Below are 144,179 nucleotides of genomic sequence, written 5' to 3'. Positions count from 1 at the left end.
AGTTGTCTTCTGAAACCGGGCATGGATCTGGTTGATTGACCTTGCTGGTCCTCAACGGATGAGTCCATGGCTCTTTTATATGGATATGTTGGTTGATCTTGCTGATCTTCAAACAACGGAGATTCCATCTTGATTTTTATAAGTGATTATATTGCCGGGTACTATGAGCTAGGAACTATTGAAAAGACCCCTGAGTGGACAGGTGGTGAGCGTTCTGGTTGCCAATGATGCCATAGATACTCCGATGAAGGAATGATTGGAAATTAAGATTCAACCGGATATTTTGGAGGATTGTGATCAGTGATACAATGGTTTCATTAAAGGATTGTTTTAAAGATAGCTGATGCTGAGAAAAAAGGCAATTTCATATTGGGTGTGTAAGTGGTGTGACTAGTTTTATGTAACATCTGGCTAGGAGGCCTGGGAACTCTTTTCCCTTGTACCCGAGACAAAACCTAACCAAATTCCTAATTGGGTCCCATCACTACAGTGGTTGGGCGGTTGGCTAACCCATGGGACTGGATGGGGTTAGGCTGGACTGATAGATCCGTAAATCGAGACTCAATTTCTGTTTAGTTCGATAGATGAAGTAAATCCCAGACAAAAATTGTTATATGGAAAAGAATCAACGGCTCTGCCTCTCAATGAGGAAAAAAGCGTTGGTCTCTATGATCCAAGTACAGTCTTTTTCCCTGATCTGACTATGGGACTTACGGGTTCGGTCAGATGAGCTCAGTTAGTTAAGGCTTTTGACTACGTTAGGGAAAAGTTATCCTGATGGAATCGCCTATGCTTTCCGGGCAAAGGAAGTTTTTCCGGGTTCGGTTTTGGAAAAACCGATGGATTAGTCTCTTGTCCGGATATCCGTTTGGTGGACGAGGCCCCGAGTGTGGGACCCTGTCCCGCGCAAGAAGTGCTACTTCCGCTGCTGCACCCCTGAAATTGTTGCGCGGTGGGGACAAGGATCTCACAGTATGTTTCTTAATTTTGAACTTTGCCTTCGAGATATGTCAATACATTTACTTAGTTAACATGGCAAACAGAAACTTAGGAAACACAAGCCTACAAAGAAGACGTGCTGTAGAAATTAGGACTTGGAGGAAAAAAAAACAATTGCTAATACCAAAGTGTTATAACGTGGAGATGTTATATGAGTAATGGCGTTCTGAGTGTGATATTGTTGCCGGCGACATTGCACTATGTCCTAGATGCGGCATGTGTTCATTTTTGACAAGGCGACATCGTACTGAAACTAAAAGCTGCACGACTAATGTAAAGCTAGCAAGTCTACTGTTACTGGATGCTGCAGATAAATACGGTGTTAAAGCACACTGGTGTGCTTGCTACAACTACAAAAAGAACATGACTAGGCAAGCAAGTACAGTGCCCTTACTTCCAGTTTACATTCGTCGGTTGCTACATACTCAACTTCTTAGCATCATAGATCTGTCAATGAGCATCACTTCCACATAGAACGGCATTGCAAGAGGCATTCTAGAGAGAGGATCTATACTAGACAACCCCCTAATCTGTTACTCAACTGATTTCGACGGGGGCTCGCATATCAAAAGACCTAGCCTCCGAACCAGCATACTTGCATACAATATAGTGAACAATCCAATTATAAAGAAGTACAAGACACTCGCATAACATCCTCACACAAGGCTACCCAAGTTTTTGGAAATAATTAGAGCTCATTTATATTTATTAAACATCAGTTTCCCTACCTTCTCGCTGCAACGTAGGATTTCAGGTGCTTTAAGATGCTGAACTGGCAAGGATGACTTAGGGCTGACACGTCATCCATCTTCAACAACAAATGCAATGTCCTGCGATATCCACCGGCCCTCCGTCAAAGCAGCAGCCATGGCTGCCATCGCTTCGTGCTCTCCCGCTGTCCTCCTTTCCTGCAGTCCACTGCCTCAGAACCCTAACCTTTCGAACCCTAATTCTTCAACTCCTCCTCACTACGTATGCCTTAGCCCTTACTCTGCAAACCCATGCTGTCAGTACCCTAATCCTTTAAACCCTTGCTCGACCTCCTACTCGGCCTCGTCTTCCTGCTTCTCGTCAAGGCGACGGCGTTCCTGCAAGCGCATCCACTGCTCGCCTCGATCCATGGCCCCAGACGAAGAGAAGATGACCAGGCGGTCGCCCCTCGATTTCCCCATCGTAAGTCCCCGTGCTTTGTTTCTCTGATCTGGTAGGATCCAGGTCAAGGGACTCTCCATACTGTCTGAGTTTGGGCATGTGTGCCTGTCAAGAGTGATGAGGTTCTAGGAGAGTTAGATCTACAGTTATCCGGCCGTTGTTGACGCCTTGATGTCCTTCTTGTATGAGTCTATGAGCATGTGTATTGTCGTTTTAGACGTCAACTTGTCCATCTCGTCACGTCTGTGGACAATGCTACCTGATCTTTACAATATGGGCATCTGTAGGGCCATTGTTGGCTAGTTTATGCCCATCATGCCTGTGGACCACGCCACAGGATTGTTACTGCACGTGGTCCACATGCATGATGGACATAAAGATGACATGTGAGACGGCAATCATGTGGGAAGGTCCATATGCATGATAAACATAACAAGGCCTTCGATGTCTGTAATGCCACGTGACTGCTACTGCACATGGACATAAACTAGCCAACATGGTTCTGCGGATCTTATATCCTAAACTCGCCATAGGAGGGATCTCAAAATTGACAAACAGACCGGACCTACCAACTTGGTTTTAACTCAATTAATTCATGGTTAAGGGCCAAGTTTCGAGCATGCATTGTCTGGTGCATTGGATTAGTTTGTTCTCAAAGAGTCAAGGGCGATACCGTAGAAGGCGCAGCCTCTAGAAGAAAACACAGCCACTTGTAGCTTGCCCCTTGACGCCTGCCTAGCTGGAAGCTTTGCAACAGGGACAGCCCACAGAAGAAGCGCTGATGTGGAAGACACTTTGGTCAAGAAAAATGCAGCCACCTGTTGAAAAATGCAGCAGCAGATGAGGGAGGGAAGGGGTCGTTGAGAGGTGGAGAGCCAGGACCCAGATGTCTGATACCATGTGAAAGTATGCACAGGGGGAAGTAGAGAGATTCAGAGAGAGGGAGAGAGTAGGCAATGATCAAGCTCTATAGCATGAGATTACAAGGGGTTGTACAGCCAGCAGATGGGCTTCAGTCTTCAGTACATTTGCGTTGTGCTTCAGACTTCAGTAAATATGCGTTGTGATTAGATTGGATGATTACAACAAGTGGGAGAGAGGCCCTTTAAATAGGAAGGCCAAGAGCTGGCCGACTGCTATGAAGCTGGCCAACAGCAGCCCACAACCTCGTAAATATGGAAAATAAATGTGTGCCAATAAAAGAGTCTGATCCCACAATAATGAGATGCACAAAATTCTAACAATACATAATTTACAGATACATGGATGGACGGATGGCTGAGTAGGGAAGATGGACACATGAATGATACACGGGTATAAATCATAAATGTATGACCAAGTTTCCATATGTTTGGACCTTGGTGGAGAGAGAGAGAGAGAGAGAGAGAGAGAGTGAGTTATGTTAATGGTCTTATATAAAGCGTCTTATATAGAGCCACATTAACTACGGAGCAGAGCTCAGAGCTTTGGAGAGCAATTGGTGGTCCTCTTCTTCGTGTGTGGAGTGCCAATGTGGCATCTTGAGCCTGGCTCTTCTTGGATGGATCTATGTCCTTGGTGGGTGTTTTCCAGCAAGTTTTGGTAGACTGTTTGCTACCGTCCAGCCCCTTTCTCTCCCAGTTTTGAGAGGGGGCTGCTTGTTCCTCGTACCTCGTTCTGTTGGAGAAGTGTTGGAGATTGATTGTGGAGTGTTTAGTTCATCAGTGGCACAAAGGCTTGCTTGCAGAGGTTGTGCCATTGCCGTGGATATGGGTTCCCTCTTAGAGGAGGCATCTATCCTTGTTTCTCAAGAGTAGGTAAGGTTTCTTTCCCTCCTACTGGAAAGGATCAGGCACTTGCTACTTTGCAACAGGCAGGACGGTGTCACTGGTACTCTTCTGGAAAGTAGGTTCATTTGGCGAAGGATTGCATTCAAAAGGTACCGCCCAGGCCAGGACCAAGTTTTCAACGACCGGCAATGATCATATACAAGATGATGACTTTGATACTTCTAGTGTCCCCAAGGCTGCAAAAGCTAGGGAGGACTTGGATGGTCAACTTCTATAGTTGTACTGATAGTTTTCCCCCATGTGCTTCCAGCCAAAGGAGGCTTGTGGGCGGGAGAGGGGTTGTTAGTAGCTCCATTTTTGGTGCATGGGAACCGTGAGTCGGAGTTCCAAGCATTAAAATACCTGGTGAGACAAGTTCATTCTGGAGCTATGGACTAGATGTGTACCAAGTCTATTGCTTGGTGTAGCAGAGATTATGAACTAGTTGAGTTCCAAGCTCATTGTTCGAGGTTTTTTGGACGTGATGTGTTCATAGTCCACTATTGGGGGATAATGGGTGTGGTGTGTCCGGTAGCTCATCATTCTATACTTGGAGTTCATTGCACACTAGTGTGGGAATTTGGAGCCAAGCAGATTTCTTTGTTGTTCATGGTGGCATTGTGTTTCGAAGAAACAGGTTGGTAGGTGCTCTTTCCGAGGTGTATCTGGTATTGCGCAATACTAGAGTGTCGATGGTTGCATCTTCATCAGCTTATCTTCTTTAGACTTGTTTGCACACACTGAGCTGTAGAGGGGGTGTTAGAAATTGTGCATCTCAATGTTGTGGGGTCATGACTATTTATTTGTTATTTATGCCCTTTTTTCTCTTCATAGAAGGTCGTGAGAGGCTGTTGGCGAGCTCTACAGCAGTCGGCCAGCTTCCTTTGCATCACTATAAAGGGGGCTTCCCATTTTCACAACCTATTCACAAGAACATGTTCTATACCATGTGCCGGCTGGTATTGCCATTGTAAAAGCCTCTTGCTACATATCATGATGTTCATTGTCTGATGTCTCTCTCTCTCTCTCTCTCTCTCTCTCTCCTTGCTCTCCCTCTCTCCTATGTTTTGCTTCCCCATTGTGTAACTTTTATCACATCTGCTCTTCTGTTTCACCTAAATATAGCCATGCATCATATGGTCGTGAATTTGCAATATGAACCAGTGTGTGGAGCTGGAGTATCACGTGTTTCTGGTGTGCCGATTCAAATCACATCATGGGTAACCTAGGGGTGATTCTTTGTTGTTCTAGAGTCTAGATGATTCCTGCTATTCTCAGTAACCTTGGGTAACCTAGGGGTGATTCTTTGTTGTTCTAGAGTCTAGATGATTCCTGCTATTCTCAGTAACCTTGAAGAAGGAAGTCACGAGTCTCAGTAACCTTGAAGAAGGAAGTCTCTGGCAACTCATCTCAAAGAGAGGCGCCAAGGCATCTTTGGTGTGGATACTGAAAGAACTGAGATAAAGTCCCCTCTCTAAACAACCATGTCTCCCCCCCTCCCCCTCCCCCTCCCCCTCCCCCTCTTCAAATTTCACAAAGCTGGTGCTGCTGGTGGTCCGTGAATGATGTCCCCTGTATAGCCTCTCTCTTCCTAGGCGGTGAGTAGACTCTAATTTTACCAATGGTAAACCTCTGAGACGTGTCCCTCAAGAACCAACCAAATTTGTGATTATTAGCATACAGTTAATTCTTGTCTTTATTTCAACCAATAGCCAGGAGAGGAAATGAAATGAAAAGGGGAGTAAGGGGGGGTGATTTTGGTCTGTCTTGATAAATTAATATACCCTATAACAATATAGGTGGACTTGAACCCTACAGATGGAAGGTTTAATATTGCTTTGTTTCTGTTGTAGGAATGGGAACGACCTCGTCCAGGAAGACGACCGGACATTTTTCCCCAATTCAGTCCGATGAAGACCCCCCTCCCTCAGCCTCCACCGACTGATCCTCCAGAGGAAGATGAAGAAGAGGAAGAGAGAAAGGAAGAAGAGAAGCCAGAGGAAGACCCTGAGAAACCTCGAGAAACATGATTCTTTTTGAGAATTTCTTGCAAGTTAGTATGCCTACTGAGTGATGAACCGGGAACCTGCCTACCAAGTATGATGAACCAGGAACCTGGCCTTGCTTCAAAGCATTCCATGTGAAACATGTACTGAAGCTTCCATACAAGCCTGAAATACTAGCTGTAGATTACTATGTTTAATGGTGGTTTCTATCTTGCTAATTAGGTCATAACAGGTTGATTTGCTAATATTTGAGTGACCTCTTATGATCAGTTAAGCACACCAATCTGTGTCTTGATGTTTGTTTTGTCAGTTCTCTGTTGGGAGTGCTAGAATTGGGCATATGTTTTCTTTGGTGCTTTTTCATATGGTTTTACTGCATTTGTGCATATTTGAATAAACTGAGCAGTATGATTCAATAAACTGAGTTAAGTAATTTGCTGAATGGAAGCGTGGAGAGTGTAAGATTATATTTGCAGGTGTGTATGTAGCTATGATATAGGGTAGAGCAAAACCTGCCAGAGCAGCAGCTGTCTTCTGATTTTGCTTCCACTTCAGGAGGATACAGGAGTGTTCGTGTATCGCATTATGCTTGCCTGGACACACGGCTGAGGGTGGCAGTGTGGGGCATAGTAGGGTGATGCATTCCATTGATTCGTTTGTTCGTACTTGTACAAGGTCAGAGATTATGACAGCTGCATGTCACCTTCTGGGCAGTATAGACTGTAGCAAAAAAGAATGATAGAAGCTAATTGGTTGAATGATTGGCTGATCATGTAGTTACCATATTTCTGCAGTATGGTTGGCTTTTAATTGAGTTACACAATTTGCTGAAGGGAAGAGTGGAGAGTAATCCAACACCTTGATTACTCCTCCTTAGTTACCCTTCAAAGAGTGAAGTACTCACACATCCAGACAAGCCCACTGGGTCTCACACCTTATGTGGGCTTGTGTCAAAGTAGTGAGTACAGGACTGGACTTTGGATCTCAAGCAATTCTCATTTGACTGTCAATTCCTTGCTTGAAGAAGTTCCATCGTTACTTGTGGGCATTAAAAGGATGATTTGAAGTTGCTCTTCAATCGGAGATGGTGTCATAGATAGTGCTTGGACCTCATTCCATCTTTGTGAAAAGTAGTTTTGTTAATGATCCTATACCTCAACAAGAGGGTATAAATGAGGTGGAGGCTTTTAGGAGGGAGTCACCTTTGGGACGTCCATATCAAAATGTTGATGACGGGCCTAGCTTGGAATTGGTGCTTGGATGTGACCTTGAGAGAAGAATATGTATTTGATTATTAAGGAGGTATTCTATTGCTGGCCTACTTCCCTTCTAGCCGATTGATGTTAAAAGCAATGTTAGTAGTGTATGTGAAACCGACTCTTGCTGGGGCATTCAATCTGCTTTAGATGCTTGAGAGTGTTGATTTTATTGGAAATGGTGGTGCTCATTGATCATGCCTGGACAGTCTTCCAAGGATTTTCTGAATGCAGCTTTGAGAAGTATGAATTAAATTGATTAGTTGGGCATTGGTTACTTCTCTAGAAGAGGTTTACTAAGGTTATGCACACCAAACTAGGTGGTTCAAGGACACAGTTGTTCCACAATAATGAGGGCCTCTTGGTCATTGAAGGGCACCCCAAAGTCCATTATTGAAAGGTACACTGATAAGATGGCTATGTTCAAGCAGCCAATTAAAAGATTAACAGCCAGAAAGAAAGCGGCATACTTCCACCCGATATCTTACGGCCTCCTTTGCAACTCATCTCCATCCTGTATGCCCATCTTCAGAACAAAATTTTCCCTTATAAGAGAATACTTTTTATTTGAGAAAAGAAAAGAGCTATATAAATACATAATAGTCGTGTCACATGAAAGACACTCGTGAAGTATATATAACATGGCCCCTCACAGTTTCTGTATAAATACTTTTTATTGGGAAAAAGAAAAGAGCTACATACATATACGCATATGCATACATATATACATACATATATGTATACATATACATATGTACGTGTAGGCCATTCTATTGAAAAAACGTCAATTTGCTATGGATTTGCGCTTCAGAAGGGTAGGGCAAATTTGTTCCTTTCATGTTAAATATTATGCTATATGCACATGCACATGCACATGCTTGCCTCTAATGCAATACTCACTCAGACCATGCTTGCTTTTCCAACTCCTCTCCATGGTCAAACCTTTCCATATTCGAACAGCTTCTCTTTATAGCTTAGGCCATTACAATCAATCAAGCTTGGAATCCCTTTTGGCATCACCTTCAAGCACGGAACCTTGCTTGACCAAGTATATCATGGGCAAGGGGTTATCTGAAAAGACCCCTGTTAAAAAAAGCATGTTGTGCTTGAAAAAGCATGGTAGAGTCTTGAATGAAGTGTGCTTATCGCAATGGTCATTGGCTTCAAGGACGCATGTAAATTTTTGGCACCTTCGTTTCAGAGCTAAGCTACAATAACAAGTAAAGTCAAAGTAAAACTAACTACACATGAAGAATTCAAGACCACAAAAGTCTTTTTAACATTCTAAAACATATCAAAGGAAACATATAAGCATTACACACACATTGTTATCATCCGAATAGGGAGAATATGAGCGTGCCTCATCAAAAAGGGTTCCTTCCTTCCTAAGTCCCTTATGGGGGATGCAATGCAAGCATTGCAATGCTCTCTTTTAATGTGCTTAGTTTGCAACAAGGTTTTGCTTACCTAAATAGACACAAAAGAATATAAAGAGGATAAGAAAAAGATTATTGCATGCAATTTATCAAAAACAAATTTACATATATATCCACAAATTCATAACTTTATGGACTACTACTTTATTTGTACAAAAAGTAGAACTTAATTAAATTGTGGACTACTATACTGTTTTAAAGAAACACATACTAAATGGAACTAAATACCTACTTGTGGAGCTTTTTCTTTTGTCATATTTTCTACTTTCTTAGTTAGAGGAAACCCACCAATGGTAAATATCTCGTTTCCATATGTATTTGTTTCTTAAAATTTTGAAGGTTTGATCACTCATCGAATCTTGCCTTGGTCTTCTGTCTTGTGATATAATTCAATCAGTTGTACACAATCTTTGAACCACCCACATACACAAGATAGTTCCCAAAGTGTACAATATATTTCTCTTTGAATATGTTTCCAATACCTTTTTGCCATAATTTTTTTTGCCATCTCAAAGACACTTCCTAGGTACACAAAACACCTTATCATTGGCTAGAGTGAAGGCACTAGAACTAAAATCTTTTGGGCTTTTCAATGGTGAACTACTCTTTGGTGGTGAAAGTCTTCTCTCGAGTCCATGAACCCCTTGTGCTGGAGAATCATCCCACATTTCTTTTTTCTAGTTGCATTTTGAACCATTACCTCCATAAAAGATACAAAGTCTTTATTAGCATTTATCGTTTGACTAAATATAAGAGTTTCGTTAAATAATTGCTTAGTTTTCACAAAACACACAAGTATAAGACAAAATTCCATTTGTCTTTTCATTGAGACCAGTCTAATAATTAAGTCCAAATGTGACTCTTCTAAAGTCTCCTTTCTAAATAAAAAATCTGGCTCTTCAAAGTAATTTAGGCCTCTTTGCTTAGCTATGTTTGAGCATATCAATGATGAAATTTATGTCCATGAGGCTCTCTTTTTTGGATTTTTTTTTGAGTTTTCATTTATAATTAGCCTGGTTACTTTTGAAAATCCAACAAAAATTGATTGGAATGCTTCCCTCCAGGTTATCGAAGTACTCACACACTTAGCCACTAATTAGTGAAAATTAAACAAATGCTAACTACTTTTAGCCATTTATTATGGCATAACCTAAGTGCTATAAATGAATATATGCAATCAAATCATGCAAAAACTCAAGACCTAAAATATATATTTTTATAAGTCTAAGATGCTTCCATCCTAAGACACTTCCAAAGTGAGATAAAATCAAGCAAAATCAAAGCTTTTGATGCAAAGTACACACATTCAAAATGGTTCTAACTTCCCTACATGGCGTTGGGTAAGCTCAAGTCATGCTCCAAGAGATCTACTCTTCCATGGGAAGCTAGTTATATCGCTTTCATTGCCATTGTGTCACACTGTTGCGTTCTTGTCCTTCCTCTCACCTCACACACTCCTCAATTAAAAAGACAATTAGCAAGAGAGTAAGAAAGAGTAAGACTCCATTTCACAATGGGAGAGCCCCTTGTATTATGAGAGAAATTAGCTTATATACAAGGCCATAAATATTCACAAACACACTTAAAAGAGTGACCGATCGAGCACCCATGGCCCTTAAGTAGTCTATTTCTTATACAATGCTTAGTCTCATAGTACATCAATGAAGTACATGGTTTGGGAATCGTGTGGAATGGTCTCATATGAATAATGGGCCCAAGGCCAATTGACCATGTCCATGGACAACACTTATGATAGTGTGAAACGGGGGTCATGTATATAGGCCACATACACCATATTTTTTTATACCTTTTGATAATCAAGAATACAAAAGTCTTTTACTCTCTCTTCTCTCTCTAAACCTAGGCTAATTCAAGGCTAATTAGGCTAAATCTAGGATAATCTAGTTGCCACTTTCTTTCATTGGTATCAGAGCCATGTCTTTGATCCATTTTCATCCTAGTTTCAAGAGAATTTGAGGAATTCTTGGATTTCTTGATTAAGAAATGGCTATGGTGATTGTGGGATAATGGAAATCTCTTTGATTTTTGGTTTGTTCTAAGTTTTGGAGGCTATGGGTCATTGTGGACCAAAATCTGGGGTAGCTGCTCCAAATTTGAATGAGGGGACCAAAATTGAGAAAAAAATATTAATCTGGATTAGTGAGTTAATCCAAAACATTTAATCTTTTCCTTCTTCTTTGCTTGATCTTGAGGGGATTAGGTCTTTAATCTATGTGGGAGCTATATCATTGACTTAGGGTTTTGATGGATATCATCTTCATCTTAAACAAGAGCTTCTCTATGTTGGGTTTGACGACCGTTTGAAGTTGGGAGTTGCGGGTTGCGTTCGCGTTGCATTTCGCTCATTTCGCGCTAATTTTACTTCATTGCGGGCCTCAAGTGCAAGAAGAGCCTTCCTTAATCTTGGAAAAGCTTAACCAAGTGACATTGGAGGCCGGCTGTTCGTGTCCTCAAGATTGCGTTTTTTTGCATCGAATCAAGTAACAATGCTTCACAAGGGCTTCAAGTGAGTGGTTTCTCTTCAAACATTGCAATGGTGAGCCAGTTACTCTACCATAGGCTGAAAATTTATGCATCCTTCAATTAAGAAAAGGAAAAGAGAGCATCATATTTCAATACAAGCTTTGATTCTCACCATTTAGACTCCATTGAATGCATTTGTAAGCAAAGTGGTCAAGAGATATGAACAATAAGGTCTCCATGCCATTTCTTGATTGTATGGGGATTATCATGATGATTATATGCGATCTTTCATGTTCAATTGGAACATTAGGGAAACCCTAAGTAACATTTGGGAAATTTGAAGCCATTTTTAGCACTGCTTGGCAACTAAGGATTCCCATGGTTCAGTTGGTGGCATTGGACTCCTTTCATGCATTGTTACATGCCATTGGAGAGTTATAGATGCCATTCATAGCCATTTTCCTGCTCTATGAGATGTCACATGACATGCATGATTGGGTTCATATGAGTATGGAATGATTATGTATGTCATTGATCATGTGATACAAATGATATGAGGTATGCTATATGCTCTTATATGAAGAGGCACATGTTTGAGCATTGTGAATTGCAAGTGGTACTCAGAAGACATCTTTGTGAAGCTCACCCTTGAAATCCTCATTTCACCATTAAGCTCTTGTAATGATGGAAATTTGCATGCATCTATAAGTGCCAAATTATAAGTCACGTCATATACACTTTCAAGTTCATGCTATACAACTCACACACACTTGTATTCACATTTCAATTCCTAGTAATCAAGTGATGTGTGAGGGTACCTCAGCATTTGGAGTAGAGCCCCGGGGGGGGGGGGGGGGGGGGGGGAGTATGTCTTGAATCCCCCTTGCAGTGAGAGTGCCTTGGAAAAGTGGTAAGGTAGAGGATTAGGTACCGGTGGTGAAGACATGGCCCCAACTTGTGCCTAGTTTCAACCTAGGTACGAGGGTGGGAAGAGCTTGGCCGGGAGATCAGAAGCTTCAACGCTCTACATTGACTCTCAAGTGCTTATAAAGGATGCATTTTGTTGGTCAAAGAATTGGCAAACATGTGATTTAGTGTTGGAATTGATTTCAATCGAGTTTGTATTAAGATTTGGTTGCAAAAACAAAGGAGATGTCAAAATTTGGTCAAAATCCATGCATAAGTGCAACCTGAAACCCTAATTTAGTCCACAATCGACGGAGCTGATTTGAGGGTTTACACATAGCTTGAAATCTTGTACTAAAGGCTACAATTTAAGCTATCAAGCACTCAATTTCGACAACGATTGCTTGTCAAATTGGAAGATTATGCAGAAAGGTTAAAGTGGAGCCCAGTCAAAAACAACATTTCATATTGGCAAAAAGAGCATAGGGTTAGGTTCCCCATACCCTAAGCTTCCTATCTAGCCTTAAAACTCACCAATCGGACACCTAAGCTATCCGCTACACCCATTTTTCCACTAGATATCCTATTTCTGTAGAAATTAGGGTTTTTGGACTAAACTAATTTTGACATCATAGCTGGATAGTATGCTATTCCCTCATGGCAAGCTGAATACTTCAAGAATCAGACTCTGTTTGCTTAGTTAAATTACTCACCAGTTGACTTTTCAAAGAAGTTCATGCACATTCTTCTTTTTATTAGTACGATTAAAACACATATAATACAATCATTTCTTTTCTATGGCTTGATGTCATGGAAAAATATTAAATGCATCTTGTAGAATATTAATTAGTACGATTAAAACACATATAATACAATCATTTCTTTTCTATGGCTTGATGTCATGGAAAAATATTAAATGCATCTTGTAGAATATTAATTAGTAGTGTACTTAAGCTTGAGTATTCATATCTTATCTTGTGCCCTAATGTAGGCTCACATAGATAACCTTGCTCTACAGGATAATTGTGATACTAAATCCTATCAACATAAGGTAAAGAATGAGAACTTCCTGCATCTCGATATTTTGAGCTCAACAAATGTGGCTCTTATTCTCTTATCCATTCTTTTGATTTTTCATGTTTGAGATAGGATAATTGTGATGAAAATCCTACTCTAAATGAGGTAATAATCATTATCATTGAAGATAACTTCTTAAATTCTACCTTTGTATTTTAAATGGTTGTGCTTCTTGAAAACTTTTAACACTCATTGCCTTTGAATATATGAGTATCATAATATAAAGTCTTCTCTTTTTGGAGTGGATTATATATTGTGTTTCCAATTTTAGGAATGAGGACCTTTGGTATCTTACAAAATCTTTTACTTATGTAGGATAAGCAAAAATTATCTTCTTCCAACCTTGAGGTACTTAAAATTAACTACTTAAATCATCTTAATGTATAGCACAAATTATCTTCTTCTAGACTTGAGGTACTTAAAATTAACTACTGAAACCATCTTAATGTATAGTACGCATACTTGAGGTACGTCAACAAGCTCTTGAGACCAAGCAGTTCTACCCTACCCAAACGAATGGCCCCGGGTTCGAACCCTAACATGCATGGCAATGTCAAGGACTTTGTGCACAAGTTTATGAAGTTTTCACTTCATGTGGAAGGCTTGAGTGAGGAGTGCAAATTGAGGAAGTTTATCAAAGGGCTGCAAAACAACATCAAGGTTGATGTGGATGCTCAAAGGCCCGACATCATTAAGGAGGCCTCTTGTAGAGATCTATGAGGTAAAATATACACATGCTAATGGATCAAGGCATGTATTTAGGACTGACATTGGCACTTCAACTTTGGGCAAATCTTCAAATGGAGTTGCTTATCACATGGGTTCTCCTAGATTCCCAATCATCTATGGAAGAGGTGGAAGAGGAAATTTCAGATTTGATAATTCTTTTTCTCGAGTTGATGCAAAAGCATATAACAAGAGCAAGGTTCATATTAATGACTCGAAGGAAAAGGGTTTATGCTTCAAGTGTGGTGACAAATGGAACAAGGATCATTGGAAGGTTTGTAAGGCTAAGAAGATGACCCTAAGCATGATTCTTTTCTGAACCTTGCCATGAAGACATTAAGGAGGATGTGGATGAGTATGAGGAGTACTTTGAAGATGCCAACACTGAAGTTGAGGATGTAGAGAAGGATGGTGAATTTCCCTTTGATCCGTGTGGATTAAAAGAGGGAGATGTTGACTATGATGATGATGGGTTACCAATACATATGTGTGCTTATCATGACAAAGACAAAATGGCTACCCTATGCAATATCTCAAGTGATACCTATGCTGGTTGCAAAGGAGCCAATACATTAAGGTTGAAGGCATGCATTAATGGAAGGGTTGCACATGTTTTGATTGATAGTGGAAGCACACACATATTTATCAACACCAAATCCATGTGCAATCTTAAATTATAGCCCGTAGCTTTGTCTTTGTGGCATGAGGTTCAAGTGGCTAATGTAGCAAAGATTGGTTACACAATGGTATGCAAAAATGTGAGGTTGATTCTCACAAATGATTATACTTGCAAGGTTGATTTATTTGTATTGGATATGGGTCCCATTGATATCGTTTTGGGATGCGATTGGTTGGTAACTCTTGGGTTGTTTCACATGAATTTACAAGGAGGGTATATGAGTTTTATGCATGGAAACCATGAGGTTACATTGACCGGCGGAACTCATGTGCCAGGTATCAAGATGATCAATGCAACACAACTTAAGAGAGGGAGCTAAAGAAAATGGGATGCATATATGTTTTACAGCTTTGCAAAGAAGAAAGCAATGAACAAAAGGGTGAAGTTATGCATAAAGGTATGAAGGAATTGTTGAAGAAGTATGAGGATGTGTTCCAAATGCCAAAGTGCTTGCGGCCAAAAGGGAGGCGGATCATGGGATAGAGCTTGAACCGCATACCAAGCCTGTCAACAAACCACCTTATAGATTGTCAAAAGTGGAGAAGGATGAGGTGGCAAAGCACGTACAAGAACTTATGGACATGGGATGGATTACTCGTAGCCAATCACCTTTTGCATCACCCGTACTACTTGGTCAAGAAGAAGGATGGCACTTTTCGCACATGCGTGAATTATAGGGACTTGAATAAATCTACAATCAAGAATAGATTCCCCATTCCATGAATTGATGATTTGCTTGGTGAGTTGAAAGGTGCATGTTTCTTCTCCAAGATTGATTTGAGATTGGGTTATCACTAGTTGAGAATAATCAAGGAAGGTGATGAGTACAAAATGGCATTTTAGACCGAGAGAGGTCTATACCACTATTTGGTTATGCCATTTGGATTGTGCAATGCGCCGGCAACATTTCAAGCTTTAATGAATAAGGTACTTGGACCTTTCCTCTACAAATGGGTGTTTGTATTCTTTGCTGATATCTTGATATATGGGAGAAGGAGCACTAGATGCATGTAAGGGCTATTTTGGATGCTTTAAGAGCTAACAACTTATATACAAAGGAGAGAAAATGTACATTTATGGCATAAAAGGTTGAGTATCTTGGACACATAGTGAGCAAAGAAGACATTACGATAGACCCTAAGAAGGTTGAGTGTGTTAAGAATTGGCCCACGCCTACCAATACCACTCAATTAAGGGGATTCTTGGGCTTGTCATCATTTTATAGGAGGTTCATTAAGAGGTATGCTCATATTGGAGATAATATGCAAGGTGTTTAGGATGAGTAGTTGCCGCTTGCCGAGTTTTCTCATAATAGCACGCATCATGAGAGCATTGGCATGTCACCTTTTGAGACACTTTATGGATGCAAAGTTAATATGCCAATGATGGTTCAAAAGCAAGAAGGGGTGAATCATAATGCAAAAGAGGAGATGGACAAGTTGGATGCAATCTTGCAAAAACAATGCAAAGCTAATATGAAGCAAGCTCAAGAAAGGATGAGGCATTATGCTAATGATCATTGGAGGCCATTGGAGTTCATGGAAGGTGATTGGGTATTCCTGAGGATTCCCAAGACAAGATATGGTTCTCTCAAGGGCACGAAAAATACCAAGCTAGCTCGTCTCGCTACTAGGGGCCATACAAGGTGGTGAGGCGTGTTGGTGAAGTTGCTTATAAATTGGCACTTCCATCAACCTCAAAGATTTATGATGTGTTCCATGTATCACATCTCAAAGCTTACATTAGAGTAGAGGTATTTGTGTAAGATGAATTACCTCTAGTGGATGAGGAGGGAATGATCCAATATGTGCCGGAAGCGATTTCGGGTACAAGAGAGAATCCTTTGCAACCATACATTAGTGGAGTACTTGATCAAATGGTGAGGGCTACCTAAGGAAGAAGCTTCTTGGAGACCTGCCTCTACATTAGAAGGATTTGAAGGGTTGTTAGATGCATTTTGGAAGTCCAATGAGGGTCATGAAAATAGTGAATTAACTTGCTGGAAATTAGCGTAAATTTTTGGTAGTCTTTTACTCTCTCTTATCTCTCTAAACCTAGGCTAATATTCATAATCTAGGCTAATCCAAGGCTAATTAGGCTAAATCTAGGATAATCTCCACTTGCTCCTGGAGCGGGAATTCATTTTAGCTTGCTACCACTTTCTCTTGGAGTGGGAATTGCCATAATTATTTTGTCGGACCATTACTATGGGTGTCTATTCAAGTTGTATACACTATAAGAGGATGAAGTCCATACCCACAAAAGGTAGCCGCATGAAATAGTGAGAGAGTGCTATAAGTAGGGAAAGTGCTACAAATAGTTATAGTGAGAGAGTGCTACAAGTAGTGATAGTGGTGGCATTGACCATGATGTGGCTATTTCGCGGCTTATACACATGGCTATTAGCATTTTTCCACATGTATAGCCACATAGATAGCCATGTTGACTAGGAAAAAAATTGGATTCTCTTGCCCAAGCAGACCCCGCAATGTCCAAGTTGTATACACTATAAAAGAATGAAGGCCATAGACGCGAAAGGTAGCCACGTAAAATAGTGAGAGAGTGCTATAGGTAGTGACAGTGGTGGCATCAACCATGATGTGGCTATTTCATTACTATACGCATGGCTATATAAATGGCTATCAACACTGTGCTTGCATGTATAGCCACACAGATAGCCATGTTAACTGGGAAAAAACTTGGATTCTCTCGCCCGACGGTTTGCGACGTGTTGCAGTACCTCTTGTACTAGAGAATGAAGGCCCCATAACCATGAAAGGCAGCCATGTGAATAGTGAGAGAAAGTAGTGAGTGGTGCAAGTAGTGATAGTGGTGGCATCGACAATGACACAGCTATTTTATGATTATACGTGTGGCTATACACGAGATATCAACACGGTTGTGCCACATGTATAACCACACAAATAGCCACGCATATATTGACTAGGAAAAAGTAGATTCTTCTACCAGGGCCATGATGTTCTGGAGTACCTTGACCTACCTACCTTACTCTTCCTTTATCTCATTCATCTTCTTCCTTCCTTGCTCTTCCACAAGCATAGTTCTCTTACTCACAAGATATGTGTCTCCTCCCTTCTATGTTTTTCAATCAAAATGTTTGTATTTTCTATGTTCTTCTCCATTGCTCCTCTCCAATCCCCCTCTCTCTATTGATTTAATATTCTTTTTTTATTTGTTTGGTTTTGTGCTGATGTAAAGCCTCTTTAGGATATGCTCTCTTTTTTTATTTGTTTGGTTTTGTGCTGATGTAAAGCCTCTTTAGGATATGCTCTCTTTAGCTATCCTCAAGGTAAGCTCCAACCCTAAACCTAATATTGAATCAAATTTCCAGTTCCTTCCCACCCATTGACTTCCATTTTTCTCTCTTGTCCTAATGAAACATGGACGCAATTTATTTGCCCAAACTATATGTCCCACGCATGAAGACCTAACCACTCATGGGAAGGTTGTATGTGTCGTCAAGTATTGTTGCTAGTAATGTTGACCACATGATGTTTTCATTCCATGCATAATTGTTTCTTCATTTTGAGGAGGAAACTCAAACAAAATGTTTGCATCAAAAGTTGGAGGTAGTACACTTATATGAGAGAATGTAGTGACACTATTGAAAGCCTCTGTAATATTACTTCTAAAAAGGAGACTCCTCAAGTTCCCCAAAACACTATTCCATGACTGTTGATCCTTTAGCTGAATGTGTCTTTGGAGACTCTACATAATTGCCTAATATTTTAATATCTGAGTCAATGTCCACATATTCTTACTTGACTTAATTAACAATTTTTCTTTTCCATATGCCATTATGTACTTCCATGTTGCAAGCTTAGCATCAAATCCCTAGATACCCTCAATGTTTGTTCTATGAATAATTTCAGAAACCATGTCACCCTAAGTATTGTTAAAAACATCCTCTAATGATACAATCCCCTCCTCACACTTAAACTTGTCACATATGCTCTTCTCAAATAGAAAGGACAACTCTTCTCCCACCAAAACAATGAGCTCCTTCCCTGCATGTCACTTGCACATTGCATGATGAACTCTTAGAAGAAGAAGCCATTACTTCTCAGAGAAAGAAGCTCTTGTAATCAGAATGACTATAGCAACAAATAGTCAAGTACATTATCTAATGTAAAAACCATCGAAATCGATTTTGGTTGATAGGACCTACAACTCTGCTTGTGTTCACTCCTCCCCTACACTAACATCCTAAAAGGGTTGTTTTCACACAGCTTGTGTATACGTACACTTGGAGAGGATGTGAGTGATTGTTGGGCATGTTTACATGCCGGTGAGTGGAAAATATTTTTTTTGGGGAGCTTGTTTACACGTTTTGGCAAATGTTAATACTCATTGGAGAATTGTTGGCCTTGTTTGCACACTCGAGTGCATTGTGGGCTTGTTCTCACACATTGGTGCATTATTTGGGCTTGTTCACACGTCGTGGCTCTCTCATGCCTTATACGCCTTATGTTTGGTGAGGTGTATTCACACGTTTCACGATGGGCTATTCTTCCTACTATTTTTACCCCTCATTCGATCGACACTCTACACTCCATCATCGTCATCGCAGCTTTGTGGCTTTATACTCATTATCGCGAGAGCTACCATTTCGTGTCACGGATCATATTTCTTTTGCCACACTCACACATACTTTTGGCACTTTGAGGTTTAGGCCTTTAGAACCTCATTCATCGACTTCATTCTATGATGAGGCAGCCTATTCATGCCACATGTGGTTTTTCGAGCTTGAGGGATTGATGCCTAGTCACTCAAGGCATTTGTTTTATGAGGTGAATGTATGTGCCAGATGGTCCAGATGGGGGATTTCATTGTTTCATTGCTTGACTACCCGTCTTACATGAGTGTCCTACACTCTTGAGTCGTTATGATTATGTCTCCAAGGACGTAGACTACATCGATACCAATTCAGATGATGATGATGATGTATCACACCCACATACCTATGATGATGTATCTCATACACATACACATGCTGATGTACCACACACACACACACACACACACACACGACAATATTGATACTGTGACACGAAGTTGGGGTTTGGACTTCGGTCACTTCTCAGAATCAAAACACACTTGTATGAAACCTCACAGCCTCCTCACCTCCCTTTCTCTCCCTAGATTAAGATAAAGATATACACATCAAAGGTGAGATCATAATTCATGGAAGGAAAGATGAAAGGCTCCGGAGAAGCAAGAATTTCTGCCAGTCTTGCAGCTCCAAACAAGAGGGCAATTCTTTGTTGGAAGAAAATCTTCCGACTCAGGATTATGTGAACGGAAACATACGGGGAATATTGGTAAGGTTCATCCGTTCGAATTGGGCGATTTGGACGGAACATATTAAAAAAAATGAATATGGCAATCACTTACAAGAGGATAAGACACATGGGGTTTGCCTTTTGATAAGGGATTAGGAGGAATTAATCATGATTAAGAAGAAAGAATGGCAAAAAAACAGAGATACACAGAGAATTGCAGTTTTAAATCCATAAAGGCTGTGTAGGAGAGGATTATATAGATGCGTAGAGCTTGAAGAGAGCTTCGCGCCTATATAAAAACTTTCAAAAACGGGCAACCGAGCGAAAAGTTATGAGTATTTTACTGCAAGACTATAAAACTGTCAAAATTCTATAAAAACAGAGAAACACAGAGAATTGCAGTTTTGAATCCATATAGGCTGTGTAAGATATGATTAGATAGATGCGTAGAGCTTGAAGAGAGCTTTGCGCCCATATAAAAACTTTCAAAAACGGACAACCGAGCGAAAAGTTATGAGCATTTTACTACAAGACTATAAAACTGCCAAATTTCGCCTAAAAATTAGCTACTTTGGGAGAAATTCTAATCATCAATGAAGTAAGGGATTAAGAAATTAGTTATATGAGTGGAAAGAGCATAGAAAGAGCTTCCTAGCCATATAATAAATTTAAGAAACCAACACCTGAGTGATGAGTAATTACCGGTTGAAATTTGGGTATTGGATCACAAAAACTGCACTTCTCTCTCTTTGCATGAAACCTCAATTTTCACATAGCCTCTTGCCTTTCATCTCCTTCATGATTCAAGCTAGAGGGTAAGGGTTAACATTGCTTAGCGAACAATCGTAAAGATTTACCTATGGTCCCCAAAGTCTTTCCACATGCTCATTACCGCTAAAACCATTGGTACCTCCAAGGGAGGGCGGCAATAAGGCAAGGGCTACCTTGAGAAGTCACAGGCCCACCAAGATAATAACTCCTTATCCCCCTTATCATGAATCATCAAAGAGGTCCAAAATTGGGTTAAGCATGAGGAGCTAATGCTAAATGAGACATTCACATGTAAAGAGAGTGTTTGAATAAGGGTTTGAAAGATAAGAGAATGGCAATGACACAAAATGCTCAATTGAGGAGGCTCATTTCTTGATTTGAAAGGGAGAGGAGGGCTCCTTTTATAGGTGGAGAATCACCCTCTCTTCCATTGTTACAAATTACAACGTAAAAAATTTCAACCCTTCAGTGACATAAGGGTAGATGTCACCATCAATTGTCCTCTTAGGCTAAGTCTTCTATTGATTATTAAATTGAAGACTTTTTGACTTTGAGAGTGTGATGAGATAATAGCCAAGTCTAAGTGGCATGTAGGTGGAGATCCCACTTACACATGGCGAAATTCTCCTCTTCCATGTAGGCATTCTAGAAGAATCTTTTCCAATTATGCACCTACACACACTCCTCCACATGCCTTCCACACTCCCCAACTTGTAGCCTTATGGTGAATACCATATTAATAATACAATTAAAATCCATGTGAGCATGAAGGCCCACTTTTATTTTCCACATCACTAGCCTCTCTACCATACCAAAGTATTTATCAAGCATACTTATGGCATTTACAATGTGTGCACCCTAAATCAAGTGAAACCATTATATTTGAAGATAGAATGCTGTTATCGGGGTAGCTGCCAAGCGGCCGCATCACCATGCCGTTATTCCATTGTGGGCGCCGCAATCTTCTTGGACAAGCTTCCACCTTATTACCATTGAGAAACCATCAAAATATGCACAAAATTGACAATGAAAGATATCAATTTTTCACGTCACATCTTTCCCCCCAGCAGATCCTCCATGCTTGTCTGGGGAGTCTGCTGGCTATGGTGCGCAAGGGTAGAATATCTTTAGCCGGTACTCATTGGCACGTCCAGGAACCTCCTGGCCACTTGCATCCTCTAGAAGATAGGTGTTATTTTTGAACTTTTGCTTTATCCTGAAGGGGCCTTCCCAGCGTTGAAGAAGCTTCTTATTTAGCCGTTTCTCCACACGGCCATCATACCTCATGACTAAGCTTCCTTGCTTGAGTTCTGGCTTCTTCTTCTTCCTCATGAGAGTGTCATGCCTTGCCTTGCGCCGTTGTTGTGCAGCCTCCAAATTTTGAAGTGCCTGAAGTCGCCTCTCATCCAAGATCTCCAGTTGTGCTAGGCGTTGGACATGTGTTTCTTCTTCATTATTCAAGCGTGCAAAAGATGTGCGAAGGCTTGTGATTTCCAATTCTATTGGCAAAATAGCCTCCATTCCATAAACTAACTGAAAAGGTGTGAAACCAAGAGAGAGTTTGTGAGTTGTCCTATAGGCCCATAGGACTTCTGGCAAATGCACATCCCACTTTCTCTTCATAGTATCCACTAGCTTAGACAAAGATCCACAAAGCAGTCCATTAGTTTTTTCTACTAAACCATTACATTGGGGATAATAGGGAGTTGACATAGCATGCTTTATTTTTAATTTCTGCACCAAAGCTTCGATCAAGTCATTCCTGAAAGACCTCCCCCCATCTGTAAGGATTTCCAATGGACACCCAAATCGGGCACATATGTATTCCTTGAGAAAGGATGCCACAGCTACTGCCTTATTATTGACCATGGCCTTTGCTTCTGCCCACCTTGTTGCATAATCTGTGGCCACCAATATGTAATACTTCCCATGTGAGGAACGAGGAAGTGGACCCACAAAATCTAATCCCCACCTTTCAAATGGACCATATGCTGGGATAGGGTTTAAGGGTCCAGGAACCAATTGCTTATGCCCATATGCCTGGCATACTTCACAGCTTCTGTACCACTCATGGACATCTTTGCTGAGTCGAGGCCAATAATACCCTGTGTTAAGGATCCTCCGAGTTGTGCTAGCTGAGGCAAAGTGACCTGAACATTCATGACATAATTCCATAATCCTTTTAGACTCCTCTAGGCTCACCACCCTCCTAAGAATCTTATCCTTACCTTGCTTGTAAAGAACATCCCCTAGAATTGTGTAAGGATGAGCTTTCCTCTGGTAAGCCTTTGCTTCTGTTGAGGATTCAATCCAGGAGGGAAGTATCCTGTATCTAAATAGTGTTGAACATCTTGGAGCTCAGGCCAACCTGTATCCATTAATGCAAGAGTAGCTACTTTGAAAGAAGCCAAGGTTTTAGTAGCCAATTCATCAGCCTTTTGATTATCCTTCCTGTTAACATGCACAAATTTACAAAACCCAAAAGCTTCTTTTAACTCCATTGCCCTTTTATACAATTCTTGGAGATTAGGACTCCTTGCCTTATATTCTCCTTTCATTTGGCGGATGACCAATTGTGAATCCCCTTTAACCTCTACCTCTTCAATTCCATCTTTTATGCAATCTTCTAATCCCCAAATTAATGCATTGTACTCAGCCACAATATTTGATATAGCCTTTGGAAATTCCCTACCCTTGGCCCATACCTCTTTTCCTTCTGGATCAAATAAAACTATCCCCCCAGCCCCACATTGCCTAGAAGGGCTAAAGGCTCCATCAAAATGCATAGTGAAAGCAGTTGGTGGTGTCTCCAAATCTTCGCATACTTCTTCCTTTGCTCCCATTCCTTCTTCCTCTTCCTTCCTGGTAAGCAAATCTGCAAGAGAGGCCCTAGTGGTGTTTTCTGTGATAAAAGTGAAAGAGAATTCTTGAAGCTCATAAATCCACTTTGCAAACTTCCCTCCTGCAGGATTGGGCTTGCGGACCAAGAATTGTAAATAAGGTTGAGATGTGAGGAAGAAAAAAGGGCGAGGTAACAAGTATGACCTGAACTTCTTTACTGCAAAAACAAGAGACAAACCACCTTTCTCCATTTCACCATACCTCTCCTCGGCATCAGTGAGTTGTCGGCTTGCATAATACACTGGTTGCATATGCCCTTGCTCTCCCTTTTGCAAGAGTATAGCACCCACTGAATGTGATGAGACACTTGGGTTCACATAAAAGTCCTCCCCCCACCTAGGAGGCTGCACAATTGGACTTTGACTCATGCATTCCTTGAGCAAACAAAAAGATTGAATTTGATCGGGCCCCCATTGGAAAGAAACATTCTTCTTTATCAACAGATTTATAGGATACATCTTCTCAGAAAACATGTCAACAAAGCGTTGGTAGTACTTTGTTTTACCCAAAATCCTCCTTACCTCCCGTACATTGGCAGGTGGTGGGAGGGCCACAATTGCCTGCACCTTCTCAGGATCCATCTCTATGCCTTCTTCTGAGATAACATGTCCCAAGAGAACCACCTTCCTTCGTGCCAAGCGGCATTTTCCAGGATTAAGACACCCTTTTGCATCATCAATACTTTGCAAGGCCAACCTCAACTTTTCCAAGTGATCCATGCGGCTTGAATAAATGCAAAAATCATCCAGAAAGACCCTTATAAACTTCCCCAAGTAAGGTACAAATACCTGACTCATGAAGCGTTGAAAAGTTGCTGGTGCATTGGTCAAGCCAAATGGCATCACCCTATAGGCATACACTCCCCAAGGGGTGATAAATGAGGTTTTTCTTTGATCTTCTTCACAAATTCGGATTTGAAAGTATCCAGAGTATCCATCACACACTGAATACAATTCATGACCTGCAACTTGATCCAAAATCTCATCCTGAAAGGGTAGAGGATAATAATCCCTCTTTGTGCATGCATTCAGAGGACGAAAGTCCACACACACACATGCCATTTTCCACCCTTTTTAGGAGTGACTACAACTGGGGAAATCCACTCTGAATTCTCTACTGGAAAAATAAATCCAGCTTCAAGCAAATTAGTTACCTCCTTCTTAAGCACCTTTGCTTGCACTACTCCCAAACGCCTTAGCTGCTGTACCACTAGCTTACTTTGGGGCTTGAGATCAATCTTGTGCTCTACTAGGGTAACTTGGCGTACTTGTGAGTAGCTGTTTGCAAAAAGGTTAGGAAATCCATCCAACATTTTTAAGTAATCCTCCCTTTCAGTACCTGCTCTATGGACTCATCAAGAAGAAGTTCATTTTGTTGGTGAAGACTAGTGAGGTCTACATCTCCTTTCTTGCACATGGTTGAAGAAGCTTCCCCTTCCAAGGCTCCATTGTCTTCAGCATCCCCTCGATCCCTTCCCAGGGAAAGACCAAATGCAACTCCCTCCACCTCTCCTTCTGAGATGGAATCCTCGGAGCTACCACTTGTCTCTTCTTCATCGGATGACTCTGACTCTGAACTTTCGGAAGTTGAAGGTTCACCTCTTACCACTTTCTTGCGACGACTCTTGATGTTGTAGTGGACCTTCTTATTCTCACCTTGTAGAATAAGATCACCTGTCTCCCACTTTTGAATTGCCTTCACTTGGCGAAGCCATGGCCTACCCAATATCAATGGGTAAGCCCTAGCATTAGGCTTTGTAGGAATGACCTGAAAAGTTGTAGGCACAGAAATACCACATACATCCACTCCCAAATTCCTGACAATTCCTAAGGTTTTCACCCTAGTATTATCAGCAAGTTTGATGCGATAGGGAGAGTTAGTAGAAGACAACTTTAAATCAGCATCTTTCATTGTTTTTTCACTCATGACATTGATTGACGCACCTTCATCAATGTATGCATTAGAAATTGTTTGCCCCTCAATGATGACATCAATCACAGGCACATCATCTCCTACATCAATATCCACCTTCTGAACCATAGGAGTCCCATTATCCCTCTTCTTCTTTTTCTTAGATTCCCTTGTGCTAGCCAGCTTACCCCATTCCTTTCTGAGCTTTGGGGAGAGTGCCAAAAGCTGCCCAAATGTGATTTGTGCTGTTTTCTCCCTAAGATCTGTTAAGAGGTCATAACTAAGAGATCCTTGTCCAAGAGGAAAGTCAGATTGTCCAATTTTTCTCCTAGATGACTTCTTCTTCTTCTTATTTTTCTCCTCTTCTTCAGATTCATCTTCTTGTTCTTCTTCTTCCTGGCTTCTAGTTTTACGACCCCTTTTTGCCATTAATGGCATCAATGTTTCCTCTTCTTTTGAGCATATTTCCTCTAAAAGTGCTAAACTTTTATCCTCACTTTTCCTCAACTTTGGACACTCAGTGCGATAGTGTCCCTTCTCTTGACATTCATAGCATGTGACACTACTTCTATCCCTAGGTTTATCCTCAGCTCGTGGAACCCTAGGTGACCTTGCATTGACTAAGTGTAACTTCAAATCAGCAAATTCTGCCATAAGTTGTGCAATGTTATGATCCAAGGATGGAGCTTGTACCTGAGATGTTGAGGCTATCTTTACTCGTGGTGGGGTTGGCACACTTGGAGAAGATTGGAATGTGGACTCAATATGAAGAGTGGCCTCCTTCTTCAAAGCAATACGAAGAGCCTCTTTAAAACTAGTGGGATCTTTGCTAAGAACTTTTCCATGCAAGCGGGGATCCAAAGCCCTGATAAACTTGCTCATCTTAAGGTGCTCCATTGCTAAAGAACTCTTTGAATCTTCCATAGAAGGTGAAGAAGAAGAAGTAACAACATGTAATGCAGCTTGTTGATATTTGATGAATAAGGCTTCATACCTCACTGAAAAGGCAGAAACTGACTCTCCATCCTTTTGGAAAATCTGATCCAACTGCAATAGTAAAGCATTTGGCGACTCCACTTTCCCAAATCTCTCCTTCATTGCTTTGGTCAACCTTTCCCAATCATTCTTGGACTCCTCTGGCAAAGCCTCATGCCAAGTTAAGGCTACACCCTCCAAGAAATCTGGGAGTATTTCTACCCTCTCCTTCATAGACCAACCCGTCAAAAGCGGCATGCTCGGTTAAACTCTCGGAGATAACTCCCCGGGTCTTCTCCTTCCGATCCTCGGAACACCGGAATGTTGAACATCTTGCACCAAAAGATGAGTAGTGACAAGGGAAATTTACTTCTTTCAAAACAACTTTCCTTTAATCATGCGGGACCTTGAGGTTAAAATAGAATAATTCTAAGTAAAAGCTGCCCGTCAACTCCACCAAAAGATGTGACACGAAGTTGGGGTTTGGACTTCGGTCACTTCTCAGAATCAAAACACACTTGTATGAAACCTCACAGCCTCCTCACCTCCCTTTCTCTCCCTAGATTAAGATAAAGATATACACATCAAAGGTGAGATCATAATTCATGGAAGGAAAGATGAAAGGCTCCGAAGAAGCAAGAATTTCTGCCAGTCTTGCAGCTCCAAACAAGAGGGCAATTCTTTGTTAGAAGAAAATCTTCCGACTCAGGATTATGTGAACGGAAACATACGGGGAATATTGGTAAGGTTCATCCGTTCGAATTGGGCGATTTGGACGGAACATATTAAAGAAAATGAATATGGCAATCACTTACAAGAGGATAAGACACATGGGGTTTGCCTTTTGATAAGGGATTAGGAGAAATTAATCATGATTAAGAAGAAAGAATGGCCAAAAAACAGAGATACACAGAGAATTGCAGTTTTAAGTCCATAAAGGCTATGTGGGAGAGGATTATATAGATGCGTAGAGCTTGAAGAGCGCTTCGCGCCTATATAAAAACTTTCAAAAACGGGCAACCGAGCGAAAAGTTATGAGTATTTTACTGCAAGACTATAAAACTGCCAAAATTCTATAAAAATAGAGATACACAGAGAATTGCAGTTTTGAATCCATATAGGCTGTGCAAGAGATGATTAGATAGGTGCGTAGAGCTTGAAGAGAACTTCGCGCCCATATAAAAACTTTCAAAAACGGACAACCGAGCGAAAAGTTATGAGCATTTTACTACAAGACTATAAAACTGCCAAATTTCGCCTAAAAATTAGCAACTTTGGGAGAAATTCTAATCATCAATGAAGTAAGGGATTAAGAAATTAGTTATATGAGTGGAAAGAGCATAGAAAGAGCTTCCTAGCCATATAATAAATTTGAAAAACCAACACTCGAGTGATGAGTAATTACCGGTTGAAATTTGGGTATTGGATCACAAAAACTGCACTTCTCTCTCTTTGCATGAAACCTCAATTTTCACATAGCCTCTTGTCTTTCATCTCCTTCATGATTCAAGCTAGAGGGTAAGGGTTAACATTGCTCAGTGGACAATCGTAAAGATTTACCTATGGTCCCCAAAGTCTTTCCACATGCTCATTACCGCTAAAACCATTGGTACCTCCAAAGGAGGGCGGCAATAAGGCAAGGGCTACCTTGAGAAGTCACAGGCCCACCAAGATAATAACTCCTTATCCCCCTTATCATGAATCATCAAAGAGGTCCAAAATTGGGTTAAGCATGAGGAGCTAATGCTAAATGAGACATTCACATGTAAAGAGAGTGTTTGAATATAGGGTTTGAAAGATAAGAGAATGGCAATGACACAAAATGCTCAATTGAGGAGGCTCATTCCTTGATTTGAAAGGGAGAGGAGGGCTCCTTTTATAGGTGGAGAATCACCCTCTCTTCCATTGTTACAAATTACAACATAAAAATCTTCAACCCTTCAGTGACATAAGGGTAGATGTCACCATCAATTGTCCTCTTAGGCTAAGTCTTCTATTGATTATTAAATTGAAGACTTTTTGACTTTGAGAGTGTGATGAGATAATAGCCAAGTCTAAGTGGCATGTAGGTGGAGATCCCACTTACACATGGCGAAATTCTCCTCTTCCATGTAGGCATTCTAGAAGAATCTTTCCCAATTATGCACCTACACACACTCCTCCACATGCCTTCCACACTCCTCCACATGCCTTCCACACTCCCCAACTTGTAGCCTTATGGTGAATACCATATTAATAATACAATTAAAATCCATGTGGGCATGAAGGCCCACTTTTATTTTCCACATCACTAGCCTCTCTACCATACCAAAGTATTTATCAAGCATACTTGTGGCATTTACAATGTGTGCACCCTAAATCAAGTGAAACCATTATATTTGAAGATAGAATGCTGTTATCAGGGTAGCCGCCAAGCCGCCGCATCACCACGCCGTTATTCCATTGTGGGCGCCGCAATCTTCTTGGACAAGCTTCCACCTTATTACCATTGAGAAACCATCAAAATATGCACAAAATTGACAATGAAAGATATCAATTTTTCACGTCACAATACACATGCACATGATGATACATATGTAGATGATCACAGTGATCAGAATGTAATAAGATCATATGTATCCATGATGTGGTCTTTAATGAGAAGAGGATGCATAAGACACCCATTAAAGAGGTTGAATGGAGGACAGTTACATTTTAGGATGTTAATCCACCTCCATATGATGATCGACAGCAAGTTGCATGCCCCAAATGCCTCGGAAATGATGCCCCCAGGTACTCCCATTGGTACATAGTCATGGGCTGGTCATAGTACATCTATGGTTGAACGTTCACATGCACATGATGCTATTGCCACATATGTACATGATGATGATGTATATGATAGTGATGTGTGTGTGTTGGATCATGTGGGCATGATCTCGAAGGCAGCGATGGAAACGATGAACACACCGAGCATTGATACTTCTATGCCTATCTTTCTTCCTACGGATCATGTGGATACATTAGTTGATCATGGGAGCATTCTAGAGGGTAGTGTGCATTTGATTAGTGATACATCCATTATGGCACACGAGTTTCGTGATACTTCACATGTGGGTTCTCGGGATACTTATGGGCATAGGTCTGAGTTTCTTGTGTTAGATAGGCTATTCTAGCCTGGACATTCATGATTCGACCTTTACCCCTACTCCTAGTTCTCATAGCCTACCTTGTAGCATTCACGTGGATGTAGTACACATATTAGAGAAGTCAAGCATTGTGTATGAGAGTAGGGTGGATTTTAGTGACGTGAGGCTTGGTAGGAGAGGTAGGTTGATGCTTACGGATCTAGAGAGTTTCTAATTTGACTTAAGTTTTTCCCTAGATCCAATTATTGGAGAGACTGACCTAGTAGAGGGTATGTTACATAGTTTATACATAGATGCAGTGGATCATGGCATCAATTGTTCAAGTGGCACTACATGGGATGAGGGTATTGGTTCATATTTGATCCTGCATGATGCCGACCTCAAGTTGTGTTCATTCAGCCTCCAGGTGTCAACATGATCTTATGTTCTTTGGAGCCATGACATTTCTCTTTGGGTGCATTCCTCGCCACTTGCAATATATGGTGGATGATTATGTGGTTCGACATTTAGATGCACCTATGACACATCATAGTCTTAGTCTACACAATGGTTCTTTTGCGCTAGGACGTTTCACATTTTGGCTAGGAATTTTGAGCTCACTTGGTGGATCTCTTTAGTGCTGGATTCACACTCTGATTTCAGGGATGGGCTTGATAGCTTTCCCTCATATTTGAGCTTTATTTTTAACCTAGGAGCTACTTTTACATCATCTTCGGAGGTCCAAGATGTGTACTATGCACATCCATTTGATCTTGGAGGATACACTAGCTTCGTCGAGACAGTGGTTCCATATCTCCTCTATTTGATCAGGATCACCAAAAGACATTCTTTGGGAGTTTGTATGCTTAGGATTTCCTTTTTATCTAGGCGGAGGCATAGCTAGCTTCCTCATCTTGACATTAGTTCTCTACACTTTCCATTTGACCCAGGGGATGGAGAGCCATTGTCTTGGATTTCACATGGCTTTGATCGAGGCGGTTGCATCATAACTTCACTATCGACAAAACGAGAGTCCCTTATCCTTTCCATTTGACCTCAAGGGTCATACGATTCATGTGTTGGGCTTCCACGACATCGATATTCAGTTTTGGATGTGATTTTTGGCTTTTATATATAGCCTTTGTATGTGTCTTTTGTGCACTACCACCCTTCGATTTCGAGGATGAAATCGTTGTAGGAGGGGATGGTTTGTAATGAAGCAATTATATATGCACATGTATGGGTTTGGGCCTAGGCACATGGACCTTGGTTCCCTTAAGCATAGATTTGGGCCATGGGAATATTGTTAGCCAGTGTGAAATGACCAGGCACTATATAAGTGACCTTGGTCTATTGTACCTTTTTAACCACCCTTTTGATATCATTTGTTTATGATAGTAGACATCTTGTCTTCTTGGAGCTCATGCCTAAGCTTTCATGGGCTGATTCATGGCAGTCTTTCCATGTCTAGGTGCTACTCCCTAGGATGTGTGGGACCTGTGTATACTCCATGCTAATGAGTGCAATTTTCTAGGTCTCTTCATTGCAACTATAAATACATTTAGAACTATATATACGAACTATATGTACATTTAGAAGGACTATACATACATTTAGAACTATATTTACTATATATACATTTAAAACAACTATATATATATATATATATATATATATATATATATATATGAAAAACTATATACATTTAGAAGTATATATATACAAGAAAAAAATGATGTGTTAGGGTTTTCTCTCCAAGCGCTATGCCTCTCCTTTTGTCTCCGTAGCTCTCAGTGCATCTTAGCCTCTGCCTTTGTCTCTATAAGATTCCTCCCTTCAGCTTTTGATGAGGTGTAAAGGTGTAAGAACCTCCCCTTCTGCTCTTGTAATTATTATTCTCTCTGAAATAAAAGAAAGATCTTGTTTTACCCTGTTTTCACATAGAGAGAGAAAATATCTAGAGAGAGATAATAAAAAACTGATATATTTTTGGATATAAAAATCCTCCTAGTGTCTAAAATGGTTTCCCCTAAAACAAAATTTCAAAAAGAACTTTTCAATGTGCATTTGGAATTAATTGAAAATGTGTATAAAGGACCTTAGCCTAATGGTCCAGATTTTCAAAAATTTTTGGATTATGATCCAATTAGGGTTCCTATGGACCAATTAGATTAATCCAAGTGTGGGGATGAGATAAATCCAAAGAATAAAATAAAATACCCAAAAATGAGTAAAAGCTCACATAAGATGAAGAGTTGACTGAGTACAAGGTTTATTAGTTAAAAACTATGAGATATTACTAAAAAAATGAGATATTTTGGTATAATGATACATTTTTGACACCTTGGTAAGGAGGGGGGAGACTTTAAGGAGGCACCTATTTCACACATGTGAATGAGTTTTTAAATAAAAAATATTAAGATATTTTTATCTCTCCTCTCTCCTGGATCAAACCAAATAAAAAAGGGAGCCAAACTGATCCAAATCTTGTCCAAATTCAGCCAAACTGAAGCTGGAAAATTCTAGAACTTAGTTGGACTCAATTAGTGGCCTCCCTCACCTATAAATAGACCCTCATTCTTTTGTATTCTCATCTGTGAACTATACCATGCTTAGTATTACATTAAAATAATGGTATTTTCTATTATCCCTTAAAAATCCTCTACTTTTGGAGAGAGTGGATCTTCTCTCTCTCTTCAACCATCCTTAGAGCTTTCCTCTCAACACACTAACCAATTGATTGGTTGGGGGCTTCTTCTAAGATAGAGAAGCAAGCAAAATCAAGAGGTGAGGTGTAATTTCATGGTTTTTCTCTACTATTCTCAATGTTTTCACTTCTCAACCCCTCTCAAGCTTGAGAAGTTTCTAAATTAAGTGTTTATAATGCAAATCAAGCTTTTCTTAAGAGTTGTAATGAATAATTAAGAAAAGTTTACATTTATGCTTAAATAGGATGCTTTTTATGTTTATCTCTCTCTTCCCAAAAGAATGGTCATTCCTATGACCAATTCTCTATTCAAATGATGCTTCTCATTGATAAATTCTCAATTCATAAATCAAACTCTTAGCTTTGAAGCTAGAGGTTAAGAAAGTGGCTTTTTATACTTTTATGCTTCTAAAATTATGATAATCTTATGATTTAAATCCATAAATTGGATTTAAGTTTAGAAGATAGTTATACTATCATAATTGTATTACTAAGTTTATTCTTTTCAAAAATATTAAAAATTATCAGTAATAGCAGACAGCGGAGCTATGGCAAAATTTTTAAGAAATTGATACATAATTCATTCTTATGCATAACATGAAAAGAGGACTTCCTACCATATTCTAGGATTGGTCATCCTATGCTAAAAGAATGATTTTCATCACATTCAATGGAAAACTAATTTTTAAGGTTTATGCATAATTAAATAATTAGGAAAAGAGAAAATTATGGTAATTTTATTTAAATGATAAAAGAGGAATTCCCATGACATTTGGAATTCAATCATTTAAATGGAAAAAGTGGAATTCTTAGCATGTTGAATTAATGGATATTTTTATTAAAATTGAAAGAGAAATTTTAGATAAATTTATTTTATGCATGAGAAATATTCCCATGATATTTGGAATTCAATCAATTAAATGGAAAAAGTGGAACTCTTAGCATATTGAATTAATGGATATTTTTATTTAAGAAAAGAGAAATTTTAGATAAATTTATTTGATGATAAAAGAGAAATTCCCATGACATTTACGGGATGTGATAGGATGTGGTGTGATGAAAATGAATGTGGATGAGATGGGAAGTAAATGGATATGGATGTGTATGTGAAAGAATGTGATGTAAATGAATGTGGATGTGAATGATGAGATGAGAATGAGATGTGAGGTTATGTGATAAAATGTGTTGTGATGTAAATGGATGTGGATGTGGATGCGATAAGATGTGATGTAATGTAAATGGATGTGGATGCAGATGTGATGTAATGTAAATGGATGTGGATGCGGATATGGATGCGGATGTGATGTGATGTAAAGGGATGTGGATGTGATGTGATGTAAAAGGATGTGGATGTAAATGTGGATAGATAGGAATGAGATGTGATGATATGTATGGGTGTGATGTGATGTAAAGAGATGTGGATGAAATGTGATGTGATGTGAATATATGTGGATGTGAATGTGATGAGATGTGAAGTGATAAATGTGAATGTGAGTGAATGGATAGATAACGGATGAGTCCATGGCTCTTTTATATGGATCTGTTGGTTGATCTTGCTGATCTTCAACGGAGAGTCCATCTGGATTTTTATAAGTGAATATATTTTCGGATACTATGAGCTAGGAACTTTTGAAAAGGCCCCTGAGTGAGTAGGTGATGAGTGTTCTGGTTACCAATGATGCCATAGGTACACCGATGAAGGAATGATTAGAAATTAGAATTCAACCGGATATTTTCAAGGATTATGACCAGTGATACTATGCTTTCATTAAAAGATTGTTTTAAAGACAGCTGAATCTGTGAAACATGCAATTTCATATTGGGTGTGTAAGTGGTGAGACTATCTTGAAGTTTGCATGAAGCGTCGGGTAGGGGGCCTGGGAACTCTTTTCCCTGGTACCCGGGATAAAACATAATCAAATTCCTAAATGGATCCTATCACTACAGTGGTTGGGCGGTTAGCTTACCCATGGGACTGGATGGGGTTAGGCTGGACTGATGGATCCCTAAAATGAGACTCAATTTTGTTATGGTACAATAGATGAAGTAAATCCCGGATAGTCCTTGTTCTATGGAAAAGAATCAATGGTTGTGCTTCTCAATGAGGAAAAAAGCGTTAGTCTCTATGATCCAAGTGCAAGTCTCTTCCTTGATCTGACCATGTGACTCACGGGTTCGGTTGGATCAGTTTGGTTAGATAAGGCTCTTTAACTACGTTAGAGTAAAAATATCCTAGAGGAATCGCCCATGCTTTCTGGGTGAGGGAAGTTTTTCCGAGTTCGGTTTTGGAAGAACCAAGGGATTAGTCTCTTGTCCGAATATCCGTGGACGAGGCCCCGAGTGAGAGGCTCTGTCCTACGCAAGAAGTGCTACTTCCACTGCTAGCACCCCCAAATTCATTACGCGGAGCGGGCAGGGATCTTTCAGTTGTGGTTGGTATTAGAGCGAATCGACTAAAGTGGATCAACTAAGAAGCCAAAAATGTCAAAAGTTTATGAAGTAGCAGTAAAAGATTGTAATTGTGTGATGAAATTCATACAAATTGATATTCAGAATGAAGATTCATAAATAGGTAATTGGGTCTTCAGATGGAAGTACCACAATTGTGTGGAATCCCTGACTTGCTTGAGGCCTAGACATGATGGTATTTACCTTATAATTCCAAGGACCGTGACTACTCGTATATACCAAGGGTATAACTGCAGCTCTTTACTGGCAGTATATACGAGTAAATCTAAGACCTTGAAATTATAAGCAAAAATGCTATCCAGATGATGAATTTGAATGCTGGTTGATGTGATTTTAAAATTTTGGTTGAGAATTGATGAGTTGATTTGGATTCTGATTGAAAGATGATGATTCCTGAATTCTAGTTGAAAGAAGATAAGTTGAACAAAACCACAATGAGGATGAATGGGACGAATCCCAGTAATGATGTTAATAATTGGAATGGCGATAATGACTTCAACAAATCACTATGAGATTAGTGGATTGTGCTAACAAATTGCTGCTGTTAACACTTGACCCAGTGACTCTAATTAAGGGATGACAAATTGAGAACCTGCATAACTGAAATTCCCGTGGAGGAATGATCAGATGGAATTTTTAGTCTAATGGACCATTACTATGTTAAGAATATGAATGAATTATTCTTTGATAATGAGTTATGTATGTTGTTCTGTTAGAAGGGATCTTTATCCCAAGATTCTGTGGGGGGCTGACCAATCTAAAGAACCCCAGAATCAATTGGATCTAAAGTTGGATTTGAATTATAAATAAAGAGACTTAACAAGAATTTTCATATTGATAGGATCATGGATCAAGGTCGTCGTGGTAGATGATAACCCCCAACTCGATAAGAAAGAGCTTGACTTGGATGTTTGTAAAACTCTTTATAGATCACAGCCTGGACCTTTCAAGGGTGAAGGGGAAAACTTGGGTGAATCTGTAGAGAAATGGGTTGAAGCAATGGAGGAGTATTTTGATGTCACTGGCTACAACGAACCTTTAAATATCCTAGTGAAGAATGCCAAGCCACTTCCATGGCAGAAGCAGTGCGGATGGCGAAGGATTTCGCCAAGGCCTTTGATGTCAAGGTCCCGCCGAAGCCAACACCATCATCTTTCAAAAGATTTCTAGCTCCAGAAGGTGATTCCAACCTTCCACCACCGCCTAAGAGACAACAAGGTCAAGCTCAGAATGTGGAAAGTTCTAGAATGGAATTAAGGTCCTTTTCTCGGAACTCGATTCCCTGGAATTCAACTTCAGAAGTTCCACCCTTGAACAAGGAAGTGAAATGCTATAACTGTCCAAGGATTTGGACATCGCAGTATGGATTGCCCAACTCCTTTTGGATCAAGGTTTTCGGGGCGGGGAAATATGAGACCAAGATTCCAGACTCCAACTCCTTCCTTCCAGAGTTATCAGGTTCCTTTCCGCCAAAATTAGGGAAATCCCAGAGAGGTAGACCCTGTCAATCCAAGGTAATGCAAGACCTCCGTCTTAGAATAAGGGAAGTTAAAGAGAGATGTTCCCGAATTGGCTGTCCACATCCAAGGCAGTAACGCTGCAAGTGATTGAAGAAGAAGAAGACAAAAGAGATTATACTCCACCTCCGAGATGAGGACATCTCGTGTTTTTAAAGTGGGCTGATGTAAGATTCCTCCCTCCAACTTTTGAGGTGTAAAGGTGTAAGAACCTCCCCTTTTGTTCTTGTAATTATCCCCCTCTCTGAAATAAAAGAAAGATCTTGTTTTACCTTGTTTTGGTCTAGAGAGAGAAAATATCTAGAGAGAGATAATCCAAAATTGAGATATTTTTGGATATAAAAATCATCCTAGTGTCTAAAATGGTTTCCCTTGAAATAGAATTTCAAAAAGAACTTTTCAATGTGCATTTGGAATTAATTGAAAATGTGTATAAAGGACCTTAGTCTAAGGGGGTCAAGATTTTCAGAAATTTTTAGATTATGATCCAATTAAGGTTCCTATGGACCAATTGGATTCATCCAAGTGTGGGGATGAGATAAATCCAAAGAATAAAAGAAAATACCCAAAAATGAGTAAATGCTCACATAAGATGGAGAGTTGATTGAGTACAAGGTTTATTAGTTAAAAACTATGAGATATTATTAAAAAAAAAGATATTTTGGTATAATGATACATTTTTGACACCTTGGTAAAGGAGGGGGTGAGACTTTAAGGAGGCGCCTATTTCACACATCTGAATGAGTTTTTAAATAAAAAACATTAAGATATTTTTATCTCTCTTCTCTCCTGGATCAAACCAAATAAAAAAGGGTGCCAAATTAATCCAAATCTTGTCCAAATTCAGCCGAACTGAAGCTGGAAAATTCTAGAACTTAGTTGGACTCAGTTAGTGGCCTCCCTCACCTATAAATAGACCCTCATTCTTTTGTATTCTCATCTGTGAACTATACCATGCTAGTATTATATTAAAATAATGATATTTTCTATTATCCCTTAAAAATCCTCTACTTTTGGAGAGAGTGGAGCTTCTCTCTCCCTTCAACCATCCTTGGAGATTTCCTCTCAACACACTAACCAATTGATTGGTTGGGGGATTCTTCTAAGATAGAGAAGTAAGCAAAATCAAGAGGTAAGGTGTAATTTCATGGTTTTTCTCTACTATTCTCAATGTTTTCACTTCTCAACCCCTCTCAAGCTTGAGAAGTTTCTAAATTAAGTGGTTATAATGCAAATCAAGCTTTTCTTAAGAGTTGTAATGAATAATTAAGAAAAGTTTACATTTATGCTTAAATAGGATGCTTTTTATGTTTATCTCTCTCTCCCCAAAAGAATGGTCATTCCTATGACCAATTCTCTATTCAAATGATGCTTCTCATTGATAAATTCTCAATTTACAAATCAAACTCTAAGCTTGTGAAGCTAGAGGTTAAGAAAGTGGCTTTTTAAACTTTTATGCTTCTAAAATTATGATAATCTTATGATTTAAATCCATAAATTGGATTTAAGTTTAGAAGATAGTTATACTATCATAATTGTATTACTAAGTTTATTCTTTTCAAAAATATTAAAAATTATTAGTAATAGCAGACAGCGGAGTTATGGTAAATTTTTTAAGAAATTGATACATAATTCATTCTTATGCATAACATGAAAAGAGGACTTTCTACCGTATTCTAGGATTGGTCATCCTACGCTAAAAGTATGATTTTCATCACATTCAATGGAAAACTAATTTTTAAGATTTATGCATAATCAAATAATTAGGAAAAGAGAAAATTATGGTAATTTTATTTAAATGATAAAAGAGGAATTCCCATGACATTTGGAATTCAATCATTTAAATGGGAAAAGTGAAATTCTTAGCATATTGAATTAATGGATATTTTTTATTAAAATTGAAAGAGAAATTTTAGATAAATTTATTTTATGCATGAGAAATATTTCCATGACATTTGGAATTCACTCATTTAAATGGAAAAAGTGGAATTCTTAGCATATTGAATTAATGGATATTTTTATTAAAGAAAAGAGGAATTTTAGATAAATTTATTTGATGATAAAAGAGGAATTTCCATGACATTTAGAATTCAATCAATTAAATACAAAAAGAGGAATTCCCATGATATTTGAGATCCAAGAAATTAAATGGAAAAAAGAGAAATTTTTAGCATAATTCAAATTATGAGTATTTATCAAAAGTGAAATTTTGAGCATTATTGCAATATGGGTAGAATTGATTTTTGTAAATCCCATGAATTCTTTTATTCAAAAGAAGAATATTGAATATAATTCACTTGAGAAATTGAGAAAGAATATGGAAATAGCCGTCGAGAAAAAGAACCTTTATCTAGGCCAAGCAATTGGCAGAAATTTAAAAAAATCCAATTATTGGTATCGAAGTAGGAAAAGCTACTAACTGGGAATAAGATGTGAATGGGATGGGAATAAAATGTGAATGGATGGGATAGGATATGAATAGATGTGATAAGATGTAAATGGGATGCGATAGGATGTGAATGGATGTGATAAGATGTGAATGGGATGTGATAGGATGTGGTGTGATAAAAATGAATGTGGATGAGATGGGAAGTAAATGGATGTGGATGTGTATGTGGAAGAATGTGATGTAAATGAATGTGGATGAGAATGATGAGATGAGAATGAGATGTGAGGTTATGTGATAAAATTTGATGTGATGTAAATGGATGTGGATGTGGATGTGATAAGATGTGATGTAATGTAATGTAAATGGATGTGGATACGGATGTGGATGTGATGTGATGTAAAGGGATGTGGATGTGAATGTGGATAGATAGGAATGAGACGTGATGATATGTATGGGTGTGATGTGATGTAAAGAGATGTGGATGAAATGTGATGTGATGTGAATATATGTGGATGTGAATGTGATGAGATGTGAAGTGATAAATGTGAATGTGAGTGAATGGATGGATGTGAATAGATGTGCATGTGAATGAATGAATATGGATGAATGAGATGAGATATGATGTGGATAAATGTGGACGTGATGTAATGTGGATAGAATGTATGTGATGGGATGGTGATGAGAATGAATGTGATGGATATGAACGAATGTGATGTGATGGATGCAATGAGATGTGAATGAATGTGATGTGAATGGATGCAATGAGATGTGATGTGAAATGGATGTGATGTGAATCGAGATGGATGTGAATGGATGAGATGTGAGGTGAAATGGATGTGATGTGAATCGGAATAGATGTGAATAGAGGAGATGTGATGTGAAATGGATGTGATATGATGTGAATCGGGATAGATGTGAATGGATGAGATGTGATGTAAAATGGATGTGATGTGATGTGATGTGAATCGGGATAGATGTGAATGGATGAGATGTGATGTGAAATGGATGTGATGTGATGTGGATCGGGATAGATATGAATGGATGAGATGTGAATGAATGTAATGTGATGAGATGTGGACATAGGTAGATGTGGACATAGGTAGATGCGAATGGATGAGATGTGAGATAAGGATAAATGTGGATAGATGTGATGAGATGGAATATGATGTGATTGGATGAGAATGGATGAAGGATGATGGGAATACATATGATTAGACGTGGATTAAGAAGTGTAAATTGATGTGAAACAATGTGGAAAGACGAGAGTTCATTATAGAAACTGTATTTATGACCTATTTTTAAATGTCTATTTTATGTCAAGAATGCTGGGAAAGCATTTTGACCGTCTTGTGAATGAGGTTGTGGAGATCTAAGTGATAAAGTTGCAATAGCTAATGGAGAGTGAATGGAGGACGTCTCGCGTAGCAAGGTCGGCTGAGATCTTGACCAGCCTCGGTTCCGATTTAAATGGTGAGCTTCTGGTACGGTGGATGAGGGACCAAGGAAGCAGCCTATGAGTGAAGCGCTAGGTGACCTGCGAAGGATCCTAGAGGGTGCTGACCATACGGTGCTCGAGCTCTGGGTCACCAAAGATACCCATGCGTATGTTGAGGAAGAAAATGGAAGAAGGTGTTAGAGTTGTTTTCTGAACTCGGGCATGGATCTGGTTGATTGACCTTGCTCGTCTTCAACGGATGAGTCCATAGCTCTTTTATATGGATCTGTTGGTTGATCTTGCTGATCTTCAACGGAGAGTCCATCTAGATTTTTATAAGTGAATATATTTTTGGGTACTATGAGCTAGGAACTATTGAAAAGGCCCCTGAGTGAACAGGTGGTGAGCGTTCTGGTTGCCAATGATGCCATAGGTACATCGATGAAGGAATGATTAGAAATTAGAATTCAACCGGATATTTTTGAGGATTATGGTCAGTGATACTATGCTTTCATTAAAAGATTGTTTTAAAGACAACTGAATCTGTGAAACATGTAATTTCATATTGGGTGTATAAGTAGTGTGACTATCTTGAAGTTTGCATGAAGCGCCGACTAAGGGGCCTGGGAATTCTTTTCACTGGTACCCGGGACAAAACATAACCAAATTCCTAAATGGATCCTATCACTACAGTGGTTGGGTGGTTGGCTAACCCATGGGACTGAATGGGGTTAGGCTAGACTGATGGATCCCTAAAATGAGACCCAATTGTGTTGTGATATGATAGATGAAGTAAATCCCGAATAGTCCTTGTTCTATGGAAAAGAATCAACGGCTGTGCCTCTCGATGAGGAAAAAAGCATTGGTCTCTATTCAAGTGCAAGTCTCTTCCTTGATTTGACCATGTGACTTACAAGTTCGGTCGGATCAGTTTGGTAAGATAAGGCTCTTGACTACGTTAGAGTAAAAATATCCTGGAGGAATCGCCCGTGCTTTCTGGGCAAGGGAAGTTTTTTCGGGTTCAGTTTTGGAAGAACAGAGGGATTAGTCTCTTGTCTGGATATCCGTGGGCGAGTCCCCGATTGAGAGGCTCTACCCTACACAAGAAGTGCTACTTCCGCTGCTAGCACCTCCGAATTCGTTGCGCGGAGCGGGCAAGGATCTTTCAGTCTCCGCCCCTCCCTAGTGCTCAATCCATCTTCACCTCCCTCTCACCAATGCTTAGTCCATCTCCACCTTTGGTCAGTGTGCCCGTGCCTCCGCCTCCACTCAGTGCGTCCTCACCTCCACCTCCGCTCTGCGAAGCTATAAGTTGGGGCTTAATCAAAGCTTACCTTTTTTTGCCAACAAAAATTTTAAACACATTTTCAAGCATATAATTTTTGCTTTTTTCATGAAAAAAAGTCCCAAACAATATTTCTTATTTTCAAGTACATAATTCTTGCTTTTTTCATGGAGAAAAATGCTTAGCCGGCTGTGGGGATAGTTCCGATGGCCGTGGAGATAGTTTTGCTATTAGTAGAACTATCCCCAGAGCCAGCTTAGCATTTTTTATATAATAATTTATCCCAAATAAGCTTATTTTGAAGTACATGATTTTTCTTTTTTCATGGAAAAAAATGTTAAGCCGGTGGAACTATCCCCATAGCCAGCTTAGCATTTTTTTAATAATAATATGTCATACATAATAATAATGTTTTGAAGTACATGATTTTTCTTTTTTCATGGAAAAAAATATTAAGCCGGCGGAACTATCCCCATAGCCAGCTTAGCATTTTTTTGAAGTACATGATTTTTCTTTTTTCATGGAAAAAAATGTTAAGCCGGCAGAACTATCCCCATAGCCAGCTTAGCATTTTTTTAATAATAATATGTCATACATAATATTGCTTATTTTAATTTAAAAAAAGAGCATACATATCACGTACAAGCACTCATCTTTAAAAAAATAATTATTATTCAAAAGGTTATGGATAATATTTATTTATTTTAATGAAAAAGAAGAAGAGCATACACGCACTCATATACTCACACGTACACATATAGACACACACACCTATACTAGCATACATACACACATACCTATATAGAGACACTCATATACATATAGAGACACATATACAAATAAGAAAACTATTATAGTAAACTATATATAAACTATTGTAGTAAACTATATATATAAATGTAAACTATTATAAAAAACTCTCTCTCTCTCTCTCTCTCTCTCTATATATATATATATATATATATATATATATATATATATATATATAAGTAAACTATTATGTATTTATATGTACTTATATAAACAATCATACAACATGCAACATACACATACATATACACACTCACACATGGAAGCTTACATGTGCATATAAGGATCCCTAAATATAGGTTCATACATAGAAGCATGAACATTTATACATAGAAGCATACACACTCTAATAGGCATAAACTAAAACACACAAGCAGGAACGCACTAATATAGTCAAATATACGCTTATATATATATATATATATATATATATATATATATATATATATATATATATATATATGTATGTGTGTGTGTGTGTATATATATATATATATATATATATATATATATATATATATGGATAGGAACTATATATATATATGGTAAGGAACTATATATATATAAGTATTGAAGGAAGCAAAGGGAAACATGCCTCTATAGCACCCTCTACTCCCTCACTGAAAGACAACAACTTGAGCAACTCCCTCTACTCTCACCATAGTGCTCAACATGCATAGCTCAAATCCATCAAGCAAAACTCAAGAACACTCAGTGAAGCACACCAAACTTGTAAACTTGGAATCGAGTGAAATAGATGAAGAGAAAAGAGATGAAATCCCCATAGCATCAACAAATGTGGAACAAAACTTATGAAATGAGAGAAAACTACTATCATTATTTAGTTGCATCCCAAAGGGACACCCATACAATCATATGATGGGAGGAGAAAACTCCCCTTGTATAGAAATCTCATAAGAAACAACACAAATTTTAAAAAAAAACCTTAACTCTCTATCTCTCTAGCACAATCCTCTACTCTCCATGCTCTTGATGTGAAGCTCTACTCCTCTTCTCTACTCTTGAAATGAAGCTCCTCCTTCCCTCTCCCCTTTGAAATGAAGCATGAGGTGGTTTATATAGGTTTTTAAAAACCCTATCTTCCTCTCTTTTTTTGCCAAAAAAGAGTGATGTTGCTTTTATTATAAATCGTGTTTTTTTAGACTCAAGAATAGCCCCTCTTATTACAAAAAAAAGGAACTTTTTTCAGGGCCGGCAACAAGAAGAGGAAAAGTAGCCTTTTTTGAAAAGGGGGCATGGTGGTGACTTTACATGCATAGCCGATGGTAGTGCACAACAAGCGACGGGCGTCACATAATGGAAAACGATCAAAAATGGTGTGACACACTCCACACCATGGAGCATCCATGCATTGGGCACTTAAGAGCCACAAGATCCACTAGGCCACACCTCCTCTAATTGATGTAAAAAGAGGGGCCCAAAATGGCTTATAAGCCCTCCATGTTTTTTAGAAAAGTTAGCATGTGGGATTATACAAAGCTCTCCTTTGCACACGTTTTCCTCCAAGAAAAAGGTGCTTTTTCACCTCCTAAAGTTTAGTAAAAAAAGACTAAGTTCCCAATGTTATTCCAAGGCATTGAGATGCCAAGAGTTATTTTCCAATGATGATATTCTTTTTATTGTCGACATGGTGTGTGGACTCTCTTTTATGGTCCCACATAGCTGCTACTCCATCTCCTCTACAAGGTCCATGAAAGGAGAAGAAAAAAACCTAATCATATCAGCCATCCTCTTGAAAGTAAGGCATTCATGCCTTACACTAACCACAAAGGCCTCATGCCATTTAGTAGTCAACACAAAAAGGTTGCATCATCATAGCTCTTAGAACAATAGAAAAGGTTGTTAATCCCAAGCATAGAATATCTGCAATAAGCTATGCCACCATTATTGAAGAAAATGTGTTGTCTCCTATATCCACCCTCTTGTACTTCTCTGAATCCACATCCAAGTATGTCATCATAGGCATCAAATGCAACTCCTTCTCACAAAAAAAAACTACATCCCTCTTTGCATTCAAGAACTCATTCACATCATCACCAAGCATATCCACACAAAAGCAGGCAACAGGTTCTCCCACAAAGACATCACAAGTCTCAAACATTGCATAAGAAACTGGAAATAAGTCATAGCCCTATAGAAGGCCATCTAGAACCATGAAGGAGTCCAAAGCATCTTGCATCACCCTTCTACTTGTTCCACTATTCCACATGCTTAGAGGTAAGCCACAAAACATCAATGAGAAATAAAACACAACCCTCCACACTTGCAACATGATTGGCATAAAAGGAAAACACATCTAAAGCATAAACGTAGGCATCCACTACTCCAACAAAAGCTCCTTGCCACTAAACATAACACTAAAGGTATCAAACACCATAGCCAAGAATAATACAAATCATTGCAATATGAGTAGATTCAAACATAGGAAGCATAGCACCCATTTGCAACCAAGAGCACTTAAAAACTTGTTAAGAAAACACCTCGGAACCTATATAACCAGCTACACAACATTTGGAAGATTTTGACAATGCTCAGCAACCACCCTGTCAACTGAAAGAAGAGCTGACTCCACCAAGTTCACATCTCGACGCTCCTCAATGTCACCAAAACAGAGACAAAACCAACAACTAAACAATGCACCTTTAGCGGCTACTCTCACCAGCCAAAAGTTCACCAATAAAAACTCTAAAAACTAAAAAAGGGATCACTGAACATGGGCTAAGAATCACATATGTCAACATCAAAATGGCATCATTGTCTAGAGCATTCACATCCTCAATAGAACCATAGAGCTATCTTGTTTGAATTCTTCAAAAACTAGATCACCACACAGATTCACCACAAGATCCATCTCATATGGTTATCTTCAAAGGTTGCATATATATTATTGCATGCCTGATTATCACCATCCTCATCTACATCATGGAATGGCTCTTGACTCACATTGTGAGATAAATCATCATCATCATAACATACCTCTTGAATCTCCTCCCAACACACCTTATCCATTATCCTTTTTAATAGAAAATTCTTTAGTTGCTACTTCCTCCAGCAGCTCAGGAATAGGTTTCACAAGCTACATACTTATCTTCATCACATAGGGCATAGTTCACCTCTACATTGGTACCAAGTGAATTAGCACAAACACAAATACCATCATCCAAGCCACTTGTCTCCTTAGACGGCTCCAAGACCATAGTAATCTTGTCATTTGATAGGGAGCCATCTACCGTCTCCATCTCTGAAGATGAACTCAAATATGCATCCTCCTTGTTCACATAGACTTTCGAATCAAACCTGGAATCATACTTGACACAACTTTACAAAGAAACAATTTGTGGAAGAGCACCATCAAGTCCTGCAAGATTGAAATCCACTTCCTCGATACTATGCAGCTGACGTGATGCCCAAAAAGGAAGCACATATTGTTGAATATGTGGAAGCAAACCTTGAACATAAATGGCCAACAAGTAGGAGCGATCCAAATCACCAAATAATGCTACACCAAATGATCCCAAATGAACACAACTCTGTCTCCATAATCTTGAAGGGTCTCTTGGTCTTCTAGTTTCGCATCTTGAAGCTACACCCACATTCTTTCTTGCTATTGTGCAAAGCCAAACTCGTCCACAAGTGCTTGTTAAAGAAGTTCTCAATCATCTCAGATGTTCTCATCTTTCCTTTGATACCAATCCCTTGCATAATCTCATAGCACCGACTTGCCTAAATAGCCTTGTCATAATCATCATTGATCCCAATTCGCATCCCAATTCGCCAAAAGTATTGTGTAGCACAAAATATCCACTCATCGACATTCTCTTCATCTCATCCATGGAATAAGAATCGATTCGAAAAAGACCGTATATGTATAGTTTCTTTGAAGAAATATCTAACATCAGTTTGTAAACTGAAGGTTGCCAATGAAGAACTCCTTATTAGTGGGGGCATTAAAATAAACTTCTATTAGTGGGGGCATTAAAATGAACTTCTATTTATCTGATAAATTAACGGATTTCCAATTGCAAGGGAAAAAATTATGAAAATTTATTCTTTCCTGGTTACAATAGAATTATAAATAGTTCTATTCAAGAATGATGGAATTTTATAAAGATAACTCTTTTTCTAATAATCCATTTGTGAATATGCATACATCATTTTATTGATTTATTCACATAGAAATATCTTAAAATATTCTTTTCTCCTTTTTTGATCCTCAACATTAATATACCATAGATTTTTACATGAAATTATGGTGAAACCTTCTCTTTTAACACCGAAATTAATTTATGCATTTTCTAATTAAAGTACAATGAAAATCTCTCCTTTAAATAAATAAAAATACCCATATTTGAAATATGCCAAAAATTCTTCTTTTAATATTTAAAATATTTGTATCTAGAATATTATGAGAATTCCTCTTTTTGCATCTAAATTTTTATGCATGTACATATATAAAAATAAATATAACAAAAATTCCTCTTTTCTCTATTCAAACAATTATGCATAAATACTATAAAAGTATTTTCCATAAATATGACAAAAATCATTCTTTTAGCATAAAAATATCTATGCCTAGAATATGATAGGAATTCCTCTTTTCTCTATTTAAAGAAATATGCATAAATACTATAAAAGTATTTTTCATAAATATGATAAAAATCACTTTTTTAGCATAAAAATATATATGCCTAGAATATGATGGGAATTCCTCTTTTCTCTATTTAAACAAATATGCATAAATACTATAAAAGTATTTTTTATAAATGTAACAAAAATCATTCTTTTAGCATAAAAATGTTTATGCCTAGAATACGATGGGAATTCCTCTTTCTGGTATTAACAAAATTATGCATAAAATTAAATTCATTTTTAAAATATTTTTGCCATAGTTTTGCTGCTTTTTTTGAGAATTCTCAAAATTCTACTTTTAAATAAATACCCATAATTATGAAATGTAATAGGAACTCCTCTTTTAAACTAAAATTTATTTATGCATACATAACATAATTATAATCATAATTATAAGCATAATAATAATTAAATCTCTCAATTACTCTTAAATATCCATTCCTCATTTCCAAAAATGTTAGCATAACTCTCTTTCAACTTAAAATGAATTAATATGATTTTTTGTAATCATAAACAAGCTTAATTAAATTAATCATCATTTTTAACTAGATTAAATCATAAAAATACCTAATCTTTTTCTCTAGCTTGTCAAGCCTAGAGTATTGTTTAAGATAATGAGTTTATCATTAAGAACCATCCTTCTAACAAGAATCTAACCATAAAGATGATTAATCTTTCCAAAAACAGAGATTTACTGATAAAAATACTATAATTAATCATAAAGATTAGTATTAAACCATTTAAACATTATGAATTATTAGAAAGCTTGATTTCAAGAAAAAACCATTTAATTGAAAGCTTCCCAAGCATTAGAGGGGTTGGGATGGAGATAACCATTGAGAAAGATAGAAAAACCATTGGATTAAGGCTTACCTTTGATTTTGGCTTGATTATTTAAAGAAATAAGTGAAGCCCACAAAGCAAGCTTTGGCCACCAAGTTGGGGAGGGTAATCTCCAAGAGAGGATGGAGAATTGTGAAGCTCCAAAGCTTCCAAAAGTAGAGGCAAAATAGAGGGATAATAGAATTACACTAAAATGAAGATAATACTGGCATCATGTAATTACTCAAAAATGAAAATACAAAGGAATGAGGGTCTATTTATAGGTGAGGGAAGCCACTAACCAAGTCCAACTAGGATCTAGAGGCTTCCTGCTTCAGTTTGATCCATTTTGGACAAGTTTTGGCTCACTTTTTGATCTAGTTTGAAAAAGGAGGAGAGATAAAATATCCCAATTTTTTTGAATTAAAAATACAAGGTAATGATGAAAAAAAGGTGCCTCTTTCATGAGCCTTTTCCCTCCTTACTGAGGTGTCACAATTTGATCTTTTTACTAATAAACCTTAATTTTTAACTAAAACCTAGTACTTGGTCAGCTCTTCATGTTATGTGAGCATTTACTCATTTTTGGGGGGTTTTCTTTTATTCTTTGAATTTTTCTTATTGAAACACTTGGATTAATCCTATTGGCCCTTTAGAACCTTATTTGGACCTTAATCAAATTTTTTTGAAAATGTGGACCCTTACGCTAAGGTCTCTTATACACATAATCAGTTAATTTCTAATGCAGATTGGAAAATTCTTTTTGAACTTCTGTTTCAAGGGAATTCATCTTAAATATAAGGAGAAACTTTGTATCTAAAAATATCTCAAAATTGAATTATCTCTCTCTAGAATATTTTCTCTCTCTAGGTAAAAAACAAGAGAAAATACTATTTTCTTGCATTCAGAAATAGGGGATGATTACAGGGGACTGACAAGAGAGCTTATACATCTTTTAGGAGCCGAGGAGGAACCTTAAATCCTCTCCCACTTGAAAAACGCGAGATGTCCTCATCTTGCAAAAAGTGGGGGTAATCCTTTACTATCTCTTCTTCTTTCTCCCAAGTGGTGTCCTCTAAAGGGTAGAACTTCCACTTGACCAAAAATTCTCTGAGGACTCTGTTCCTGAGAACCTTCTCCCGAACATCAAGGATTTCTTCAAGTTGGAGTACCATCTGGCCTTGAGTCGAAGAAGTCAACTGTTCATCATCCAGCACATGACTCGGGTTGGGTATATACTTTTGAAGTAAACTGTCATGGAATACATTATGTACTTTTAAATGGGGAGGTAGAAGAAGTTCATAAGCTAGATCTCCTATTTTCTTAGTGACGGCGTACGGCCCACAGTATCTTGGAGACAGTTTTTTGTAATTTCCTAGAGATAAAGGACTTATCTTGGGTCGTACACAAATGAAGACCATATCTACTTCTTCAAACACTCTCTCCAATCTCTTCTTGTCAGCATACTGCTTTTGTCTATCCTAGGCAACCTTGATATCTTTGTGGATTGCCTGCATTTGCTGCTCCATAATTTGTATTCTCATTCAGATTAAGCTTCATTAATGAAGACTTTTAATCGATGAATTTGATTTTATAGATGGATGTTCCGTGTTTATCTCGTATTCTCGATCTTACTCAATCTCAGGATATGTTTGCTTTTGCTTTTGAGCATATCCTCTCCTCCGTGCTAAATAACAACTTGAACGAGCAAAGCAAGCCTCGCAAATCATTTCGAGAAATTATATTTTCAGGACCTGGTTGAGAGACGACAGCATAAGTGGTTTGCAATAGCACAATATGTCCATGCCTCTTGTAACTAGTGCCTGATGCTGCTGAGGAAGATTATCTCTTTAGCCATGGTCCTATTGAGGCGCTAAAGGTGGTTCACGGTGTTATCTTGTATCACCCCACACCTCGAGATTTTAGGCTTTCCTGCCATATTTATAGACTTCTCAATTGTTTTATCCCGAGAAGTAAGATTGTAGCACCTTTAGAGCCATAAGGGAACAATTGTATCGCGGCATGTCTATAGCCTACTATCGCCGTCTCACGCGTGTAGTACCACGGAGGTTTTGATTTTCTGGAGCCATGTTGCTTTATGTATATATTGCAAACTTTATGTAAATAAAGAATGTTTTGTGAAAAATTTCCAGTTACCTAAGTGATTTGACTATCAGATATCGAGTTTAAAGAAATATGATCTTTTTTCTCGGATGTATGTCATAGATCTCTAGTAAGAACGATTACCATGTTTGAAGTAAGAACGATTACCATGTATGTCATAGATCTCTAGTAAGAACGATTACCATGTATGTCATAGATCTCTAGTAAGAACGATTACCATGTTTGAAGTAATTAATTCTGAACTTCTTAAGTCTTAGGATCTCGATGACAAAATCAAATAGAAATTTAATAATGTATCATTTTGGTAGAATCATGAGATGCACGAACCGTGGCGGCAGACAGCTAGATCCTCTCACGGATGAGGAAGAGCTTGACCCCGATGTTCGCAAAGCCCTTCATAGATCTCAACCAGGTCCCTTCAAGGGTGAAGGGAAAAACTTGGGTGAGGTTGTGGAAAAGTGGATCGAAGCAATGGAAGAATACTTCAATGTCACTGGATACAATGAGAAAAGTAAAGTGGCGCTTGCAAGGCTAAAGATAGTAGCAACAGCCAGAGTAGCATGGAGAAAACACTGTGAGACAAACCATCTAGATCGGAACACCTAGACATGGAATGATCTCAAGACATACCTAAGGAAGAGATTCTGTCCTCCCGGCTTCTTGGAAAAACTAAGATGAATGAATTCTTGGAGTTAACCTAGGGGAGCAGAACTGTTGAAGAATATCACCAAGCGTTCGCTCTCCTCTCCTCAAATACTCGCCACCACCGCTACTAAGGACGAAAAACAATTGATGGCTAGGTTCATTCAGGGAGGAATGAACAAACCTTTGGATACCTTGGTAAAGAATGCCAAGACAGTTTCCACGGCTGAAGTAGTGCGGATGGCAAAGGACTTTGCCAAGGCATTTGTTGTTAAGGTCCCGCCAAAGCCAGCTCCCTCGTCCTTCAAAAGGTTCCAAACACTAGGAAGTACTTCTAACCTTTCGCCTCCTAAAAGACACCAAGGTCCCAATCAGAACAAGGAGACGAGAAGTTTCACAAATGAAGGAATACCTTTTCCTCGGAGCACTTTTTCAGGAACCGCCGGATTAGTCTCTTGTCTGGACATTCGTGGGCGAGGTCACGAGTGGGAAACCTTGCCCCACGCGTGAGGCTGCTACTTCCGTTGCCAGTGCCCCGGAGAAGGCTGTGCGGAGAGGGCAGGGGACTCATAGCCTCAAAATTGAATTATCTCTCTCTCTAGAACATTTTCTCTCTCTAGGCCAAAAACAAGGAAAAATACTATTTTCTTGCATTCAGAAATAGGGGATGATTACAGGGGACTGACAATAGAGCTTATACATCTTTTAGGAGTTGAGGAGAAACCTTACAGAATCCAATTCCAACATAGGGTCCAAAGGTGGGTTTCGATTTTCTAGGTCCACTCCCTTATTCTTTATAAGGGAAGTATTATATTCTTATGGCTACACAGATTATGCAACTAGGGGGTCTAAAGGCAAATGCTATAGTTAATAATAAGGTAGTGAGACTATGGCATTCATTTATCATGAATGCATATGTGTTCATTTTGAGTGTCCATTGGAAATCCTTACAGATCGAGGAAGGTATTTTAGAAATACATTAGTTAAATCTTTGTAGAGTTTAAAAATAATTCATGCTATGTCAACTCATTACTATCCCCAATGCAATGGTTTAGCAAAAAACCTAACAGTTTGCTTTGTGGATCTTTGACTATCTAGTGGGATGCTAAAAGAGAAGATGAGATGTTCAATTAGCTGAAGTCCTATGAGCTTATAGGACCACACACAAGCTCTCTCTTGGTTTCACACCCTTTCAACTAGTTTATGGAGTGAATCACTAGCCTTTACACCTCTTTTATTGCACGCAGGAATGATGATGATATGCAACTCTGTCAATGCCTAGTGCAATTAGGAATCTTGGATGAAAAGTGGAGAATCACCCGCTCTCACTTTCAACCATCTATGATATACAATTTTCCTCTTAGGCTAAATCTTCAACCATCTATAACATAAGTCTATATATCACATTCAATTATCCTTTTAGGCTAATTCTCCCATTGATTACTTAATTCAAGAGTACTTTTTGAGAGTGTAAGAGGAGAATCACCCTCTCTCACTTTCAACCATTTATGACATAAGTCTATATGTCACAATAAATTATCTCTGAGGTTGAATATTCAACAATCTATGACATAAGTCCATACATCACAATCAATTGTCATCTTTTAGGCTAAGTCTTGCATTGATTATTTAATTAAAGACTTCTTGACTTTGAGAGCTTAATGAATAGCTGAGTCTAGATGGCATGTAGGTGGGTGGAACCCACTTACACATGGAAAATTTATTTAAGGAGAACCATCACTAGACTAAATAACCAGGACCCAAGTGTTTATTGAACATGCTTGGGGTATTTATAATGTGCACCTCCATGTAGGCATTCTAGAATAATATTTTCTCCTCCATGTAGGAATTCTAAAAGAATATTTCTCAATTATGTGCCTACACACACTCCTCCCACATGCCTTCCGTATGCGAGCTTGTGGTTAACGATATTTTAATAATACATAAGTGATCCATGTAGGCATCAAGGCCCACTTTTATTTCCACACATCACTAGACCAAACAACCATACACAAGTATTTATTGAATAGACTTGGGGTATTTATAGTGTACCTCCGCACATGAAATAAAACCTTAGGAAATATAAAATATTTAAAGAGACGAGCCGTTTGTGAGGAAGTCACCAAGCCACCACACCACCATGTCGTCATACCATCATTCCAGTATGGGTGGCACTGCAAGCTTCTTGAATAAGATCATATGCAAATGTTAAAAATTAAAGATATTAATTTGTGACATTGCATCTTTTTCTCCTCCCCATGCATAACAAGGGGTCTGTTGGCCAACTTTTGCTTCACCCTAAAAGGACTTTCCCATCATTTTGTCTAGCCGCAGATATCATTCAAACCTCATCACCAAGCTTCCTTTCTTAATCTCTCGTCTCTTCATCTTCTTGGTCAACATGTCATGCCTTGCCTTGCACCACTGTTGTGTTTCCTCTAAATTTTGAAGTGCCTGAAATTGCTTCTCATCCAAGATTTCTAATTGCACTAGGTGTTGAGCATGAGCCTCATCATCACTCCTATATGCATTTGCTAATTATGTGTAATAGTTTCTTGGTGGGATCAATTCTTCATGTTTTGCACTCTGTATATTTTTAATAAATTAAAGCAAGGGATATTTAGGGATGTTGATCCCCAAAAGACTAGTAATCTCATAAGGCACCTCTTAAGGTAGCCCTTGTCTTATTACCACCCTCCTTTGAGGTACCAATGGTTTGCCCTTGTTGATAGTGAGCATGTGAAAAGATCTTGATAGAACCAAAGTCTACTAGGGGCACTGGCACACCCTTGCTCTCTATTTTGAATCATTAAGAAGCCAAGGCTAGAAGATTTAATTGTGAGTTTTCTTATTTCTTCATTTTCTTTCTCCAAAGAGCCCTTTTTTTCACTTTTTCTAATTATCTCTACTGGAGCACCAATCTTCTTAAAGGATATGATGGAATCAATCCTTTCCATAGGGGCTTCGAAACACCCACAAGATTGTTTTTTAATAAACTCCTCACAAGATAGTTTATGCAAAATAAAACTCATACAAAAAAGGGTTATTCACCTAGGTCAGCTTTACCAACCTGTATATTAAAATGGCCATAATTGTTAACCTGCTTATCCAATTTTTTATATGGATATTTGGCACCATAGGGGGAACATTCTTGCTTATTCCTTGTTCTTTGAGCACTCAGCTCCTTCCTTGCATATTTCTATTCATCATTTTCAGTTTTGGTGAAGTTTTGTTGAAGGCATGTGTGGGTAAGGTTATTGCTGGTGTGGTGAAAAGTGTGATTTTTTATTGTTTTTAAATGAAGAATTGAGTTGTAAGTACTTGAGAAGCCTAGAGGAAAACAAATCAATAATTTTTCTTTTGATTTTTACTATTTTAAGCATCCTTGCTTGTTCACATGAAAAACCAGGTTGTTTTTTATTAAAAAGACAAAAAAAGTAATGCTGTTTGGGTCTTGTTGAAGGCACCATTGATTTAGCTTAAGTAATAAGGCTTAAACTACACTTTTTGAGCAGGAAAAAACGAGTTTTGAATCCCTAAAAAGTAGATCTAAGGCCAAAATTGGTTTTTCACACGACTAGTGAGATGTTTACGTTGTGAATATCTTTAGAAATTCACACCATGAAAAACGTTCCCAAAATCATGTGTGATTTTAGAATTGCTATGCTAAAAAATATAAAATCTTATCGTTGAAATCTCTTCTTATCCAAAAATATTCTTGGCATGAAAAACCAAAAAGAAGTTCATGCATGACTATCTAAAGATATTGAGATAATCACGCCAAAAATATTTCAGATATTGAGATTGTTAAGGTGATTAAGAGTTAGAAATTGATTATTATATTTCACTAAAATTGAGTTTACACTCAGAAGGTCAAGTTTATTTAATGTAAAAATCCCATCATGACTATCCGAGGCTTTTCATGCATGACTATCCCAGAGATATTCACGTCGTGATTATCTCATAAACTAGCTCATTTATGGATTATGATTAATCAAATTAACTATGAAAACAGTGCTAGTACATATTATCACCTTGAAATTGAAGGGTAAGCAAAAAAAACTTAGCCTTTGGGAAATTAGAGTTATTCATACTGTGAACAACTTAACCTTCGAGAAATTAGAGGCTAAATTTATATAAAAAAAGGGGTCCTAAAAGGGATTTATCATGCAAAAACTTTCTTACATGCACTTGAAATTCAAAAAAATATTGGGAAGGGACAAATTCTTTCTACAAGAAATAGGTGCAAGAAGGGCCTTAGCTATGTGAAAATGCAAGCTTTAGAATGAGACTTTCAAGTAAGCATTGGAGAAGAGGCTATGATGCAAGCCCAAACCCTTGCTCAAGCCATGGGCAGAAGAGTTAAGAATCACAAATCTAGGGTGGCTCATAGTAAGCAATCAAATCCATGGTGAGGCTTAACAAAAATACTAATACAAGATTATGCTAGATAATAAGCACACAATAATAAGGATATAAAATTAATAATCTCATTGCAATAATCAAGTTCCATACACCCATATTTATAGCCTTGGGAAGGGCTCTAATCCATGCTTTGTGTGCACCCTAGTGCCAACCACGTGTTCATTAATGCTCACACTACATGTGCCTCCTAGCACTTTCCATGTGCTAACTTTTTGACCTTTGACTCCACCTTTTGCAAACGACCATACAAATCAACCTTTGCCCGATGTACCCTTAAGGAGTCTATCCTTTTTTAATGTGCATGCTTCTTCTCTTGCTCATGTGACTCACTCCCTACCTTGTGCTCCATGGCACCACATTTCCCAACACTCCTGCTTGGTGCCATATTTCTTTGGGCTACTCAAGGTGGTTGGATGCGTATTCTTGGCTGGACCCTATGATCTTGTGACCCTATCTCTATAATTTTTCATTCGACTCCTCTTGGATAAGGACTAGTGATTCACCCTCTTTGCCTACCTTTATATGAGTTTCGCAATATAATATTGCTTCATAGGGTATCTTGGGGCATTGGTAGTTCCCAACTCTCTTTCCACCCCCTACCTATTTATATTGCCATTCTTAACAAATCAGCTTAACAAATCAGCTAGGGTTGATGTGGTTATGACTGGAACTGGCTCATAAGCAAGTCTTGTGGGGAGTGTTACTCCTCCTCTTCTTCCCCTCCCCTTCCCCCTTCCTAGGTTTGTTTCTCGGTGGTGATCATCTATGCCAAGGTCATGGGGGAAGGTGGAATTTCCATGTTTAGTGCATCATCCTCCAAGGGGGCCATTTCTTGTCCTTGTTGTAGTAGCAACATTGACTACATATATGTGAGGAAATCTGGGCCAGTCATCATTTTATTGATGGTATCCCTTGTAAAGGGATGTTCCTTAGGCTTTTCCTCCTTGGATTCTACTAGCCCGTGAAGGGTAGTTATCTCACATTCTTCCTTAAAATATTTCCCGATTGGTTGTAAGGGTACCATTCCTTCTTGTTGGGAAATGTGGTGCCATGGAGCACAAAAAAGGTAGGGAGTGAGTCACATGAGCAAGAGAAGAAGCATGCACACTAGAAAAGGATAGACTAAGACTAAGGGTACATTGGTAAAGGTTGATTTATATGGTCATTTTGCAAAAGGTGAAGTCAAAGGTCAAAAAGGTAGCACATGGAAAGTGCAAGGAGGCTGAGCATTAATGAACACGTGGTTGGCACTAGGGTGCACACAAAGCATGGATTGGAGCCCTTCCCAAGGCTATAAATATGGGTGTATGGAACTTGATTATTGCAATGAGATTATTGAGTTTATATCCTTATTATTGTGTGATTGCTTAACCTCTAGCATAATTGTGTATATTAGTATTTTTGTTAAGCCTCACCATGGATTTGATTGCTTGCTATGAGGCACCCTAGATCAATGATTCTTAACATGGTATTAGAGCCACTAGGGATGGCTATAGCAACCGTTTAATTTGTGATTGAGAATCAGATTAATAAGTTATTGGTATTTTAAAAAGATAGATAGAGAGTTTCTACTTTGCAATCCATATATGTATTTCACCATTTTGTTGTACTCAGTCATTCCCCCAACAAACATGGAGAGCTTTCTAAATTGGTTACTATACTCCTTGATGGAACTCCCCTTTTGCTCCAAATCATACCATTGTCCCACCAATTGAGCTCATTCAAATGGAGATGTGAAATTTTGGAACATGGCATCCTTGAATGCCTTTCAAGTGTTAAATCGCATACCCTCATGTTGATTAAACAAAACACCGTGAATGGGCATAATCTTCCAAATGCAACACGACAAATTGTACTTTGTCCACCTCCTCTCACGGGGATACAATGCAAAGTACATCTCCATCTTGCTAATCCATTCCTCCAATTCTTTGGTGGTTGTGTTCACCCCTTGAACTTGGGAAGTGTAATTTTATCCTAAAACATCTTTAACCCTTGGTGACTCCAATGTAGTACGTCCATGGGAAGTGTGGTGTATGTCCCATAAACCCCTCAATACTCCATCCAAGAGTCTTCTACTCACATTGTAATCACCCCTTGAAGAGCCCTCCATTGGATCCAAAGCTGTGGGCTGCCTCCCAAGCCAAGAAACTGAAGCATGCCCACCTTGATGGTCTCTTGAAGGCACATTTAACATTCCTTGTATACCACCAAGATTCCCATGTGGATTTAGTGCATGGTCAAATCTGTCCACACCATTTTGCACACCCAAAATCTGGTCTTCAAGAGTTGCAAACCTTTCATCCATCTTATCCACTATTTGATGCATCAACTTGGCATTCTCATTGCCTTGATGCACGAGCTCACTACTAATGTAGAGCACCTCATTTTGGGCATCTCTTTATGCATTCTTGATTGCATCAGTGAGAGAAATCCTTAACATATCTAAGTGATGTTCCCCAATGAGATTTGATCATGTCCACTAGTGTGCACTGGTATGCCTTCATTCACTATTTGCCTACTAATGTCATGTAGAGGTACCCTTTCTTGTTGCATTTCCCTTGAGTTTTGCCCATGTTCAAGAACCAAATGTGGTGCCACATTTTGATCATGTGGTTCATCTCCCAATGGGGTGTCGACCACATGTGCTAATCTATCACTAATCCCCTCTTTTCCAACATTTCGAACTTGGTTTCCTTCCACGGGCACTTGTGCTTGAGCTTTTGATGGCCTTCCATAGTTTCCCATGCTACCAAGCGGCTAGTAGGGCAAACGGCAACCAAATTGGGAGTTCTTTAGTTTTCGCGTTCGTCTTGATGAGAGTCCGAACACTCCTACCACCCTTAATTACCACTTTGAGCACCCCATATATTTCTGTATTTTGACTTTTAGCTAAAAGTCAACTATGTGAGGTTGACAACCCAAACGGTAACGGAATCGGGAGTTTGTTAGCTCGTTTGGAAGATCTTGGATAGTGCTCTTAAGCTATGTAAACACCTTGAATTCAGTTCACACTATTTTGTACTGAATTGAAACTTTTAGTCTAATCAAACTAGCCCTTTTGCACCCTAAAACCGTGTTCAAATCGACCACCTGATGGGTTGTTAGATTTTCGTTACATGCCCTTTCAAGGCTTCTCAATGCCCTTGAGAGATCTTGAATGGTTTGGGATTGAATTGCACTTTTGTATTCAATGCAGGGTGTAGGCAAACCACAAAAATTTGGGCATACTCTCTCCACAAAATGGACCAAATCTCAATAGCAATCCATTAGCATTTGCCCAATGTCCATTCATGAGCAATGTCCCAAGTGTTCACAACCATAAGCATTCACTTGCCAATTTAACTCCAATGCTTTGATCACATCCAAGTGTCCAAGGCATGCCCAATCAAGTGTTATTTGGCTTCCATAGCCTCGGCATGCTTGCAATGTAGCCAAGTTGTATGCCGAAGGAGCGCTTTATGCTTACCGATCTCCCAGCCAAGCCTTCCCACCCTCATACTACCTAGTCCGATTCTAGGCACAAGTTGGGGCCATGTCTTCATATCCAATGTACCTAATCCCCCAATGTACCACTTTCCCTGGAAATCACAACACGATGATTTCACTCCATGCTTCTCCCAGGCCTCTCCTCCAATGCCCGAGGTACCCTCACATACGTACTAGATGCTAGGAAATTGAAGTGAGAGTACAAAGTGAGGTGGATATGGATGTAAGATTCAAAAGGAAAGGTAGGGGCACTTACAATGTGTTTAGCATGAACTCATGCCACTTTCATTTTATCAATTACAATGAGCATGTACTCATGCTTTCCTTCAATCACCATAGTAGCTCCAATACACCAAATCACATCAAACCGACATCCAAGTAGCATCCAACATCATGTGAATCAAAAGGCAAAAGAACTTGCAAGAAATAGCTCCACACATCCCTTATTTCACATATGCATCATGTGATAACATCAAGGGATGCTTTAAAGGTAGATCCTTTACCCCCTCCCAGATTCTTGGTATGATCTTGTCCAACCTGAAGAGCATCGTGGAGAAGAACTTGCACACTCGTAGTAGCAGGACAGAGCATCTCCAATTCTTGGTATGATCTTGTCCATCCTGAAGAGCATCGTGGAGAAGAACCTGCACACTCGTAGCGGGACAGAGCATCTCCAATTCTTGGTATGATCTTGTCCATCCTGAAGAGCATCGTGGAGAAGAACCTGCACACTCGTAGCGGGACAGAGCATCTCCAATTCAAGTCTTTGGGGAAAAACCCTAGCTCTTTTGATGTGTTTGTTTTTTAGCCTCAAAGAAAACTCGCACTACTTCTCAAGTTGTCTTTCCCATGGCTCCTCCTGATGAAACAGCTGTTGTGGAAAAGCTTTATGAGTATGGGCAATGCCTCGCCGAACCCTTGGGAACCCTTCAATAGCCAAAGGGAGCAGCTTGCTACACAACTTATTCCATGTTCCTTAAGAATTTTCCCACTCTTTCATCTGAAGCCATCAATGCACAACTGGATTTATGCGAAGAAGATGAGTTGGGATAAGACTGCAGGTGATTCGAGGTCTTCCTCTATTGTGCAAGGATACCCCTCGACATCTACCAAAGATATCTGATGTTCTTGGTCAACTACTTCTTGCAGCAGAAAGCTTAGAGAAGGACTCAAAAGCATCCTTGACAGCTTTGTTTGAGCACTTTGAGAGCTCTGATGCAACTTCTAAGCCATCCTACACCAAGCTAGAGTAAGGATCTAAGGATTTCTTGAAGCTATGCCTAACATTTAGGGTTTACCAAGCTTGAGATGAAATTAGGGTTTCAACCAAAAGCCTTGGCAAAAAGAAAGGGGTCAAAGCTAGCTCTGATACCACTGTAGTGATGGAGAAAGAGAGAAAGAAAGATGCACTCATAACGGAGTACCACATGGACTCAAGGGAATACCACCATAGCCATGGAAAGCTTGAAGCTCCAAGAAAGTATCATTTGATTAGTAAAAATTATTAGCTGTCCCTAATTATAATTAGTTCACTTATATACTTGCCCACCTTTTCACACTTTATTAATGTTGGGCTCCCACGCTTGCCCGACCATATCCATGCCCATGGGCTTCCCTTATGTCCAGACCATGTTCAAGGCTCTAACCCATGCCCAACATTATTAATATTTTTGGCCAAGCCCCCTTCATTACACATTCGATCTGGACTATTCCTTCCACAACAGTAAGCTAACAAGCTCCTAATAGTTAAGAGTGGCTGCATTGCCTCTCAAAGAAAGCCAGAGGGAAATATGGAAATCCAAATAAGATTCATGCAAAGAGTTCGTGGTGATGTTAACTAATTTCCTATGAAAAATGATCTCATCAATGTCAAGAAGTTGTTCACTTAAGTCCTACAACTTTGTTAAGTGTTCATTCATGGAGCCCTTACCCTACATTTTCTCATTATCAAGTTGCCTTTTGAGAAAAGTAACTCGAGCATCATTTTTAGTCTAATATAAAGTTTCTAAAGTGTCCCAAGCAAGCTTGGATGTTTGACAAGAGCAAATGTGTGGAACAATAGACCTTTTACTGACAAGGCAATTAATGCCAAAGCCTGAGCATCATGTGAATCCCATCTTCTTTGATCAGTACTAGTTTGAGAAACTTGATACATGGTCTGTTGACCCTTGACCTTGAGGAGTAGCAAACGCAATCGTGCTAGGACTGGGCTTGTCACCATTGACCATTGACCAGACCCCATAAGCCCTTTACACAATAAGAACATTTCTGACCATAAAACTCCATAGGGACTAATTTAACCCATCTAATTTATTCTCTTTGGAAAGAATACCAAACAAATCATTAGTATAGTTGATGGGCATACCTCACTGTAATTGCATTGGCAAGGGAAGGATGCGGAAAAAAAGCTTGAACTAAAATCAGTAGCTGTTGATGAACAATTCGCAAACTGCTAGAAGTTAGCAATTGAATCAAATGATCCTTGAAAGTAGAATCGATCGATCCTTGAAAGTGAAATTGGACGTTCTAAGAAAGTGGAATCGACCAATCACAAAAAATAGAATCGTCGAGCAGAAAGTAGAATCAGACGATCCTTAAAAATAGAATTGGTTGATCCGAAAAGTAGACCTACCAATTGAAAACTGGAACAACAAAGCTTAATCAAGTGCACCAGCAAAGTCATTGATGGTGACGTGAAAGCTTTCATCAATATGTAACATATGTGTATATATGTAACATAATACACCCTATCAATTGTATAGACACATATACTTGGGAACGATGAAAAAAAAATGTAAATTTTAAAACAAAAACAAAACAACCAAACAAAACCAAAAACCCCGCTCTCTATCCCCACACAAACCACACAACACACACACACAAAACACCACTCTCTATATCCCCACACACAACACAACACCAAACATCTACACACACACACACACACATACAACACATACCATCCCCACATGCACACTCTCCTTCCACACACATAAAAACACCCACACACACACACACCCTCCCGCCCACCCCACGCCAGCCAGCCAGCCAGGGCCAAGCATGCAGGGCGGGCAGCATCCAACGACGAGACAAGGCGGGCATCCAGCAACGGCAACGGCAACAGCGCCGGCATCCCATGCAGGCCCAAGTACGCCGAAGGGCGGGCTGCATAGCGGGTACCCCGTGCCTTACAGCGCTGCGGCAGAGGGGCTCCGGGCGGAGCTATGGGCGTGATCAACGGCAAAGGGGAGTCCGACAGTACAGGACCTCGCATGGGCATGGCGATCTGGCAAATCGCGGGCTAGCACGGGGAGGGCTGATCGCCGGGTCGTCCCGGGCAAGGCGTGGAGGTGTGGTCAAGCGGCTCCAGCAGAGTTGTCCGGTAAGGGCGGAGGACAGGACATGGTCGGCACGGTAGTAGATGGGGCCACACACCTGCATGCGCAGCAGGGCGCCAAACAAATGGAAGAAAGCAAAAAAAGAAAAAGAAAAAAAGAGAAGTAAAGAAAAAGAGTGAAGACTGAAAGAGGAGGAGGAGAAGAAAGAAAAACGGACAGAAACTCAGGGTTTTGGGTATTTCTGAGTTAGTTGGTGTGAACACCTTTTAGGGGTGTGAACAACCCTTATTAAAGTTTAGGTTAGAAGATAAGACTTGATGTTTATAAAAGCATGTGCTTGGAAGGTTCTCCAATTACAAGAGTATCATTTGAGTTGTGCAACATATTCATATTTCTCTTGTGCTTGCTATCACATCTCTCTCTCTCTCTCTCTCTCTCCATACGGTATTTCGAGGTTGGTGTGAACACCTTCTATGGGTGTGAACAACCCTTATTAAATCCTAGGTCATAAGATAAGACTTGATGCCTATAAAAGAATGTACTAGTTCTCTAATTACAAGAGTATCATTTGAATTGTGCAACATCTCTCTCTCTCTCTCTCTCTCTCTCTCTCTCTCTCTCTCCACAAAAGAATCATAAAAGTAACATCTATCTTTCTCCACAAAAGAATCATAAAAGTAAGATGCTATCTTCCGGATGGATGCAAGATCTGCAAGGCTGGTTCAAACATTGGAAAGTAGACGAATACCTAGAACTGCCACATGAAAATATGGATATGGAAGTTTTCCATCATGCCCTCCTAGAGACACTCCGTAACAAGTGGCAATCAGCTGAGAAAAAGGCTAAATTTGAATACTATTATGATGCCACTAATCTTGATTTTTGGTCATTCTACACACAAGGAGAGGACAACACGCAAGCATACATAAGCACACCAATGCCACCCCATGCACGCAGGAATATAGCATGTCTTCGGACAAGATCACACAAGCTTGAGATTGAAAAGGGGAGCATGGCAGAAGGTGCCAACGCAAGAAAGAATCTGCAAATTTGTGACATGAAGGCCATGGAGACAAAAGAACATATGGTCATGGTTTGTCCTCGATATACACATTCAAGGTGATTTCAGCAAACTCCTTAAAGGCCACACACATCCGCCACAAGTATTTCTTACAGCCACACCCCCACTGTTTTGGGGGCATTCATCACTCGACTCTTCAAACATAGAGAGGAGCTTCAGTCACATTATGCACACTAGCTTGCTAGTTTTACCCTTCATAGTAACAGAAGGAGACTTTTTTTTTTTTGTCTTGTACTAGTTTATTGGTCCCGTGGGTCATATTTGGCCCTTAGTGGATGATAATACAACCTTCTTCTTCTTCTTCTTCTTCTTCTTCTTCTTCTTCTTCTCTCTCTCTCTGTCTCTCTCTCTCTCTCTCCACACACACACACACACACACACTCTCACCATGGCTATCCTCCATCCAGCATAGTCATGGCTTAATCCTTCATCCCTCTCTTTGTACTACATGCTCCATTCTGGCAACCATGAATGCTAATAGATGGAAGTGCACAAACAAAGAAAAAGTAAAATGGAAAAAAGAGAAGATAGAGACAAAGAAGGAGAAAAGACAAAGAAGGAGAAAAGACAAAGAAAAAGTAAAATGGAAAAAAGAGAAGATAGAGACAAAGAAGGAGAAATGACAATAAAAAAGAAAGCAAAGAAAATGTGAAGAAGAAGAAGAAGAAGCAAGAGTTTCTTCCAACACACGCATGAAAAGCAAAGTTCAACAAAGCCAAGGGCACACGACAACAACCCAAGCAAGAAAGGGCAGCAGGAGGAGTCAAGAGCTAGAAAGTCCACTGTCAAGCAAGCAAGCTGATAAAACGAAAGCTTCCAAAGCACACTTCGCTTCACGGCCCCACCATACAAGATCTGCTTAGAGGATGTCTTCGACATTACAAACCAAGAGTGTACAAGAATGATTTTCACTCTTATTGGTTATATCGGAGTATCAATGTGTGTATCCTCATGTGTCTGTGTGTGAACAACCCCTAAAAGACTATTGTTCTTTTATGTGTGTGTGAGCACTCACTTATGTAAGTGAGTAAAGAGTGTGTGAACCCACTCTTAGAGTGGAATAATATCTAGATATTATATACCTGTTTGACATAATCTATGATGTCGCTGAGAGGGGCCTCTAAGGCTATAGAAGCATGTACTTGGTGAAGCTATCTATCACATCAAATTGAGTCATGCAAACATATCTTTCTCTTTAGTATTGTCTTTTTCTATCTATATCAATAGCATGGCTCTCTATCAACCACCCTAGTTCAGCTCACCTTGCTAACCCTAAACCATTAATTGGTATCATAGCCATGGGTTGAAGTGTAATCTCTGAGCCACTAGAGAAGCCAAGTTGAAACATGGTCAAGGTCAAGGTCAACCTTTGAGCTAAGAAAAAGTAGACAAGTTGGCACCAAGGGAGGGGTGTTGAGAAAAGTGGTGCCAAAGTGTATGTAGCATTAGGCAATTTTCACAAAATTGATAGAGCTAAGATCTGGCATCGCCTTAAGGTTTTGGGGTCTGGATAGGTAGACCAATTTGTAAAAACCTCCAAGCATTGGCGTGAACACAACTAGGATGGGTGACCTCCCAAGACTTGTCCCCCCACCCAATTTCCAACAATTGTACTCTCACCCCCTCAACAAGTTGATGCTCTTTCCCCCCACCCAATTTCCAACAATTGTACTCTCACCCTCTCAACAAGTTGATGCTCTTGCTACCATTCAATAGTGCAACTCTTCACCATGTTAAATTCATGTCCTTCATAGAGTCATTGTTTATGCTTGAATCATCCCACTTCTATCATGAGTACTTCACACAAATGTTAGGAACATTGACCTCAAACTAAGGACATAACCCTTGTACAAGTAACACAAGTACATCACAGAAGCTTCTCGTCCAAAAACACTTCTAAGAAGAACATGATTGCTCACCGAACTACTATAGAAAAGGTGCATGCACCCTCATCATCGATATATGTCCACATGCATTTTTGGATGGGGGAGGCATGGTGGGAAAAAGCATGAACCCATCGCCATGATTCACTTAAAAGGTGCACACACGTGGTTGTTTTGTCATTCTTCTGAACAACCCATTCTTGTCAACAACCAAACCCTCAAACGACAAACCTCAGCATTTTAAAAAAAGGGCCCTCAATTTTCTCTCAACCTAAGTGAAAATATGTTAAGAAACCAAAAATAAGAGTCAAAGAAAGCAGAGAGTTGGAGTTGTCACATGGAGAAGAACATACCCCGGCACACCTTCAGCCCTCATGGCCCATGCACGACACCTACATTACTCACAAGGGCTTTGCACTTCATAAGCAAATCTTCCATACATAATACACTCACAATAGTTAACAACTACACCGACCCTTATCATCCATAGCCATCCATGTACATCCTTGGATGGGGGGGACCATAGTAGGGACGAAAGGCTAGCCCATGGCATGACCCATCACCTGGATCCTCTTTGAATGTACAACCACCTCCAAAGATCTTCCTTGTGGTCTCCATTGGAACATTTGACTCTTCTTCGACTACCTTCACCATTACAACAAGAACCTCACCATACCAAAGATGCAACACACAACAAAGCAATCCAATATCTAGCACCACCAAGAGATTTGGGAATCATATTGCACCAAACAATTCTTGATCCCCACCACCAATATTCGAACAAATGAAGGTGGTCATGGTATAAGAATCCACAAAGCAATGCCACATGCCCTCTTTCTTTGTACGGACCTAACCAAACTCTACCTCCAACAGGCCCTGACACTCGTGGATTGGTCTCATCACTGACACATCTTTGACCATCCACATCTCTCTGGAACTGGTAGCATCGTCACCACCCAAGCTTGCTGATGCAAGGACATTAGGAAGGGGATCATGTTAACCACTTTGCATATTAACATGGTTTCATCCACCCGTGCCAAATAAGGTAGTCACAAACTTTGTGCATTGCTCGAGGCTAGAACTAGTGGTGTGAGACTATTTTTAAGGTACAACGACCGACAAAGTGTGAACACTAACCATTTGTATATAATTCATTTTTTATGTTGAGCAATAGCAATACACATTCATTCCCTTGCAATAGAGTACTTGTGAGCTCCCCCTCTTCTCCCTACCCTCTTGCTTGTGTTCTATTGAATCTTGCTTTCTTGATGGATGCTTGCTTAGATAGGTTAGATTGTAGCATCTCTCTTGCATGAGCTTCTCCTCTCTATCCACCTCTTGTGTGTGATTGATCCATAGTGTAGGCAACCTTCTCCTCACCTCCATCAAGGTGATTGAAGCTCTCGCTTCACCCACTTACCATGGAAGCATTCCGGCGTGACACTGTAGAGCGAGGATGCGACAGACGAGCTAGCCCATCCAAATCGGGAAGTCGCATAAGGAGAAGCTACCTCTACTCCAATGTCTTCTATTGCTCACAAGGTGGGGGGGTAAGAAGAGAGAGAAAGAGGGAGAGAACAGCATAATACCAAGCAAGCAACACTCAACATGCACAAATGAGAGAAAGCAAGCATGCAAGCAACTATCCGAAGAGCACCATAGAAAGAGCACAAGAGAACACAGTCACAATTGTGATTTGCTTGTATCTCATTACTTCAAAAGGTTACAATGTCCAGCCACCCATGGAATGTCCCAAGGGCCACATGCTATGTATATAAGCTCAAGTAAATCCCAAAATCAAGTCACATGAAGCACTTAGAACAAAAAGCGCAATTGCACATATAAAGGTCATGTGGTTAACAACATTGCCCTCAACAATCTGCAACTTCATGTATTCTTTAACAGCCAGCTCACGACCTCCCCTCGACAAACTCCCTGCCTCTGCTATCCCCTCTTTCACACTATGTTATATTTCCAGGAAGAGGTGAACCTTCTCAACTCCAAACATCTATCACGTCGCCACACACCCGATAGTCCAATCTACTCATGAGCTACACCAAGTTTGAAGAAGACAACTCCTTGAAGCCTAGCCAATCTACCATATACTCAGCAAATATAGAGATCCCTAATAAAGGAGGAGTCTCTATACCCTCTCCCTCCTCGTATGTCCATCTATCCACTGACAAGAAGCAAGCTTCCTTCTTCGAGAAGGGAAGCGTAGAGGAAACCTATATTGATCCCACCATATTGCATGCCACAAAGAAAGCACATTAACAACACAGAAAGGTTGGATTTGGTTGGCTTTGACCCCCTCCACATGGCCATCTTCTTTGACATCAACCCAAAGCTTCCAGACGAGGCTAAGGAAGAAGATACCAACAACGCTATCCCTCAAAGTCAGCCAACTTTCAAGGCTGGGGCCTAGGCTCTCACAAAGGTTTCTACTGAAGAAGCTAAATGAACTATTTCTCACCTTTGCTCAGGACCCTGCTCACAAAAGAGTCTATGGAGAGCACCACGGATTTATGTCAACGAAAATACTCGTCAAGACGGCTCACAGGTCTTTGAGGTTCTTCTTTTTCTCTTCTCCCTGAGCTAGTCAATTTTGCTATGCAAATGTGCATGAGGAGTGTCTCCCCTCTTTACATCAGGTTTGGATTCAGTTTGCTTGGACCCCTAGGGGATGGATAGTAGAGAAAATCCATTTCCTGCCTAGTGGCTAGATCTCTTTCAAATTTGCCTCTAAACAGGAGTGTCCATACCTACTTCTCCTCAACAAAGTATCCCCAACTCAGATTTTCCTTTCAATGAATAGCCTCTTCTACTCAACCCTAATAACTCAAAACAAAAGGAAACCCCCTCCTCCTCCTATAATAAGAGACAAGAAAGCTAAATAACCTGTTGCTACTAACCCTCTCAAGGAGAAGTCAAAGACATCCCTATTCTCAAATAAGATTGGATGTTTCCTTATCCCAAAAAAAGAAACCTCTCCCAAGTCATGAGGGCTCTAAAAAATATATCTTACGACACCCAAAGGTTAGCAAACCCCTCAAGGCCAGGTATTATTTCCAACAAAATGTAAAATATAGAGGGCTTAGACCTGATTTCATTGCCCTCCAAAAGCTTGAAGTTGGAGGTGATGGTCTGAATAAGAGACTCCTTACTCTTCACAAGTACTATTTGTGGTTCTTCACTGAGCACAATCAGGGAAAGGAGGAGCTTGCTTTGGGCATCCATTCTAAGTGGAAAGAGAACATTATCAGTACTAACTTTGATCCCCTAAACAGGTGGATCTCTGCTACTATTGATTCCCCCTTTGGCCCCTTCAGCTATAGCCCACATTACGAGACCCCAACTCGGGCAATCGCTGAATGCACAGTAATTTTCTACTCACATGGCAGCTCTGAACTAAGATTCTGAAACATAAATAAACTCTCATTACAAAAGAATCAAAAGCCAATGCAGCATTTTGAAACACAGTTCCACAGTACCACCATACTATTATGATACATATTATACGAACAGAGGACCTACGGCCACTAGTTTGTAAAGAACCTGCAGCAAGAAGTCCAACACAACTTTTCTTGCCTGTTCTTTTAGTGACCAACTCATAGAAAACATTACAGCCCCCACGCCTTGTCTAACAGTTGCACCACCATTACTATTAAATCAGTACAATACTTGTTTAGTGAATCCAGTAGCACTTCCCAAAACCACAAATCAATGGCCAACACCCACGAGAACAGTATGAGGGCAGAAGTCTGGTATCTATCAAGTGGCCAACCTGAGATCTTAGCCAGAGAGCTCAAAAGGGTCGAAAGCCAGCCCTCCTCTATCTGCCGCCTACTTTTGATCGACCAAGCAGTTTGCCACTGCACCTTTGTGGGAACAAGACCAAACTCCTCACGCAAACGGCGATCCATATCAGGCATATGTCCACCACCGTAAAAAATAGCAACCCTTTTACAGCCATCCTGAAATGCTTCCTTCAATTCCTCCATGGCAGCTCTATTCCGCTCTCCAATGATAACAGACCTCTCAACCATCAAAGTAGCACCTTCTGTAAAACTGCAACATGAGATATGAGGTTACAAACCCACACATATGGGCACTGCATACCAGCACGTGTTTGTAGACAAGCTACTGCAAACATGCGATGGCAAAACAATCATGCACGACCACACACACCACTACAGGATACTTGAGAAGCAACAGGCGCGATCACCACGCACAGCACTAAAACTCCATTCTAGGGTGGGATGAAAAGCAAACAAAGATCACATACTCTGTTGCAATTTGCTTGGCCAAGATAACCTTGATAGCAGCAGACAGATCAAGGTCTAATAATGCCTTCACCTCCGGTGATCTGTTGAAAGGGGCATCTGGGGGAGCACATACACTCTCAATCACAAAAAGCCCAATTAATGGCATGGGTAAGGCCTTGGACACCCACAACAATCTGGCTCGCCAGGGATCAACATTGCCGGGCATCATACTGGCTCGTGTGATGGTTTTCAATGAAATAACAGCCATGTCTCGAGCAAAGCTGAAGAGGCTCTCTCCTCGGGCAAGCTGCAGCAGAATCGTAAAAGGCTCAGAGATCCACACCCATACCTGACGAACAATTATCTTCCACTTCTGCTCATAAAGGAATTCAAAAGCAAAGTGTGCTGCACTAATGCTGACCTGCAATGTTGAGAACGTCTTGTAATCAAGATCTGCATGATACCAATTCTCCTTTCGATAATCCAAGCATTCTAGCTGGAAATCTAGTTTCAGTAGACAGGCCATCGAACGTTGTATCAGTGCAAAAAGGCTGAAGTTGCGACTGCGGCCTCCCGGCAACCTTCTTGAAGGCCTCCATCGAGTTCTCGGATTTCTATTGGTTTGCCTAGGATCCTTGTCTGCCACCATCTCATACAAAACTCTATCATACGCCACGAGCTCCTCTTGTAAAGCTGCAAAATAACTGACGTGAAAAAAATAAAATTAGATCTGTGTTCTGCAGATTTAAAAACCCCATTTGAATTATTCTAGATATAAATCAATCAAAAAACATTGCCAATATACACCAATGGAGACTGACACATATGTGCAAAGATATACAGACATATACACAAATATATACATGTACATAAATACTAACGTACATGCATACACAGCATATATATGGACAAACATAATACATAAATATGTGTATGTATCCTCTCGTACATGGATGCCCTCCATGCTTACAAATATAAGACTATTTTATCAACAACAAAAAAAGGGGGGGAAAATGTAAAGAAGATCTCAAGTAATTTGTTAATAACAATTTCAACAAAAATTGGCTTGGTGTCTAGCTATTTTAAAATGCAAGATCCTTGGTGTTCACAGCTGTCTTGACTCTTGACAGACCGTGATACACTTTGACAGTGGCATTAACATGCTTCCTTGGCACCTTACCCATCATATACTACTCTATTTTCTTCCATGGTTCCTTTTGCAAAGCAGTGGACAACTTGAAAAGACATGGCTTGTCCTCCAGAGTCCAGTCTTGCCACAACTGCCTCTTTTGCTACGCAGATGCTAGTCTTCCAGTTAAAACCCCAAGGCTTCTCATCATTCTTGCTGATTTCCAGCTTTTACAACCAAATTGCTTATGTATGTATATATAGGTATATATATACGTACGAACATCCGTATGTATGTACATACATTACATACATACATGCGTGTTTATATACATATTCTCATCATTCTTGCTGATTTCATGATTTTATAATTAAATTGCGTATGTATGTATATATAGGTATATATATACGTACGTACATACGACTGTATGTACACACACACACACACATATATATATTCTATGAAGAGTTCCCATAGAGCCCCTTTTTTACCTCTGCCCCCTGCCGAATAGAGCACAGCAACACCTCGAACCCACTCCTCTGGAAATCCTATCCAGCACATCGTCCCCTCTTGAAAGCCCCGATCCACCCTATCATAGGCTTTCGCAAAATAAAGAAGGAGAACTATCAAATCCTGCTGCCTCAACCTGGCCCCAGCGGTCGCCTCCCAAAAAGTGAAGATGTTGTCCAGAATGCTTCGATCCTAAACAAAACCTGCTAGTGTGCCATGAATCAAATTGGGGAAAGGCTGCAGTAACCGGCTGATGGATTTGGCTAAGATTTTGTATGCAGTCCCTAGGAGGGTCATGGGTCTCCACTGCCGAATCTCCAATCTGTCACCACCCTCCTTGGTAATCAAATGAATCAATCCCTTTGATAGCCACTCTGGCATCGAACCCGTGGTCATAATCTCATTGAAGGCAGCTTTGAAGCCACCTTCCATGAGATCCCAATGACAAAGAAATAAGGAAATGGGAAGCCCATCCTCTCACGGGCATTTTCCCCTCGGGAGTGCCAATAGAGCCTCTGCAAGCTCCTCTGAAGTAAAGGGTGTCAACAAGAAAGTCTAGAGAGTGGGGGGGCGGACCACCTCTCCCATATGCCGCCAAACGTGCATCCATCACCTGGGAGCATGGGGGGGTCCCATGAGGAGGAAAGTTGCTATACTGGAGTTCAACCAAGCTTTCCTTAGCCAGCCAGGTCGTGGTGGCAAACGAGGTTCTTGTTGCCACTATGTGGTACATCAGCTCTTGCTAGGCCTTTTCTCGGGCTTGCATTGGTCAAGTTCAGCGGTTGATCCGCAACTTTCTTTGGGTTGGTAGCGATGGGCGGCCTACGCAGGCCAAAGTGGCTTGGAGAGAGATCATCCAACCTCAACATTGGCCTCTATTAAGAGCCATGCCCTTTTGGGCAAGTTGATAGTTTGTGGACTTCTTTCGAGTGGCGAGCCTTGGAAGGATATTTCCCTAGCTCGGATGTTTGCCCGCACCCCCGTTTTGGGAGGTCCCTAGCCCCAGAGTACAAGGAGGTTCTACAAAGAAGCCCACCAATCAAACATCTCCATCTATCAACCAATCCCAGAGTTCCCCTGTCATGTGCACAGTGTGTATCTACCATGTGCTACACGCACGCAAGACTAGCTTCGAGGTTTGGGGAAGCTTGGAGCTAGGCAGGCTGATTGGCGAGCTCAGTTAGGGATAGACTAACGGACGGAAGACATTGACTACTCTTCAGAGAGATTACCTTGGCCTCTTAGTGAGCTCAGGAGTGAGCTCTTAGAGGAAGGGGAGTATGTCATGTGCACAGTGTGTATCTACTGTGTGCTACACGCACGCAAGACTAGCTTCAAGGTTTGGGGAAGCTTGGAGCTAGGCAGGTTGATTGGCGAGCTGAGTTAGGGATAGACTAACGGGCGGGCACCCAAGTATGGACGGGCGGGCGCCCAAGTGTGGACGCCCGATGACCGGCCAAGAGCCTATAAAAGGGTGGCCAAGGTTGGTCATTAGTCGTATAGAGTCTCGCGAGATTTGTGAGAGCTCTATGGTCTGGAGCCTGGATCTAGTGCAGACGTGCACCTGCTTTACGCAGCCGAGGCCGGCAGCAATCTCGAGGCCCGCAAGGGTAGCTTCGTGGCGGTATGGGACGTTGCGAGGTAGAGATTGGACAGTACGTCAACCTAGTTAGCTCAGCTCGTGGCTCGGCGGGGACAGCCAAGACCGTGGGCTTGCCCACGGCTGTCGTGGTTGGGAGGTGAGTCAGGCCTACACCCCCTTCTTGTTTATTTGTTTGTTTGAAGGTTTCGAGTCTCGAACCAGGAGCATTCTACGAGGAGATCCTTTGGGGTTTTGACATCCTCTTTCACCAAGGAGATTGTCTTCATCAGCATTGAGGAGCTTCCCACGGACTCACTTGTTCCTGCCACCTCACGTCTTACGGATTGGGTGTGGGTGCACTACTCACATCATTCATGACACGTCCATTCTAATTTCTGCATGATATTTGGCCGAGCTCTTCAAAGGTGTCCATTGGCGATGCTTCCAACATTGAGGCCTCTTGTGTGGGCAACATGCGACTTAACTCTTCTCCTGGCCAGCCTTCTACTATCCGAGATGTGCTTAATGTTCCCAAAGCTCTCTAACAATCTACTCTCAGTGTTTCCGATTATAGAGAAAGGCTATGGTGTCTACTTTGACAATTCAATTCTTGAGATCATTGACACTAGCACCCTGCAAATTGTTGCCAAAGGTGTACAAGAAGGCAATCTTTATAGGTTGAAGGACTTTGGTGGCTCTTTGAATGAGTCACTATCTCATTTGCTACAACTTCTTCAAAGCTATCATGCCTTGGTAGCTCAAGAGGATACAACGTTGTGGCATGCTCGCTACATGAACTTGCACCATGTTTTTCTTTAGTAGTTGTCTTCTCAACAAATGGTCAAGGGTCTTCCATAGTTGAAACCCTCCCACTCCACTTGTGTGGCTTGTTTGCATGGCAAGCAACACAAAGAACCTTTTCTTCATGAGGCTACTCCTCAAGCTTCTCACATCCTGGAGCTTATCCATATGGACTTGTGCGGTCCCATGTGGACTACTACCCAAGGTGGTGCCGGCTACTTCATGCTTATTATTGATGATTTCTCACGTAAAGTTTGGGTGTATCGATGTCACGTGCACACCCGTGCCATGGTTGAACGTCTACAAGAACAGTCTTAATCCGTGACTAATCATCAACATTAGCATCTATACCATTCTCTCTCTTCTTCTCTCTTCTCTGTCTTTAATCATGTTTAATCAACATCAATGGTCTTAATCAAGCTTAGGGCTGTGGATCAATACAGCAAGGCTTCCGCGCATGCAACATTGGTATCAAAGCATTCAAGCTCAGCCCACTAAGCATTGTCCCAAGGAAGGTGCACAATTCCAGCAGAAAGGATGCAACAAGGTAGCAAATGGAGTGGTTTGCAAATAGGCGAAGCCAGAGGAAGCATTCAATGAGGGAATGTACACAGAACCAATACATCATTAAGCTCTCATATCAATTCCAAAGGCCTAGCAACATGCATGATCAATTCCGACAGGTGACCCACTGTTGTGTTAAGGGTAAGGGAAAGCAAGCATGGAAAAAACAGTTGAACAGGTGCTCAATTCTTCAGCAAGACTTGGAAGTGGAGATCATGAGTGAAGGTGTTCACACAAAAAGATCAATCAAAGTCAACATCAATTAAGTAGATGTCAAAGTCGGTAGCAGTAGTCCAAGGAGGGAGGGTGACAGAGTGTCCACCCCATCACCAAATTTAGCGGAAGGAAATGTCACATGCATGCCCGTGCCATGGCTAAACATCTAGAGGAACACTCTTGACTAATCATCACCATTAGCATCTCTACCATTCTCTCTTCTTCTCTCTCCTCTGTCTTAATCATGTTTAATTAGCATCAATGTTCTTAATCAAGCTTAGGACTGTTGATCAGTGTCATGTGCACAGTGTGTATCTACCATGTGCTACACGCACACAAGACTAGCTTCGAGGTTTGGGGAAGCTTGGAGCTAGGTAGGTAGATTGGCGAGCTGAGTTAGGGATAGACTAATAGGCGGGCACCCAAGTATGGACGGGCGGACGCCCAAGTGTGGACGCCCGATGACCGGCCAAGAGCCTATAAAAGGGTGGCCAAGGTTAGTCATAAGTCATATAGAGTCTCGCGTGATTTGTGAGAGCTCTATGGTCTGGAGCTTGGATCTAGTACAGACGTGCACCTGCTTTATGCAGCCGAGGTCGGCAGCAGTCTCGAGGCCCGCCGCAAGGGTAGCTTCGTGGCGGTATGGGACGTCACGAGGTAGAGATTGGTCGGTACGTCCATCTAGTTAGCTCAGCTCGTGGCTCGATAGGGACAGCTAAGTCTGTGGGCTTGCCCACAGTTGTCATGGTTGGGAGGTGAGTCAGGCCTGCACCCCCTTCTTGTTTGTTTGGTTTGTTTGCAGGTTTCGAGTCTCGTACCACGAACGTTCTACAAGGAGATCCTTTGGGGATTTGACAGTGCTCTCATTGCACCTGCTTTATGCAGCCGAGGCCGGCAGCAATCTCGAGGCCCGCGAGGGTAGCTTCTTGGCGGTATGCGACGTCACGAAGTAGAGATTGGTTGGTACGTCCATCTAGTTAGCTCAGCTCGTGGCTCGGTGGGGACATCTAAGTCTGTGGGCTTGCCCACGGCTATCGTGGTTGGGAGGTGAGTCAGGCCTACACCCCCTTCTTGTTTGTTTGGTTTGTTTGCAGGTTTCGAGTCTCGTACCAAGAACGTCCTACGAGGAGATCCTTTGGGGATTTGACAGTGGTATTAGAGCATGCCTCGTGAACGAGCAAGTCGGTAGGTAGAGAAGATGAGGTCGAAAATAGGTATGTGTTCAAGAAGCTTGCTGTTTTGTTTATGCATACTGCTGTTTTTTTCAGATTAGTATGTGCTTTTTTCATCGAAGAAACCCGTGATGATGGAGATGGTGGTCTAGGAAGGGTCGATTTGTTTAACATGAAGAAGGTTAGATGTGTTTAGCAGTCGCATCAACTGTTGAGAGAGAAAAAAGAAAAAAGCATGTCGGCTATTTTTGTGAGAGAGAGAGAAAGAGAGAAGTTCGGTCGCTGTGTATGCGCAGTCGAACGCTGGCCGGGTGCTGCTGGTCGCGTGCAGGTTGGTTATGCCGACTGTTGTGGGCGCATGCGTATAGGCAGGCGGGCGGCCAGGCCTACGCAGGCAGGCAGCCGCCCAAGCCTAGGCAGGCGGCCAGGCCTACGCAGGCAAGCAACCAGGCTGGCAGGCGGCCAGGCCTAAGCAGGCAGGTAGCCGTGCGCAAGCCGCAACGCCTATGCGCAGCCAGCCACAACTTTTCATAGGCAGCAAAGCAGTGTGCAGGCGGCGAAGATTTCAGGCCACGCAGGCGTTAGGTGGTGCTGAATCCAGGTGGGTGGAAAAAAAAACACAATAAAAGCTTTCAAACGCCGAATCGAGCTTTTGTTTTTTCTTTAATGGATTAAACCTTTTTTTTTAAGTGTTTAAAGTCCCACTTAGTGTTAAAGGTGTTTTTTTTTTCAGAAACCAGAATATATATATATATATATATTTTAACACACACAAGCAAAAGCTCAAGACTGCTTTTGGGAAAGATTATATAAACCCCTTAAGTGGGCTTCTTGCCACACATCTCTCAAGTTTTCAAGCTCTCGAGTTCCCTAGCACTCTTATTTGTGCAAAATTAATTTTTCTCTCACCTAGCCCTCTTCAAGATGTCGACCCAAGAATCCGAGTTGGAGCCCCTTATCGAACACGAAGGCCTCCCGGCTACAGAAGATACCGATGCCGATCCTTTCGACGATTATGTGTCAAAATCGGATTTCCAAGAGTTTAAAGTGGCTCTTGAAGCTTCTTCTTCGAAACGTCAGGCACAAATCGCCATGCAGATGCAGGCTTCGCAGAACTCCATCTCTTTGTCGACCACTACCCTATCTACTCTTTCGGGTATGGATACCTTGGCCTCTGCTTTAGGCCCCAACATTACTCCGGAGCAATTTGGGGGCAAGCAAAAGCAGCGTACCAAGGAGATAGTGGACACTTGGCTACATAAGTGGCAAGTCCATTTTGAGTTCCATTTATACGACGATGGGAAAAAGATCCAGTTAGCAACAGGTTTCCTCTCACGCAAAGCTTTGCTTTGATGCAGTGTTGCCAGGCGTTTCAGAAACGGCAGGTATGAAACGGGTTTCATACGTTTTGAAACGTTTCATAAAAGGTAAGAAACGGGTACAAAAAGGTTTCATACAAAATAGAAAAACATGTATATTTTTTACTTGAAATATACAAAAGAAAAAACTGTTGGCATAACTTATAAGAGACCACATTGAATTCATTTCAATAAAAACAAAATACATGTAAGATATGATGATATCACTGATCAGTGATGACTAAACAGAAATCAAAAGGATCACCACGTGGGTGATGAGTCATGACTCAAAATCCAAGATCAAAATAAATAACATGTCCAAAGTTCAAACTAAATAACATGTCCAAATAAAATGATACTGGCAGCTGCTAGCTACTATCTGCATCCTCATCTGCATCCTCATGCTCATCCTCATCTGCATCTTCTGCCTCTGCAGCCTCACTCTCAAGGTCACTGCCGGTAGCCGAGTCCTCAAATGCCTCATCCTCTAGAGGTGCAGGTGCACCACTAGTACTAGCCTCTCGAGAAGATCGTGTAGTGCGAGCCGGAACCATGATCTCCTCATAGAGCATAGAATAGATGTCTCTCTCCTCCTGAGGAATGTCGGGAATCTCCTTGCACTTCATGATATCAATCTTATCTGGATTCACTTGGCGAGGCTCAATGGGATGACCCTTTTGTTCTAGCAATCGGAGATTGCAATGACAAAAGACAAGCCTCTCCAATTGTGCTGAGGAGAGTCTATTTCTCTTTTTCGTGTGAAAAAGAGCCCATGTACTCCAGTTTCTCTCACAAGGCCCTGAACTGCAATCCTGGGAGAGAACTCTCAATGCAATCCGTCTCTACATTGTAGAAAAAAGAATGTTAAGTTAGAGTCAAAAAGAGAGTAGCATTTGAATGTAGATTTTGAAAGAATAGGACTTAGAAGACAAAGATACAAGATTCAAGAATCAAGAAACCTTACCAAGTTGGGTGTCCCAATACCGTATTTCTCCCACCAAGACACTGGCTCCAACTGTGTCTCTCTGAGCAATGCAGTAGCTCGCCCAAACATATGGCTACCGTTGCGGTAAATGAGAAGCTCATCCTCGAGCTTTCTCATAAGCTGTATATCACCTCCCGCTCCCACCAACTTGGTAATGTACTCGATCCATCCTGACTCTAGCTCCTCATTGAGGTATTGCTCCTCATTTCTCCAAAGGGGATGCAAAATGTGAGCAACAGCATGGATTGGCCTATGAAACCAATCCCAACGCCGATTCCAGATCTCCTTAATATCTTGAACTCTACATGTAACATGTGACATACATAAGAGATCAAGATTTATAAAATAACTTATAGGAAGACTCAAGAGAAAGACTCAAAGACTAAAGTTAAAGCCCAAGGGTGAGCACCTGTCACGCGACAAGGTAGTGAAATCATTGAGAGCTTCACCAATTCTGTCCATGAACTCATAAAGCAGCCCAATGGTACTCCCCTCCATGTCTGTGAGCAGGACACTATACATGGGCTGAAGTGCCTTCACAAGTCCCTCTGCATCCTGCCACCAAGTATCTCTCATGACCATACGAGAGAATGCTATAGACTTGGGCTCATCCTTGTCCTCCCATGTTGTCCATTCACGACACACAATAGTGCGTAATAAGCCATGTCGCACTCTCACTAGTCTCTCCACCACAATAAACATATATGCAAACCGAGTTTTGGAGGGCTTTAGAAGCTCAAGATCACTATTGGCCCTGTACATGCTCAAAACCTTTGGCCTCTTTGTGACAAAGTTCACCATGGTGGATGCAGCTGAAAATACATGGCTCACCCAATCAAGCTTCCCCACATCCTCAATCATCAAGTCAAGGCTGTGTGCTGCACAAGGTGTCCACACAATCTTGGGGAACTCCTGCTCTAACATCCTGCCCATGGATACACAATTGGACCCATTGTCCGTGATCACCTGCACAATGTTATCAGGCCCAATTTCATTGATTGCCTGGCGCATGTGGGACATAATGAACTCCCCTGTAACCACTATCCCTGGCACCGATGCATCTATGGCACGAATGAACATTGTGCTTTTGCAGGAGGACTGCAAGAGGACACAAGAATGTTGTACACATTTCTCTTCCGCACATCTGTCCATCCATCACAAAGCAAAGTACAACCATACTTTGCCCAAGTGGCCTTGAGAGGCTCCATCTCCATCTCCACAGCCAGTTGCTCCTTGCGAAGCTCAGTAGTGCGCAATGTCTCGTAGGAGGGGCCATCCCACTCACACCCAATGCGGGAGATAGCTCTCATTGCCTTCTTCCATCGAGGAGTCCTGACAATGTGGAAGGATAATCCACATTGAATAAACAACTTCATCAACTCCCTCGTTGCCTCTTTCATGGCAGCCTTTTGTATCCCTGCCTGTACATGTCCTTTCTTGAACACTGGAAGACTAGTTCTTTTGGCTCGAGGTGCCGAGCTAGAACCACCCGCAACACCACCTGCAACCTCACCACTGGTATCTTCCTCTCTGATACTGCGAGTCCTCTTGGAGACACTTTGACGTGCTTCGGGGTCTCCCAGATTGGGGATATCCTCAAGGGGGATACCTAGCTGCATGGCCTTCCAAGCCTTGAGGCTATCATAGATTTCTTGTGGCACATGCTTACATGGCCCAATGCCAAAACCCTTTGTTTGTGACAAATGTGCCTTCAGCCTGGTGACACTGCCATGGTGCTTATCAGCACAAAAGTTGCATTTCCACTTTCCGGAGCCCGAGCCACCATATCTAGACTCGAAGGTGACATTGTTCCAAGGAGAATCACCTGTTCGAGGCATCCTACAAGGCGGGGATAAATGCAGATTGTTGGCCCTGCAAGTGCGACACAGCACATAAACTAATCTCATTATATGATTCATGATTTTAACTTTCATCTTGGCCAACAATAGAGCAAGGGGAAGAGAAGGTAGATAGCCTTAGAAGTCAGCCCTCAATAGAGCAAGGGTGGACCGTGGAAGATATGCCAAAAAATTTATGGAAGAGAAAAAAGTGTGCTGCTTTGTGAGTTGTGCAGAGAAAACCAACTTAAAGCAAAACATGACATTACCCCTTTGGAAGACCTCCACAAGGCCCAAAGACACCAAGGAGCAGGCGGGCTGACACAAGCGATGGAAGGATGGCACACAAATCGGCGAAGTCACAGGCGGCCGCCACTGGGAAGCGTGAACGAAATGCGCCGTACGATTCACGAAAGGATTCATTTTTTAAGGTTTTTACAATATGCATGATGAAAAAAACGCGTTTCATACAGGACGAAACGTTTCGAAACGTTTCGTACGTTTCGAACCTGTATGTAACGCGTTTCTATGCAACTGTGCTTTGGTGGAAGGAACTCAACCCTAAGCCAACGACTTGGTCACAATTCGAAGATGTCTTCAAGAAAGAAGACCTCAAGAAAGAGGATGATTATGATGTGGTTGCCCGGTTTACAGCTTTGACCATGACCTCGCAGCACCTCACTTATGGGGTCTACCTCCAGAAATTTAGGGACTTGCAGATGAAAGCTATGAAGATGGATCCCATAACTCTTTTGGGGTTCTTAGTCCTTTCATGCTTATGTATGGTTTTCAACCTAGATCACCTGTTACAGTAGGATTCTCACGACTTCAGTATGATGCAACACGTAATTTTTTGCAAGATATGCAAGAAATGTTACAAGTTGCGAAGGAATCTATTAGAAGTGCTCAAGACCGAGACAGATTTTATTCTAATAGACATCGTTCACCCAGAGAGTTCTCTGAAGGAACAATGGTGTATTTGCGAGTTCCGAAAGATTCCGGGACTTTACGGACAGGTCGATCTCCGAAATTATCCCCTAGATACCGTGGACCATTTCGTATTACACGACGGATTGGTTCAATTGCATATGAACTGGATTTGCCTTCTCGTGAAAGTTCATCCTGTATTTCATGTCAGTAGACTTAAAAAAGTACTGGGTGAAACAGACCAGTTAGTTACTCCTCAAGAAATCATAGATGTCGAAGACATGACATTTGTTCCACACGTACCTAAAAGATTCTTGGATTTCGTGAAAGAAGATTACGTAATACGCTTATCAAGTGGAAGGATACAAGATCAAGTGGAAGGATACAAGATCAAGTGGAAGGATCGTGTTGAGGAGGACGCTACATGGGAGACATTGACTACTCTTCAGAGAGATTACCCTGGCTTTTTAGTAAGCTCAAGAGTGAGCTCTTAGAGGAAGAGGAGTATGTCATGTGCACAGTGTGTATCTACCGTGTGCTACACGCACACAAGACTAGCTTCGAGGTTTGGGGTTCTCATGCCAGTTTTCTTGGTCAAGGATATATCACATGGCTCTAGTTTCACATGCCAATTATGGGGTCGTAACAGTAAGGACATACAAGAGAATAGGTCGCACAAAAGAAAACAACACACACAATGGACCTAAAAAGCCAAATCATCAATTCCACAGTTCCTGTGTGGAAGGCTCTTTAACAATATTAGCACTGTTTTTCTTGGAATAGCAATCTTTTTCAAGATGATTGCTTTTCTCACAAATACCACAAGGATTTAGGCTAAAACGTTTCTTTTTCGAGTGATTGCTTTTCCCACAATCTCCAAGGCTTTCCTTTGTCTTGTCTTATGTATGAGCTGTTCGCTATCAGAGCACACCGCATGTGATGATGGCGGCTAAGAAGGATGGAGCTCCATCACATTTGGAGTGAGAGAGGAAAAAAAAAACAAGTCTAGAAGAGATGTCAACTACAAAGAAGGGGACTGGGTGTCTCTCTGGCTCATGAAGTAGAGATTGAAGCAGGTGGGCAAGCATTGTCCCAAGTTCTTGTTTCAAAGTTTTGGTCGTTTTCTCATCGCCAAAGAAATCAAGGACGTCTCTGTGAAGCTAAAGCTAGCATACAGTTGGACTATCCATAACATCTTCCATGTTGCCCTATGTCGGACCAGCCTTGCAGGTGGTCTTAGATGGGCAACAGCGTGAGATGGTTGACAAAGCCAAAGCCATTGAGCCCGAGCAGATTCTCCTCCACAGATGTAAGCATGATTCCGGTCGCAAACAGAGACAGTTCTACACGAAGTTCAAGGACCGAGGCACCCATGAAGCAGTATGGCTAGACGAAGAGTTCTTCCAAGAGTACCCACAGATATTGTTGGACTACTTGGAAGCCATGAACCTACCGCCAAGCTAAACACGAGGTGCACGCCTCAAAGCTACGGTGGGTGCTACTATGGGATTACCAATGAAAAGGAGGAAGAGAAGTTCATTTGGGAGAGAGAGAATCAATAGTTGCACGATTCAAAACGATTTTATTGATTGATTTGATTTAAGATATAAGCCCTTGTTACCAACTATTTGAGCCTTATTTAATGCATGCTTATCTACCCTCCTAAGAGGTGGTTCACACATACGCACTACCAACCTTTTAAGGAGTTGTTCACACACTATTACACATATACAAGCTCTGACTTATCCCAACAATCCCCCCTTCAGAGTGAAGGTAGTGATGTTGGGTTTTATGCTGTGTATGCACCCAGAGGAGTGCTAGTGATCATCAGTAGATTACTGGGGCACTTTTTACTTCAGTTAGTGGAGGTTTTTCCCCCCCAGTTTAGCTCAGTTTCACTTATATGCAATTTATAAGTGTTTTGGTCCACCCAGCACATTTTATGGCCGGACATGTGAACACTTATCTTTAGGGTCACTATTATGTGGCTATTGTACTTCACTTTTCTATCTAGCAATAGACTGAAGTCGTGTTCTCTCTCTCTCTGTTGGTTTCCACGCTTGCTTGAAGCTTCTGTAAACCCTAACCCTAACACTTCATTGCCTTCATTTGGTATCAGAGCATTGAAGGCTTGACTATCCCTGCCCGTACACTGCCAGGCTTCTATTGCTGCTGACCGTACAACTCCGTACGTTTTTGTTGCAGCCCGTACACCTGTGCGCCGCCTGAAAATCGTCGCCTGCAGCCTGCCGTAACTGTTCGCAGCTGTCAGCATCTGTACGTGGTCGCCTCAACGCTGGACGTCTTGCTCTTGTCAACGCTGGTTGCTGTCGACTGTACTTAGTCGACTGCTGCAGCCCGTATACAGTACCTGGCCGCCTTCAAGTACTGTACCTGCCCGTACAGTAAGCGCCGCCTTCAAGTACTGTACCTGCCCGTATACAGACAGCGCCGCCTTCAGTACTTGGTCGCCTTGCTCAACTCTGTGCAGCTCTGCACTGTGCAGCTTCCGTACCTATCAGAGTTGACCACAGTACCTGCACAGAACCTGCCTGCAGTCGCCATCAGTACTGTGTAGTACAAGTCAACTGTACCTGCACAGAAACTGCACCTGCAAAAGTACCACAAGCTACTCAGACAATCTGTGGTAAGCATTAAAATTCAGTTTTTGGGCAATATTATTTTCTCTGTGAAAATATACACGCACAACAGGCAGACTTTCTAGCAAAGAAGTCTACAGGTTTTTTGCACAGTTTTGTATGCAGCAAATTTGGGCATTTTTGGGGCATTTTGGCATTGTGTACGCCATTTGCTGCTCTACTCAGTCATTGGTGCTTTGAACTGCACATTCAGAGGATTGAGAGTGCAGGCATATTTGGGGTGAACTGTATTCAGTGGAGTACAGTCATTTTCAGGGTTTCTGCTATTGGGTTTTTTGATAAACAGGTACAACATTGTGCGTAAGCATAATGGCAAATCAACAGCAAAGTGATGTATTCACATATTTGTCTAAGGAAGACAAATTGGATGGCACGAACTACTCCTTGTGGAGTTTTATGCTGAAAAATGTGCTTGTGGCAAAAGGTCTTTGGGATTTTGTTAGTGGTGATGAACCACGTCCAGGTCCATTGGCTCCAGAGACTCCTCCCCAAGGGGGTGCTCGTGGACGAGGACAACAGGTACAGGCTCCAGGACAGCCATTGCCTGTTCAAAGAACAAATGCTCAAAAGACATGGGATGCCAGGGATGCACAAGCTTTGTCACTCATTGCATTGTCAGTACAGAGGTCCATTATACCTCATATTCGTTCAGCTGGCTCTTCACAGAATGCATGGGTGACTTTGGAGCAGATGTATGCTGCTCGTAATGAGGCTAGGATCTCATTTTTGAAAAGAGAGCTGGAAAATCAGAAAATGAATGAAGGAGATGATATGTCTAGCCACTTAAACAAGCTGCAGGATTTGAGAGAGCAACTCATCAATGTGGATGAGATTATTCCTGAGACACAGCTTGTGTCCACCATCTTGCACTCTTTGCCAAGATCTTACTTAGCTTTTCATACCTCTTTGAACCTCAGCATGAGGAATGCTGTTGAACCCCTCAAGTATCAGGAACTTGTTGCTCTCTTACTACAAGAGGAGCAAATGAGGAAGAATATGAATATGAACACAAATGCTGAACAAGCATTTACTACAGGTCAAAAGGGGAAAGGAAAAACTCAGCCAAAGAGTTCAAATCAAAATTCAGGTGATGGTGGTTCTTCACAGGATACCAAGAAAGGTGATGGACAGCCCAAGAAGAAGGGCAAATGTCATTACTGTAAGAGGCCAGGTCACTACATCACGGAATGTAGGAAGAGGATTGCCAAAGAGAAGGCAAAGGAAGCTGGGATGTCTGTTAATGATGCTTCTAAAGCTCCTCCAGAGACTGCTTCTTTTGTTGAGGACAAGGATTACTGTTTTTATACATGCAGCTATGATGCCTCTTGGTCTTCACAGGCACTCAGTTTGACAGAGCATGCATGTACTTGGTATTTTGATAGTGGTGCCTCAAAGCATATCACATCTCGCAGGGAATTGTTTAGTCATGTTGGCCCTGCCCCTGTTGGCAAAACTGTTCAGTGTGCCAACAATGCTTCATATCCAGTTCGTGGCATTGGGGAGATTCAGCTCACAGCCATTGATGGCTCCATTCTCCGCCTTTCAGATGCCTTATATGTACCAGGGATAAAGAAGAATTTGTTGTCCATTTCTTCTTTAGCACATTGTGGAATGCAAGTCCACTTTGATGATGATAAATGCATGGTCAGAGACAAAGCTAATGCCTTGACCTTGATGCTTACTGGTACATTAAGTCATGGACTTTATCAGTTGGATGCATTTCAGTCAGTGGATCAGTCTGCTTATAATGCATTCACTCTTACTCCAGCTATGGTTGATGCGGAGTTATGGCATGCTCGCATGGGGCATGTAAATTTTGGTAGTCTTATGCTTATGCAGCGACATAACATGTTTACAGATCTATCTCTCATGGAGAAGCCTCCAGATCACATTTGTGAAGGATGTATTTTGGGAAAAATGCACAGGTTTTCCTTCCCACGTGATCAGGCTCTAAGAGCAACTACAAAGTTGCAACTTATACACAGTGATCTTTGTGGTCCCATGCAGACGAAGTCATTAGGTGGTTGCTTCTATTTTGTAACATTTATTGATGACTTCTCTCGTATATGCTGGGTCTATCCTTTGACACAGAAATCACAGGTATATGATGCATTTTTGGCCTTTGTAGCACTTGCTGAGACAGAGTCAGGATGCAAGGTGAAGACTCTCCGTTCTGACCGAGGGGGGGAATATATGTCACATATGCTGAATTCCTTTCTTGGGAGTAGAGGTATAAAACATCAGTATACTACTCCTTACACTCCACAGCAAAATGGGGTTGCAGAAAGGAAGAATCGGTCACTCATGGAGATGGCCAGATGTATGCTAAAGGCAAAAAGGCTACCACATATCTTTTGGGTGGAAGCAGTTATGTGTGCTTGTCATATTTTGAATCGATGTCCCACAAAGGCATTGGTTTCTATTACTCCTTTTGAGGCTTGGCATGGCCGCAAGCCTTCTGTATCGCATTTTCGTATCTTTGGGTGTCTTGCATATGCACACATACCCAAAGAGTTGAGGAGGAAGCTGGATGATAAAGCCACAAAATGTATTTTTGTTGGGTATAGCCGTGAGAGCAAGGGCTACAGGTTATATGACCCACTATCCAGGAAGATATTCACTAGTCGGGATGTGATTTTTGATGAAAAATCAGAAATATCCATGGCTGGTTATGAGGCAAATCAGGCTGAAAATGATGTGTTTGAAGGTCTACTACCCATGGAGTTTCATTCCACAGTTGGTGATCCAACTCATGAGGGTACAGGACAGCCAGCAAATGATGTAGGTGGTGCAGAAATTCAGCAGCCAAATGAGCCAGAAGCTGAACCAAATATGGGGCAGCAGGCACCACAGGTCAGACATATACCTAGATGGTATTTGAGGACATTACAGGACAGCCATTTAGAGGGTCCTCTTGCTGGTCGTACTCGTAGGGAAACAAGGACCAATGAGCATGCACACATCATGGATTTGAATCTGGTTATGGCAGCCAGTTTACAGGATGATGATGAGCCTGATTCATTTGTGGATGCACGAGATAATGTGCATTGGAACAAAGCCATGCAGGATGAGCTTGATTCTATTAAAAGGAATCAAACATGGGATTTGGTTGATCTGCCTAAAGGCAAGAAAGCAATTGGTACTAAATGGGTCTATAAGTTGAAAAGACATGCAGATGGATCCATTGACAGGTACAAAGCCCGTCTAGTTGCAAAGGGCTATGCACAGAAGAAGGGCATTGATTATGAGGAGACATTTGCTCCTACATCCCGTATGTCGACACTTAGGTGTGTCATTGCATTGGCTGCACATCGTGGTTGGGTTGTTCACCAGTTGGACATAAAGACTGCATTCCTACATGGGGACCTCGAGGAGGAAGTTTATGTATTTCAGCCCATGGGATTTGCAGAACATGGTCATGAGGGGAAAGTTTGCAGGCTGAAAAAAAGCCTTGTATGGTTTGAAACAAGCTCCTCGAGCTTGGTATGCAAAAATAGATGCTTTTCTACTCACTCAGGGATTTGTGAACAGTCCATCAGAAGCCACTCTATATGTAAAGAAAGAAGAAGCAGATCTGCTGGTCATCAGTCTTTATGTGGATGATCTCTTGCTCATGGGATCAAATGATGACAAAATTGCAGCTTTTAAGGAGATACTGCAACAAACATTTGACATGTCTGACTTGGGGCTTGTACATTACTATTTGGGCATACAGTTTGTGCAGGATAACAGAGGCATTGGGTTGTTGCAATCACGGTATGTTGCTAAACTTCTGGAGAAGTTTAAATTTCAGGATTGCAAGCCTATTAGTACTCCTATGGGGCCTGGGATGAAACTGTCTCTACAAGATGACAGTGTTTCCTTTGATGCCACTACATATGCTCAGGCTGTTGGGTGCCTCATTTACTTGTGTAATACAAGGCCAGATATTCAGTATGCAGTCTCTCAGTTGAGCAGATTTATGCACAGCCCGCGGTTGTCACATTGGCAAGCTGTGAAGCGTGTATTCCGTTATTTGCAGGGTACCTTGTCTCTTGGATTGCTTTATCCTGAGGGGGGTGACATGCAGTTATACGCTTACAGTGATTCAGATTGGGCTGGTGATTTTGATACCAGACATTCCACTAGTGGAAATTGTTTCTTTCTTGGCTCTTCATGCATTTCTTGGCTAAGCAAGAAACAGACCACAGTGGCCACTTCGTCTTGTGAGGCAGAGTACAGAGCAGCCTACACTACTACTGTTGAGTGTGTTTGGCTGCGTCGTCTCATGACTGATATGGATATTTCAGTGGAGGAGCCTACACCTATCTATACTGATAGTCAGAGTGCCATTGCTGTGGCCAAGAATCCTGTGTTTCATGCTCGCACGAAACACATTGAGATTCACTATCATTTTGTTCGGGAGAGACTCCAGGCAGGAGATATCAGTCTGATCTACTGTCCTACAGATCAGAATGTGGCAGACATCTTCACCAAGGCATTACCACGTCCGAAATTTGAAGCATTCCGCAATGCTTTGAATTTGTTTCCTTTTGGTGGATGATGTACAGTGATCACATATCACTCCAGGGGGGTTTGTTGGGTTTTATGCTGTGTATGCACCCAGAGGAGTGCTAGTGATCATCAGTAGATTACTGGGGCACTTTTTACTTCAGTTAGTGGAGGTTTTTCCCCCCAGTTTACTCAGTTTCACTTCTATGCAGTTTATAAGTGTTTTGGTCCACCCGGCACATTTTATGGCCGGACATGTGATCACTTATCTTTAGGGTCACTATTATGTGGCTATTGTACTTCACTTTTCTATCTAGCAATAGACTGAAGTCGTGTTCTCTCTCTCTGTTGGTTTCCACGCCTTCTGTAAACCCTAACCCTAACACTTCATTGCCTTCAAGTGAGACCCTAATGCAAAGAGGATGCTACATCCTACCCAATCCATCCTACTTAAGAGCTAGATTCACCATCTGCACCTCCCATGCTATGGTAGTCTCTCATATTAGGGTAAGACCAAGGTAGCGAAGCCAGCACTTAGCCACCCCCCGGCTCCTAACTGGGATAAGGGAAACTTGAAGCCTTATATAAATCAAGGCACACAAAAGAACATAGATACAATTACGTTTTCAGGAGACTACCCAGGGCAGAGAACCCTTTCTAACTCAAATACATAGGGTAAAGAACGAAAATGCCCACTCTTGGTGTACCTCGTCAAGGGAGACCTCGGTTGCTGATTTTATTACCGAAGAGAGTCTCAAATTTGTTTGGCAGATTGCTTTGAAGTGTATGTGATGAATGAGAGTGTCTCCGAGTTTAGGCTGATCAATGCAATAGCTCTTTCATTTCAATGCTTCCACTGTATTTGTTTGTCAGGCTCGGTTGTTCCAGGATCCTGGCCATCTACAGAAATCACACTCCACACTCCTCCTCACATGAGAAGTAGTTGCATCTTGGTCTGCCAAGTAGGGAACCCAGTACTAGAGCACACCAGTCTATTGCTAGTAATGATAGGGCCATGATGTTGAATGCAATCCTCAAATGAGCAAGGCTAAACATGGGTAGAGCTCTGTTAGAAAAAAGGATGTACAGAGAGGGATGCCTTTAGAGTCCCCAACACATGAAGCTTCAGAGGGCTGCTGGAGGGCCAACGCGTCATGCAGGGCTATAGGGAACCCCACGTACAGGCAATCTGTCAGGGGACAATGCTGCCTGGGAGAGGCAAAAGAAGAATCGAGAGTTCAAAAGAGGCGAGGGAGAAAGCCCAAGAGCCAAAGCCAGGCGGCACAGGGGCTGAAAGGAGTCGGGCACCTGAATTGCTTGAGGGGCCAAAAAAACACGCACCTCCTATTAGCAGTCATCTCCTGTCTGTATATTTACACCAGGGCCTTTGTTGTGGGTGTGCCCGCCCGATTTAGGTGTTTTCTCATTTTTCCCTACTCCATATATTTTTTCCCTATTTTTACCAGGTGTGGGAGGATGTTCTGTGGCTCCTCGTCTGGGTGTCCTGGATGCTGGCCGACTGCCCCTACTGATCCCCAACTTGTCCTGTGTGCTGGCCGAATCTGAGAAGCTGGCCAACTGGGGACATGTGCTGGTCATGGACATTTTGGTCCTGTCTGCTGTCTTTTGAGCAGGCCGACTGCTCATGTGGGGCCATATAAAATGGCCCCTTCCTCCCCCACTTCTTGTATTCAGTATTCGGGATTTTCTTGTGTATATATAGCAGAGTAACATGCCTCTCTCTCTCTCCTTCTCTATTGTTGTGTTTTTCTGCAGTGCACTTGCTCGCGTTTTTCAGATTTTGTCTTCATCTCCGCTGCATATTCTAACATGGTATCAGAGCTCTAGGCTCTTGATAAATCTTGGGAACTGTGTGAGGAGGAGGGGGGCTGTTGTGTTGCTGATTGGTGGACTGTTTTGGACCGTCCGGGAAGAGGAGAAGCAAGAGGAAAGCGGGCTGATTTACTAGACAGCCACTTGCAGGTTTAAGTTTTTTTTTTTCCCCACCCATCCATCCTTTTCAGTTACATTCCCGCAATGGCAGATTTACTTGAGATGGCTGAGAAGCATGTGAAGATCCCGACACTCCCCATGTTCCCAGTGGACCGTCAGTTGGATGGAAACAATGTAACTTGGTTGAACACAATGCTAATCAATACACTTAAATACACTAAGATTTGATGGACACTTGCTCAAATACAAGTCGTAAATTGCTGAATTGACAAGAGACACACAATGAGCCGGAACGGCAGACCCCTCCCTCAAATAAAGTATATTGATCTTGGGAGAATCAAGTACATAGTGTCATGGGCATTTCTGACCAGATTTCCATACCAATGCATATGAATACAGTATTGCAAACAAGTGGTTGTCGATGTAGACTTTCAATCCACACTACCAAGTGCCCATATTCCCTACCATCTGCTCTCTATTGTTCTACCAACACATGGTAGCAACAATCTACAAGAGAGCACGTAGGACAAGAGAACACTACACAGGGTATGTGATCTTGTAATCCGGTTCCTCCCTCCTGCTACTTGCTTCCATATTTAAGATTTAAAGCTTATCAATTGCAAGTAGAGTCCATGACTGCGGAAGTCTTCGTGATGGAAGTCCTTGGAGTGAAGAGATCTTCGATTTGTCACATTTCTTCGCAACAAAAGTCTTCAAGAGGATGAAGGGAACCTTGGGAAAGCTTCCCCTATGGTTCAACTTGAGAAAGGAGGGCTGAAATTAGGGTTTTTAGCAAAAAGACCAGAAACTATAGCAATAGAGAGAGCTGTTTTGCTGAATTTCAGTCATTGGGAGTGTGTAGGAGAGTGATTAGCATCCGGAAACACTCTTAGAAGCTTGAGAAACACCTTAGCAAGCTTGGAAATGGAGTTGGGAAGGAGAAAGTGCAGAAAATGCAGCCCAACAGTCCTCATGAAGGAGGCGCCAATCTCTAGAGAGAGGAGGAGGAGTGAGGTGGTCAGTTGTCCAGTGTAGGTGGCAGGCAGGTGCTTTGTGAAGCAAGCTAGAGTAGACACATGGCTGGTTACTCCCTTTGTACAAAGGGGATAAGGTCTGGGCGGTGGACATTGGGTTATGTCCACCTCGGGACATCAGTGTGTGTGAACACCGGGCTAGTCATAATTTATAAGTGAGTTTTGGTCGCCCAAAACTTAATGAAGTGTGTACACACTCACTTATAAATTAGTGCTAACTCCTAAGGCTAGGTTTATGACCAATACTTACCACATGTCACATGCCACATAACCATGTCAGCAGACAGTTTCACACGTGTCACGATTGTGACGTGTTTATATATCAGATTCTCTCTTCATTGCTGATTACTGTTCTTCATCGAATAGCCACATCTCTTCGACGAATGGTTGTATCCCTTAGTGAATGGTTGTGCCTCTACATCGACTAGACACATCCCTTAGCCTAAAAGTTGTACCCTTTCGTCTAAGGTCATGTCCTTTCATCAAAGGACATGCCTCTTCAAATGTGTCTCTTCATCTCCTATATAAGAGACCTATTGTACTCAGTTTAATAACAACAAGTCAATTCAATCTTGTCTCAAGTGTTCTCCTGAAGGTTCTTGTTCTAAGTTAATTACTTAAGTAGTAATTAGTACACAATATGCAAGATTAACAACATAATCCTCACAACACGCACGGTTCACGGGCGGGCGTCCCCTTACTCAGAACTACACATTGGTCAAGCAAGCATGAAAACAACATGCAATTTCAATTGCAAGCAAGCACATAAAGATGTTATGCAATGCAGCATTGGTATGGACAATCCCCGTTCATGAGACTATACCAAATCCAAGCAAGTATACGAGGTACCAGACCCAACGGAACACCAATCCACCAAGCATTTCCGGGCATGTACATGGAGGCATAAGTCCCAACGGAAAGCCAAGTCCACAGTATCACATGAGTGGCATCAATCCCCAACATATACAACTGTCATGGACACCAGTCCAATGTACATGCATGATAAGAAAGCATGGGTGGCCAAATGGTAACAAACAACTACAGCATATGGAAGGTAACGATGGAATCTGTTTTGGAGTCTTACGACCTTGCTGATTTCATTGTTGTTGGGATTCCACGGCCGGAGTTAGAGGAAGGGGATTTACCCTCAATTCGGAAGAAACGTGAGGCACATGCACAGTTATGGGATCGTGTCAACGTCAAGGTCCGTTCTCTTATAGTCCTCAACTGCACACCGCAGGTAATCAATCATATCAAGCATATGACGCTGGCCAGAGGTATATGGCAGCATTTGGCTTCTCTCTACAACAGGGTATCGCCCATGAAGAGGATCTCCTTGAAAGTACAGATGCGGGTGATGAATCGTGCAAAGTCGTTGACGATGCGGGAGCACATCAACAAGCTGCGAGCTCTTCAGCAAGAAGTTCTCCAGGCTGGGAAAGAGACATCGTCGGAGGATATGGCCATAACATTGATGTCACATTTGCCCTCTCAGTACTCAGTATTTTACTCCTTTTTTATTACTAGTGGCAGGCTCACCACCATCACATGGGAGGAGCTTGTGCCCATGGTCTTGGACCAGGAGGAAAGATTCACGAACCATCCACAGGGCGAAGGTTCCAAAGCCTTAACTGGCCAACGGTCGAAAGACCGTAACAACAAGGGCCAAGGGAAGGCTTCATTAAAGAAGTCTTCTGAGAAGATGTCCGACTCAGACCACCAGAAACTCAAGGCAGAAAGGACCTGTAATCATTGTGGCGAGAAAGACCACTATTGGAGGAAGTGTCCCAAGCGGAGCACCGAGAAGGGTGCCGAATCCTCGGCAGCAACCGCCGTGAAGACTCCAGCTTTTGTGCACATGGAGGTTATGGACACTGGTGTTTCATTTTCTTCGTGCAGGGAGGAGGTTGGAGGACTCTCCGCTACGGATACTCAGGAGTGGAATCTAGACAGTGGTGCTTCCAAGCACATGACTCTTTCCCGTTCGGCTTTACAAGATCTCTACAGGTATTCTAGTCACATTCTTACTAGGGATACATCCACTATCCCCGTTCATAGTGAGGGCAGGTTGGAGATAGTTCTTGATGGTGGCAGAGGGGAGAAGTATTCCTCCCAGGTGTTGTATGTTCCATCACTTGGTTTTCATCTATTGTCAGTGCATCAGGTTTGCAAGACTGGCATACGGGTGGAGTTTGATGAGCATTTTGTTGCTCTCTGGGACAAGGCAAAGCCAGGTAGTTTGGGAAGGCAAAGTGGAGAATGGAGTTTACAAACTTTCAGCACTCTCTCCCCCAAGTCCTCAGTTTTGTGATGAGTGGCAGTCTGGTAATGGCCACTTATGTGTGGATACGCTGCAGGTGCAGGCTTTCCCGGACCAGATGGTGGATGGCTTGCTAATTGATGGCAACAGTTGGTAGGAACTTTCCAGTACAGATGTTGGTAGTTCTTGTGTTCGTCAGTCAAAGGAAACTTTACAGGTAACCTATGCTTTGATGTCTCGTAACATTCGGGACAAAGAAATTCCTGTAGTTGAGGAAGCTCTTTCCACGGGGACCTATTGGAAAGCTAGGCAGATGGCAGTTGATTACTTGCAGAAGGAGGTGCATGTTGCACATTCTCCACGCTTTGTGGTTCCAGATTCAGAGGGGGTGGTTTATAGGTTTACGAAGGCCTTGAGTGGTCTTCAACAGGTTTCCAAGACTTGGCATCCCACCGTAATAGGTGTTGATCCTTGTGAGCAGTATGATGCCTCCTTGACTCGGAAGCAGAATGGTTCATTGATCTGGTTGCTGGATACCGAATTGGACGGGTGCTTTCTGATGAGGCTGTTGAGCTCATGTTTGTAGAGGACTCTTTGGGAGGCAGGATTGCGTATCTTGTGGTTTCTGCAGCATGCGAAGGATCTTTACACAGGAGGGGGATTGATGGATGGAGTCAGACTCCACGGTTGGAGTGACTCAGATTGGGGAGGAGAGCCAGACACGAGGACCTTGACATCAAGCTACAGTTTTTCCCTTGGCTCAGGAGCAGTTTTATGGAGCAGTAAGAGGCAGCCATCTATTGCCTTGTCATCGATAGAGGCAGAGTACCGGGCTGCTTGTGCTGCTGCTTGCGAGGTGGTGAGGTTGCAGAGGTTGCTTGGCAGGATTGGGTTTCCACTCGTGGAACCCACGGTCATCCAGAGGCATTTTGTTCATGAGAAGAACATTGCTGATGACATCTTGCTAGAGTTCTGTTCGACGGAGGACAGTGCGGTGGACCTCTTCACGAAGTCTCTATCTCAGGCCTTGCTCTGGCGGCACTCCAGCTCACTGGGGTTGGTTCCACATCCAAGAGCTGAGAGGGGTAGCAGTCATCTCCTGTCTGTATATTTACACTAGGGCCTCTATTGTGGGTGTGTCCGCCCGATTTAGGTGTTTTCTCATTTTTCCCCACTCTCCATATTTTTTCCCTATTTTTACCAGGTGTGGGAGGATGTTCCGTGGCTCCTGGTCTGGGTGTCCCGGATGCTAGCCGACTGCTCCTACTGGTCCCCGACTTGTCCTGTGTGCTGGTCGACTCTGAGAAGCTGGCCGACTGGGGACATGTGCTGCCGTGGACATTTTGGTCCTGTCGGCTGTCTTTTGAGCAGGCCGACTGCTCATGTGGGGCCATATTAAATGGCCCCCTGCTCCCCCACTTGTTGTATTCAGTATTCGGGATTTTCTTGTGTATATATAGCAGAGTTACATGCCTCTCTCTCTCCTTCTCTATTGCTGTGGTTTTCTGCAGTGCACTTGCTCTTGAGTTTTTCAGATTTTGTCTTCATCTCCGCTGCATATTCTAACACCTCCAAGGTAGGACATGGGGGAGGAGCTGCGCCACGGGAGCCGGTTGCTCAGCCAGAGTCTTTGGCCCCCAAGAACGCTCAGCTGGTGGGGCAGCCCGCACGACGACGAAGGTAGTGGGGGCAATCTGCCAGGGGATAGAGATGTGAGTAGCCCGTAGCGCCAAAATGCCGGCGGCGCTAGTAAGGCAGTCCACCAGCGGGTGGAGCTAGCGGGAGCAGTTGGTGGCGCTGAGGTGAAGCTGGCAGGAGCGACTGAAGGCGGAGCCGGATGGCGATGGCAATGGGAACGGTGGCGGCATGGCAGGCTCTGATACCATTTGCAGGCCTCAGAGCTAGGGTGGGTGCTCCTGCAAGATTACCATTGAAAAGGAGTAAGAGAAGTTATCTTCAGCCAACATATGTGCATATCCTCAGCAATTCTGGGTATGCATAAGTGGCTTCATAGAGTCTTCTACAGTGCTATTGGTTCAGCCTGTGTTCAGTCTTCCTCGTCCTTGTGTTTGGCGCTCCACAGTCATCATTCACGTCATTGTACAAGGTTCTCCAAAGTAATACAAGCAAATACTCTTGCTTGCAGTGCTTGCAGGGGGGAGGGCCCTTTAGTGAGTAATTGGGACCGAATCTGGTGTTGACTCTCATCTTCTCTCTTAAAGTGGATCGCATAAACTAAACAGGTTTAAAGAAGGCTTTATTGCGTGTTACAACCGTCAACCCCATTGCATACTAATTCTTAGGAGAGACAATCCCAGATGGAGCAACTCCAATAGGGATATCAATGCCAAATATGCAATTGTCAAGCCAAAATCCCGATAACGGGCTGATTCCCAAGGAGGTGGATCTCTACCAACCCCATGGCAAGGAGGATGAGGTCAGCATGTGAGTCTGTGAGGAACTTTAGAAGATTCTAGGGAGGAGGATAAGGCTATAGAATAGTAGAATAGTACAGGCAGTAGTATGGAGACCGAGCCAAAAGGCTTGGAGAAAGAGCAGGTGAGTTTGGTGCAGAGCCAGAGCCTTCCATTGGATGCAACCGTAGAGGAGCAAAAAAGTATAATTCTCCAACTTTAGTGGGAGAGGGATGTCATGTGCATAACTTAACCAGGATGCATACAGTAATTAGCCAGTAAGTCTGAGGTGATACACCCATAATGATGGCTTATATGATAGCATCCACAAAGGTTATGATGGAAATGCCTAGGGATGAGGAGCAGCCCAAGATCGAGAGTGTTATCCTCAATAATGGAGAGCTTTCAAGGGAGAAAGAGCGATGCAATCCCAAATGGAGCAGTTCCAATAGAGATATCATTGCTCGAGATGTACTTGTTAGAGCAAGATCCCGATGGCGAGCAGATTCCCAAAGAGGCGGATCACTCCCAATATTGTGGGGAGGAGGATGAGAGAATCTCCCCGACTCTGGTAGGGAGATGGATGAGGTTGTAGAACCAACAGTGGTACTAGGGTTACGCTTGACCTGGCATCAATGTAAGCGACGGCGGAGGCGTCGAAGCTAGGGCAATGGGAGATGAAGCTCATCAAGGTCACAAAAGGGTTCTTAAGAAGCTCGACGAGCTTGGCTTTGCTATAGAAAATACCACTACTATGCAAAAGCCACTCTTTACCTTGATGGAGGCAGAGACTGAGCTAGAAAGCTTCGAGATAGAACTGGTGAGTTTGGAACATAGACAAAGAATGTGCCCCAATGCACTAAGTTTAGCAAGACGGGTTATCACATGCATACCTTAACCTGAATGCACATGAACATACTTCCCAATTGCAAAGATCCCATAGCACGTGGACCGGAGCAGTTTTGACAGCCCAATAGGTGCTCGGAGATGCCCAAAACATGCACTAATGGTTGGGATATTTATTGGGCATGATCTGAACATGTTTGGTGACCTTTTTGATGATGCTGTATGACCTGAAATGAATGGTTAACCTGAATCCAACCTGCCATCAGATCCCCATATAAAAGGGAGGTCAAGGATCATTCATGGGCATTCGGAGACCAAGGTTGCAGAGCCAAGGCCAAGGGCAACAGCAGCCAAGGCGTCTGGATCACTAGAAAAGCTGTGCATCAGCAAGACAAGCAGTTCTCTTGTGTGTTAAAACCATGAGGACAGCCTTGACCCTTTGGTATGCATACTGATACAACTAGGTTTGCATATCATGCACGACTCAGATCTAAGTGTAGATATGTAAACATCATTGTATATATTGATAATTTGGCAATATACAGTAGTTTAGCTCTCTCTCTCTCTCTCTCTCTCTCTCTCTCTCTCTCTCTCATCCATCACACCCCCCAACTAGCTCAGTACTTTCATAGTTTATTTCATGTTCATTTTGTCCTCTTTTTTTTCTGGACATCCAGAAGACATTGACAGTTGTACATTGATTTGTCTCATAGGTCGAGTTCGGCCTCTAGTAAACGTTAATACAGCTTTCTCTCTCTCTCTCTCTCTCTCTCTCTCTCTCTCTCTCTCTCTTGTGTCTCACAACACAGATTAGCGTTAATCTCTTATGTGCTTCACTACTTAGCCCTAACCACGATTCAGCTTCTGCATGCATGTCACTTTTGAAGAGCATGCAATAGCATCGGGTTGCCTTCTTTTGCACTTGCAACTCGAGTTCCAAGGGGATGGCAGCCTAACTTGGCACTTTGGGCCCCCAATGTAGGTAATTCACCCCTCCTTTCTTGATGTATTTTAAACCCGGCCTTCAGAAACTTGACGGGCGGTGAACACACTTAATCACACTTAAATCTCTTAACGAACTGGAATAATAATAAATTTGGAAGAAGAAGAATAAGTGGACCTAGAGTGCTCCTTCACAAAAGACCAATTGGCCCCAAAGCGTGGCGCCCCCGCAGGTATCTATTTATCAATTGAGGTCGGTATAGCCCTTGTACAATTCCTGAGAAGAAATCCCCTTGCTCCATGTAGAGGAGATCTCCTTGAAGCTTTCACCCAATTTGTGTTGTGGTGAAACAAGGGCCTTGGCCTCCTATTTATACAAGTTGGGGGGCGGGGGGGGGGGGGGGGGGGGGGGGGGGGGGGGAAGCATAGCTTAGAAAAAAAAAAACTATTACAAAGGCTTTTCTTTTTCCAAAAACTATCAAATAGCTTCTCTTTTTGTTTTTTAATATAAAAAAATAACATAGCGAATAAGCGCTTACCAAAAACCCACATTGCTTTTCTTCTTTTTTTTTTTTATAGGCTGCCCGGTGTTTTCTTCCGCGCTTTTTTTTTCCTTGCGCGTTTTTGCTACCTGGCGCTTTTGCATTTTTCTTTACTGCCTGGCGCCATCGCATCTAGTTGCCCGCCTTGCACTTGCTGCCTTGAGCTTCGCTTCTCTCTCCCTTGCGCTTGGGTGCAGTACGGCTGTAGCGCCTGCCACGTCAGCTGCCTACGTGGTAGTGCCTGCAGTCTTGCAGCCTGGCTATGCAGTAGCCAGCGGCCATGTGTTAGCGCCACACATTTGCTTCTCATCAATATATATATATATATATATAAGAAAAAAAAACACAAAAGCAAAAGCTCAAGTTGCTTTTGGGGAAGATTATATAAACCCCTTAAGTGGGCTTCTTGCCACACATCTCTCAAGTTTTCAAGCTCTCAAGCTCTCAAGTTCTCCACTTGCCCTCTTCACGATGTCAACCCAAGAATCCAAGGTGGAGCCCCTTGTCGATCGCGAAGGCTCGCAGGCTACGGAAGATACCGATGCCGATCTTTTTGACGATTATATGACCAAATCTAATTTCCAAGAGTTCAAAGTAGCTCACGAAGCTTCTTCTTCCGAACGTCAGGCACAAATCGCCGCGCAGATGCAAGCTTTGCAGAACTCCATCTCTCTTTTGACCACTACCCTATCTACTCTTTCGGGTATGGATACCTTGGCCTCTGCTTTGGGCCCCAACATTACTCCATAGCAGTTTGGGGGCGAGCAAAAGCAACGTACCAAAAGGAGATAGTGGACACTTGGCTACATAAGTGACAAGTCCATTTTCAGTTCCATTTATATGATGATCGGAAAAAGATCCAGTTAGCAGCAGGTTTCCTCTCAGGCAAAGCTTTGCTTTGGTGGAAGGAACTCAACCCTAAGCCAACGACTTGGGCACAATTCGAAGATGTCTTCAAGAAAGAGTTCCTCAAGAAGAGGATGATTATGATGTGGTTGCCCGGTTTACAGCTTTGACTATGACCTCGACCTCACTTATGAGGTCTACCTCCAGAAATTTAGGGACTTGCAGATGAAAGCTACGAAGATGGATCCCATAACTCTTTTGGGGTTCTTTGTAGCCGGTTTACCTGACTCATACCGTTTACAGGTTAAAAATAACAAATGCAAAACTTTGGACGAGGCCATTCATTCAGCTCGTATCTATGATGATACAATGGTCTCTTCCAAGTCTAAACCCGTTACCGAGCAGGGGAACAAGCACAAAAGAAAGTTCTCCGCACCAATGGCTAACACGACTAAAGGAAAGTCTTCGGACCAACCTTCGAAAAATTCCAGTTCGACATCAGCGAAGAAGAAACGACTCCTTAAGGCTTTGAAGCTCAAGGAGGGACGTTGTTTCATCTGCGAAGAAAAAGGACACATGCGTAACGAGTGCCCGAAGCAAAAGGGTGCAAAGACTAACGCAGGACCCAAGCCAAAGGCAACTAACCAGTTGTCTTTGACAGGTACGTCAGTTACTGTACTTTCTCGCCCTAGTACATGTTCTGATTGTTTGTTCAACTCTAAAGTTTTTCACTTGCATGATCTTCTCCGAGTTTATGGAGAAGTGAACGGCCATAGAATTCACCTTCTTCTAGACCCTGGCAGCTCACACAACTTTGTTAGCTACAAACTTGTGCAGAAATTGAGTCTTGATACGACACCCAGCGATCATACCTATGAGGTACGCCTACCTGCGGGTCGGCAAGTATGGGATCGAAAGGTGGAGATGCTCCGGATTCAGGACTACAAAGATACTCTGGAATGCTATATTGTGCACCTAGAACATGTAGACTTGTTGTTAGGGATTGAGTGGTTTAAGACTCTTAAAGTGAGATAGATTGGTCTAGTCATATTTTTTCTTTTCAACATAGGAACACCCAGTTTAGTATCTTTGGTGACTGTATACATCCTTCTAAGGGACCTCTTGTAAATACAAGTGATTTTGGAAATATAATGGATTCTTCTTTGTATACTGCTTTCCATTGTGTATTGATTCCACTTTCTTCATTTCTCATACATTCTATGGATGTCAATGAATTAAGTGTATTTGAAAGCAAAGAATTACAAAATATACTTGATTCATTTCAAGATGTATTTCCTAAGGAACCGCCATCGGGCTTACCACCTGAAAGGGCAGTAGATCATCGTATTGAACTCATCCCTAGTGCTCATCGTGTTAGTATTCCACCTTACAGGATGAGCCAAGCTGAGGAAGATGAGTTGGCTAAACAGCTCAAAGATCATCTCAGGATGGAGTTCTTTGTAGCCGGTTTACCCGACTCATACCGTTTACAGGTTAAAAATAACAAATGCAAAACTTTGGACGAGGCCATTCATTCAGCTCGTATCTATGATGATACAATGGTCTCTTCCAAGTCTAAACCCGTTACCGAGCAGGGGAACAAGCACAAAAGAAAGTTCTCCGTACCAATGGCTAACACGACTGAATGAAAGTCTTCGAACCAACCTTCGAAAAATTCCAGTTCGACATCAGCGAAGAAGAAACGACTCCTTAAGGCTTTGAAGCTCAAGAAGGAGGGACGTTGTTTCATCTGCGAAGAAAAAGGACACATGCGTAACGAGTGCCCGAAGCAAAAGGGTGCAAAGACCAACGCAGGACCCAAGCCAAAGTATTGAACTGATCCCTAGTAGATCATCGTATTGAACTGATCCCTAGTGCTCATCCTGTTAGTATTCCACCTTACAGGATGAGCCAAGCCGAGAAAGATGAGTTAGCTAAACAACTCAAAGATTATCTCAGGATGGGCTAGATCCGTCCAAGTAAATCACCTTGGGGTGCACCTGTGTTGCTTAAGAGAAAGAAGGACAACACTTGGAGAATGTGTATAGATTACAAGAGATTGAACAAGTTGACAATTAAGAACCGTTATCCTCTCCCTCGATCAGATGACCTGATTGACCGGTTAGCAGGAGCGAAATATTTCACGAAGATAGATTTACGTACTAGCTATCACCAGATACGTATTCATGAAAGGCATGTTGAAAGAACCACCTTTCAGACTAGGTATGACGAGTTTCTCGTATTACCTTTTGGGTTAACCAATGCTACAGCCTCTTTCCAGCATTTCGTATTACATGACGTATTGGTTCAGTTGCATATGAAGTGGATTTGCCTTCTCATGTGAAAGTTCATCTTGTATTTCATGTCAGTAGACTTAAGGAAGTATTGGGTGGAACAGACCAGTTAGTTACTCCTCAAGAAATCATAGATGTCGAAGACATGACATTTGTTCCACACGTACCTGAAAAGATTCTTGGATTTCGTGAAAGAAGATTACGTAATACACTTATCACGAAATACAAGATCAAGTGGAAGGATCGTGTTGAGGAGGACGCTACATGGGAGACATTGACTACTCTTCACAGAGATTACCCTAGCTTTTTAGTGAGCTCAGGAGTGAGCTCAAGAGTGAGCTCTTAGAGGAAGGGGAGTATGTCATGTGCACAGTGTGTATCTACCGTGTGCTACACACACACAAGACTAGCTTCGAGGTTTGGGGAAGCTTGGAGCTAGGCAGGCTGATTGGCGAGCTGAGTTAGGGATAGACTAACAGGTGGGCACCCAAGTATGGACGGGCGAGCGCCCAAGTGTGGACGCCCAATGACCGGCCAAGAGCCTATAAAAGGGTGGCCAAGGTTAGTCATTAGTTTTTCAGAGTCTCGCATGTTTTGTGAGAGCTCTATGGTCTGGAGATTGGATCTAGTGCAGACGTGCACCTGATTTACGCAACTGAGGCCGGCAGTAGTCTCGAGGCCCGTGAGGGTAGCTTCGTGGCGGTATGGGACGTCGCGAGGTAGAGATTGGTCAGTACATCAACCTAGTTAGCTCACCTCGTGGCTCGGTGGGGACAGCCAAATCTGTGGGCTTGCCCACGGCTGTCATGGTTGGGTGGTGAGTCAGGCCTGCACCCTCTTCTCGTTTGTTTGTTTGTTTGCAGGTTTTGAGTCTCGTACCAAGAGCGTTCTACGAGGAGATCTATGGGGATTTGACGATACCCCCCCTCTTAAAACAAAGCAATCGTCCTCGATTGTTCATTCAAAGGATCTGCCAACTGAAACAGAATCTAAGAGAGCAACAAGAAAGCTATGTCCTGCCAACTGAAACAGAACATCTGAAAAACATAAATCAAGAGCATCCACCTCGTGAATAGTCATGTCCCCCTAGATGCTTTACCTGCTCCGCTCATGGCCATCCCACAGGACCCACGATCAGCAGTACATCATGAACATGAGTAAACACTGATGCATATCAAACGAAAGTCTAGAATAGGCGTCCCCATTCTCTCAAAAGATTCGAATATCCATGAATCAAAATCATGTGACTAGTACACATATATCATAGAAATCCCATAAACATATATTGTCAGTTCAGTATCTATGTTGTGCTGATAAGAACACCAAGCGACTTCCAGATCTCATCCAAGTGAACTCTGTGACAAAGGAGTGGAGTCACCCCCCTCTTGAGTAACAGGTAGTATTCCAGAATCCACAGCTGAACCTGTTGAAGCACTTTCTAAGGCTTCAAACCAAAAGCCTCGAGGTAAAGTTGTAGTATCCTCGGTGAATCTGCCAAGTCACCCTCCTCCATCCACTTCGAATCCATACGTGAATAGTTCACAAACTTCACCAGATATCGGCGTGAAACTTTCCCTCTGACTTTTCTTTCTTTATGTGCCAAAATCTGTTCCGGTTGAAGAATCTCATCAAGTTCTACCTCTGGTTGTGACTCATCAACCTGATCTGTAGGCACCTCAGCTCTGAAAGGTCTAAGAAGACTCAAATGGAATGCATTATGAATCCCTCAATGATCCAGCAACTAAAGACGATAAGAAACATCACTCATCTTCTCAATCACCTAAAAAGGCCCATCGTACCGCATACTCAATTTAGGATATAAACTCTGTTTACCCTTCATTTTCCTGAGTCTAGCCTTCTCAAATCTCAAAAGCACCCAATCACCCAAATCAAAAACCAACGATCGATGGTGAAGGTTTGCTGCTTTCTTCTGTTTCTCTTGAGTCGTTTGAAGAGCCACCTTGACCTTTTTGTAAGCCTCATCCATATTCTCCACAAAACGATCTGCCTCAAAGATCTTATCCTTTGTATGTAGGATCGGAGGTACTTTCTTCCCGCCTTCCACAATCTCGAAAGGTGCCTTACGAATGGAAGTGTGAATGGTTTTGTTGTAAGCAAACTCCACCAAAGAAAGATACTTTTCCCACTGTTCCTTATGATCCGAAACATAACACTTTCGAAGATCCAATACAACTGAGTTGGCAATTTCCGATTGCCCATCTGTCAACGAAGTCTTCATGTTCTCGAACAATGCTCTCCAAAATAAACTCGTCATTTGAAGATCTCGATCACTGACAATAGATGTGGGCATCCCATGGTACTTGAAGATATTTGTCAAAAATATCCTCACCATTTGCTCTGCATTAATCTTCTTCCTGACGCAAATGAAATGTGCCTGCTTGCTGAAACGATCCACGATAGTCCAGATGCCATCATTCCCACTCTGTCCTAGGAAGATCAAAGATAAAATCCATAGCAATACTCTCCCACGGTCTATCTGGAATAGGCAAAGGATGAAGTAACCCAGGTGTCTTTTGACGGTCATACTTCACCTTCTGACAAATGATACAATCACGAACAAAAGCATCAGCATCCCTATGCATAGTAGGCCAATAAAAGAATGCCTCCAAAGCCTTCACTGTAGCCTCAATACCACGATGGCCTGCATAAGGCAGAGCATAGCACTCTGTCAAAACCTTCTGCCTCAACTGAGATGTAACACACAATTTGTCATGCATCATCAGAAATCCTTCCTTGAGAGAATAATGATCAACTCACTCTCCTTCAGTCAAACGATCAAAGATACGCTCAAAATCTGAGTCATGAGCATACTGTTCTCGCATATCAACAAGTTCATGATGAAAGATAACAGAGACAGCGGCCACATGTGGTTTCCTTGACAAGGCATCCACAACCACATTCTTTTTACCATCCACATGAACAATCTGAAACTGAAACATGGACAAAAAGTTTGCCCATCTCATATGCTTCTCTGAGAGCTTCGTTTGAGTAAGTATCGAAGAGTCTGATGATCACTCTAAACAATGAAATCAACCCCAAGAAGGTAATGTTTCCAAGTAGAAAGAGCATGAATAATCGCAAGAAGCTCCTTCTCATACACTTGTAGATTCCTTTCTACTGGTGACAAAGTTCTACTCTCATAAGCAATAACATGTCCTTCCTGCATAAGAACAGCTCCAATGCTATTCCCGCATGCATCACACTGTACCACAAAAGATTTATGTGGATCTAGTAGAACCAAAACTAGACCAATGGTTAGCTTTTCCTTAAGCTTATTGAAAGCTTCCACTTCCTTTTCTGTCCACCTGAATTTTATATCCTTTTTGGTCAAGTGATGTAAAGGTGAAGCAATCTCTGCAAAGAATCGGATAAACCTCCTGTAATATGAACAAAGTCCTAAGAAACTTCTCATATCATGTATAGTCTGCAAATCCGGCCAATTCTTTATTGCTTCAATTTTTGCTGGATCCATCCTGATGCCATCCTTAGACACTATGTGCCCAAGAAAGTGAATCTCCTGCATGAAAAATTCACTCTTCTTTCTGTTGACAACCAACCTATGCTTTCTGAGTTCCTCAAAGACTTTGGTCAAATGCTCTTGATGCTCCTTCTCTGAATGAGAAAACACAATCATATCATCAAAGAAGGTGCCCACAAAAGCATGGTGGGGTCGAAAAAACCGATCCATCATCCTGTTGAAGGTCGCTGGAGCATTTGTAAGACCAAAAGGCATGACCAAAAACTCATAAAGTCCAAAAGTTGTCCTGAGAGCTGTCTTGTACACATCTTCTGGCCTGATGCGAATTTGATGATATCCACTCTTCAGATCAATGTGACTGAAGTAAGTTGCTCCCTGTAATTGATCCAAAATATCATCGATTCGAGGTATAGGGAATCTATTCTTGATGGTAATCTTATTCAGTGCCCTGTAATCAATGCACATCCGCCAAGAACCATCTTTCTTTTGTACCAAAAGCACTGGTGAACAATAGGGCGAAGAGCTCGGCTGAATCAACCCTTTGTCCAACAGATCACGCACTTGGCTCATAATCTCTTCTTGTTGGGCTGCACTCACTCTATAGGGTGGCTTATTCGGTGATGAACTTCCAGGAATCAAATCAATCCCATGATCCTCAGGCCTAGGAGGCGGCAACTCCCCTGGCAAAACCTCTAAAAAACAATCTTGAAAACTTTTGAGAAAGTCCAATCTTTCCTTGTCCAACTCAAACTGGTTAGAATCTGTGGTATCCTGATTCTCTTTAACAAACACTAAGTAAACAGAAATATGTTTCTTTATTAAAAGAGAAATGGCCGAAGCCGATACAACAAGAATAGATTCCCCTTTAAGCTTTACATCAAGAGTGTGTTCCTGATTCTTGTGAGTGAGAGAGATTTTCCTGTTGAAAGTATCTACTACCGCTTGAACCTTATGGCACCAAGGCATACCCAACAAAACATCACAACCCACCAAAGGCATGATGTAGAAATCATTCTCTCGGTCCGTTCAAGTCTGCACACTGAGACGCAATAGCACCTAGCACTTGGGTGGAGTTCAAGCAAATCTTCTCTTCTTTATGGTTGACACCGACTTTTGAGGTGGATGTTATGATAGCTTGGCATCGATTAGATTCCAGAGATTGTAGCAATCTGGAAGAATATAACAAGAAATTTTGGGATGCTCTGCTACCGGTCACATCCTTTAGGCCCGTGTCACTGGTTGAGTATGTAGAGACATATTACTGTGGGTTACTCAAGGAGCTTCGTGACAACAAAGGTCATAAGTATGACTCAGATGATAGAAAATGCTTAGACTGGATATGCCATGCTTACTGGTCAGATGTCAGGATTCAAGGATCAACGTCTCTTTTCCAAGAAAGCATCAAAAGAGGCAAAGGAGTCAAAGGAGACCTAAAACACTGAACCACGAGAGAAGGGGCAATCCAAGAAGAGAAAATTTCAGCCCTTACCTCAAAGGACAAATGAAGAAAAGAAAGAGCTTATAGCTGGCAACAAATGTTTCTCTTGTGAAGAAGGGGGACATCGATACTATAGGTGTCTGAAGAGAGCACTTAAAAACGCAGATGACTCACAAGAAGAGCCTAAAGCAAAGAAACAAAAACCGTCTGCTGGACTAGTACCTGACTTGATAGGGATGAAGCAAGGGGATGCATCTTCAGAGTTGTGCAGAGCATGGGGAAGACTTCAAGATCAGCAGGTTTTGATCTTTTTCGATCCAGGGGCTCGTGCAAACTTCATCACCCCCAAGCTTGCAACAAAGTTGGGCATCAAACCAGAGGAGATGGGTTTGTTGCATGAGGCTACTTTAGCTTGTCCTGGACATTCGGTTGAGGTTACACCGATCATTGAAAAACCACCATTGAAGAGCATTTCCCTTTAGAAAAGAAGCTGTCTTTCATATCTTAGATGCCTCTGTGAAGTTACCACCAGAAAATGCCGCATCAAACTGTTGAATGAAGGTGAAAGCATTCAAACGATCCTTTGCATCACTAAAAGTATCAAACTTTACTGCAGTACCACCCTCTTTATAATCTTTTGGATTCTCGCCCTGAACAAGATTATCATATGGATGTGGTTTGAGAAAAGAATTGCCCACAACATTAGATCCCATGCCCATCATACCACTTCCCATACCAGGCATACCAAAAGCACTTCCACCACCACCACCATAAGTTCCATACATACCTCCTGGCATACTTCCATGCATACCTGGTTGCATACCATAGCTCCCATTCATGCCCATGTTGGGTACACCCATCATGGAATGAAAGACTGAGCCTTCGCCAAAGTAACCAGGATGAGAAGTATTTAAAGGGTTTCCATGGGTAGATGGGGAAAAAGAAGAAGAAGAATCAGGGTATGGCTGAAAATTTGGGTGGATGGGAGACGAATGTTGAGGCTTAGCTTTCTTCTCAGACCCCTGCTTCCGTGGTTTAGAATCAGCTTTGAAGTTTTGTTGAAAACGTGAGTCCTTCGCGAGTTCTATTAATCCCTCCATCAAACTCTGCATCTTTCGTTCATAGGTGGCATCATCATCTTCAAGTTCTGGCATATCGGAAGGTATTTCTTGCTCGCTTTCCTCATCTTCATAGAAGTAGTCGTCCTCTTCTGAAGATAAATCCTTCATCTCCGCATTAGTTCCATCCATATAATTAAATGTGTCGCCCACAAGCTCGCCCTCTTGAAAAAGTTGACGATGAATCCCGGCAATGGAACCTTGAAACTAGCCTTCAGAAACTTGACCAGCGGTGAACACATTTTATCACACTTAAATCTCCTAACGAACTGGAATAATAATAAATTTGGAAGAAAGAAGAATAAGTGGAGCTAGAGTGCTCCTGCACAAAAGACCAATTGGCCCCAAAGCGTGGCGCCCCCGCAGGTATTTATTTATCAATCGAGGTCGGCGTAGCCCTTGTACAATTCCCGAGAAGAAATCCCCTTGCTCCACGTAGAGGAGATCTTCTTGAAGCTTTCACCCAATTTGTGTTGTGGTGAAACAAGGGCCTTGGCCTCCTATTTATACAAGTTGGGGATAGCTTTTCCCCCTCCCCCTTAGAAAAAAAAAACTATTACAAAGGCTTTTCTTTTTTCCAAAAACTATCGAATAGCTCTCTCTCTTTTTCTTTTCAATATAAAAAAAATAACATAGCGCATAAGCGTTTTTCGAAAACCCATGCTGTTTCTTCTTTTTTTTTTTATAGGCTGCCCGGCATTTTCTTCCGCACTTTTTTTTCCTTGCGCGTTTTTGCTACCTGGTGCTTTTGCGTTTTTCTTTACTGCCCAGCGCCATCGCATCTAGCTGCCCACCTTGCCCTTGCTGCCTTGAGCTTCGCTTCTCTCTCTCTTGCACTTGGGTGCAGTACGGCTGTAGCGCCTGCCATGTCAGCTGCCTACATGGCATGCCTGCAGTCTTGCAGCCTAGGTATGCAGTAGCCAGCCGCCATGTGTCAGCGCCACACGTTTGCTTCTCATCATCTGCAACCAGCCACACATCAACACGTGCAGTCCAGCCTGTGCAGCCGCCACGTGGCAGTGCCACAGTGCCAGTACTTCTTGTACTTGCAGGGCTGACCCACAAATAGCCTTGAGAGACAGATTGCTATACCAGCAGCAAAGTAAGAGAAAAAACAGAAACATGCACATATGCACACACACACACACACACACCAAACACGTATCTGCATCCACACATGTGTACAAACTTACACATGCATATACAGGTAAACATGATTAGTAAATGCTAAACAGGTTTAAAACATAATTACAATGCTTAAGAAAAAGAGGTAAAATACTCAGTCCTGTAACATACCCCCCTCTTAAAACAAAGCAATCGTCCTCGATTGTTCATGTATTCTCCTTGAGGCTTGCACACAGCCATGGAGAAAGCCCTCCCTTTTTTCCCTTTTTATACACGTCGCCTCCATTGGGGGTTGTGGTCCACTTGTAGACATTCTATTTTCTACTAATAGATGGATCTTTGCTTGGGGAAAAAACAGCATTCTGTTCTACCAATTTCATGCATGTAGCAAAATTGTGGCTTCTTTGATTTAAGTTTTTAACATGTTCATGTTAAGTAGAGAACTTACTCCTTGTCTGCTATATGAACTGCTGACACCAGATCAACCTGCACAAAAGAACCATTTCAATCAAAAGTATTATTATGTATCTTCATCATAGAATTGAAAAAATATTTGAGCTAGAAAATACTGTGAAATGCAAAACTCTCATCAATGAACAAGAACAAGAAAATGAGTATGCCAAAAACTTGAAACTGCCTCAAATTTGAAGTTCGACTAGCTAAGTAGCCACCAAAGAGAAAACAAAGATTCTCTAAAATCAAAGTTACAACACGTGTGTGAATGCATGTGCGTGTGTGTGTGTGTGTGTATGTGTGTGTGTGTGTGTGTGTGTGTGCGCGCGCGCGCGCGCTGTTGGACAAAGGCTGTTCCTCTAAATCTTTTTTCCGAAACTTGCATGCTCACAGAAGGAAACAATCCATATATAGAGTGAGGCTTTCAGATGGTTCCTGGACTGACACTATGTCTGGACTACAGCATGTATGTCTCCTTCATTTTCAGAATTTGTTTTCTGGGGTACATCAGCCATCTTCTCAGGTACATCAAGCTGGGCAACAATTTGTACAACATGTCTCTCCAGTTATCCACACTAAGGATGCAGCTCGATTTGAGCTACCTTTCACTGAAACAGAATTGGAGGAGGCCTTGCATCATCTTGGTAAATCCAAGTCTCCGGGTTGGGATGGTCTTTCAGTGGAATTTTACCTGGCTTTTTGGGAAGACCTTAAGGATGTCCTCCTGCAGATGATTAACATGGCATGGCATGGCAGGAAGGCTGTCTTCCTTCTTCATGGAAGCATGGCATTGTTCAACTAATCCCTAAGAAAAGTCTATGCCAACAAATGTCTGACTGGAGGCCAATCACACTCATGCCGGTTATTTATAAACTTGTTGCAAAGATGATTGTTCACCGGATATCTGGAGCATTGAGTCATGCACTCCATCCTCGTCAATATGGTTTTTTGCCCAGATGGCAAATACAGGATAACATTTCCAATGCATTGATTGCCATTGAATATGCAAAATATACTCAACAAGATGTGTTGATTATGCAAGTGGATGTGGCCAAAGCCTTTGACACGGTTCATTGGGATTTTATTTCTCTCATCATGTCCAAGATGGACTTTGGTCCTAAGTTGGTACACATCATATATTGGTTATATTCTGAGTCCACTTCTCAATGCATCCTTGGTAATCATTTATCACAGGCTTGGAAGTTGACCAGATCCGTGCGTCAAGGCTGTCCTCTCAGTGCTCTATTATATGCAATTGCTACTCACCCATTGCTCTTGCATATGGACTCTCTTATGACGCATGGACATATTCATGGATTGAGCATTCCTGGGTCTACCCCTCTTATAGCACAGGCATATGCCGATGACTCATATTTCATGCCAAAGAAAACTCAGCAAGATCTTCGGACTCTCATGGATACTCTTTCTCTTTACGGCATTGCAGCTGGTTTGATGGTCAATTTTGGAAAATCCAAGCTCATTCCCTTAAAGAGCTGTGATTGGCATGCCCTTTTATGGCCCGGAGACATTGTGCAATGTCATGAGGTGGTGCGTCATTTAGGGTATCCAATTGGCTGGAATATCACAAGGAAACAACAAATGGAATGGATTTTCCGGAAGCTTCATGACAAGTTGGAATATTGGAAAATTCCCACATGGCCGTTACATGTTAGACTTCGGATAGTCCAATCTATTCTCATGGCATATGTCCAGTTTTACTTACCTTTGCTTCACTGGTCTCCCAGGGATATTTCAGCCTTCATGTCCCAGGCAATGGAATTGTTATGGAAGACTAAGTCACATGTGAAAGCTTTGCGATTACTGAAAATGGATTTTGTATGCTCCCCCAAGATGCATGGTGGTCTTAACATTCTCAATCTCAGGTATCACATGCTTGCCCGTAAGGCAACTCTGCTTACTACTTTTTTTTCCCAACAACAGCCCTGGGCCATTATGTTAGCAACCATGTGTTCTACTATGAAATCATCGGTGTATGGCAACTGGATCACTGATCTTTGGGAGGTAGTCTTGGGAAAATTTCAAGGGAGAATTCCAGGCTGTCCCCTTTCCACTTCTTTGTTGCAAGATTGGAAACAGGTTTTATCCTCACTTAAATGGTCTCCTGATAATGAGCATTCTTCCAACTCTTTACGGCAGGAAAGTCTCCATTGGAGTGCTGTTTTTATCACTCCATTAGCTCTTCAGGAGCCCATCAGAGCTTACAATCTTATGAAGCTGGGCATAAGGAAGGTGGAAGATGTGATCAATGATCAGGGACATTTTTTATCATTCCCGGAGGCATCTCGTAGATACTCACTGGGTATGCATCATAGATTCATCTAGAGGAAGCTTGGTCATTTGTTACATCCGTTCCTCCCTGTTCCTCCTCTTGCTCAAAGGGACAGACTAAGGGATTGGACTTTGCAATCTTCAGTTTCTGCTAATCATCCTCTTCCTCTTCATGCTTTCGCTTCTATGAAGGTCTACACGTCTATTTTGCCACGCCCTTGGATTGCAACTCATGCCAACTCCCTTTGGCATCTGCACAAATCTCTTTCTTGGTGGAGGTGTAATCTTAAACTACTATGGGCAAGTAAATTACCTTTACAACAAAGGTTATTTTTATGGAGATGCATGGTTGGTGCGCTTTCAGTGGGAGTTAAATTAGTCAAAAGAGGGATAGCGTCCTCTGCTTGTCTCCGATGTTCGTATCAGTTTGAGACAGTTCCTCACTTGCTATGGCTATGTCCTCACTCAAAGTTGCTTTTGGACAGAATTTCAGGTTATTTGCATCTTCGCTTTCCAGGACAGAGATTTGGGAAATTCTTTTGGCTATTTGGCAGATCTTCACATTCCCTGTCAGAGTTTTCCTTGTTCCTCTCTTTGGTTCGATATTGGGCACTATGGATTATATGGATGCAGCATAATTATGCTTTCTTGGGTCAGCCACTGTCTCATTCATATGAGTCCTTTAGATCCTCACTGAGGCAGTCTTTGTATGATGCCTGTCACGAGGGTGATCTTCATGTCTCTTGCATAGAACTTTTTTACTACTGTTTTTAAGTTCTAGGGTTTAGACATCCTCTTTATGTCAAACCCCTTTGTACATTTATGATATAATGCAATTTCAACTGGTTTCACCCAAAAAAAAAAATGTGTGTGTGTGTGCACGCGCGCATGTGTGTGTGCGCATGCGCGCATGTGTGTGTGTGTGTGTGTGTGCGTGCGTGCATGTGTGTGCATGTAAAGAAAACTTAAAACAACCACATTCCGTCCTCGTCACATCAACACAAAGACCTGTAAAGAATCCTGTGGATGACCAACTTCCACCCAAATGGAGAACTTTTCGTCTGTCCAACCGTCCATGAAAAAACATCGCAAACCACTACATATCCTCGAGTAGCCCACGAGAAGAATCTCCAAAGTATGGCCCGAGTAAAACTCCGCTAATCAAACTCCAGCCACTAATACATTGGGTTAGTTATAACACAAGAACTGCTTGCAATGGCTCCAATGCACACCTTGAAGGAAGAAAAGGAACTAAGAACCGCCCTATGGCCTGATGCAATGAAGCACCCAAGGTGTGTGCTCAACTCAAGAAATGAAAAAGGCTAAGACCGCACACATTCATCTCCTTCACACACATTCTCCAGTTCTCAAGAAGCCGCCTCCTTTGATTGCTCCTCCAAGGTCCTTAGACAATCCTTTGCGATGTGCTTGGTGGAGTCACAATATAAGCACTGTCAAGTGGCCATCTTGGTGCAATGCTCTTCAGGTGTGAGGCGAGTCACCAAGGCTCCCCCACTTGCCTTGTCCTTATCATCCTTGGCCTTGGACTTGGACTGGCCAAGCTTCAAACTTCTCTCAAGGCAACGCCTTTGTGAACCTATCTGCAACATTATTCTGTGTGGGGCAGTAAGATAATGTGACCTCCCTTGCATGAATCCTCTCCTTGACATAATGATAATGAATCTTGATGTGCTTAGTGCATGCATGAAACATTGGGTTTCGTGCCATTGCTATAGCACTCTGACTGTCAGTGAGTATAGTAGTGGGTGTTTGTTGACACTCACAAAGATTAATCAGCCATTAATCTCCTCAGCCATACACAATCTACTGTGGTTGTAAAGGATGCCCCGACTTAGCCTCACAAGTAGATGTGGCAACAGTGGGTTGCTTTTTGCTCAACCATGATATGCATGAATTCCCCAAAAAGAAACAATTCCCACTGGTGGATTGCCGTGTGTCATAGTCACCATCCCAATCTGAATCACTGTAAGCATGTAACTACAAGCTGCCTCCCTTGGGAAATACCAAAGCAAAATCCAGGGTGCCCTGAAGATAGTGGAAGATCCGCTTCTGCTTGCCAATGCTTTATACATGGGCTGTGCATAAATTTGCTACACTGGGAAACACCAAACTAAATATCCGAGCGTGCGTTGCATAAGTATATGAGGCAGCCTATTGCTTGGCTGTAACCACTCATATTATCAAAAGGCTCTCCAACATCATGCATGCTCAATTTGAGCCCTAGTTCCATTGGAGTAAAGATGGGATTACAATCTTGAAACCCAAACTTATGCAACAGTTTCTGAAGTTAGTTTGATTATTGTACATATATCCCAACATCTATCTGCACAAATTGTATGGCCAAATAGTAATGCAACATCCCCAAATCTGTCATCTCAAATGAGGTTTTCAATTCAGCTTTGAAGGCTGAAAGCTGTTCTACATCATTCCCAGTTAGCAACATGTCATCCACATATAGAACGAGCGTGATCAAAGTGCCATGATCCTCTTTCACGTAGAGGGTGCTCTCTGTTGGACTATTCCGAAATCCCTGGCTGGTCAAATAAGTATGTATCTTCTCATACCAAGCTCGGGGAGCTTGTTTGAGAGCATAAAGTGCTTTTCGAAGCCTAAATACTTTGTTTTCTTAACTAGGCATATCAAAACCATTGGGCTAATTTACATAAACCACTTCTTGCAAATCCCCATTGAGAAAAGCTGATTTAATGTCCAACTAATGCACTTTCCATCCATGATGGGCAGCCAATGCAACAACACATTTAACTGTGGCCATACGAGAAGTAGGTGCGAAAGTCTCATCATGATCAATGCCCTTTTTCTGGCCACAAGCCTGGCCTTGTATCTATCAATGCTACCGTCTCACTTTCTTTTTTTCTTTTTTCTTTTTTTTTTCCCGAGAAAAGATCCTTTCATTAGTTATAAAAAAACGCCCGTAGGGCTACAAAAGATCCTCTCCTGCTCACAAGAGAAAACAGAGTAGAGAGAAAAGCAGGGCAGCCAGGGAGACTCTCCCTAGGTGCTGAAAAGTACAAGTATCAGTACAAAGAACTGAAAGGCTATATCATACAATAGGAGGGGGGAAAAGCCAAACAGGTGGCCTGTAGTGCCAGCGGGGGGACCCCGCGTGAATGGTATAGAAGGGGCCGCTGCGCCAGGTGGTGTGAAAGGCCTGGCGCCGCAAGATCGCCTCATCCGAGTCGCCCCGAATGCGGTCGTACTATCCCCGCAAGGTGTGAATCAACTCTTGCCAGATCCCCCGAACAGTCTCTGCTGGTGGCTCCAGTCTCCCCTCAAAGGCCCTCAAACAACGGGCCTTCCAGGTGAACCAGATGGTGATGCTGCTGAGGAGCTCCCATCATAGATCCCTCTCCTGTGTCCAGCTGGTGGACGAGAAATCCGGTGAAGGAACAAGGCGAGGCTGGCCCCTAATGAATCTGATGGCCTGGATGTCTTGCTCCGTCTCATAGCCCATAACAGGCCCTGACGAAGTCGACCAAGCAGCAGCACCCCACGTGTACGTACCCTCTGGAGAGAGGGGGGCCAGAATACGCAGCATCCACAGCCAAATCTGCTGCGCCTGAGGACAGTCCCAAAGGCAATGTCTCTGTGTCTCCATAGGGTGGCCGCATCGGACGCAGGCTGCCGGAAGACCGCTGTAGACAAGCCAGGTGCCAACTGCTGAGCCCCTGTGGGGGCGACCAGCCACTAGAAAGTCGAGATCCTGCGGGCCTGTCGACTAGCCCAAAGCCGGGCCCAAAAATCCTCCAAAAACTCCTGTGAGAGTCCCTATAGCCGCCAGTGCCCTGCTGCAGCTGGAGAGACCATCCTCCTCGCTGTCAAAATATGCCGCCCCAACCGAACAGTATACTGAAAAAAGGTAATCTCTGTGGCCTCAAGGGATGCATAAGGATCGTGCCACTCGTACTCACCAGGGTCCCACTGTAGCCAGGCCAAGGGGCGCGCTGCATATGCCCATATGCGCCAATCTGGGAGCACATCTGCAGGGTCTGGGTCAATATGCCACTTCCGAGAAGCGGCGGCCACTACCCGTATCCTCTGAAAGGTGCACTCTGCAACCAAAGGCGACTCCACCTCCACTCTCTGAAGTCTGCCCTCATCCTGAATCTCAGAGTAGAGGCATCTGCCATCCTCAGTGCAAGCTCTGACAACAATCAGGATCTCCAACTGTGTAAAGGCTCCCATCCACCGTGGGGCCACTAGCTCGATAGGCATGAACCACTCCTCTGTGAGTGCCTCCTGAATGTCATCCCTCATAATCAACCCACCTCTGAAGTGACTCAACCTCTCCACCTGGATCTCCTCTGGTAGACTGTAGAAGGCCTGCCAGTCTCCAAAGCTACGTGATGGGCCTGCCGCCAAAGGTCCCCAGGCTAGACGAGGCCGAGAACCCAGCATATGACCCTGCTCTGTGCGAACCGCTGGGCTCCAGATGAGCGGCTATTTGGCCCGCTCCTCAACACAAGGAGGAGGACGCTGAGAGAGCCCCGGTCTCAGCAGCTCCCAAGCTCTCAGGATGCTCAAAGCAAATCTGTCCTCCCATCCTCTACTGAGGCCTGTCCTCCTCATCTCTATGAAGATCCATCGAATCTCTGGTGCCCAAGTGCCCCCTGCTGGGGGAGCCCGAGCCTGCAGTCGCTGCAAGAGAAGCTCTTTCCAAGGCTCAGCGCCTGGAAGCAGCCCCCGAACAATAAGCTTCCCCAATAAGGCTCTACTCTGATCGACTGGATCTATAATGCCCAAGCCTCCCTGAGCCAGCGGAAGTGTAATAACTGCCCATGCAACCTTTGCCCGAGCTGGCTGACCGTCCCGCCCAGACCAAAGAAAGTTCCTGATCAGCCTCTGTACCTGGCTGATGCAAGAAATTGAGAAGATCCAGCAAGACGTAATGTACCACATGGTCGCTAACAGCACCTGATTTGCCACAACCACTCTCCCGGCCAAGGATAGTCGAGCTGTACTCCAATACAAAAGCTTCTTCCGAATGCTCAGAAGAAGCGGGGCAATCTACTGCTCACGTGACAAATCTAGTCCAATCTGGCATCCCAAATACCGCACTGCTGTGCCAGGAGGAATCCATCTAAAACCGGGGTCCGGGCTCCATGCCGGAGTGGAAGCGCTACTGATCCAAAAGGCCACTGTCTTGCGCCAATTGATCAATGCTCCTGAAGCTGCACTAAAAACCTGGAGCGACCGCTCTGCCCGAAGAAGATTGGCCTCCTGGCCATGCAAAAATAAGCCCGTGTCGTCAGCAAACTCAGCATCGAGCAAGTCCTCCCCCCGAACTGGGAGCTGGAGTCCTCTCAAACCAACCTCCTCTGCCGTCAAATACATGCTCATAGCCTCCGCAAAGAATAGAAAAAGAAAAGGGGCGAGGGGACACCCCTGACGGACTGATCTGGTCAGCTCAAAACTCGGCCCCCGTCCTCCTGCAATCAACACCTGGCTGCGAGCTGTGGAATACAGAGCCGCCACCCCTCTAATCCAACCTGGCTCAAAGCCCAGGCGAAGCATAGTGCCCTCTAAGAAACCCCAATCGACTCTATCGTATGTCTTCTCAAAATCGAGAAGCATCACGACCAAGTCCTCACCACGAAATCTAGCTCGGGCCGTTGCCTCCCAGAAGGTGAAAATGTTGTCAAGGATACTACGCTCCTTGACGAATCCTGTCTGGGTAGCATGAATCAACTCCCCCAGGAACGGCTGGATCCTCAAACTCAAGGCCTTTGCTAAGACCTTGTAGACAATATTGAGGATCGTAATAGGTCTCCAATGCCGAATATCATCTGATACTCCCTCCCCCTTGGGGATGAGAAAGATCAAGCCCTCTGAAAAGCTCTGTGGCATCACCCCAGTGTCCAAAACATACTGAAAGCCCCTGCGGAGGCCTGGCCCCAAAAGGTCCCAATAGCGCATAAAAAAGGCAGGCGTCGGCCCGTCCTCCCCTGGGCAACTATGGCGCGGCAGGACCCTCAAGGCCTCAGCAAGCTCAACCTCTGAAAGAGGCGCACCAAGGACTGTACGCATACGATCTGTGACCCTCCTCTGCACATGGGCCCACACCGTCTGTCTGCAAGCATCCCGAGCCTCAGTGGCTGGCTCCGCTGAAAGCAGGTCTCTATAGAACCCAATGGCAATGGCTCTGATCTCCCCGGGCTCAGTAGCTACAGATCCGTCCGGCCTCCCAAGCTGACCGACTCCTGCTCGAGCATGGCGGGGTCCAGTAATCTCAAAAAACTCCCCAGTCACTCTATCCCCAAGCTGCGTCCACTGAGAGGCTTGGCGACGATAGTAAAACTCATGTCTCTGCTCCTCTGCCTCTCTAACCTCCTGGCGTGCCTGGCTCAGCTGGGACGCCACCCACTCACATGCAGGCTGCTGCTCCTGAAGGCGCTGAAGCGAAGCAAGGCTACGTCTCAGCCGCTGCTCCCACTCGCGAATCTCTCCCATCCGTGTCAAAGCTGCAGCGTGCAGAAAAGAGCTAAGCTCCATGAGTCCCTGGGCACACTGGCCTGCTGCATCCTGGTCAGAGCACTGACTATCATGCCAGATCCTCTCAATGTCCTCGGCGAGACTAGGATCTGTAGGTACCCTCTCTGGGATCCTCAACTGCAAGCTGGGCTCCCATGTTCTCTCCTCAAGTGTCAAAATAACTGGCGCATGATCTGAAAATGAGGTGCCAACGAGAATGCCAACGGAGCCCCCTCGCTCCCCTAACCAGTCGCCCACATAAAAGCGATCAATCCGTGATAGATTAGTCCCTCCCTGCCGGCGATCTGACCGAGAGAAACTAAGACTGTCCTGAGAGCAGGAGAAGGCCCCATGCTGCCATGCATCAGTGATCCTAAGTGACATGCAAAATCGCTCCCAAGCTCCAAGCTCCGTGCCGTGCACTGTAACATGACTGCCTCCCACCCTATCAGCCGGGTCCTCAAGCATGTTGAAGTCACCCCCAACACACCAATGTGCGGCCTCTGGCAATGCATCCGTAACCTGGGTCCAGAACTCTGCTCTGGCACTAGCATGGTTGGGCGCATAGACGTTAAGCACGCCCACTAGCTCATCATGCATCCTCAGAATGACATATTGTGCTCTACCAGGCACAATGATCCCTCGATCCACAATGGCCTGCCACCATACATCTGCAATGACCATGCATACTCCTCCCTGTCCACCCAAAGGACCAAACCCTGCAGACCAAAAGATGTCCCATCTACCACGCATCACCGAACCATATCTCCGGATCCTGCTCTCACCCAAGTGGTGCTCCTGCATCATCAAAATGTCAATGCTGCCACGAACCAGGAATCTCTGAAGCTCCTGCCTCAAGCAACCACGATAGCGTATATAATGTGCTCCGCCAAGGCCCTGTACATTCCATGAGATGATCCTCATGGATGACCTGCTGAGGTGGATGCTGTCTCAACCGTACGGCGGGCCTTCGCAAGCGGCTTGGATGGAGAATAGTCCCCATCCGAGTGGCTGCGAATCTGCCCACCCGGTGTACTGCAAGAATCACGGATCAGGCGCCAGTGGGGCTGTGTCCCATGGCGACTGCCTCCCGCTCAGACAGAGCAACCTCGTGTATACATACATATCCAGGGTCGCGTGCTAAGTCTGCCCCGAACGACCAAATGACGAATCCCTGAGGCATCCACACTCCCGAGATCTAAGAAAAAATGAGCCAACTCCCATAGTCGGCCTATCACATCTGTCACCTCCAGATTGCTCACATGATGAGAAAACTCAACTGCCCGAGTCTTCAAAGTGCTAAGAGCGAGCTCTAGAGTCCACTCCCGGTCGCATGGGCCACATAGAGGGAACGAGAAGGCCACCGCTGAATCAAGTGCCTCCTCCCCGTGGGCCGGAGGAATCACTACATGTACTCTGATGGGTGCTGGCTCATGGGGGCCCTCTGCTCCAAAAAGCCGTGTGAAGGCGTAATCAAAAGCCTCCGAGCGCTGTCTAGTGCCGAGGCGACTCAGCCGACTGCGGATAGATGATATCCGTGAAGCCCAAATCGGCATGGTAAGTCTCCTCTGTGGTGCTCGAGCAAGGTCGGTGCTCAGCGCCCTCCGGACTGCAGGTGAACGCCAGGGGACTGCCAGGGCCTCCCGGGGAGGTGAGGCGGGCGGGGGGGCGAGGGGGGGGGGCGAGGGGGGTGGAGAGGGAGCCGCTGCCGAAACCGGAGCGGGGACGGGAGGAGGCGAAGGTGGAAGCGAGGCGGTGGGGGGGGACGGGGGTGGGGAGGGGTGAGGGAGGGGGTGCTGGCATCTCCTGGTCCTCCGTCGTCGCAGGGGTCTCCTCCTGGAGGGGAGCAAAGCTGTTCCTCACGGGAACCCAGTGATGCTGAGACTGTGGCTGCTGCTGCAGCGGTCTCTGGGCGTGCTGCTGTGGCTGTCTCCCTCGACGGCGCCCCTGTCCAAGCTGCCACTTCGAGGTCTCTGTGGCCTGAGTCAAACACCAAAACTCTGATCGAAGGTAGCCCAGCTGCTCTGGCCACCACTGAAGCTGCTGTGGAGCCAGTCTCTAGTACCGAACCCACCAATGCTCCTAGCCTAGAGAGAAGCGGAAGATACTCCCGGCGGAGTGCAGGGAAGCAAACTGTAACATGGAAAAGGCGCTCGCCCTGCTCGGCCGCTGCTGGGTCAAAGCCATGCTGCCAAGGTCTGAAGAAAGCCCGAGCTCCCCTGATGTCAAGGGGACTCATGGCTAGGACCTTGGCCACGCTCTGGGCGGTCTCGAACTCGATCTGGTAATGTCCACAGCCCAGTAGCTGTACGTCCAGGATCTTGCCCACATCTGCAAGAAGGCGGGCCTGGAGAAGATCCCGGATCTCCCCTCTGCTGGGGCGAGTGCCGACTATACGGCAGATGGTGGAATGAGCCTGGAGGCGTTCCACCTCTACGGTGAGGCTCGCTTCCCCTCCGGCGAAAGAGAAAGCCTAATGGGGGTGTCCTCAAGGGCGGGCGAGGGGGCTGCTGGGGGAGTCCCTCTGAGGCGGGGCGGGAGGAGCCTCCATCAGAGTCTGAAGCTGTGTCGAAGGCGGAGTGAATGCGGAGAGCCTGCTGGAACCGAGCTGCACACAAAGAACGGAGGGGGAAGGCGGAAGGCAAAAAGTGAAGAAAAACCCAGGGAAAATGAAAAATCAGAAAAGGAAAAGAGGCGGGGGGAAGGCGGCGAGGACAAAAAACACAAAAAAAAAACCCTAGGAGGCGGCGGCTGCAGCGCGAAGAAGGGGGGGCGGGGGGCAGAAGAGGCGACGGCGGCTGAAGGGGGGGGGGGGGGGGGGGGGGGGCGGCGGGGCGCTGAAGATAGACAGGGGGCGAAGAGGAGGAGGAGGAGCGGGGGGCGGCTGCGCAGCAGCGCAGGGGCGCGCAGAACAGCCAGGCGGGGGAGGGAGGGGCAAGCGCGATGGCAGGCGGGGGGAGGGAAGAGCAGCGCGAAGGCGGAAAAAAAACAGGGGAGGGGTCATGCAGACAACGCGAGCAGGGGGGCGAGCGAGAGCTTCAGCGAGCTTTTCTCCTTGCTACTCTACCGTCTCACTTTCTTTTCGACTTATACACCCACTTTGTGCCAATTGACTTCTTGCCAGCAGGCAAGTCTACCAAGTCCCATGTGTTGTTTTTTGTGGATAGAATCCATCTCATTTTGCGTACGGTACCCTTTATTGCCATTGCTGTAACCCACAAATATGCACTTGGTAACTTTGTCATCAAGCTTGTCTCGCAATTGCTAAGGTACATGTGTATAAGCAATATATCCGAAAACTCTGAAGTGATCAACTTTAGGTTTTCTCTCGTGCTAGGCCTCATGTCACGATTGTGACTAACTCTCTTAATCTCTTCTTAATTACTCCTTAATCCCTTATTATCTGAAAGGACACCTGTGAAGGGTCACACCCTTACACATGGGTCACTATCAAAGGACATGTCTATTCATTAAAAGACACACCCCTAAGTCCAAAGGACATAACCGTGGATTCAAGAGCCACACCCCTTCCCAGGGATGTGTCTCTTCACTCGTACCCTTTCGGCCTCTATTTAAGAAAGGCCTCTGTCTCAATGCAAAACTCAGTCTTTCCTGCAATATTTGTCTTATGTTCATTAATTAAGTCTTAATCATGTTAATAAAGCTATAAAAGCTTTACAGTGGTATCAGAGCAAACTTTTTTCCGCCCTGTGTTATGCCCAAACCCAAACCCTAACCCTAAAATCAGTCCTAACCCTAACCCTAAAATTAGCCCGCCCAAACCTTAAAATTGGGTGTAGCAAGTGTTGAATGGAAGAGCAAGAGAGAATGCCCCATCAAATTCAGCCCCCAACTCCCAATTTTTGCTTATTAATTTTGGGCCAGCCATATGCAGGAAACTATTGAATAGAGGCAAGACAAGAAGCAACCCTTCAATCCAGGAGGCTTACCTCTTCAGCCGGGCACCCTTTCATGGATTGGCACCCCTCCCATGAGTAGTCACACCCCTTCGTGGAAATTCCTCCAGTCGGCTGCCGTTGAGAAGCGCACGATTGCTTTGCTGATTTTTTTATTAAAAAAACCCCACACACCTGATAACCCCAACCAAAGGTCATGACTCTAAGGCTTTAATGCCACGTGTACAAACACATTGAAAAAAAAAAACACACTCACCTTACGGGCCCCTACGAAACGACGCCACCTTGCTTGAGCAGTTTTGGCCTGCACCCGCCGCCTTCCTACATATGGTTTTCCTCGCGCCAGCGTGCAGCCGTCCTCCTCCTCCACGGATTCAGCACCCGTACCTCTCCTCATTGTTGGCATCCTGCTATCTACGCCTATGATTGGACCAGCCACTTGTAGTTGGTGCTTTCTGTTGAATTGACGGCGACTATCCTTGGTGCTTCTTCTCCAGCAACACTATTTATTATGGCAACCTCCTTCAGGTGTGATTTTTCCATTTTCTTGGGCATAAACATCTCACATAATGTGGAGTATTAACATATCAGAAACCTGCCATTTCATTCTTTTGCGGGCTCTCCACTCCTCCGGGGCCAATATCCCTTTTTACGGGTTCAAAAGCACCTCTCAGATCACGTGGACACACATTACCCTCTTCTCCGATGGCTTATGGCAAAGGAAACCTATGATTTCAGTTATTTACAGGATACACCCTCTCCATCCATAGTGCCCGTGTTTCTCCACCAGTCTCAGCCCCTGTTGCAGTGAGTGTGCCCCCCTTTTCCCAGCCCATTCATTACCGCATTCAAATAGCCACACCGACTTCCCTCCGAGAATTCGACGTGTGGGTGATCCGTGTTCGTACTTCTGCACAAGATCTGGATCATTATTGTTTTATACTCAGGCATCATCCTTATCTGGGCTCTATCCTCCCCGAGTGTAGCATCATTTTTCATGAATATTGCACATATTCTGAGGACGTTAATCCATCTTCATTCACGGTGCATCCCTCTACACCGGAGTATACACCCTTGACACCAGTAGTTGCCCCTACCCCTGTACCTTCTTCTCCAGTAGCAGACTCTCGTGCGAGCCCAATCCCAGAGGATCGCTCTTACTATACTGGATGGTCTATAGTCGCTTCACCAGTACGTAGCCTCTCCTCTCGGGATTTCCAGATGCCGCACCCTCCAGCCGATGGTTCTTGCTAGAGCCCAGCAACGTCAACAACAGCAAAAACCCCCAGAGCCTCATCACCCTGAAGCCTCTACATCAACATCTTCTCTCATGGCAGAACTTGTTGACATACCAGCCCCTCCGAAATGGCAGCCAGCTTTGCAGCAACTTCAACAGCAGTTCCAACAACAACTCCAGGAGTCTATGGCATCCTTGGCTTCTCAGATCCAGCAGCTCCACGCGGATCGCCACTCCTACATGAGTTCCGTACTAGCAGCAGATGTTTCAGCAACAGTACCAGCAGACGCAGACGTAATTCCTTCCGAGGTAGAAGGCGACGACCTTAAAACTCTTTATCGTCTTTTACAAGCCAATAAAACAAAGAAATTGGAAATTAAACCCCCTGACTCTTATGGTGGTCAGCGCAATAAGCACATCTTAGACCAATGGCTCTACAAACTGCGGTTATACTTTGAAACCATGACCCTTTCTGGTTCCAAAAAGGTGATTTTTGCGGTATCCCTCAAAGACACTGCTTTATTGTGGTGGCAACGACGACAGCACGCCGAAAAAACGGTTACAACGTGGAAAAAATTCGAGCAGCTCCTTCGTAAGTAGCATACCTGCCAATGCGGATTTCCAAGACCGTACTCGCTTACGCCATTTGGCCCAAACTGGTTCCTTGGCCTCTTATATCTCCGAGTTCATCAACTTGATACACAGCGACAACTTACTGAACTTTTGGAGAAAGGACATATTCGACCAAGCAAAAGCCCTTTTGGAGCTCCAGTACTTTTGGTGAAAAAGAAGGATAAGTCTATGCGCCTTTGCATCGACTATCGTGCCCTTAATAAGTTAACTATCAAGAATAAGTATCCTCTTCCGCGCATTGATGAATTGTTTGATCAATTGCTCCATGCAAAGGTCTTCTCCAAAATTGATCTTAAGTCTGGATATCATCAAATTCGCATTCGCGAAGGTGATGAATATAAGACAGCTTTTCGCACAAAATATGGTCATTACGAGTACCTGGTCATGCCATTCGGGTTAACCAATGCCCCTGCAACGTTTATGAGTCTAATGAATGATCTTTTTCGCCCTTTTTTGGACAAGTTCGTCATTATTTATCTTGACGACATCTTGGTGTTCAGTCGTAATATGGAAGAACACAAGGCACATCTTAAGATCGTTTTCCAAGTGCTTCATGACAATGCTCTTTATATTAATCCACGCAAAAGTGAATTCTTCAAGACATCCTTGGAGTACCTTGGACATGTTGTTTCAGCAGACGGTATTTCCGTGGATCCAAAGAAAATACAAGTTATTGTCAATTAGCCAACTCCCACAAACATCCATGATGTTCGTTCTTTTTTGGGACTTGCCAACTTCTATCACACAAAGGTTCATCGATTTTCCAAAATAGCTACTCCTCTCACATAACTTCTAAAGTCCGCTCCTGCATTCAAAAGGACTAAAGCCGCAACACAAGCTTTTGGAAATTTAAAGACAGCTTTGACAACAACTCCTGTAATGGCTATTCCTAACCCTACTCTCTTCTTTGATGTTTACACGGATGCTTCTGATATTGCCACCGGTGCCGTCTTAATGCAACAAGGACCTGCTATTGCGTTTGACAGTCATAAGCACTCTGCAATTTAAGGAAGATACCCGGTATATGACAAGGAATTTTTGGCTATTGTTCATGCCTATCGTGCATGGAAACATTATCTCCTTGGTGCGGATTCAGTGGTGAAAACAGATCATCATTCTTTGAAATATATCTTCATGCAGCCAGTTATGAATGCTAGGCAAGCGCGTTGGGTCGAATTCTTAGTCAATTTTCATATGGCAATTGAGTATGTTCCTCGTAAACCAATGTGGTTGCGGATGCCCTTAGTCGTATACCGTCAGCTTCGGTCTTGGCTATTTCTACAGTTGAAATGGATATACCTCAAAGTTTCAAGGACCGTTATTCAAAAGATCGTGATTTTGGAAATGCATTTCGAATTCTCAATTCTCAGAATGCAACTCCTTCCGACTTGAAGATTTATAGAGCATATACAATAGTGGATGGTTTATTATATTATCAGGACCGTATTTATGTACCTCATGATACTCATGTTCGAAGAGTATTGGTAAAAGAACATCACGAGGTCACTTATGCTGCACACCCAGGCATCAACAAGACATATCATCTTTTGACAGCTACATACTATTGGCCTTAAATGAAGCAAGATGTTATTAAGTTTGTTACAGCATGTCTCTCGTGCCAACGTATGAAAGCTAGCAGACAAGTTCCAACTGGTCTTCTTCAACCACTTCCACTTCCCAATGAACGCTGGGAAAGTATTAGTTTGGATTTTATCACTTCATTGCCACGTTCTTCTAAAGGCAATACACATATTCTTGTGGTGGTTGATAGATTTTCTAAAATGGCACATTTCATTCCGTGCAAGAAAGCAGTCCATGCTTCAGATATTGCAGTACTATTCATACAGAATATCTTCAAACTTCATGGATTGCCAAAATCTATAGTTTCTGATCGAGATCCAAAGTTTACAGGACATTTTTGGACTTCGATATTCAAGTCTCTTGGTACAAATTTACTCTTTAGCTCTGCTTATCATCCACATACAGATGGACAAACGGAACGAGTTAATCAGATTCTGGAAGAAATGCTGTGTCATTATGTTCAGTCTCGATTAGCTTCATGGGAAGAATATTTACCTTTGGTGGAATTTGCTTATAATAATTCTTATCATTCAGCTATTGGAATGACACCTTTTCAAGCAGAATGCAAGGTATTCTATTACAGATTAAGGATAAGATGGTCAACGTCCAAGAGCAATATCAACGCACAGCTAATAAGCGTCGTCGTCACATTGAATTTCAAGAAGGAGACTTGGTATTATTATATATTGCCCCTCATCGATACAAGACAGTGAAATCAGTCTTCCCAAAGCTTCGCCCAAGATATTATGGACCCTTTCGTATTATTAAGAAGAACTCATCTCTCAGTTATAAGTTGGAGTTACCACCTTCTTGGGATAGAATTTATCCAACTTTCCATATTTCTTGGCTCAAGAAGTTTGTGGACGGTGATTTTCCAGTTTTAGATATTTTGGATTATGTTCCAGAAATCGAAGATGAACACATACTCTTAATTCCAGAGACAATTCTTGATGTCAGACAGAAAGAAACACAACATAAACTCACTACACAATTTTTGGTTAAATGGAGAGACTCTACTTTGCAAAGTGATGAAGACTTACAGGAATATCCAGAACTTCTTCGGGAATTCTTTCAAAGACAGCCATCTCTTCTTAGCCGGAGTCTCATTTTAAGTGGGAGGGAATGTCACGATTGTGACTAACTCTCTTAATATGTCCTTAATTACTCCTTAATCCCTTATTAACTGAAAGGACACCTGTGAAGGGTCACACCGTTACACATGGGTCACTATCAAAGGACTTATTCATTAAAAGACACACCCCTAAGTCCAAAGGACATAACCGTTGATTCAAGAGCCACACCCCTTCCCAGGGATGTGTCTCCTCACTTGTACCCTTTCGGCCTCTATTTAAGAAAGGCCTCTGTCTCAATGCAAAACTCAGTCTTTCTTGCAATATTTGTCTTATGTTCATTAATTAAGTCTTAATCATGTTAATAAAGCTATAAAAGCTTTACACCTCATATGGCGTTATGGTTTTCAATGCTTCGGTAGGACATCTATTCAAAACATGTGTAGCACAAATGATTGCCTCCATCCAAAATTTGGGAGGCAAGCCTTTGCATTTGACCATGCATCTAGCCATTTCCATCAATGACCTGTTCTTTCTCTCAGCAACACCATTTTGCTACAGAGAGTGTGTGTCACGTGCACACCCATCAGGTGTAGAAGTGGCACGGCATCATCAAGCATTAATCAAGGTATTTATTCAGGCATATATCAGTATGAGCATCATATGGGGGTGTTTCATCACCAACATCAGCACTTTAGTCATCATGAGCATTGTAAGGCATTTAGCTACATCAGCCGACAGCATATGTGCACCAGCCGATAGCCTTTATGACCAGCCGATCAGCATTTATGGCACTATTGCCGGTCATGAGCATTCAGCAAGGCTGGCCAACTACAGCAAGGCTGGCCGACCAGCACCAGGCACACATATAAATAGAAGCGCATCCATTCAGTCCAGACATTAGCGTTTTCAGCATAGATAATCGCCTCTCAGTTCAGCGCATCTCATTCAGTTCAGCAAACGCATAGAGCATCCATCTCCTCAGTGTTTCCTCCCAGGCAACAAGAGGAGCATCTGCATTTCAGCATCAGTTCAGCATCGCATTAGTTCCAAAGCCATCCCTTCAGCGTTTCCTTCCCAGGAGACAAGGGAAAGTCAGTGGGACAGCAGTTCATCCAGCATATGAGCATATTCAGCACATAGGCAGCATATTCAGCATATAGTTCATCATTCCTATCTCTTACATAGAGGGAAGCCGGCATCGAAGGGTGGACCTCATCATTGGAGCAAGGAACAATCCTCAACATCAACATTCAGCCTATTTCTCTCATCCCGAGAAGGATAGTCATCTAGGACAGCATCATAGATCTATTTAGATCTCATTGTAACCCACTCATCTAATATAGCTGCATTGCATTGCATTGACACTATCTGTCTTTTCTCAAGCATCATTAAGTGCAGTTTAGTTAGCCTAAGGTTGTGTTTACGATGGTCAAAACCCTCACATGTTACAGTATGGCATCGTCCATTAATGCTTTATGTCCTTTTCTACCAAAAAAGCTTTGAAAGCAATAGACATGTATTCCTCCTCTCGATCTTTACCGAGGGACTGCACTTTGCAACCTATTTGATTTTCATCTTGTGCAACATAATGCTGAAAACATGCAAATACATCAGATTTTGCCTTCAGGGGATATACCCAAGCAAATCTAGAGTAGTGATCCATAAAGGTTACAAGTATACACGCTTCCCAATTGATGGTGTCCGCATAGGACCACACATATCGCTATGTACAAGCTGTAATTTCTGAACAGCACTTGTTGATCCACCTTTTGGGAATGCATTTCTGTGCATTTTACCCAATATGCACCCTTCACATGCATGCTTTGGTGGCAACGCATGTCTTGCACCATTTGATGCTTTTGCAATAGCATCAGACTGCCATAATTCATATAACCTGGCATGCCACAATTCTGCCTCTTGCATGGCAAACCACATGAGCATCATGTTCTCTCGTGTCAAACCTATCAAGCTAATACAACCCACGATACGATATGCCGGATGTGACTACTTCTCTGACTCTGCACATGTCGTCTTCAAAGTTCTCTAAATATCCTCTTTTACCAAAAGAGGAGACTGACATTAAATTCTTCTTAATCCTAGGCACATACAATACATCTTGAAGCCATAAGTCTGCGCCATCTGTTGTTGTGAGGATCACCTCACCAACTCCCTTGATTGGATAAGAAGAATTGTTTGCACATGTTGCATGTTTGCCCTCAGGGGCAGCCATAAGCTTCTTAAACAAATTCCTTTGTGAGATTGTGTGTTTAGAAGCACCACCGACAAAGTACCATGTGTCAAGCCTTTAATTGACATTGAGAGACATATGCTCTAATGATGCACCATAACTATAAGCAAGAAAAGCCCACTCATCCTGCATAAGATTTATTGACGCATCATCTTTCATTGCAGGTGATGGAGAAGAATGTACAGCCATGCCACTTCCCTTTTTCGTTTCCTTTGCAAGCCACTTTCCACACTCATTTACATAGTGATCCCACTTTGTGCAACAGTGACACTTGCCCTTTTCCTTGGGCTTGCCTGCATCATTCTTAGCCTTTTGTGAAGGCTGTCCCAAATCAGCCTTTGGCTGAAAATTGCTTTTGGCTTTTCCTTTGCCCTTGCCTTGGGCAACAAAATCCCCATCACTGCCACGCATGATGGAAGATTTGTTCTTCCAATTCTGCTCCTCTTGTAGCAACAAACCAACCAACTTTCAAACAAGATTGGTTCCGGGTTTCCTCACACAAACATAGCGAGCGATGTGTGGAAATTCAGATGAGTTTCTAACAGTGATGATAGTGTCCTAGAGACCAACTCCTTTTCAAGAATGACCTCATCAATGTTAAGCAACTGCTCTCGAAGATCTTGAATCTTCGTAAGATGATCGGCCATGCTGTCCCCATCTTACATGGGCACATTTTCCAACTCCCGTTTAAGAAAGGCAACTCTAGCCTCATTCTTAGTCCGATACATGGTCTCCAATACATCCCAAGCTCGCCGTGAGGTCCTGCAAGACCTAATATGTGGTATAATTGATCACTTTACTCGCAAAGCAATCAAAGACATCGCTTGGGCATCACGAGTATCCCATCTCTAAGAAAGTGCTGTAGCTTGCTGAGAGCCACGGCGAGGTGTGTTAGGTGCTACGACTGTAGGGCGTACATCTTCACTTGATACATAGCCCCATAAACCTGTGGCCACAAGAAGGTTTCAAACCATGAAACTCCATTAGGAGTAATTACTGCCATCCAATTTGTCCTCTTGGGACAAAACCTCAAATATAGCAATTGTATTCCTAGCCATAATGCTGAAATCTCTTTGCTAAGAGATATGCAAACACTTGCAACCAAGTGTTTGCACCTGCAAGCAAATTCCCAATGCACCCAAGTGCTATGCCAAGCAATCACAAGTTCTTGAGCAAACTTTTTGCCCCGAATACAAGGCTGCAATAAGTGTTTGGAGTGTCCTCATGACACTTATAATGCAAATCCCTGCACAGTCACTACACAAATATCCAAACAAAACCTAGAGAATGAAAAGCCCTAAATTTATGTGCACCAATGAGCTGTATGATGTGCCACTTGCTGAATTAGGGTTTCTGATTACAGTTAGCGTTTTTTCGATGTGGTCATCCTACAGATTAGAATATAACATTCGGAAGCTTCAGAGAAGAATCGGTAACTTCAATACTCAGAATTCAGCAATCATTCACGACGATTATAACACAACACTGAAGAAGATGTGCAAAAATAGAGAGAGAGAGAGAGAGAGAGAGAGAGAGCGCGGGGGGGGGGGGGGGGGGGGGGGGGGAGGTGCACGGAAGAGGACAAGAGTATTGGGTCCCAAATACCCTCTGTAGGGCCCCCACCACGAATGGTGTATTTGCTTTATTAGAATGATGTAAATCTGAAAATAAAGACGGAATCTTGACCTGCACTTTTCACCTTGGTTGGATTTTTCCCCTTGGCTGTCTTGGGGCTTGGAAACACACCACCACTTCCTGAATAATGAGATGCTTCTACTGATTTCATGCATGGGTATTTATACCCCTTCAGGTTGCTGGTTGGCTGCCCCAAACAGGGGTCGGCCTGCTGATTATTCTCACAACCAGATCAAACAGCATTAAATGCTGCCTTTTGCCATTGTTTCACACTCATTGTTTCACACTGTACAAATGGCTGGCCATCCATGCACAAATGCTGGGCTGCTGGGCAGACCCTGCACAGGCTGTGTGGGCTGCCCCACACCTGGCCGACTGGCTGGGTAAGGCCCACGGCCCTATCGGCTGCCTGGCCAGGCCCCCTAGGGCTGGCTGACAACCTGCCCATCCCACACTAGGGCTGCTGGGCCCTCCTGGCCCCTTGAGGTGGTTCTAAACCTTCCCCATTCATGCCCACAGCAAGAACCTTAACCTCTCTTCTGGGGTAGCCCTATGGGCTGGCCCCTCTCTACATGTAATCCTACATGCATCTACAAATGTCCGGCATCCAATTGCAAACCAAATACACAAATCATTTGACATCGTTCCAGAGGTAGACTCAGAATACGAACTGGCACTGCTTCATGTGCAGGACAATGCACACCTGACCTCAACCGCGTAGAATGAAACCTTGGCAGAATCGTCCCAGACTAGGCTCACATGGGACCACTTTCCAATCCAGATCCTGCACTTTGTTGTTTAGATATGTCTACGTGGCATCCAACTGCAGGATGTACATGACATCCCCTTCTACTTAACTTGACGGAAGCTGCATAGCCTCCAAATAGTCCATCAATAAAGCCAGATATGTCGAAGATTTCTTTGTCAAGCCATACCGCTTCGTGGGTCCCTCGATCCTAAAACTTCGTGAGGAACTGTCTCTGTCTTCGGCTTGAGCCATGATTGAAGCGGTGCAAAAGGATCTGTTCTGGAACCATCACTTCAGCTTCATCCACTATATCTGGTTCCGCTTTGTCTTTTACTTCTAAAGGGATTGGACCTGCATATAGTTTTAGCCAACTGACATGGAACATATAGTGCATAGACTAACTCGGAGGTAGCTTCAACTTCATTGAAACCACATTAATCTTTCTCTGGATGGGAAAAGGCCCAAAGCTCTTGAACAATAAATTTGGTCATCGCTTACCCACCTGTTTCAATCTTTGCTTCATAATCCAAAGATAAACCCAATCTCTTTCCGAGAGCTTCACATCCCTTCGGTCTTTGTTGGCCTGTCGAGTGTAGGCCTCCTGCGCTTAAGCCAACCTTTCTTTCACTGACTCCAAAATCTCGTGGTAAGACTCTGTCATCCTATTCGCTTCAAGTACTGAAGACGAGATTCTAGTCAATAGCAACTCGAATGGTCTTCCAAACACTACTTCATATGGAGTCGTGCCAATAGCTGAAGAAAAAGAATCATTCAAAACAGCTTGAACTTAAGGCAAATATGATTCCCACTTACCTTGTTGATTGTGGACATAACACTTCAGCACATCAAAGGCCAATTGGTTGTAGATTTTTGTCTAGCCATCAGTCTGTGGGTGAAATGCACTGGAAAAATTCAGTTTAGTACCAACAGCCATTCAACTGCATCCGTCAACTTTGCCTGGTTAGCAGTTCAGCCTTTGGCTTTCCTCATTGTTGGCATCTCAGTCTGACACTATGGTCTGAGGAATCTCGCCAATTGGGTACCAATTCCGAATGAACATTGTCCCTGCATGGGATAAGCATAACAAATTTGCTAAATCTATCAACAATAATCAAGCCCTGAGTATTACGCTTACCAGGAATAGGAGTCAGATTTGTTACAAGTCATCTCCTATCTTTACTGATACACCAAGGCCTCTGTTGTGGGTGTGCCCGCCCTTGTAGGTGTTTCCTCATTTTTCCTCACTCCCCGTATTTTTCCCCCATTTTTATGTGGCTTGGGTGGTAGCCTGAGGTGGCAGGATGTCCTAGTTCTTGGCCGACTTCATCTATGTCTATTGGTGCTAGCCGACTGTGTATTACAGGTCGTGGACACCTTGATGATGCTGGCCGACTGTTCATACCAGGCCGACTGGTATTTATATTGGTTGTGGTGGACATGGTCCAATCGGTTGTCCTAAAGCAGGCCGACTGCACTATGGGGGCCATATAAAATGGTCCCACAGCCCTTGCCGCTTATTATCTTGTATTTGCGGATCTTCTTGTGTATATAGAGCAGAGTTACACGCCTCTCTCTCTCTCTCTCCTCCTCTTGTGCTGTTTTTCTGCACTGTTCTTGCTCGTGTTTCCAGATTTTGTCATCATCTCCGCTGCATATTCTGACATGGTATCAGAGCCCTAGGCTCTTGATTGTTTTTGGGATTTGTGTGAGCAAGAGGGGGCTTGTTGTGTTGCTGATTGGTGGATTGTTCGGGAAGAGGAGAAGCAAGAGGAAGGTGGGCTGATTTGCTGGACAGCCACTTGCAGGTGTATGTTGTTCTTTGTTCCCACCCACCCACCCTTTTTCAGTTACATCCCCGCAATGGCAGATTTGTTAGAGATGGCTGAGAGGCATGTGAACATCCCTACACTCCCCACATTCCCGGTGGACCGTCAGTTGGACGGGAACAACTACGGCATATGGAAGGTTATGATGGAATCTGTTTTGGAGTTGACCTTGCTGATTTCATCGTTGTTGGGGTTCCACGGCCGGAAGTAGAGGAAGGGGAGTTACCGTCAACCCGAAAGGACCGGGAGATAGGCATAGTTGTGGGATTGTGTCAATGCCAGGTTCCGTTCATTTATCTTCCTCAACTGCACACCACAAGTAATAAATCACGTAAGGCATATGACGCTGGCCACACGTCTTTGGCAGCATTTGGCTTCTCTTTATAAGAGGGTATCGCCCATGAGGAGGATTTCCTTGGAAGTACAGATGCGGGTTATGAACCCTGCAAAGTCGTCGACGATGCGGGAGCATATAAACGAGCTGCAGGCTCTTCAGCAGGAAGTTCTTCGGGCTGGGGCTGGGGCTGGGGCTGGGGCGGAGATATCATCAGAGGACATGGCCATAACGTTGCTGTCGCATTTGCCCTCTCAGTACTCAGCATTTTAATCGTCTTTGATTACCAATGGCAGGCTCAGCACCATCACGTGGGAGGAGCTTGTGCCCATGGTCTTGGACCATGAGGAAAGATTCTCAAACCCTCCACAGGGCAGACGTTCGGAGGCCTTAACTGGCCAACGGTCGAAAGGCCGTAACAAGGGCAAAGGGAAGGCTTCACCAGAGAAGTCTTCTGAGAAGAAGTCCAACGCTGACTGCGAGAAACTAAAGGCAGAGAGGACCTGTAATGATTGTGGCGAGAGAGGCCACTATTGGAGGCAGTGTCCCAAGCGGAACACCGCGAAGGGTGAAGAATCCTCCGCAGCAATCGTGAAGACTCCAACATTTGTGCACCTGGAGGTGATCGACACTGCTAATTCATTTTCTTCGGGTAGGGAGGAGGTTGGAGGACTCGCCCCTACGGATACTCGGGCGTGGATTCTAGACAGTGGTGCTTCCAGGCACATGACTCCTTCCCGTTCAGATTTACAGGATCTCTACATGTATTCTGGTCACATTCTTACTAGGGATACTGTAGGCATATGCTCACTTATGGTAGTGCTATGTGTGAACAGGGCTTAACCAAGGGCACTTTTTCCCATGTGGTTTTTTCCCTTGGATATCAAGTGTGAAAGGACACTCTACATATAATATTTTGTACTTCTATATTATATGGATGTGGCACACATGCAAGGGTTGACTTGCATTTTGTGGCTACCACACTTTTGGCTCTCTCTCACTCCCTCTCATTTTCTGTGTGTGAGCTTCTCTATCTTGCACCTAACCCTAATGTGCAAGTTTGTGTGTGTGAGTGTGTGAGTCCAACACCAACAATTGGTATCAGAGTGGGGAGTTGCCTCTGGATTTATGCACCTGGAAAAACTGGAGCAAACTCAGCTTCCATCGCTGCGAGTTCCCGTCGATTCTGTCCGTCATCGTGAATTTCCGTCGTTTCTGTTCGTCGACGGTCCAACTTCCGCCTGCCGAACTTGGCCTGCCCTTCCGCCCAGAACCGGCGGCGCTAGTGGACAGCGAACCACCACCGCTCAGCCCACGGGCGGCGCCTCCCGTCTCAAAGCGTACCAGAGAGATAGTGGACACTTGGCTACATAAGTGGCAAGTCCATTTTCAGTTTCATCCATATGACGATAGCAAAAAAGATCCAATTAGCAGCAAGTTTCCTCTCAGGCAAAGCTTTGCTTTGGTGGAAAGAACTCAACCCTAAACCATCGACTTGGACACAATTCGAAGAAGTCTTCAAGAAAGAGTTCCTTAAGAAAGAGGATGACTATGATGTTGTTGCCCGGTTTACTACTTTGACCATGACCTCGTAGAACCTCACTTATGAGGTCTATCTCCAGAAATTTAGAGACTTGTAGATGAAAGCTACAAAGATGAATTCCACCACTCTTTTGGGTTTCTTCGTAGCCAGTTTACCCGACTCGTACCGTTTACAGGTTAAAAACAACAAATGCAAAACTTTGGACGAGGCCATTCATTCCGCTCGTATCTATGATGATACAATGGTCTCTTCCAAGTCTAAACCCGTTACCGAGCAGGGAACAAGCACAAAAGGAAGTTCTCCGCACCGATAGCTAGCACGATAGAAGGAAAGTCTTCGGACCAACCTTCGAAGAATTCTACTTCGACCCCAGCAAAGAAAAAACGTCTCCTTAAGGCTTTGAAGCTCAAGAAGGAGAGGCGTTGCTTCATCAGCGAAGAAAAAGGACATATGCGTAACGAGTGCCCAAAGCAAAAAGGTGCAAAGACCAACGCAGGACTCAAGCCAAAGGCAGCTAACCAATTGTCTTTGACAAGTACGTCAATTACTGTACTTTCTCGCCCTAGTTCATGTTCTGATTGTCTGTTCAACTCTAAAGTTTTTGGCGTGCATGATCTTCCGAGTTTATAGAGAAGTGAATGGCCATAGAATCCACATTCTTCTAGACCCTGGCAACTCACACAATTTTGTTAATTACAAACTTGTGCAGAAATTGGGTCTTGACACAACACCTAGCGATCATACCTATGAGGTACACGGCAAGTATGGGATCGAAAGGTGGAGAAGCTACCAATCCGGATTCAAGACTACGAAGATACTCTGGAATGCTATATTATGCACCTAGAGCATGTAGACTTGTTATTAGGGATTGAGTGGTTTAAGACTCTTCAAGTCAAGATAGATTGGTCTAGTCATGCTTTTTCTTTTGAACATAGGAACACCCAGTATAGTATCTTAGGTGATTGTATACATCCCTCTCAGGGACCTCTTGTACATACAGTTGATTTTGAAGATATAATGGATTCTTCCTTGTATACTGCTTTCCATTGTGTCTTGATTCCACTTTCTTCATTTCTCATACCTACTATGGATGTCGATGAATTAAGTGTGTTTGAAAGCAAAGAATTAAAAAAGATACTTGATTTGTGTCAAGATGTATTTCCTAAGAAACTACCATCAGGCTTACCACCTGAAAGGGCAGTAGATCATCGTATTGACCTGGTCCCTGGTACTCACCGTGTGAGTATTCCACCTTATTGGATGAGCCAAGCTGAGGAAGATGAGTTGGCTAAACAACTCGAAGATTATTTGAGAATGGGCCAGATCCGTCCAAGTAAATCACCTCGGGAGGCACCTGTGTTGCTTAGGAGAAAGAAGGACAACACTTGGAGAATGTGTGTAGTTTACAAGAGATTGAACAAGCTGACAATTAAGAACCGTTAACCTCTCCCTAGATCATATGACCTGATTGACCGGTTATTTATATGGCTCCAAGTTTGTGGTATTGACTGATCATCAATCAATCAAGTATGTGTGTGATGCCGATGAATTGAGAGGAAGGAAAGCTCGATGGACTGAATTAATGCAAGATTTTGATTTTGAGATTCGTTATCGAAAAGGGTCCATGAACAGTGTCGCAAATGCGCTTAGTTTGTCGTTCACCGAGATTTCTACCGACTTATTTCAGTCATTGAGAGGACTTTGCAGGACTGATAGTTATTTTGGTCCATTTTGGCAGAAGATCCAAGATGGGAGCTCATTGATTGACCACGACTCAGTGATTGAGCAGCCTACCATTCAAGCTGCAGGAGGTCAGTGGATGATTCGGAATGGTTTACTATTCCGTAATGACAAAATTTGTGTACCACAAATCCTGGACATTAGATCCAAGATTCTTAAGGAGTGTCACGACGCCCCTTCTGCTGGACACCTTGGGGTACACAAGACATTATCGTTAGTGAAACACACTTTTTATTGGCCAAAGATGAAAGGGTATGTAGAAGATTATGTTCTCAAGTGTCAAGTTTGTCAAGCAAATAAAGCTTAACGCTTTAGACAGGCTGGGTTGTTGCATCCTTTGCAAATCCCAGGTAATAAATGGGAAAGTATTTCCATGGATTTTATTACCGGATTACCAAGAACGGGCAAGGCCACGATTCTATTTGGGTTGTGGTGAATCGCTTGACAAAAATGGCTAGATTTTTACCGACTCGGAAGACCATCACAGCTACGCAATTAGCAAGGCAGTTTATCGAGCAATTATTTAGACTGTACGGGTTACCGCAGGACATAGTCAGAGATAGGGCCTCTAAGTTTACAAGTGATTTTTGAAAACTTGTTTTTGAGAAGTTGGAAACAACTTTGAATTTGAGTTCCTCAGATCATCCTCAATCTGATGGCCAGACCGAAAGAGTGAATTAGATTTTGGAGGATATGCTTCGAGCATATGTATCCATAAGACAGAGTTCATGGGAGGATTATCTTCCTATGTTAGAATTTGCATATAATAGTACTAAGCATACTAGTACAGGATTTAGTCCTATCATGCTTATGTACGGTTTTCAACCTAGATCACCTGTTACAGTGGGATTCTCAGGACTTCAGCATGATGCAACACGTAATTTTTTGCAAGATATGCAAGAAATGTTACAAGTTGCGAAGGAATCTATTAGAAGTGCTCAAGACCGAGATAGATTTTATTCTAATAGACATCGTTCACCTAGAGAGTTCTCTGAAGGAACGATGGTGTATTTGCAAGTTCTGAAAGATTCCGAGACTTTACGGATAGGTCGATCTCCGAAATTATCTCCTATATATTGTGGACCATTTTGTATTGCACGACGGATTGGTTCAATCGCATATGAATTGGATTTGCCTTCTCGTGTGAAAGTTCATCCTGTATTTCATGTCAATAGACTTAAAGAAGTACTGGGTGGAATAGACCAGTTAGTTACTCCTCAAGAAATCATAGATGTCGAGGACATGACATTTGTTCCACACGAACCTGAAAAGATTCTTGGATTTCGTGAAAGAAGATTGCGTAATACGCTTTTCACGGAATACAAGATCAAGTGGAAGGATCGTGTTGAGAAGGACGCTACATGGGAGACATTGACTACCCTTGAGAGAGATTACCCTGGCTTTTTAGTGAGCTCTTAGAGGAAGGGGAGTATGTCATGTGCACAGTGTGTATCTACCGTGTGCTACACGCACACAAGACTAGCTTCGAGGTTTGGGGAAGCTAGGAGCTAGGCGGACTGATTAGCGAGCTGAGTTAGGGATAGACTAACGGGCGGGCATCCTAGTATGGACGGGTAAGCGCCCAAGTGTGGACGCCCGATGACCGGCCAAGAGCCTATAAAAGGCTGGCCAAGGTTAGTCATCATTACATATAGAGTCTTGCGTGTCTTTGTGAGAGCTCTATGGTCAAGAGCCTGGATCTAGTGCAGACGTGCACCTGCTTTATGCAGGCCGACAACAGTCTCGAGGCCCGCAAGGGTAGCTTCGTGGTCGTATGGGATGTCACGAGGTAGAGATTTGTCGGTACGTCCTGTCAGAATACGCAGCGGAGATGATGACCAGATCTGGGAACACGAGCAAAACGCAGTGCAGAAAATCACAAGACAAGAGAGAGAGAGAGAGAGAGGCGTGTAACTCTGCTCTATATACACAAGAAGATCTCGAGAATACTACAAAAATGACAAGGGGACTGGGGGGCATTTTATATGGCCCCCCATCAGCAGTCGGCCTGCTGTAGGGCAGCCGACAGGACACAAAACACCCCCACGACTGAAAATCCACAGTCGGCCAGCAGCAGCAGAGGGGGTCGGCCAGCATTAGGGAAGTCCACGACTCATGAAATGCAGTCGGCCACTTCCAGAGTCTCCACAGATGCAGTCGGCCAGGTTCAAGGTCCTCCTGCCAGTACTAGACTGCCTCCCATGCCACAGAAAAAATGGGAAAAAATACGGAGAGTGGGGAAAAATGAGAAAACACCTCATAAGGGCGGGCACACCCACGACAAAGGCCCTGGTGTATAAAAATAGACAGGAGATGACTTCTAACACCCCCTCTCAGCTCCTGGCTGTGAAACCAACCACAGGGAGCTGGGGTGCCGCCTGAGCAAATCCTGAGATAGCGACATCGTGAAGAGGTCCACCGTACTGTCCTCCGTCGAGCAGAACTCTAGCAAGATGTCATCACCAACGATCTGATCACGAACAAAGTGCCTCTGGATGAACATGGGTTCCTCCAGCGGAAGCCCAATCTTGCAATGCAGCCCCTGCATCCTCACCACCTCACAAGCAGCATCACAAACAGCCCGGTACTCTGCCTCTGTCCGCGACAAGGCAAAAGATGACTGCCTCTTATTGCTCCGTAAAACTGCTCCTGGGCCTGAAGTAGACCTCCTCGTGTCCGGATCTCCTCCCCAAACTGAGTCACTCCAACCGTGGAGTCGAACTCCATCCAACAATCCCCTTCCTGTGTAAAAGAGTCCATGATCCTTCGCATGCCACAAAAACCACAGCAAACGCAATCCTGCCTCCCAAAGAGTCATCCGCAACCATGAGCTCAATTGCCTCATCAGGAAGCTCCCGTCCAATCTGGTGTCCATCAACCAGATCAATGAACCATTCTGCTTCTGAATCAAAGAGGCATCACTCCTAGAAGGATCAACACCTGTTACGGTGCAAAACCAAGGGCCTCCGAACCTCCACCCTGAGGAGGGTTCGTGAATCGTTCCTCCTGGTCCAGGACCATGGGGACAAGCTCCTCCCACGTGATGGTGCTGAGCCTGCCACTGGTAATCAAAGACGAGTAAAATGCTAAGTACTGAGAGGGCAAGTGTGACAGCAACGTTATGGCCATGTCCTCTGACGATATCTCCTTCCTAGCCTGAAGAACTTCTTATTGAAGAGCCTGCAACTTGTTAATATGCTTCCGCATCGTCGCCGACTTTGCAGGGCTCATAACCCGCATCTGTACTTCCAAGGAAATCCTCTTCATGGGCGATACCCTGTTGTAAAGAGAGGCCAAATGCTGCCATATACCTCTGGCCAGCATCATATGCTTTACATGATTGATTACCTGCGGTGTGCAGTTGAGAAAGATAAACGAACGGACCCTGGCGTTGACACGATCCCACATCTGTGTCTGAGCCTCCCGGTCCTTTCGGATCGACAGTAACTCCCCTTCCTCTACTTCCGGCCGTGGAACCCCAACAACGACGAAATCAGCGAGGTCGAAAGACTCCAGAACAGATTCCATCATAACCTTCCATATGCCGTAGTTGTTCCCGTCCTACTGACGGTCCACCGAGAACGTGTGGAGTGTCGGGATCTTCACATGCCTCTCGGCCATCTCAAACAGATCTGCCATTGCGGGGATGTACTCTGAAAAGGGTGCTTCTCTTCCCGAACAGTCCCGTAGGGTCCACCAATCAGCAACACAGCACTTCCCCTCTTGCTCACACAAATCCCAAGAACTATCTAGAGCCAAGTCTCTGATACCATGTCAGAATACACAGCGGAGATGATGACCAGATTTGGGAACACGAGCAAAACGCAGTGCAGAAAATCACAGCACAAGAGAGAGAGATAGAGGCGTGTAACTCTGCTCTATATACACAAGAAGATCCCGAGAATACTACAAAAATGACAAGGGGGCTGGGGACCATTTTATATGGCCCCCCATCAGCAGTCGGCCTGCTGTAGGGCAGCCGACATGACACAAAACACCCCCATGACTGAAAATCCACAGTCGGCCAGCAGCAGCAGAGGGGGTCGGCCAGCATCATGGAAGTCCAGGACTCATGAAATGCAGTCGGCCACTTCCAGAGTCTCCACAGCTGCAGTCGGCCAGGTTCAAGGTCCTCCTGCCACTACTAGACTGCCTCCCATGCCACAGAAAAATAGGAAAAAAATGGGGAAAAATACGAAGTGTGGGGAAAAATGAGAAAACACCTCATAAGGGCGGGCACACCCACAACAAAGGCCCTGGTGTATAAAAATAGACAGGAGATGACTTCTAACACGTCCATCTAGTTAGCTCAGCTCGTGGCTCAGTGGGGACAGCCAAGACCTGTGGGCTTGCCCACGGCTGTCAAGGTTGGGAGGTGAGTCAGGCTTGCAACCCCTTCACGTTTGTTTGGTTTGTTTGCAGGTTTCGAGTCTTGTACCAGGAGCGTTCTACTAGGTGATCCTATGGGGATTTGACACTCTAGAAGTGCTAGCTGACACAGTGGAGAGGAAATCTGCACCAACTGTATCAGCTTAGTTGGTTGGTTAGGGACAGTCAATTCGGAGGCAGCTGGGTGCCAGTTGTAGTCAGCAAAAAACCAATTGTGTGATATCCCTTCAAAATCAGAGGTGCTAGAGGGTCTATAGGTGTCCGAGGACATTTAAAAAGATTCTGATTCACAGTAGGCTTCTGAGGCAAACGGTTCTGTGTCAGATACCCGAGGCAGAATTCAGTAACTGAAAGGCCAGAGAAAGATCGACAAGGGTCGGCAAGTAATCGAGGAAGGTCTAGGGATTGTGGCTACTAGGTCAGCTAACGCTAGAGGATCTTGGAGGACCCATTTTGGATTGGAGTGAGCCATCAGAATTCGGAAGCAGGTAGACATTTAGTATCTAATTTGGTTGCGGCAACGAGGAGAAGTGGTTGTCAACCACCACTGGTCAGCTAAAGGGCAGTTGCCTGATTCTGAGAGTTTCTGCTACAAGGTTTTGACGCTAGTTGACATAGGAGGACATTTTGGGAGCCTGGAGGGTGGATTTCTGACTAGGGACAAGTAGAGGACTTTGGAGGCAGTTTATTGACAGTTCTGTGGCAGCTGAAAGCCATTTTGGTCCGCTGAGAGTCAGCTAAGGTCAGGAAGGGCTCTTAGTTGGAAAATCGGAGGTCCTGGAGGTGAGTGCTGACTTGAGAGGACTGTTTGAGTAGGCAGCTAGATTGAATAGGGAGGTTGGGAGGGTGTTGGAGTGTTCAATTGTGTCGGCGAATGATCTGGGGATGTGAGCTGGCAGTGTTGATGCCCTCTTTTGGTGTTTCAGCTAGATTGTGGTGATGGTGATAGTTTCCTCTTCACAGTGGTGTGCTTCGTACGGGGCGATAAAGGCAAGTTCTCTTGGACACATCATTGTTTTGGTGCCTTCACAAAGGAGGGCTTTCCAAGCACCCTTCAGACTGTTGGCAAAGCTGAGAAGTGTCAACTACTGAGATGGCTACAATGATGTCTTATCGCGTGTTCCACGGTCATGCTAATGAGGATCCAGAGGACTTTTTGGCAAGGATGGAGCCGGAAGATTTCACCTTTGGGAAGGATAGAGATAAGGACAAATTGACATTGGTGTCCATGCTGTTGAAAGGGGATGCCAAAAGGTGGTTCCAGACTTGGAAAGGTCAGCCACATCATAGGTAGGCATACGAAGATGTCAAAGGAGCTCTGGTGCAGCATTACAAGAAGGGTGAATACCCATATGCTATATGGCAAGACATCCAGAAATTAAAGCATAGTCTATCTCATGTATTTGATAGATTTGTAGATCGTTTTGAGAATCTATGGGGAAGATGGGATGCTTCCTTGGGTGCAGAACACCCGCCTGTCCTCCTTAAAAAGGATATGTTTATTCAATCCCTTCATGCTAATCTAAAAGAGAAGGTGGGAGTTAAAAAGACCAAAGACCTTTGATGAAGCCTTGAGGATTGCAAGAGAGAAGGAATGGAAGCTTCGAAGGTTGGCTTAGAAGCAAAGGGAGGTTCCGGCTGAGGGCAAACCTGCTATGACAGGGGGGAGAAGGGCAGAAGAAAGAGAGCCTACATTAGGGCATAGAAGTTGCCCCACATGGTGATCATAGCATAGAAGGTTTCTTATATTCATCATGTGAGGCACATGGCTACTTTTTGTACTCAAAGGCTTATCTTCTCTCTTCACATGATCATTATTGTACATATAGCTAGTTGTTTCATATTTTTTTTCCTTTCCATGAATGATGATATAGTTACCTCATGGAACTATTGTAACACTTTTTTAGTTTTATAGACCCTTTGGGTCTTTTGTACACACACTCTCTCTCTCTCTCTACAGGGTCAGCATACTACATAGGACCTGTGTGTACAATAAAGTAGGCACTACATGAGATTCTCTGACGACATGACGTGCCTTCACCAAAGCCACATCTGCCATCAGGAGGCTTATAGAGTCATGTTTCAGTTTTCAGTTTTCATGTTCTTTTGTGGTTTTTCCATGGCCTTGTATACCCATGGTATCATTGTACTATTCATGGCCTCATAGGCCCTTCAAGTCTTTTGTAGATGTTAATCTCTCTCTCTCTCTCTCACTCTCTCTCTCTCTCTCTCTCTCTCTCTCTCTCTCTCTCTCTCTAACAGCATAGCACAATGTGTTGGTGACCCTTGCCCCCCTTGCAAAGAGGTGGCACTAGGACCATTCCTTGACACGTGAATTGTAGATATTTCATGACACAGCTTGAAAAAAAAGACAAAATGTATTTGGATTGCTAGGTTGAGATAGCACTTCCCCCACCAAAGTGATGGGACTAGACACTAAGCTGCTCTCTTCGATTCAAATTTGAAAAATTCAAGCCAATAAACATTTTTCAAAAATATAACTAAAATTGAAAGAACATATTCTAAAATATCAATGAAAAATATCTTCTTTTCTGGGAAACCATTTACTTCTTCCAGCTTTAAGGTATTGTGGTGTGACAGAGTATGTTCAATGTGGATTGTAGAAGTGTGTTCGACCATGCAGGAATGCGACTCCTTGGAATGGCAAACTTAAAAGAGAGTGCCAGCTTAGGTTAATCCCATGCTCCTATACTTCAACCCAAGCACATTGCTTCCTTTGATTTGTGGAACCCCTTCATAGAGGTCACCCATCCAGAGTGACATGCTGAATTGACAAAGGTGGATTGGGTACCCCCCTTCACTGCAGTATACAAAAGGTGCCCGATGAAGGTGGATTGCTAAGATAGTATGTCTTGCCATCCCTACCAGCTGTGCTAACCCATCCACCATCTCCCACACCGCAACCTGCTCCATCAAGCATCAACACTACATCCTGCCGAAAGAAAGCTGGCTACCAATCATTTACCATGTCCTTTATCAACCCACCTGAGCCGTGAGGTGAAGCACAAGCTTAGGCACCTGGCCGACCTGCCCATGGGCAGGCATAGTGTCTGAAGCAGCCCTAAGAATCCTGTCGATTTGGTACCAGCGGATGCCAAGAACTATATATAATCTCTCTCTTAAACAAAAAAAATGCAAGAAAGAGAAGCACAATGTTGACTTATGAAGGCTAATGTACCTGTAGATTTGGTTGCAGGATTGAGAAGGGGAAGGGCTTGCGGTACGTGATGGTTGCAGTCTGCAGGTTAAGCCCTTCGTCTCCATTGTCACAAAACCTTATGAAGTCTGAGATGGACTTTGCATCCCCTGGCCCTTCTGCGGCATCCACCTCGTTTGCTTCAGCCCAGGACCATACAGTCACAGAGTGTCTGTGCTGCAAAATACCATGACAGGCCAGGCCTCTGCGGAGCTTATTGCCAAAGAAGGAGCAAGGTAATCTTGTACTGCAGATTCTCCTTCTGCCAGATAAGCTTCCTGGGAAAACTGATATGGAACACGAAACCGTGTGATTTTGGTTTCCTGTGGCCGTGTCACGCCATTGCGCCACGAAGGTCGGTAAGGAAAATTGCGCCACTGCTGCTGCCATGGCGCTCCGAGGGTTAGGGATAGGGATGTAGGGACTACGGCCTGATGTCTGGATTAGGGTTAGGGGTTCGTAACCGATGGCCTGCTATTTAGGGTTAGGATTTGTAGCAGAAGAGGCGATTTAGAGCGGTGGTTTCCTCTCAGAAGCAAGATTCTCTGTGGAACATTGAGAACATAATAAAAGCAAAGAAAAAAACATACGGGAAAGTGCATAAAAAATGGAAGGCCACCAACCAAAAAATGAGGCTCGGACCCAATGATCAATCTTGTGGTACCCTCGCAGTAGGGCCCTACAATGAGTGAAATATAAAATTCATTAACTAGTTAGAGGAAAAACCTTAGGTAATCAAAATTTTCCTTGGACATACTTCACACGATGCCATTGATGCAAAAAAAAATTTCCACTCGAAACAATATTCGCATCATCTAGTAAAAGCTATGTAAACATGTTGCAAACACCCATTTGCAGGGTGTCGTACCACTATGGTTGGGGGCGGCAGATATGGCCCCGGTGGCTCCACATGTCCAAGCAGCTATACTGCTAGGCCTTTATGGTGTACATCGTGGACTCACAAGCAGGTGGACGCCTTGGCATGCTCTTCAATGGCCCTTGGGTTGTCGTGCACGCAAAAATGACCACGCCAATATGCACTCTCCCATGCATGTACAGTGAAAATTGCAAAGTTCTACACAACGCAACGCAGAGAGCGCAAGAGAGAGGGGGAGCGAGAGAGATAGGAAGGGCGGTGCTGAATTTGATAGGGAGGGCGTGAAGGGGGGGGGAGGGAGAGAGAGAGAGAGAGAGAGAGAGAGAGGGGGGGGGGGAGAGAGAGAGAGGGGGGAGGGGAGGAAAGAAAAGAAAGATTGTCTTAATTGTCCAACAAAAGACCCAAAGGGTCTATGAGACCAAAAAGTGTACACTACTATCCATTGAATCTCATCATCATGAAAGAAAAGAAAAACACAACAAACAACAAAATGTATACAATGATGTCCGAAGCAGAGTGATGTATATCCAATCCTGATCTAAAGCATCAATCCATGAGCC

General features: G+C 43.0%; 3 protein-coding genes across 3 annotated transcripts; 1 reads left to right on the top strand and 2 right to left on the bottom strand.

The window, feature by feature from the left end:
- The first annotated feature begins 1,807 nt into the window (after nt 1-1,807).
- LOC147622110 (uncharacterized) lies at nt 1,808-6,257 on the top strand. The gene is made up of 2 exons (XM_086823200.1): nt 1,808-2,172; nt 5,813-6,257. The coding sequence occupies exons 1-2, from the start codon at nt 1,825-1,827 to the stop codon at nt 5,987-5,989; spliced, it is 525 nt and encodes a 174-aa protein (XP_086679326.1). The 5' UTR covers nt 1,808-1,824; the 3' UTR covers nt 5,990-6,257.
- A 61,720-nt stretch (nt 6,258-67,977) lies between these two features.
- Nucleotides 67,978-143,316, bottom strand: LOC147622108 (thermosome subunit gamma). The gene is made up of 5 exons (XM_086823199.1): nt 142,725-143,316; nt 107,818-107,855; nt 69,247-69,529; nt 68,846-69,132; nt 67,978-68,628 (listed from the first exon to the last, which is right to left on the bottom strand). The coding sequence occupies exons 1-5, from the start codon at nt 143,130-143,132 to the stop codon at nt 68,181-68,183; spliced, it is 1,464 nt and encodes a 487-aa protein (XP_086679325.1). The 5' UTR covers nt 143,133-143,316; the 3' UTR covers nt 67,978-68,180.
- Nucleotides 75,930-79,436, bottom strand: LOC147622109 (uncharacterized). The gene is made up of 2 exons (XM_086823678.1): nt 77,122-79,436; nt 75,930-76,999 (listed from the first exon to the last, which is right to left on the bottom strand). Exons 1-2 carry the CDS (start codon nt 77,461-77,463, stop codon nt 76,526-76,528), a joined length of 816 nt encoding a protein of 271 aa, XP_086679804.1. The 5' UTR covers nt 77,464-79,436; the 3' UTR covers nt 75,930-76,525.
- Nucleotides 143,317-144,179: the final 863 nt, after the last annotated feature.

The sequence above is a fragment of the Cibotium barometz genome, chromosome 29, assembly GCF_041138505.1.
Source record: "Cibotium barometz isolate CiBa-2024 chromosome 29, ASM4113850v1, whole genome shotgun sequence".
In the NCBI taxonomy this organism is placed as follows: domain Eukaryota; kingdom Viridiplantae; phylum Streptophyta; class Polypodiopsida; order Cyatheales; family Cibotiaceae; genus Cibotium; species Cibotium barometz.
The sequence above is the reverse complement of the archived record's forward strand: the minus strand, read 5'-3'. Positions and strand labels throughout refer to the sequence as shown.

What these genes read in the sequence shown, in the direction of transcription:
- LOC147622110 (XM_086823200.1), top strand. Translation starts at nt 1,825, where the DNA reads ATGTCCTGCGATATCCACCGGCCCTCCGTCAAAGCAGCAGCCATGGCT. An exon ending in CGCCCCTCGATTTCCCCATC is followed by an intron (nt 2,173 to 5,812) that starts GTAAGTCCCCGT and finishes TTTCTGTTGTAG; the next exon opens with GAATGGGAACGACCTCGTCC.
- LOC147622109 (XM_086823678.1), bottom strand. Translation starts at nt 77,463, where the DNA reads ATGTCACATGTTACATGTAGAGTTCAAGATATTAAGGAGATCTGGAAT. An exon ending in GTATTGGGACACCCAACTTG is followed by an intron (nt 77,000 to 77,121) that starts GTAAGGTTTCTT and finishes TCTACAATGTAG; the next exon opens with AGACGGATTGCATTGAGAGT.
- LOC147622108 (XM_086823199.1), bottom strand. Translation starts at nt 143,132, where the DNA reads ATGGCAGCAGCAGTGGCGCAATTTTCCTTACCGACCTTCGTGGCGCAA. An exon ending in TCCTGCAACCAAATCTACAG is followed by an intron (nt 107,856 to 142,724) that starts GTACATTAGCCT and finishes TCTTTTGTGCAG; the next exon opens with GTTGATCTGGTGTCAGCAGT. An exon ending in AGACGTTCTCAACATTGCAG is followed by an intron (nt 69,133 to 69,246) that starts GTCAGCATTAGT and finishes ATTCTGCTGCAG; the next exon opens with CTTGCCCGAGGAGAGAGCCT.